This window comes from Varanus komodoensis, unplaced genomic scaffold (genome assembly GCF_004798865.1).
Source record: "Varanus komodoensis strain SLA01 unplaced genomic scaffold, ASM479886v1 scaffold41, whole genome shotgun sequence".
Lineage (NCBI taxonomy): Eukaryota > Metazoa > Chordata > Lepidosauria > Squamata > Varanidae > Varanus > Varanus komodoensis.
Genome location: NW_025335954.1, coordinates 2,572,503 through 2,697,262, shown reverse-complemented (window position 1 = coordinate 2,697,262; position 124,760 = coordinate 2,572,503). Strand labels below are relative to the sequence as shown.

At 44.5% G+C, this 124,760-nt stretch overlaps 4 protein-coding genes across 14 annotated transcripts; all 4 read right to left on the bottom strand.

Moving 5' to 3' along the window:
- Positions 1–11,717: 11,717 nt before the first annotated feature.
- Positions 11,718–36,689, bottom strand: PCBP2 (poly(rC) binding protein 2). Of its 6 annotated transcripts, XM_044443089.1 has the most exons (15): positions 36,506–36,689; positions 33,975–34,112; positions 33,471–33,494; positions 33,342–33,374; positions 32,739–32,855; positions 29,406–29,537; positions 27,506–27,634; positions 26,349–26,423; positions 24,526–24,612; positions 23,651–23,692; positions 22,435–22,507; positions 22,021–22,059; positions 21,204–21,256; positions 19,234–19,403; positions 11,718–12,123 (listed from the first exon to the last, which is right to left on the bottom strand). In XM_044443089.1, exons 2-15 carry the CDS (start codon positions 34,041–34,043, stop codon positions 12,087–12,089), a joined length of 1,080 nt encoding a protein of 359 aa, XP_044299024.1. In that variant the 5' UTR covers positions 34,044–34,112; positions 36,506–36,689; the 3' UTR covers positions 11,718–12,086. The 6 variants fall into 6 exon arrangements, with proteins under 6 accessions (XP_044299024.1, XP_044299026.1, XP_044299025.1 ...); XM_044443091.1 differs by lacking the exon at positions 24,526–24,612; XM_044443090.1 differs by lacking the exon at positions 22,021–22,059 and having other exon boundaries at positions 36,506–36,688.
- Positions 36,690–44,559: 7,870 nt separating this feature from the next.
- Positions 44,560–51,466, bottom strand: PRR13 (proline rich 13). Of its 2 annotated transcripts, none has more exons than XM_044443228.1 (4): positions 51,408–51,466; positions 49,014–49,060; positions 47,558–47,976; positions 44,560–45,968 (listed from the first exon to the last, which is right to left on the bottom strand). In XM_044443228.1, the coding sequence occupies exons 2-4, from the start codon at positions 49,030–49,032 to the stop codon at positions 45,927–45,929; spliced, it is 480 nt and encodes a 159-aa protein (XP_044299163.1). In that variant the 5' UTR covers positions 49,033–49,060; positions 51,408–51,466; the 3' UTR covers positions 44,560–45,926. The 2 variants fall into 2 exon arrangements, with proteins under 2 accessions (XP_044299163.1, XP_044299162.1); XM_044443227.1 differs by lacking the exon at positions 51,408–51,466 and adding an exon at positions 51,148–51,333.
- Positions 51,467–58,798: 7,332 nt separating this feature from the next.
- AMHR2 (anti-Mullerian hormone receptor type 2) lies at positions 58,799–82,843 on the bottom strand. The gene is made up of 10 exons (XM_044443119.1): positions 82,651–82,843; positions 79,427–79,564; positions 75,403–75,489; positions 73,826–73,965; positions 71,364–71,591; positions 70,450–70,564; positions 66,450–66,610; positions 64,717–64,864; positions 61,287–61,423; positions 58,799–59,182 (listed from the first exon to the last, which is right to left on the bottom strand). The coding sequence occupies exons 1-10, from the start codon at positions 82,841–82,843 to the stop codon at positions 59,057–59,059; spliced, it is 1,473 nt and encodes a 490-aa protein (XP_044299054.1). The 3' UTR covers positions 58,799–59,056.
- Positions 82,844–87,253: 4,410 nt separating this feature from the next.
- On the bottom strand, positions 87,254–119,183 carry SP1 (Sp1 transcription factor). 5 transcript variants are annotated; one of them, XM_044443080.1, is made up of 6 exons: positions 119,053–119,183; positions 116,581–116,669; positions 114,471–115,902; positions 100,134–100,302; positions 97,125–97,324; positions 87,254–94,623 (listed from the first exon to the last, which is right to left on the bottom strand). In XM_044443080.1, the coding sequence occupies exons 1-6, from the start codon at positions 119,057–119,059 to the stop codon at positions 94,304–94,306; spliced, it is 2,217 nt and encodes a 738-aa protein (XP_044299015.1). In that variant the 5' UTR covers positions 119,060–119,183; the 3' UTR covers positions 87,254–94,303. The 5 variants fall into 5 exon arrangements, with proteins under 5 accessions (XP_044299015.1, XP_044299019.1, XP_044299016.1 ...); XM_044443084.1 differs by lacking the exon at positions 119,053–119,183 and adding an exon at positions 118,759–118,852; XM_044443081.1 differs by lacking the exon at positions 119,053–119,183 and adding an exon at positions 118,672–118,804.
- Positions 119,184–124,760: the final 5,577 nt, after the last annotated feature.

Genomic DNA, 124,760 nt, shown 5'->3' with positions numbered 1-124,760 from the left:
GCGTTTGTCTCCCGAAGGAGGGTGACATGGTGCTCCGCCAGAACTCTAAGGCCTTCCCAACCATCTTCTTGGCTGGATGAGGCACCTCCCAGGCACCAGCCGAGACTGCCTCCGAGATGGACTCGATGCATGTTTGGGCCACAGTCAGCACGGAAACTCCCTCCCCTCCACCCCACCACTTGAAAATGAGTTGCTTCCCTCCCCCAGTATCTTCCGTACCACAAGTAACAACCAAAGTCTAAGTACAGCAATGCCCTCCTCCCTCTTCCCAACTCCTGGACACGTCGCGCTGGTTGCAGGATCCAAGTTCGGAGCCCAACAGCCCTGCGCCGCCCTCTCCCTTCCCTCGCCCCTCCGTGATGCTCACTCTGTGATCCCCAAGCCCATTTCTTTTTCTTTTTCTTTTGCAGCTGGGGGGGGAGAGGGAAACAGTTTCGTCCTGCTCTCTGCTGGCACCAACATGCACTGCACTATTTATTTATTTATTTATTTATATTACTATTATTATTATTATTATTAATTTTATTGCTATGATGAGGAATGTTTACATTTGCACTCCATGTGTGTCCCTGTCGAGATGCCACTGTATAGCAGGGTGCAGGGGATGAAGGGTGGGAGGGGAGGACACATGGGGCAGGAGGGGGGATTCACAATGCTGACCCCAATTCTGCTGGACTTCTGTAATGCTTAAAAGGGGAGGGGAGGGGGCTGTGCAGGTTACACCTGCAAGAGCAACTCCTCCTTTCTCTTGGTTTCTCAGGTGAAGGTCTTGGTTTGGAGAAAGATGTCCCTGTCTCCCCATCCCCTTTTCGTTTGTTGCTTCTTTGTTTTATGAGCCCCAGGGATCTGAGTTAAAGTCAGGTGAAGTGCAGAGGTGGACCTCAAAGGGCTGCCCCCCCCCCACCCCTTTAAGGCAAACCAGGGTGGGCCTAAGGGGAGCTCAGCCTCTAGTTTTGAGGACAGTTTATTTCTTCCCATCTTGACAAGCTGGCCTGTCTGGCACATGCCCCCAGAAAAAGGATCACCCAGAAATTCCTGAATGGGAGGTTATCCCTTGCCCCAGGATTTCTGACCGGCTCCTGATGTTGTGGTCAGATGAGTTGCGGCTAGCCCCAGCTGCGTGCTTCTTTCAGCCAGGGTGTGGGGGTGCCTCCCAGAACCTCTGGAGTGCTGTTTGTTTGTAGGCCCTGACAAGGCAGCGCTGGGGTGGGGGGCAGTGCTCCCGAGTGTGCTCAGAGGCCAGGCTTGCTTTGGGAAAAGCAGTGGGGCAGACTGGTGGCCAGGCTCCCCAGGCCTGCTGATGCAGAGAAGCTGGCCGTGGCTTGCTTGCCCTGTGCATCAAGACCTTGCCATCTTTTGTATTTACTCACCTTCTCACAGAGCTGAGCCCCAAGCCAGAAAAACAGCCCACATTGAAACCCTGGTGCGCTCAGGCTCAAATATTAAGAACTTTCGCAGCTCAACCAATGTATTGCCCTGGTGCTAATTCCCTTCGGACCACAAGGGGGCAGGATTGCCTTAGGTGCTTGGGCAGCATGATGCATGACTCTAACCCTTCCCAACCTGGCAGGGCTGTGCCCATCCTATTGGGCAACAGTGCCCAGCATTCCCAGCTGGCATGCTGGCTGGGGAGGATGGGACCTGTACCCAAACACATTTGGAAAGTCCCCAGACTGGGGAAGTGTGCAGCAGTGTTGGAGGAGCAGCTGTAATCAGGAGTAGGCTCAAGTGTGGTGCTGCAGCTTATGTTCCACATGCACTGAGAGTCAGTCCATTGACGTTCCAGTAACTAACGGGTGGGGGGGATTTTCTAAGTACCCTGGACAGCTGGATCAGAGATATCCCGCCAGCCAGGATTGATGGTGCTAGAACAGATGGCCTATCGGTGTATGTTAAAAAGCAGCTCAGCCTCGTGCAGTCCTCATGCCCACTGCCGAGCCAGGCTGCTGCTGCTGAAATGCCGTGACAGAGGCAGTTGCATGCTAGGCAAATCCATCCTCGGTTCCCAAGGTCCTGTTTCTACACCCCTGTGCTTCAAGGATCTGCAATAAAACATTGTTTTGCTACACTGAGTCCTTAGAGATAAGCTAGTCCTTAGCTAGGCTCATGGGGCCACCCTCCCCTTTCCATATCCCTAATCGCAAGGCAGATGTGGGCATTTCATTTTGCTCTTTGCAACTTGGGGTATGTTCTATGTGGCTGTGACTTCCCCACGCAAACACTGAAACTGATGTAGAATTTGGCATCTTACAAAATCTCCACTTTTGTTGAAGACAGGATAGCAATGGTTTAGGCCATAAATTTGCCAAGAAAAATTGTGGCAAAAGAAGCCTGAGACTAGGGGGGTAGAATTGTAGCTATGAAAAACTCAGAAGCACAGCTTCTTCCCCCTTCTCAATGTTTGCAGCCTTTTGCAAAGTCCTAACAACATAATCACAGCAATATAGTCCCAGCTGAAAGGACTAGCAACATGCTTTCAAAAACAACCCCCCCCCCCCAAAACTAACAGAAACACAAAGCTAGGAAAGAACACATTCTCCAACATCTGAATCAGGCACTTAAATGTATGTTAACCTATTTAAATTTGCTAGGTTTAAGAAAAGCAAGTAGCCAAAGGAAAGGGAGGGAAAAACGCACATCACAAAGAACTGGTGGCTGCCTTTAAAAACGCTCACCCAAATGATAATGCGGAGAGCAGAGCTCCAGCTGGGTCACTTAGCCCATTGTGCCAGGCCTCCCGCCCCCAGCAGCTGGTGTCAGTGGAAAAAGAACACTGCGTAACCCAGCAGGGCTTTTGTGATTTCTCGGGGCTTCAGAAGCCATTGCCTGCAATCCATCTGAGAGCCCAGTCAAAGTACTCAGTCTTCCAGGCTTGGGCTGACCTGCAGGCCATTTAAACAGATGGGTGCAAAGCCATGCTGCCAAAAAGCCCATTAATACCAACAGCAGGTAGGAAGCGCACAAGATCTGCCAGCTTTGCAGGCAGCACACTGGAGGTAGAAGTGTGGTCTGGCTGCTTGCCTTTCCACTGGGTTAGCATTCAATAATGCAGAAATGCTCTAGCCACAGACCAAAGGAGACCAAGTGCTCCCATCACCACAGTGACACGCAAGCGACGCCAGAGCTCCTGCTCGTGCCCACGGGAGATCTGTCTGCTCTCTGCCAATCTCTGAAGCAGGGAGAGCAATGAAGCGCTCACTAGAGCTGGAAAAAAATGCAAAAAGAAAAGGGGATTTGAAATTGCATCTGCCAGTGGAACAAGGGGAGCTTTGCAAAGACTTGAAAATCAAACTCTGCTCATGTGGCTGGGAACTTCATTTTTGTTTTTGTGAAAGGTATGGGCTGTCTCTTGAATGCTTGGGGCAGGCAATAACTGTCTTACAAGGGCCTGATGAAATGCAAGTTCTAAAATCTGCTCAACAACATCGTCGTTCTTTGCCCTTCCCTCACATTTAGTTCAAGCAGAATAAATTGTGCCGGTTAAAGTATATGCATGTGTGCATAATTTAGACTGAACTCGATGCACAATTCTCTTTGTGCAGAATCATTTTGACCCACTTTATCACAGAGACTGGCACAACTGAATCCAAGCTCCTTAAAGCCATGCTGACAAAATTTTAGTTATTCCCAAATATGCTGAAATATTGGCAAAACTCCAAAGGGAAAGTAAAAAGACTTTGTTTTCCAGCCTGTCTGTCCAAATATGGTACATTGGTTATTGAAAGAGCATTCTTGGCAAAGCTACAAGACAGAGGTACCGTTGTGAACGGAGAGGCAGGCAAGATTCTCAGATTAAGCATTCTAGATCAAATGGTTCTTTGAGCTGATCCAGCCAAAGTGGTTCATAAGTTCTTGCAGCACAGCAGAATTCTGACATTTTTAGACAAACAACTTTTAAAGCCAGAGTTTTGCAGAGAAGCCTTGCCATGTAATGCCACATTTTGCAGGACCTGAGGCCACGATTCCTTTTTAATTCTGACCATTTTTAATGCTGGCAAATCTGTTTTTGAACTTGCATTTGCTTCAGTACCTAGACTTCATATCCAGCTACTGGATACCACCAGAAAGACCACATTGTAACCGTGCTTTGCTCTATAGGTTGCATGCATCTGCTAGCCATGCTGGAACCCAGTAAGCTAAAAGATCTTCAAATGCCTGCAGTGGACAAGTCTCTTCAAATGTAGATGAAATAGCTAGTTGCAGCCTTACAGGAATAGCAGGAGCAAGACCACACAACAACACAACAGATCAGCATGGAGTCGTTGTTTACTGATGAAAGATATGCTTTCCAATACATTCAGCAGGCCTCAATTCCAAGCACTTCCAGCTCAAGAACCCTAGGGTAGCACAGCTGGGGGAGAACTTGAGAAAGTGACTGCCTGGCTTAGGAGATAGTGCTGGGCTGGATCAGCTCATGGTCTGAGGGCTAAAATTTCCTTCTAAAAAAGCTCAACCGAATGGCAGCCCGAACTATCAGCTAAACCACACTGTGCTGCAACCATAAATGAAGAGCACTCCTCCCTTACTGAAGACCAACCTCTTTGTAGATGATACATGCTCTTTTGAACCAGGATGGCTAAGCCCCCTGTTCATCCTAAACCTCTGTTTGGGTTGACTTGGGACTCTGGGTCGTATCTCTGTTCAGGCTTTCCATGGCTATATCTTCATTCCCTAATCCTCACAGCCAAGCTCTCACAGGACTGGCCACCTAGCAAAGGTTGCACTGCTCAGTGAGCAAGACATATGCCACTCGTCCCGAGACCACTCCCAGCCCAGTTTGTCATTCTTCCTGTGGAAGGCAAGTTCTCAGTTCCTTAGGTGAAGCCATACTTCCTACCACTTTCAATCTGTGCGCCCTCTACACTTGTTTTAACATCCACCCTTGTAAAATAGATCATGTCTGTATGGTAATAACATTGCTAGATGAGTAATGGCACTGCAGATTTCAATTAAAGACCATTTTGTATTCAATGTGTACATGCTCTTAATGTAACCCTGTACTTTGTTCAGATTTCCAAACACAACAGGGAGTGAGTGAGTGAGTGAGAAAGAGGGAGAGAGAGGAGGACATGAGTAGACATGAAAGGAAACATTCCCTCTCTTGACTGCTTAAAACAGCCATGACTCCCAAATCCTCTTCCTGAGAATTTCAGTTTTCATATAGCTAAAAATAAACGTTTCAAAGCTTATTTTTAGCCATTATGGTTATAATGATATGCTTGGAAGTGTGAGGGTAATGTCTACTAACATTTCAGAAGCCATGGGTGTGGCTACATGAGTGTGGCATCTGGCTTTTTTGTCCTTCCTAACAGGCAAAACAAGAACTAATTATGCGAGCACGCACGCTTATTTTCACGCAGTGCGCACGGCCCCAAGTAGCAAGTCAGTTTCCTTTACCAGCTAAGTGCAGGTACTTAAACACACAATCTAGGCTACACTATTTCCATACTCCAATCCAGATGTTTGCCTGGATTTGCCAGAGGAGGGAATACAGCAACAGCATGGGGACTGGAGCTGGCTGGCTGACATATGGAAAAGCAACTGGGAGGGAAGGCAAACATTTGTAGGAGACACAACAAGTCCAGGCCAACTCCTAAATCCCAGCCAAGCTGGACTGACTCAATACAGAAAGGCATAGCTTGGAGGGCTTTCATTTGTAGGGTCACCGTAAGTCAGAGGTGACTTGACATCACTGAACACAAAGTTGCCGGAAAGCCTTCCAGTAAAGTACTGAGCAGCTAATTTTGTGCTGTTAGTAGGTGGCAGCCCTGACTGTGCCTTTGGTGCTCTTGCAGCCAGATACGCATGCAAGGACTCTATTTGGCACCAAGCTAAGATCTGCATGCAAGGGCACAACATGTTTGCCAGAACATCACAGGGCAGCTTGGAGGTAAGGACAGACTGACTGTTGTGTCAGAACAGACGGCTATCCTCAAGTGTATGTCCTGGTCTTGGCTCCTCTGGAAAGGTTGTTAGCTACATTTCTTCCAGAGTGGAGCCCTACCATTGAAAGTGCACCTAGATTTTCAAGCCGTGGGTACAGGGAGGCAGGGGGTGGGGAACATGGATGCAGTCTTCTTTGTCTGCAAAAGCAATAACCTGGAAACTACTTTCTCTACCCACCTTGTGGAATTGCAACTTGTTGGAGGAAAAAGGTGCATAGACAATCGCATCAGTGAAAACCTTGAAGACCTCTGCAAGCAGCTTAGCCTCCTTTTCTTCTGCTAGCCTCTCCTCGGCCCCACCAAACAGATCTCTTTTATATTTCTAGGAGGAGTAAGCAGGGGAAACCTCTACCTCACCATCAGTGCCTGGAGATCAAACTTAGTGAGAAGGTTCCTTCTGGACTGGTGTGCAGAAGCATCACAATGGTTTAACGCTTACATTACTCAGGAAATGCAGGAAAGTACAGGACTAACTTTTAAACATTCTTATGGTCTAAAAATCCTCCTGTCCAGTTCTAGCCATGGCTAAGACACAGAAATTGAGGAAGAAAATAGATTCTCTTTGTACCATAGACAAGGAACATGCTAGTAAATATACAGAAAACAAGCTGAGACAAGCAATCTTTAAAAGGTTCCTTAGAGGAAGTTTGACCAGCCAAGTACAGCGACAAAAGGCTTGATTACCTATAGAATTAGTACTACTGCAGGGTGTGGTTGGGATGCCTTCTGCACACCAACTGAAAAGTGAGGGTAAGCATCAACATTCTGTTCTTCAGGCTGGTGTGAGGAAAGCATCCCTCAGTGGGAAAAAGCTAAAACCCTACTTTGGGCAGGAAAAGTATATGGTCAGGTATACTGTCCTGTTATCACCTGCTGGAAGGAAGTGTCCACTGAGGGACATGTCAATTTGGTAGAGGAGGAACTAGGATTTCTCCAGCCTTGTAGATTTCTGCTGTGGGAGCATTAGAATGTAAGCAGTTAAGTCCAGTGGAGTAGGCTGTGACTACTAACAGTCTGGGGGAAAGACATGAAGCCTCATAGGCTGAAAAATATGTGCATTTAAGCACTTCACTGATCTGGTAACTAGCATTAAGTTTTTTTCAAAAGCCCTCAGCCTTCTTAGGTAAGGTTAAAAGTTCTAGACATCCTGACTGTGCCAGTCTTTCATCAATGAAATGGGTTAGGGCAGAAAGAGGGCAGAAGCTCCTGTAACCTTTGGTACCACTTGTTGACCTTAGGGATAAATGGCAGTTCTGGTCAGAGGACAACTGAATCTCTTAAAACTGATGAGGCTTTTTCTGAGCGGCAGAGATCACTCAGATTCTGCAAACAGACATGATGGCAAGATGGAAAATTTTGTGGCAAAATCCATTTACTTGGCTTGAGGGAGTTTTGTCAAGGAGAACTTGCCACATGTAGACTCCAGGAAGGAAGCCTATGGGCCATGGCAGGGCTCAGTGGCTGTGCTGTGGAGGAATTTTTGAATGTGAGGGTGTGAACTTAGTGGCTGCCTCCTTGGCTTGAAAAGGGACAAGGATGGGGGCTATTTGCCTGTGCACCCATTTAGAGACTTGCCTGGAGGAAGGATAGGAGTGCTTCAACACCTGCCATTCATAGAGCAAGCTTTCCCTTTTAGAAACATAGAAACAGAGCGAGTCAGAAGGGGCCTCCCAGGACATCTAGTCTGACCTCCGGCACCAGCCAGCTCCGCTCACGACATGCCCACCATGTGGACGTCCAGCCTATCCTTGAACACCCACACCAATGGGGCCTCAACAACCTCTCATGGAAGCCCGTTCCACACCCTTGGGGTCCTGACTGTCAAGAAGTGCTTCCTGGCATCCAGATGGAACCTTGGCTCCCTGAGCTTTTGCTCTGTCTAAAGAAAGCCTTATGATATATTGCATATATCCTGGTGGTGGTGGCCTTCCAGGATACCAGCAGGGCATGCATGCCATCTCAGAACAACCTGGGGCTGAGTAGATATTCCTTTCAGCAGTCTGGCAACTAGCCTAGTTGAAGCCCCGTCAGTGAGAGTGTTCAAGGATAGGCTGGACATGGTAGGCATGTCATGAGCGGAGCTGGCTGGAGCCAGGGGTCAGACTAGATGGCCCGAGAGACCCCTTCTGACTCGCTGTTTCCATGTTTCTGTCTGACTTCTGTGAAAGAAAACACAGGCTTTGCATGGCTAGAATCTTGGAAACCCATGGTTGTCACAGCCAGAAAAAGACTATTAGGATTATCCCCTGGTTCCTTTCTGATTTTCTGCAAAATTTGTGATTAATGGGGATTGGAAGGCCAATGCTGTTCGGCACTTCTATTCCTTTAGCTCTCTAAGACTGGATAGAAATTTTGGCAGCTTATGCTTGTGTCTAGATGCATACAGATCCAACCTAACTGGACTGAAATGATGTAAGGTTACCTAGAAACCTCCTGTGCTATTTGTTGCTGACTTAAATAGCCACTGTATGTCCAGGATCCCACTGAAGTGTTGGGCTAATATGGAAGTTCCTTTTTGGCCCCTTAACAGCATGCTTTGAATCTCCAGGTGGCGGAAGCAGGGTATGATACCCTCCTGACCAATATCTGAGAATGTAGCAGCTGATAGGAGAAGCATTTCAGCCCAGCTAACCACTCTATACCGTGGTGCTTTCCCCTCTGGATTCCATTTCCTTTAAGCCAGGAGGAAATTGCAGTGGTATCCCCATCTCCTCAGGTTGGCATGTCACCAACATGATCATCTTGTCTGATTCTGGGAAGGGACGCACACCTATAGATTTTGGAACTGTTGCCACCACCTGACATGAGGGAAATAGGTGATCTTTGTAATTGGTGTCTGGAAGGATTGTAGTAACTGATGCACGGGGCAAGCAGTCTGACCCACACAAGGATGAGGCACCAAATACAAAGATCACCTATATTCAAACCCAAAAGCCAGTTTCCATTAAATGCTTTGCTTGGACAATGAATTGTCCCTGAACGATTCTAAAGCTTGCCTATTCTCTCCAGAAAGTAGATTCGCCGGACTTATTAGAGCAGGCTGTAACTGGGGTTTGAACCAGGCATTTTGGAAACCTGCATATTTGCTAGTGTTCCAGAATGGATGAAAAGATGGATAAGAATGGACCAGGATGTGGATCTTCAAAAGCATGACTGCTTACATTATTTCTTTAGTTTACATTAGCATTATCTGTTAAGGTCTTTTTCCTGAGAAGGCTTGCCCCAAGGAAAGGTAGGGTTCCCCTTGAGAGATCAGCAGTCTAACGTTGAGCCAAAAGGAATGTCTGGCTACTTGGTAGCAGCTCTGGATCAAGAAGTAAACTGAACCACACCTTGCATGACATCAGCCAGTAAGGCAAAAGATTTAGAGCTTATGCAGAGGACCCATCAAAGCATTCTGATAAATAAGAAATTGTATCTTCTATCCATAAGATAGAGGCTCTTGTGATAAGCTATACTGCTGAGCCCCTCTAAGTCAAAGCTTCATCTGTCTTTCAAAACGCTGCATCAGATCTTCTTTTCCAACTGTCTTTTAGAGGAAAGTCACTATCTGTAAGAATTATGGGGCCTGAGAGCAGGGCTGCCACAGGGGCATCTATTAAGTGGAATTTTCATCCTTCTGTCACATTGTGTGGCAAAGAACAGTATCTTTGCAGTGCAATGGCTCCCTTTCACCCCTACTCACTCCTCTTTTGTTAGCTTATTAATTAGGGAAAGCGGTTCTGGAAGCATCACTGCCTCTAACTATTGCTATTTCTTCAGTTGCATTGGATCCCTTGGCTAGTAAGGGGATTGCTTTAGATAGCAGAGATAAAAACTCTACTAAAGAACTGATCAGATGAGCAACCCTCTGTAACCTCTGCGTCTGACCCTCCCCTTTCATCCTCTGCTGAGATGGACTTCTGAATTTATGAAGGAGTCATTGCCAGAGTGGGGTTCAAAGTGGTATTGGCTCTGCCAAGTACACCCAACAGCTGTGGCACATGCTCCTGGAACCATCTCCAGTCAGTGCACTAACTATGGGGTAGGCTAGGTCATTCTGATGTTTTCTTTTTCTTTCCTTAAGTGCAGTGGTGGTGGTGAGGAAGAGACCGAAGTACACAAGTTTCCAGTACACTTTGCAACACAGCTTGATCTCAATGTTGGTCTAATAAATGGTTAGATTGGCCAGCACTGCCATTGTAATCTGGGATAAGCCGCGTTTAGCTAAATGAACCATGACTGTGATAGGGTAAGGCTGTTACTCCGCAATGGAGGAGTGGTTTTACCATTTGGAATCAAAAGTACAACTTAAAACAGCAACTCACTTTTGCAGGAACTTCCATGGGTGGAATGAGAAAATATGGATTTGATTTCACTCTTGATGTTATCGGAATATGCTACTCTTTTGTTTCCTCCTGTGTTGAGCCTGACAAGGGATGAAGGTAAGCCTCCGCATCAGCATGTGGTGTGGTCCTGGAACCCAAGTGCCCTGACTTCCTCAATAGTGGCTACTTTGTCAGGGGCCAAGACTGCACTCTTTCTGGCACCCATGAGCCTCAGAAGACAGCCAGAACAGGCTTGTGATGTCTTATCTAATCCCTCCCAAGTGTGGTCAACTCTTGGCAGAAGTGAGTTGGCAGAGTGGCATTACATCACCCTTTTGTAATGACTCCCACGTGAGTCCTTATTTTTTCTTCTTAAGCAGCAAAAGATAAACTCTTTTTCAGTAAATGAGGGTTAAAGAGGCAGGCAAGTTGGGGGGGGAGGGGAAGAGTTAAGAAAATAAGGAGAAAAGAATTAGCTTTGTCCTTGGCAAAAAGCAAGAACAAACTGGTTAGCAAGAACTGCAAACCAGCAGTGTTTAAAATTTACTCATTTGGGTTCCTAGCTTTTCCTGGGCAATACTGGATGTTAACCTATCGTAAAATGCCTTCCTCATACCAACCTGAAAATGCTGTAGTTTTCTTTCAGTTTTCTAGCCGCTGAATTCTGTGTCAAAGTCACAAAGCTGTACTGATTATGTCAAACAATTATGTTACGTGCAGTCTACAGACAACTTCCCATGGAACCATAGTGCAACACATCAGATTTGGGAAGACTGTTCTACTCCATTTACATTCTGAAATTGTGAAATGCCTTAGAAAGATCTATAAAGATCAGTACAATGTGAATTCCCATGGGATTAGTTTTTATATTTAGAACAGACTCACACTCATTGGCCAAGTTAGCCAATGACTAAAAATGAAAATTAAATTAGAATTCAGTCACACAGAATTCAGAAACACATTCAGTTAAGAGAAACTCTTCTCACAAAAATAGTCTGAACCCCAGGAAGATGTGGAGGCTTCAGAATTTTTTTAGGCTCATATAAATAGCTATTTGGAACTGAGGCATTATGCCAACCTGTCACCAAGTTACCACAGGTTTTATAGAACCTCTTTTTGTTCATGTATTTTGGGAGTGACCAAGCATCTGTTATGTCTCACTGCCTCCTTGCCCTTCCTCATGCCCAAGCCCTACTTCTATGTGGGAGAACACGGCTTTTAACAAGAAAGGATGCAAGCTGCAAAGTCATCTAGCAGTCAGCTACAGGTTGTATGCAGCTGAATACCTTCCTTTAGTCTTTTAATTAGGTGAATTTACTCTTAAGGTTAAAACACTTTCCTCCTTTGTCTAGGACACAACTGTCAAATACATTTAGGCATTTCTGAACAGATAAGCTTCTTGAAAGTTCAAGGAGTCGCAGATGGGTAATAAAGGCCAAAGATAAAGACTCAAGAGCACCACACATTTCTATTCACAAGGAAAAAGCTCCAGTCCATCTTTTTATTTTTTTGAAAAATTTCTGACATTACAGAACTAAACTGAAATGTATTAATTCCACTCTTACATTTCATGACATAACAGAAAAACTTCATGAGCCAAGAAGGGGGGAGAAGCTTATAAACTAAAATATGAATCAGCATTTTAACAGCTGAACAGAGAAAAGGAATTAAAATGCTGCAATTAAAAAAAATCATGAGTGGATGGGTAAAGCATGTAGAACTGAAAATTTACAAACTAGTTAAAACCTGGAATCGCTGACTGCTCAGAAACTACACAGATGGATCATGGGGATGAACAGCAGAAACGGGTAATGAGTGAGGCGGTTGCATTGTCCTAGCTGCTTCCCATTCCACCAGTCTCCGAAGAAAGCCTACAATGAGAACAGAGGTTAAAGACCTTTAAACAAATGTAGACTGGTTGAGATCCACAGTTCTTATGTGAAACTAAATTCTCCCCAGCTGTACAACACAAACCTTCAATACATCAAAAGCTTATTGTTTCAGCAGAAGCTGGAAAAGGACTGTAGTCTTCTTTACTTGAACTTGACCACCCGAAGTGGGAGCCAGTCCTCCAGTTCAGCCCACTTCATGCCCAGGAGCACAAAAGCAGCTGCACTTTTACATCAGCAATGGCTCTGAATGCCTTATCACTTAGTCGCCTAGAAGGGAAGTCTGTTTTAGGCTACAGCAACAGCTCCATATGCCCAAGTAGACTGTTCTCTCTCTCTCTGAGGTGCAACACTTTAGAGTGCCCTGAATATTATGTCTCCTGCATATTTTCATGCTTGATCATGTGCTTACCAGAACTCCTCTTGTTCATTGAGATCTGTTAGTAGTAGGCCCAAAATAGTAGGCTGTGTCCACTAACACCAGGCAGACATACAGCCACTAAGCTGTAGCTACCTGCCTTACAAACTGGGCACCCTGCCTTTGAAAGAAGTCACTAATATGTCACTAATAATTCAGCAACTCTGTTCTGGGATTAAGCAGGTAAGGTTAAAGTTTACTGGGCTTGAATTAAAAGCTGGAATAGGAGTGCTCTCTTTCTTCCATCATCACCAGCTACACACTGAAGGCCCAAGAGCCCTGTATGATCAAATAAAATTATTACACCTTTTATAGTCATCTGATACTTTAAAAGCCCAAAGTCAAGTACATTTAGCCTCCCTGTGATGTTTTTGCACAGGCTAAGCCAAGCCTCATTTCAACTCAACAATTTCAATTCTTCAGATTGGGATCTTTCTAGTCAAGATGCGCTGGCCAAACTATTTTTAAAAACCCTTACCTGTTATGTTGCAGGCTCCCACACTGTTGGGAAAATGTTTAGATGACCCAACCACATGGGTGGGGCTCAAGTCTGTGGGTCTTTCCCAGAGTCATGCTGGGAAGGATGTAGAAGATGCACATGTCAAGAACCTGCCCATGTGCCTGGATCATTTGACTGCCATCCCAGGCCTATCAGGGTAAGATTGTCAAGGGAGTCTCAAACATTTGAAACTGACAGCCCACTGGTAGAAGATAGATTTTTATACTAGAATCATTCCAAGTGTGCACAGTAATAACCTACAAATTAAGAAGGTGAACAAGTATGCACACTGTAACATGCTGTATTTTATTTTGTGCACAATTCCTCCAGAAACTGAAAAGGGAGATGGAATTTTATGGAGCTGTCTCATGACCCTACTCCAGTACACAAAATGTGGTTTAGCAAACACTGCAGATGTCCACAATGTCTTCAAACTTTCCCTTTTTTCTTTCTAGAGAAAAGCTAATGGAGATTCTTCCTTAGTGCTGTCTTGCTTTCAAGCAGCAAAAACAAAACCCATGTTGTTTTTTTGAACCCTTGTCCATGAAGGTGGGCTGGGGAATTCTGCAACACTGCTGAGCAATAGCTTCCCTCTTCATTTAAAAATCTTACTTATCCATAATATCAGTACTGTCCTTCAGTGCACAGAATAACTGTGTTTGTGTGAGCTGCAGGATGTATTTTTATGATTGAACATTTCTCAAAATGACCCTTGCAATGAAGGGATTAATCCCTTCAGGCATGAGCATGTTCCCTAAACAGTCACAGCTGAGGTAGACATGTCATTCCAAAGCAAGCTCATTGGTTTTAAAGAAGCCAAAAAAGCCCTGTGTTTTTATCTGCAGAACACAGAGCTAGTCTACTTGGGATCTTAAAGCAAGCTGATAGGAAATCAGATTAGAGCAGTATATGCCCACTGCATGAGTGAAAAGGTCATGAACTCAAGGAGGAAGCTGCCAAACATAATTAGATGTGCGAGTGAATAGCATGCTGGAGAGCCTCACTGAATGAAGCACTACTGGAGCTGAACTATTTTGCATTAGTCTAAAAGGTCCAATTCTCATAAACAGACCACAGATCTGCTCAGCATTATCTTCCACCTTCCACTGAAACAATTACTTCAAAGGTTCACATGAACTGAGTGAGGTGCAAACTGGTTGAAAAAGGGCATGATTCTAAGGGATATAATGATTGCAGACTTTTGAGAAGGCAACCTGATATCACCTACACATTTTGGAGTACAACTCCTAATTCTGGACCACTGGCTATGCTGATTTAAATTGTAGCCCAAAATTTCTGAAGGGCATCAGGTTGGCTAACCTGGTCATAAAATTCTTGGGTAAATTGTTCAGTTGTAATGCATGCTTAGTGCTTCCCCCTTTTAGTATAATGTGACAGTGAAATAGCTCTCCCATACTTTAAGGCCCATATAGATACCAGTTGAAGAGAAAACAGAAAGAATAATGAAGTTCAGACCACAAGTTCCAATCATTCTGAGCTCCATATGGTTGCTATTATTGACCAGGATGGCTACATAAGCTAACAGCTTTTGGACCATACATAACCCCACTTGCTAGTCCAGAACAAGTTACAGATCATGGTATCAGCCTCTACAAAATATGAAACAGACGGCCAGCCCAAAAACTTGGTTAAGAGTGGACAAATTTTACTTAATGTGGTTACACTACAGAGCAGAACAGTGTTTTTTTTAAAAAAGTTACAATTGTGAAAGTCAAACTGCAGAAACAAGTACTAAAAAAGACTGCTAGTCAAAGAAAAAGGGTTTGACAGAACTGCATAAATTAGTCAGTTCACAGCCACCCCTCCCATCCCACATACACAATAGGATCAGATTCAACCCTCCATCTCCCTGAATGCAAAGAGTCAAATTGTGTAGCCCCCAGAATCTAGCCATAAGCCACCATTTCAAACTTGTTAACTTAAAAAATACAGAGCAATCACAAGATTCTTTGTAGTTCCAACTGTCACATTTCTTAACTCAATGTTGTCTCAATTTCTAAAGGTTTGTAAGCACCAGAGATTGCTCAAAAGAAAAAAAAAGGAAGCATCTGCAGTGTTCATGTGGCAACCCCAGACTAAAGATTATGTGTACCTGGGTACAGAACAAATGAACAAGCACCATGCTAAACATAAGAGCATGCCATCCCATTGCATTTCCATATTGTCTGCCCAGGGTCCTACTCAGCTTTCAATGAGCCCTTAGTGGAAGAAGCACAGCTACCGGCCTTCAAGACCAAGCAGAAAGAAAGGGACAAGTGAAGCCAACCAGCCACCTTCTGCAAAAAGACTGTCATTTCATATCACTTACATGTCCCAAGAAACACCTGTTAAGAGGTTTGAGACTAAACTATTGCTGTTGTTAGACAGCAGCTTTTAAACTCTAACTTTAGGCTATTCAACTACCCACACTAAGAACTAAGTATCAGACAGCTGACCCCAGAAGTGTCATTTTCCAACATACTGTAACATTTTTACTGCAGTATTGTTGCATTTGCAGAGTGTGCACTGCTCCAGGTGCACTCACCTCATTAGTGGCTAACCTAGGCTTGGATGTGGAGAAAGCCAAGTGACTGAAGCACCACAGCTTTTCATAGGTGGGGAGTGTGTGTGAGAATCTTACTACGAGTCAGCTGGGAGAAGAACAGTATGCAAACTCCCACCCCACCCCACCCCACGCACTATTATGGGTCATTTGTGTATTAGGTATCAGAACCACAAAGGATAGCATTTATGTATATAATCATCTTCTAAGGCAAGCTAGCTCAGCCTGGTGCCCTTCAGATGTTTTCCCATCAAAAGCCAGGGTGATCAAGATCTGAAAGGGAACAGGTTTAAGGAAGGCTCTTCTAGAGCAATGGTTGGCATCTCTCTGAAGCTTTAGCCTGGGGGTGCAAGGTAAAATTCAACCAGCTTGTGGTCACATAATTCAGTCCCAATTCAGGCACACCTGTGCATGTTCTCACCGTGATAGCTTTATTACAAAGACAGACATTGAGACAGGTTTGGCCAAAGTGGCCTCTTTGCACAGCTTAAACCAAGAAATTGCAAGTTGAGTACTTTGTTAGCAGACCCTAGCATACCCTGCCCACCCACTCCCTCCCCAACCACATTATTCCATGTAACAATGCAAACAAAACTACTAAAGCAACAGCTACAAGCTACATAATCAAGATCACTATTGGACTCCAGAACTGATTAATACACTTGCTCAATTGTCTTTGACCTAGTGGAGGTTGCCAGCAAAAAAAACTCCATCCTAAAGGAATCACAAGCTCACTTCTGTTTTGAAGTGTAAAAAAAATCTCTTCCAAGTCTCCTCTACAGGATCCCCATTGCTGAAAAAACAATCTGCTGTTCCTCTAAGGCCACAAGCAGACACTCAGTAGGGAGAGAATCTCTGTTTTTCCGTTTTCAGTTTGTTAGTAACACATGGCACAGCTGAGGTGGTGGAGGCACCCTTAGCAGCAGACACAACATTTAGAGCCAGGAGAGGGACGGGTTTCATGCCAAGCAGACTGGAGACACAGGGGGCGGTCGGAAGAGGGTTGGGGAGGCTGGAGGGTGCGTCGGAGACCCCTGCTGTCGCAAGCGAGGGGGTGGTGGTGGAGGAGGAAGAAGAAGAAGGGGTGGAGGGTTGAGAGAGGTTGATGCTGAGGTGGTCGGGGATCGTGACGGAGGCTGCCTGGGAGGAGGGTTTAGCGCTTTCTAAACTGTAACAGAGGAAAAAAGGAACAAAAATACGGGTGGGTGGATGGGAACACCACACAAAAAGCACAGGACACAAACAGCTTAAATAGCATGAGCCTAGTCTGGAGAAGTTTGGAAACAGCATAGCCAGAAGAAAGGTGGGGTGGAGAGAGAATGCTGGCTGCAAGGGAATCTCAACATTCTCTGGTGTACCAAGGTCCTCTAATCACCCCCAAAACAGAACCCACCATTATCTCAGTCCCAAACCCATAATACTTCCAGCTTTTGCTTATTCTGATTTCAGAAGCAGCAACTTGGTTGGCTTCAGTACTGAACGGAAGTTACAGCAAACTACTGAACATGAAATATAAGTCAGGCAAGTGGTCCTCTGTTTTACAAAAGTTCTTGCAAGGCACCCCACTCTCTGGTTCCCTTTTGCTGGTTCCCCACATTCCCTCAGCTTTAACACAGGCATCATATAGCTCCTGGCAATTTTCAAAACATGTACTTAAGTAGCAAACCAGTTCTAACAGTGTGTTGCATTCTACTCTGAGGGGCCATAAAAAGTTGTTGAATTTTGACGGAGCAAACTCTTTTGTGCAACTACTGAAAGTTTTAACACAAGCCAGTTTGATCCATCCTGAGAAGCAAAGTGACCGAACAGAGAAAGCTGTTCTTATTTTGCCCAGGGGTAATTTTTTTAAAGCAATTTGCCTCAGAAGGTACAAGCCAAATACTGGAGGGAAGGCTGAATTTATGTAAGAACAAGGAAGAGTTCACTGAACTCATTCCTGCTTTTCCTAGTTGAGTGTTTTCCAGGATACTGAACTACAACGCTCTTCCAAAATGTTGCCTGCTTCTAAAGAAAATGCTTGATTTGAACAGAAATTTTAGATCGGGCATCCTTCCACTTTTCATGGAATTTATTTGCAATTAAGCATTTGAAGCATCACTCCATCAGTGGCAAAGCTTTCAAGATGTGCTTAACACCAAGGCAGTAAGCAATAATTGTTTAAAGTTCACTGATCTTACACCATGTAGCCTAATGTAAGCTCTTCACAAGGAAAAGCACCACCTATGAAAGTAAAAAGCAACACACAGCACTCCCAGTTAATTTCTTCTAATGCCATCCAGGGCAGAAATTATAACTGGGAAGACTGTCGCCTTTTAAAGGTTCACTGCTTGGTGACTGACCCCCATTGCTTAATATTAGGCCACTCTCACTGAATCTTGAATACTTTACACCACTAATAATTTTTGATCCCACAAAAGCCATTTGCAAGTGTCATCAAGCCACTCATGAAACAGCCTTCCTTTTTGCAGGAACATTTTTCTCCAAACCAGTTGAGGTGTGGTTGGATGGTGCTTGCCATTCAGAGTGAGAACTATGATACCTCAGCCTCCAAGAAAAAAAATCCTCTAATAAAGAACTAGTTATTTTAAGAAATGCTGCAAAATATTCCAATTTGGATTATTACTATTCCAGTAGCACAGCTGAGACAACGAAATAAACTGAAGCAAGAGTGTCCTGCAAGCTTTCAGCTCTAACTTCATTACAAAGGTAATGCATAAAGAAAGCACATATGTGGGGCCCAGACGCCAATCCACTGATTCTAAACATTAGCCTATCATTTTGCACTGAATGCTTCAGCTGTAGCAGGAACGGCATGGAAGAAATCTAGGACATGCAATGCCAGCTGCTCAGGCTGGGGTTTTTAATTATTGAAGTCAACACTCTCCATTAAGCTGATGCTTTTACTTTTGCCTTATGAGATCATCTGATCTGCTCAAAAGCTGCAGATGGCCATTAGCCAAGTAGGCTTTTTAAGGACAGGGCCCAAGGAGCAGCCACTGCTTGCTGCAGAGCAGTGCTGATGCCCATGACCGAAGCTTTGGTGCCAGCAAGAGCACTCAAGGAGAAATTAAGTTGTTAGAGCCTTTGCAATGTAGAGAGTCACATCCCCTGGAGCAGTGCTAGTTCTTTAGCTTTCATAGCTTATAAAGCCCTCAAAAAGGCATCGGTTGTCTTTTTAGGAATCTAAAAAGTTAAGCATCTTAGCTTAGCAATAACACTTGTACAGTTTGCTCCACCTCCATTTAGAAACAGGACTTTTAATCAGCAATGTTGACTCAATCTCTGCCCCTGGCCAAGAACAGTCTAGTAAAAAAAGGTCTCCCAGAGCGGCCAGCGACAGAAAAGCATGTGTTGTGTATTTCATTTCTCTTCTTCCATCATGTTGATTTCTAATGCCTTCCTAGCCTCAAATGCCACACTTACAAGGACAAGAGCAGGGTCTAGCGCACAACACAGTAGCTTTTACTCACTTGTCCAGTCATGGGAGTTTTACTTCGGCTCTACAATACAGCCTTTTAGAGTGCTAGTCTGGTTTTAGAAACACTTCATACCACCCACTTCATCAAATTAATATATGCATCAACAAGTAGCATGACATATGAAGAGACTTACCTGACATTAATTAGATATTGAGCCAGGCTAATGCTGGCTGCAGATCCAGTTATGGTAACCTGCCTGTCAGTAGATCCTTCCACTGGATTGGCAATTTTGATCTGCGCCCCAGACATCTGGCGAATCTCATTGATCTTGGCGCCCTGACGCCCAATGATACAGCCAATCAGCTGGAGAACAAAAATGCTTCTGGTTAAAATGCAGTTCCAAATGTTTCTATAATTTTATACTGCTAATTTTTCTCTAATCAAGGACAGACCTAATCTTTGAGAAGCTAAGTAAATGCCAATTCATGCTTTCCTGCATTTTCACTATTGGGGAACCAGACTACTGGCAAACTAGTTTCTCCAGCACATGCATGCTTATTTGTCTGCACAGGAGTCATCTGTAGGTTCAGATTAATCAGACAATTCTTTATGTCTTCTCATACTGTGAACAGTATTCTATCTGTGACATCATTAGTTTCTTCGTGCTAGACAGCTTGAAAAGTTTTTCTCTTTTTGCACTCTTGACACAGTTATATTGAGAACATGTAGCAAGTAAAAAGAATTATATGGCCTGTGAATGCTTTGTGCTATTGGAACATAATTTGGATACTTTGGCATTCACCATAGTTTGCACAGAAGTCAATGTAGCTGTGCTGTAATGTGCCTGAAATCATGACTATAAAGTGGTTGATGAATTAATCTAGTCACATTCTCTATAAACTTAAGAAATCCCTCCTCATTATATAACATGTGGCATCTACTGTACAAATGCCGACAGTGCCTGTCCATTCACATTATTTCACATGATCTCAAAGTTCCATGGGCAGCGAGAAGCCCCTTTTCTGGTACTGAAAGTCACATCTTGCCCAGTATATTTCTTTTCTCTTGCAAGGGTATGAGTTCTTCAGTCTTGCATGTGGTTCACTAGAATTCCTGTTATCCACCAATACCTCAATTTTAAGAAGCAAGGGTACACTTAGTACCTCTTCACAGTCACATTCTAAGTAACCTGGAGTGCACATTAGTCGAAGATCATTTTCAGGACTCCCAAAAGTGGCTAGGAACCTACCAGTCTCTATCTTCTGCTGTATTGGATTGCCTTAACAAATTACCATGGGGAACATAACACAGAATGTTATTTGTAAATAAATTTTATAACAATCATTATTGTACTGAACTGAGCAAGCAAATCACAGATGTACTTTGTACAAATAAGCTATTTGGAGTCCTAAGTTCACCAAATAGCCTGTCCAGGTTCAGCATCTGCTGCTAAACGCATTGCTGTGACCTGAAGTCACCCTAGAGAGTTGGCTGCAAAATATTGACAGTGAGACAACTGCATTGTCTCAATTGTTCTCTTGTTCTCAATACTCTGTGTTGTCCTTGGTTACATGCAGAATGTATTTGTATGCTCAAAGCTTCATCATTCAAGAAAACCATTTAGCACCTTGCAAAGTACTGAGTATCCCACAAGACTACACACTCTCATATTTCAATGTTTATAATTAAAGAGAAATATCTAGAGTATCTGAAAAACACGCAACTTAGTACTCTGAAAAGCAACTACCACCTGCCTCTCCCCACTATGTCCCTTTCTGACCATTGCCTTAATAGACTGAAACAGAATTATACATAGAAGTCTATTTCCATAACCCAAAGTTAAAAAGTTTGCATTAAAGTTTCAGAGGGATTGCAATGAGAAAGCACAACTGTCCCCTCTAACTGCAGCAAGGAATCTTAACGCGACAACTTGAAAAGTTGAAAGTATAGAGGCTTTTGTGCTATAATTCAATTGTCTTCCCCACTCCATTCACAGCAGTGTCCTGAAGTCAAGTTTGACTGCTCTAGAGAACAGCTGTCTAGACAGTGGCACATGAACATGGCTGCAAATCCTTGTGATGAAACTCTTGGAAGAAGCATAGAAGCTCTGTCCCATCTGCAACCAAGATGTCTTAGAATTTTGCCACTTTGTAAAATACTTACATCATTTGGAATGGTGAGTTCATGAGAAGTAGTTTGAGCTGATGCATCCAAACCTGCCAAGACACAGAAAGATACCGATACAAGATTAATGGGAGACAATGAGAATAGGCAAAGAACAGAGGCCAGACCAGTCAGGCTAGCACTTGCTGCTGGAAAGACTGCTATCCTGAAAAGGTTTACACAGGAGAAGAACAAGATGTAAGATGTTAAATCCAAGCCTTTCCTTCCTTCTCCTATAAACCTCAAACCTCTGGTTATAAAGCAGATTCTGTTATTTGAGCAGGATAGAGGGGAAAATAGCAACTTCCTTTCTTCAAATCCCCAGAATATGAATGAAGCTGCATCACCCTTTGCACAAACTCTTCTACAAAGCAGAGCCAAAAGCACTTCCTTCTTTCCATTGCAGCCTTAGATCACAAGATCCCCATTTTTCCTGCCTTAAAACATACTGCAAGAATTGAAGGCATCATCTACAATGACCACATGGGGAGGGGATACTGCCACCAAAAGCATATGGTCCAACCTTTATGTTTCTCTAGTGTAACCATTCCATAAGTGGTTGTGGCTGACCTAGTACCTTCACAAGCAGCCAGCTTCGCTAACCAAATGAGTCACTTATTCCTTCTGCTATGCTATGCTCTCCAGTAAAAGGTTCCAGTGGATTTCATTTGCAAAAGAGAGATTCACAGAGCCTTTGCACCTATACACTTCCATTTTCAGTTCTTTGCACCTTATATGATTAGCAGAATTTGTTGAACTTGGAAAGCCTCTCCCACCAATACGAACACACAATAGGGTTTTTTTTTTCAATCATTACCCCAATATCCTTTCACATCTGGAGAGCTGGATTCAACGCCTGTCAAGATACAAGGGACAGTAAGTGTGGGGGTCCTAGCTGAAGCCCTATCAGGCTTTCAGCCATAAGGAAAAATTTATACAATTTGGCACAACTGTCAGGAAGGCAAGTGGTAACTGTCAAAACTGGAAAAGCTGAGGGAGAAAAGCAGCACAGAAACCCTGCCTAACAGTAATCTGATGCTTTGTTTTCAAGGCTACTGAAATCCACCCATCCCAAGATTTTAACCTGTGGATGCTGTTTGTTCTTTTAACACTCCCAAGGTTTTTACCTGTGGATTTGTTTTTAAGTGAGATAATGGATTAAGCCAAACATCTGTATTAATTGCCAAGTAGTGATTCTTGGACTAACATATAAAAGAAAGGATGTTCATACCACTGAATCCAGTGTTGCCATGAGACATTGGAAAGTGTGACTGTTGCATTGCCAACTGGTGCAGCTTGGTCAGCTAGAAAGAGAGAGAAAGAATGATGTTAGGAATTGTGTGCAGGCGTACTCATTCAGCACATAGTTTAAAGAAAAACAGACACTGCAAGCTGAGCATGAAGTGCTGCCCCTTGGGGCAGGAGTTTGAGAGAAGGAAAACTGGGTTAAGGAGCAAGCGCTTCCCTGAGCAGAGATGGGTGCAAACAGAAGGAAAGCACCATGGGGCGTGAGGCCAACACCCATCTCAGAGTACCCTAGCTCAACAGAAGGCATCTGCAGTGAATTGTGACAAACACTAGGAGACAAAGCACAAACAGGCAAAGTAACACAGAGACTGGTTTGCAGTGGTGCTTGAAACTACACCATGCAGGACTCTGTCAAGCATTTGGAGGGGAGAGGTATATTATGAGGAGTGATCAGAATGGAATCAGATGCTCTCCCCAGTGCAGTTTTCTAACTCTCTCTCCTCTATACCTAATCATCACAGTCCCACCTTTTCCTGCTCTAAGCATGCTATGAGCAGAGATCAAGCTCCTATGTGTCCTTCCATGAGAAGTGCTGCATCTAGCTTAAACACCAGAAGTTATTAGTCATGAAAGTCAAGGAGGAAAAACATCCTTTCACATCAAGTGAAGATAGCTAATGGTTTTTATTATTAGCAGGGTGTGCAAAGGAAAGGCAACCCAAGCAAAAGCCCCACCACCTTCGAGCCACACCTGCACAGTAACTACATGATGCACTGAGCATCATGTTTAGAGATGAAAGCAGAAGTCTGAAGACAGCCTCCCCTCCACCGCCACCACAGTGAAGTGCACTACACCAAATGCCCTAAGCCCTTTACCAAGAACCACAATGACAGTATACCATGGAGTTTTGTTTTGTTTGTTTGGGGATCTTTACATCAAATAGGGGGCACAAGGGAAACTGGAACTTGGAAAAGTGTACCAAGCTTTGCTATGCACATGTGTGTCACAGGCCGGCAGAAAAAGGACAGATTAAGATTGGCTACACAAAGAAGTGCTGAACAAAATTTGAGGATTATTTTAGGTCAGATTGTGGTTTCAAATCAAAACAGACTTCTAAAACTGCTTGTCGAGAAAGCATGGAGAAATTTTGAAGGGAGAAGTGGGGTGATTTCAAGACAAGAAGTGTAAACAAAACTTACATCTGGCTGTGGAATGGCATACTGTCCTTGAATGGTATAGGCCTACAAAAAGGAGGAAAACAGTCCTATTAAAAACCATTGGACAGCCACCCAGTGACAGATAGATTTCAACTAGCCAGGAAGCCAGAGAGCTGAGGGGGAGAATTGTTGGTGGGGAGCCTGAAGGCAAGTATCTTAAGGGGGCTGCTTGAATTACCTAGGTGTATATGATGTGAGAAGGGAAACTGGTCCCCACCACAAAAAGGATTAGTATTAACAGCTGGCTGTTGGTGAAGATTTGTTGTGTAGCAGAGGACTAGACAGTGCAGCAAGCCCTCCTGTCCTATGCATACGCCAAACCAGGCTCCAAAGGGAAATTTAATTACCTCCTATGCCTCCAACTGCTTTTAAAGCTAAGAGGAACCAGCTGGGTGTGTTCATCTCCACCCCACTAAATTGCCCCATCACTTCATACACCTAAGAACCTACAGTGGACAAACTACAGCCGGGTGCTGGATGGCAAGAGTGCCATCTGGAACAATAGGGAGAGAGCAGCAGCCAAACAGGATGGTTCTGGGAATTAACACCCTACTGAAGCAACCCAGTGAGGCAGTCACTGTGTGGAGTCTTGCTTAACACTAAGTGAAACTTTGGGGGTACAAGTCTCTCTCTTATAGGGCATGGGGAGAAATGCAGCCCAGGCTGGAATTGACCAAGCAGTTACCACCTGCAGGGCTGCTTACTGGCCTGCCAGGTACTGTTTGGTGGCCTTCATCCAGTTCCCAATGAACAGGAGTTCACAGCACAAGCCGCCACCACCAGTCTTGCCACCCTTGTTGGCAGTCTCAAAGAGGCCAAGGATTGAATGGGCCATGGAGACTGAACTCCCCTCTCACCTCTTGAGGTGGTCCCTCCAGGTCAGAGTTGAGGCACATTGATGGGGCGGTGTGGGGGTAGCTTGCACTGCCGCTGCTGTACCTGTCCTGTGGATAAATAGAGGACTTCAGTCTCCAGGGCTGTCAATCCGAAACCTTTCGCTAACACCAAAGTCATAAAAATCTTACTCTGATCAAGGGCTAGCCTGTACTAGACAGATGCTGCCTAACTTCAAACCCCTGTCACATCAGAAGCACAGACAATGAGATTTCCCAGAGGGCAAACCCCAACCATCTGCACCATCAGGGGCAGGCAGCCTGCATGGACACAGTGAGTCTTGCTTTCTAGTGGCATAACAGGGCTACCTTGCCACAAGGCCAACCTCTAGGAGATGAACAAGCTCTTGCAAATAACTTCAGCAACCTCCCATGTGCCTTTCCACTGCTGATTAACTGCTTAGCAAGCTGTCCACAGCCTCTGGAGGGTAGGTAACATGAATAGGGCAAGGAAGGAAAGGGAAGGGATTGAGGCAAGAACAAGACCACGACAGCACCTTTTCCCAGCAAGAGGTTAACAGCCAGATATGACAATAGAAGTGGCAGATGAATGTATAAGAACTGGGTGCACTGCAGCCAGACCTCTCCAGCTGCTGCTTCTTCCTCTCTGCTGTTGACTGAAACTATCCATTAGCACCCAGCGCCATCATGTCTAAACTTCATACTCACCGATCTGCTTAGTGCACCCCACCCACTATGCCAAATCTACCTCTGAAGCACCTGAAATGCTAATGTAGCCCTCTTTAAAAAAAAGTTTACAGGCGGGCATCATCAAGGCACTATGTTTAAGAACAGTCAAATGACTAACTCCTCAGAGCATTCCAATTCCACTCCATATACTCATGCAGGAGTCTTCCCTGATCACTTTCTGCTTCTCAAATCTGCATACCTGAACTTCACACAAAAATCTGCCTAAAATGGTTGCAAGGATCTGAAAGTTCAACTGCAACTCTAAAACACCTTCAAGATCTACTTGAGCTCACACAGCCCACTCAAGCAAGCAGATTTCTTTGAAAATACACAATGGTAACAGGATTCCAGCCAGCTGAGAGACTGAAGTCCCATCCTGCAATGGCCATAACAATGCCTTTGTTTTACCAAAAATGTTATGCATCTGTGCTTCACTTTCCTGTGTGCTTGAAGTAGCTTAAGTAATTGTATTGGAAAACAAGTCAGATTCATTATCATTCCACATGTTTTAAGTTAGCCACATGTATTCCTTGAGACATGGTTAACAGGACAGTGGCATTCAATTTGTCTTTCAGGTACTATCATCTTGTTAAAGGAAGTAATTCCAATACGCCCTAGATTTAGGCCTCAGTATCATGGTGGCATCAACCAAGATCTCATTTCCCCAGTCCTCTGGATTCCAGTTCTCCCAACACCTGTCCCTCTCAATGTTCGTCCCCTGCTGCTTTATAACTACTGTTCTGCATAATTCAAAGCCCACTGCAGTGGCTCATTTGAATGTTGCCTTAAAGTGGAAGGCTAGAATGCAAATTTGAGCTTGCTAGTGCTATGCCTGGACTTGATTCCAAATTCCAGCTAATTCCCCCAACCCACACTACTGACTACATCAGTTCCCAAAGGACACCAGAGCTTGTTGAACATTCGAGAGCAGCCTCCAAAGAACAAAACCAAAGCAGCAGAGGTAGCACTGTGCTGGCCAGGTGGGCAGCACAGGTGATAAGCATGCAGAGTGGTTTGATGTGTGCTGGCAGTGTTGAAGCTTGGTAGGCTACTATTTTCTTGCCCCTACCCATGCCCAGCAAGAGGAATAGCCTTACCTGACCGCCTGCAAAGATGACAGGAGAACTGGATGGCTTGGGTCGGTAGGGGATGGTGACACCCTTTGGGGGAGACTATATTACAGAAGAGTCAAAGGAAAAATATGGTTATTATTAGGGACTCCAGTCAGAAAAAAGTGTACTCTTTGCCACAAGGTAGTACAGTTCTATTTGTTAAATGTTTAAAGTAATGAACTGTCTTATTTGTGACTCCTACTATTCCTTCTTTGATCAGTGTCTAAACAGTAGCCCACATTAGTTTGTTGCAGCTGAAAGACAAAGACGTCTGGCAGAATGAAACTATCGTCAGTGGCAAGAGAAATCTTTCTCAATGGATACAGATGAGACGAAGAAAAAGCTATTGTTTAAAGGGCATCAGGTATCCAGACCAACTATGAGTATCTGGCAGTACCAAGTTACTGTACTGAGATTAAGTGCATGTAGCATCCCTGTGACAAGGGGCAGCAGTGACATAGCACTGATTTATCAATCCCACATGTTGATGGTTCTAGGCATGTGAGACAGGCTTCCCTACAGTCACAACTGCCATGAAAAAGGATGCAGGAAGCCCATCTACCCTTACCAAATCAATATAACAGAGAAGGACTATGCACCAAATCATCTTGTACGGCCCTGTGTTGAGTATCAGTTATTAACTTTGCAGCATTTATTCCCTCGGGTACATTGTCTCAATTTCACAATGAACCACTTCCTTTCATCTTGTGAGCTGCTCTCTTCAAACCTAGTGCTATCAGCCTTCTGATCCCCCTACATTATAGCGTAGGTATGTTACTGGCAGTCTCAACTGCTTTTACATTATTTGATTCCCATGGTTCAGAAACAGAGAATGTGAAGATCTTATGGAAGTCCCCACTGACTTTTCCAAACATCCCACCACTAGGAAAAGGACACTGTTTCCTAAGCTTCCTGCCACTATTTTATAAAGCAAAAACATACAAAGGCAGCTGTCAGCATGAGAGTTCTGTATCAGCTGTTTCAAATCTAGAAACAGCTGGCCACAGTCCAGTGACAATGCCCTTTTTGCCCTTTGGCTGCTGTCTCAAATGTTTTCAGCAGCTACCCTTCCATATATAAATGTTGCCTTTTTTTAACCTGGTACATTACAGAAAAGGGGCAATTCCATTCTCATTACTTACCTCCAGCATGACCACACAGATCTGTTTGACGCACTCTATGATGGACTGTGGAATCCCAGCAATGGTGATTGCTCTTTCAGTAGAGTTGGGTAACATGTCTCCTGCCACCTGGACCTGTGCCCCTGTGCTCTTAAGATTAAAAATACCATGTCAGGTATTCTGCTTCAAGATTTCCAGGCCTTACAGGATGACTGCTGATTTGTTATACACCATTTACCCCCTCTTTAAAGAGATTCAGAATTAGCCAAGAGCAAGGATATATGCATAGCTATACAGCATCTCACACAATCTGTTTCAGCAAGGTATCTAGTGCCCCACTACCCTTGAAAGTCCAATTTATAGTGTGAAGGCTCTTACTATGTTTTTAGTTCTTCAACTTGCATAAATAGTCTTAGAGGATGAAGGCCAAGTCTTGCAGGCAGGATAAAGTTACAGTGATTCTAAAATGGAATCAAACAGGTTCTTTCCACGCTGTACCACAGAACCAATATCCTACAAGTACTATCACTGCTTACTTTTTATGATTCCAATACTACTCTTTTCTGCAACTGGGCCTTATTGTTCTATTTCAGATGTTTGGTGTTTTGTTTTGTTTTTTTAGACAAAGTTTTGCAAAGTTTTTGACCAATATAATCAGTGTATTTAGTTCAAAATAAGTTTGGATGCAAAGTATTCTAGGCTGAAGGCCAAGAAACAAACATGGGCCAAGTACCAGCAGATAAAGTTAATTTATGTTAGACACAGTATTCATAGTTAAGAATGCTGAACTGAGTATAAGCAAGCAGGAGTGCTTCCCGGTGCTTGCTACAATGCCCTGTGCAGTATGCAAGACAATCTGACATTTAAGTTCAGATAGATGCCTGGGGCAACTGCTATTCCTACATCTAGCCAAAACTCAAAGTGGGGCATAAGACCAAGATGGATAAACATTTAGAAGTTACTCTGAGCACTAGTGGTAAGATTGAAGGACCCAAAGCAAAAAAACGATCTTCCCTGCTTTTGGAAACATAACCTTTATCCCCAAGATGGGTTCAAAGTTTTACTCTGATTTGTGCCATCATTCTCCTATAACAAAGGGTTCAATTGTTCTGTGATGTTTCAGTCTACACAACCCAGCTTGTATTTGCTTTTTCTTAAGTTAGGGTCTTTCTTAAAACGGCATTGAGTCACTCAAGGTTCCAATTGAAAGAGAAATACTGCAAGAGACTTGCAGTGGAGACACAAAGCTAGCAAGGTGAGCATTCAACTATTTTATGAGCTGTCAACCATTTAGCCTCTCTCCTTCCTCACTATTCATACCTCTGGAAGACTCAGCTAAAGAAAAACATGAGTAAATAAGCTAACAAAGGCAAATACAAATCACAGATTATTGTACACCTGTGCTTTAAGTAATGCCTGCCATTTTGTACATTACATTGAAGTTAGTCAAATTCACTTTTAAAATTAATTAGGCTCTAACTTGCTTTCAATATTTTTAACAAAAAGGTTTAAAAGTGCCTTATGACAAAATATTAAAACAGGTTAAAGCCAAGTTCAAGCACCACTCTGTTCAGAGACAGCTAACCCTGAGAAAGCCTCTGAATCCTCTGAAAGAGAGTCTACTTGTCACTTATCTGGCAACAATTTGATGCTAGCAATAAAGGACAAGGGATTGAGAAGGGAGAGCAAACTTACAAAATGCACCTGACTACACTGGGCCTGGCTCCAGCCACCCTCAGTCTCAGTTTCATGAGCACTAAATATAAGTAGCTGTATTAAGCAGATGACACAGAGTCTATGTGTGGCATTCAACCTCAATACATTCACTACAATGTAGGGTCATGATGAAGGGAATAAGTGAGGCCATTTTTAAGAGACAAATAGTAAGCAACAAGCAATACCCGCAGAGTTCAGTACACACCTCTCTTATCTCCTTGATCTTGCAGCCTCCTTTCCCAATGAGAGAGCCACATTGGCTGGCAGGTACCACAAGTCTCAGAGTGACGGGGGGCCTGCTAGAAGCCGTGCTGTTGGTCATTGAGCTGCTGATATCCTGAAAACAGAAGTCAACAAACTTCAAGCTACTGGAAGTTTCAAATGGAGGCCAAGATTAGAAATTCATTTTTGGTTCTTTAGAAATACAGTTGTTGGAAAAATACAAATGCTTGGGAAACAAAAAAAGCAACCATTCACATATACATTCAATCAACCCAATCTCAATAACTTTCACAGTATCTTCTGGGCAGGAAACTGTTCCCCAACACATTTGATAAAGCAATTACAACATGAAGTTGTGTTGAGGAGATATTTAAAACAGATCAACTAGGCCTCCTTAGCTTGACAACACCATTCTCCTGCACCACAAACCCTTCACTTGAGAGTGAGCAGAGGACACAAACATGCTCATCAGTTGTTAATAAATCACACCCTTAAGCCAACTCCCACCCGTCAGGCATCCTTTCCAGAAACTTTTCTTCTACCATGAAACAAAAACACAGCTCCTCTCCTAACACGTTTGAAAGAAAATACCCATTCAACATAGAATTATAATATGAACAGGCTAACTTTTTATCTCAGAGGCTGTTCAGAAATAATCAAATCTGAGATTGGAAAGAAGGGACAGACTTCAGCCAGATGTCAACTCCAAACTGTACCAATAAAACCAAGCCACCTTCCTTTTTTCCCCTAAGGGCCTAGTACTCAAATATAAGTTGTGTTCATTTGTACCACTGCTCAGTATCTTTGAAATTTTGGGCATAATGTAAGCCTTAGAACTGAAGTCTGAAAACCTGAATTTGATAACTGCAGTAGTGATTATGTTGTTGTTAGTTGCGAAGTCACATCCAACCCATTGCGACCCCATGGACAACATTCTTCCAGGCTCTGATTATTATGTTGAGCAAGCTGCAATTCTCCACAGTGGGACCAATGAAATACCATCTTTCACTAGTCAAGGGCAGCAACTCAAGCTCTTGAAGAGACAGGACAGAAAAAGAGGGCTCTCAGGTTACAAACATTCTAATTGCTTGGGCAGTGCATTTCAAAAGTTAAGAGGCACAGCTTAGCGCACCAAACTTCAGGGTTCCATCAAAATAGCTGTTTGGCTTTAACAGTACAAACCTTTGTCTTCCATTAAGACACCACTGGAGAAGTACCCTTCCATTAAAAAAATTATAATAATGAAAAGCTAGTCTTACACTTCATAAACAAAAGTCTGAAGGCATGCTATTGAAACAGTAGGGCCAATAAAGAAAATACGATCCTAAAGAGATTAAAATTTCAGTAGACTAGTAACTTACTGCTAGTTCCCTAAGATTCAAGGTTTCAACCCCAGCTCCCTTTATATTGAAAGTTCATTGTAATTTGAGAGCTGCTGCCCTTCAGATTTGCCTGTGAACATGTAACCAAGTCACAGATAGAACAATGAACTGGCTAGCAGAAATTATTCCAGAGAATTCAATGAAAGGGCATAGCGGGACCACAGGGTGTACCTCAGTTCCAGGATTTGAGAGGCAGGAAAAAGCAGCAAAGAACTGTTACATCAGCCCTAGCATCAGTAAAGGCAGAGGTGCCCAATTTGGATCTATGTTGCACATGTAGAAGTTACAGGGTGGACAGGGCAGATCTCATGTTCTGCACTGGGGAAGCACAGTGAGCAGAAGCATCAACTTAAGACTACTAAAGCTTCTGAGGCATCTACTTCTTGTCTCTGCAGTTCTCTTCTGGGACATACTTAGAGAATTGGGTCTACAGAGCTACAAAGATCTTTATAAGATAAGAGGATTAATGTGGAACCTCTATAGAGTGATGATGTAGTGAAGGTTCAGTCAAGCCCAATTCCTAGCCCAAGTCTCAATTTCAAATTTAAGACCACTTTAGAAAAACCAGAAATTAAAGAAAGGGTAAGAGGAGCAACTTAAGCTATTGATCAGTCCATACACTTTCAAACTGCAATTTCTTTACACTGAAAGTTCTTAATGGCTTGGATCCTCATTAAAATCCCCCAGACACAACACCTTTTTCCATTTACAGATAGAACTGTGATACAGTGGAGAATCCCACCAGTAGATAACAGGCAGTTTTCATTGATTCTCTCATGCAACTCACATGCTCCCTCAAACTTTGGCAGATTTTAGGGAGCTCTGAGTGGAATTCAGTGAAATTCAGCTCCCTGCTTCCAACAGAAGGATCTTTCTGTGAACAGAAGTCTGTTCAGGGGTTATTTCCATCCTAAGCAGCAAACACAGGATTCTGGTCCATATTCTTGAGTAACAGTCAAGCTCTGGGGTGGCCAAACCAATGCTCAGGTGCTGTGTGCGGCTCTTTGAGTTTATTCTGCAGCTCACAGAAGGCTCAGAGCCCCCTCCCCATTTCGCTCCAGTCCGGTTCCCAGTGACAGCATGGGCATGATAGAGAAGCACTCTCCTGAGGCTGTTGGCCTGTCCCCCTCTCCCGAGCCTCAGAAGAGAGCAGGTCAGACCAGCAGTCCTGCAAGAGCTCAACCTGGCATGCCCCACCTGCTCCTGCTGACAAGTACAAAGGTGCTTTGGCAGTTCTACCTCTGCCACTGCTCCAGGTGGCAAATACAGTGATGTTATTAGAGGTGGCAGCAGTTGTCAAAGGTCCCTTATAAAACACAGTCTTCAACTTAGAATTCTAACAAAAAATTCTCAGCACTTCTCACTCAACTATAATTGCCAGGATTCTGTCTGTGCCACTTTAAAAACTCCTATTTTTTATTAATGACAGTTGCTTTGAGTAGTTCTTATTTCTAAAGGCTTATTTCTTTGAGAAGGGAATCCCACAGTGTGCTACATGTCTGTTATATCATGCACATTAAAAAAACACACACAGATAAGAACACACTTTCATTCAGTCATAACACACAATATATATTTGTTCATGTCTTGTGCTTTCAAAGTGTTTGACATTTACCATATGTGGATCTTCCACTGAGCAAGCCTGGCCACCCCAACATAGCTGAACATACTCAGCAGTCTAAGAATGGATATTTTGTAGCCAAGATAAAACATTTACTCCCATGCTTTGAAATCTCCTGCTGAGGAATCCCACTAGTAGTCATTGTATCACATAGTTTGAAATTCCAGGTTTCCACCAGCAAAGTAAAGCTCATTTAATCATGTATCTGATGGAACACATATCATTCCAAGATGATTACAGGAGGGGGATACCGAAGTAATTCTTCTAATCAGGTCCTGAACCCACCAGGGCTACCTATCTGGTGCTTACACACCTCTTCCAGTTTGTCAATGATCATAGCAAATGCTTTGAAGATGGCATTAGTGGGTCCAGCAAGAGTGATAATCCGTTCTGGGCAGTTCCCTTCTGAGATGTTAATGCGAGCACCACTCTAAAAAAGAAATACATGGAATTGCAAGTCAACCTGGACCGTCCTTTACAATTCTGTCCCTTTCTCTTATTTGAGTATATAAAGACTGCAAATCTACTCAGAATTACTTGAGATCAAGTCCTACTAAATTCAGTGTTATGTTTCTAATCAAACATGCAAATGATCAAGCTATAAGTTTTACTGCATTAGGCAGACTAAAAGTACTAGTACACAAGCAGCCAAATCTATAATTACAGCTTTAAGAATTTAAAATGCAAATGGCTGCCACTCCTTCCCATGAGGATTTCCCTCCTCCATAGTTGGTTCTTTGGAAAAGCCATTCATTACTAGATCCAACCTAGTATTGGGAAAGAATAATCTCACACCTTTCATAACTATTAGTACCTAATCAATAATCTATTCGTACCAGTTGAGAAGTTTCTTAGTCTATTTTTGTCTATTTGTCTATTTTTGTCTATTTTTGTGCACTTATCCCCAAGAACCTACCTCTTCACGCATCTTCTTTACAGATTCTCCTTTCTATAATCACAAAGGAAGACAGAGAAAATGAAATTAGTTACTAGGAAATTAAACTGAACTGAGCTAAGAAAATAAAAATTAAGTTGGATTACATACCTTCCCAATGATGCTTCCAACCTCCTGAAACAGCAAGCATAAGAAAGCTGAAGTTTCTCAATGTTTCTGACACACCCACATAACCACATACCCTAGCTACATAGAGATTGCTGTGTGTAATAGATTCAGTGTTTTCACTCTGAGAACAGAGAAGCTATCAGCTGAAGGTGGACATTTCCAGGTTTAATATAGCATCTCCACAAGATGATGCTTGGGGCAGGTTTATAAATGTTTTAAGAAAAAATTCACGGTCTCTTTAACTAGTATTTTATATCATGAAAAGGAAGTGCTTATCAGTTTCCTGAGACACAACCATCAACTTAATAAGAATTGCTAAGTTACAGATACCTTTTGTTGGGATTGACACAGCACTTTACTGCCAAGAACATGGCATGCCAAAAGCAAACTAATGTTTTAATTTGATCAGACAACTGGGTTTTCCAAGACATTTACTGTGACCTAGTTTCACAGTCTAAGGCAAGCAAGATGAGGTAGAGCAAATACCTTCCCATGCATAAGTAGGCGAATGGTAAGCGTGACATTTAAACCTCCTTCGATAACACCGGTGTCCATCTTGAGCTGTGTTCAGTTAAGTCAGGCTTAGTCAGTGGTCAAATCTTTGGTCGCTGGGAGGAAATCAAACTATAACAAAAGAAGACTATCTCATACCATTTTCTCACTATGCAGGACTGAACTCATTAGCAGTGTTTATCTACACACCCCCTTTCAGATACCACTGGAATTGCAGTGTCCTATTCTCACACTCTTCTGTGTACTGAACAGCCCCTAACATTATGTATACTTGCCATAGGCTTCATTCAGTCTGACTGGAGAGGAACAGCCCCAGCCAACTGTCATTTCCAAGGGCTTGTCACTAATCAGTTGATACCTAGAGGTTTTTACTTTCTGGGAGTTCATTCACAAAATGATCAGGTGGCACTTGGTAAGCAAATGTGTTAAAGCCTATTAGAAACTACTGCTTAAATCACTTCCTGCAAGATGCATAGCATAAGGATACATCCCCTTTGAACAACTTGACCTCCCCTTGACCCTCCCCTTTGCTAAAAGGAGAGTCAAAAAGAGATCCAGCTGCACCACTCAGCAAATTACAAATACTTTCAACAGAGACAAATCTCAGTTACTAATACAGCCTCATGCATATTCAGTTTGACACTTCAGGGATAGATTATACTCCTCTAACAGTGCATTTTGCTTAAGTTTATGAGCTGATGTCCAGGTGTACAACAGAGCTGCATTTTCAATGCAAGGGTCTCAACCCTGAGACCATACAGCAAAATAACTGTTACCCTGCAAATAGTGTCTTTCCCATACTGCTGAAAAGCCAAAGAAAGCCACTGCACAAATAGTGACAGTGATAATGGACTCATAATAAGAATGACCTGACATCAATAGCTTGATTTTTAAAATAAATATTGGTATTAAATATATGAAAAAAAGCAAAGAATTTCATATAAAAAACCTTTTGACTTGAACTATAAATCAAGCTAATATGAAAAAGCTAAAAATCCAAAGCATAGCAGAGTATGTATCGAAGTAATCTTTATATGTAAGTTTGCTATGCATACAATATACAAGTTAATCTGTATGTTTTAAGAACAAATACAACGCCTCACTGAACTCTTATTTACTTCATTTAATTTCTAATAATGGAGGAATGCACTTATCATAATTTCTACTTTTAAAAGTTTAAAGACATCATGGAGAGAAAACTAGATGCTTGGAAAATAAGGCTATTGTCCCCAATTAGATAGCAGTTTTATACAGTATACCAGTAATTTTCCAAATGCCATAGGTTAAACCTTCCAGTTATCTTCTAATTACCATAATCCAGTGAAATTTCTATTTAGAGAATTTCATCTTCCCCAAAAATCTACCTCCCACTGCAAAGCTGTCTAAGAAAAATGATTAAACTGTGCCTCAGCCACAGGATCCCTCGGAGAAGTATCTCCCAGGTAATTTTGGACAACAACTTCCATCAGCCTGAGCCAGCAAGGCCATTAGTTAGAGATAAAATCTGCAGTCCAAAACATCCAGAGAGCACTACCCAGGCACTAATCGTGGAAGGTCACTCTTTTTAGACTGTTACGTATAAACTCATATGTACAATATTGAGTTTATTTCATATTAGAAATTCCCCGCCTGAATTTGGGAGATGAGAAAGGAGTATTACTAAACCGTTGTTGATGCAACCGTTCGGGGGAGGCGGGCGAAAATCTTACAGCCCCGCGATTTAAGTCTAAGTCTTCTCGCTTTTACGGAACTTTTCACAGAGGCATTTCATAGAGGCGGTCGCGCTCGCCTTCTCCCTTTCTCTGCACCCCCCACACCCACAGAGATATTAATAGAAACCCTCGCTATGAAGTTCTCAGGATGACTTTCCTCCCCTAGCGAGCTGAGCAGGGAATCGGAGGAAAAAAGAAGAAGGCGCTCTATCGCTAGCGGGCCGCGGTTTGAAATGACACGACTCAACTATGCTCCTCTCTTCCCCACTCCCTCCGCCTGCTCCAGGAGATACGCCCGCCCGCCGTCGGCCTTTCTATATGCCCGCGAGCGGGCCTCCTCCATTCTCCTGCTCACAGCCGACCGCGTTAGCGTCAACCACTCCTTCCCCCTCCCAGAGCAGAATCTCCGCCCTTCCCCTCCCCCTCCCCCGCGCGCGCGAGGCCCAGGCCTAGAGCCCGCCCAATGTGACGCAGCAACAGCGCCCCCCCTCCAGTTCACTGCGGCCTCCCCAATCTCCCCCCCTCGAAGCCCGTTCCACACGGGCCCACTCTTCCCGATACGCAGGTGGAATCAACAGCGCCACCCCTCCCCCGCTTCGACTCCAGCGTCCGAGTGCCTCACACGCACTCGGGCAAGACTAGGCCGCAGTAGGCCGCGAGCGCGTCCTCGGTCTTGCTTAGCGACTCGGTCGGGCTTGAGGGGCAGACTCGACGGAGAGTGAACCTACTCGAGGCCGGGGATCCGGAAGGAGGGGAAGGGATACTAATTCAGGGGCGATGGGAGGCCCTTACCTGACGGGGTAGCTGCGCCCGGCCGCGCGCGTTCGCTCGCTCACTCACTCGGACGAGGGGGAAGGGGATGGGACGGGGGGGGAGCGGGAGGAGGGAGGGCGGGTGGTGCGCGGGTCTCCGGGGCGGGCGGAGGGAGCGGGACGGGGGGAGGGGAGAAGGAGAGAGCCGGGGCGGGCGGGCGGGATGGCGGCGGCGGGAGGAGGGCAAGGGCAGCGGGAAGGGGCTGCGGCAGCTGCTCTTGCGGCGGCGGCCTCGGCGGGTCTGGGAGGGGGAGCTGGAGAGCGGGGCGATTTCAACCCCGCCTTGACCCGGAAACGATCAGATCCCTCCCCCTCTCCTCCCCCGTGCAGACCTCTTGCGCGCTAGAACAAGAGAGAGGTTGAGACCAGTGTGGCTCTGCCCAACGCCGTTGGGTAATACGAACCATAGAGAGGAGGCAATGGGAAGTGAGCCAAGAGCGCTGGGTAGAGCGTCTCCAACGGCAGAGCGGCAAGGTTCCCCCCCCTTCAGGCCGCGTGCGGCGTAGTCTTCCAAAAGCAGCGTGGCTCTATGTATGGAACTATGGAGAGGAGGCGCGGGAGGCGAGGGACGGGGAGAGAAGAAAGGAGGCAGCCATCTACCGATGTAGATGCCTGCGTGCGTATTTGAAAAGCAGTTCCTAGCTTTCTCGCCGCATGATCGGGGGGGGAAAAAAAAAGTAGGAGCGGCTTTGGTCAAGTTTCAGAAGACAAAGTAAACAGGCAGTTTTCTGAGACAAATCTCAAGAGGAAGCTTAAAAAATGCTCCTTTTCCAGATCCTGGAGTGACCGAAACAGAGCTGAGGCCCCACCCTATAAACACCTCTGCTTTCTCCCATGTAAATAAGGCTCCCCACCTACTCCCATCGAGGAACGGAGACGCGTAGTGCTTCAGAGCACTGATGGCCCGAAGGCTAAAACTTGGGCTCTTGCTGACTTTCCAACACATATCCCACCGGTCATAAGGGCGAGCTTTTCGCATGTCTGCTGCCGCGATTCTCTGCACGACCTCTCTTGGAGTAAGGCCCATTAAGTCTGATGGGTCACTTGCAAGAGGCAGAAAAGAGAGGAAGAAAGAACGTGAACTAAAATTGCAAATTCTCTATCCGACGTGTCCAGGTTTCTTGCTGACTTCTACACACGTGTGTTACTTTATATATGGCCTGCCTTACCCAAAGACTTGGAATGGAGAGCATGATTATAAAACAACCATAAAATAGTGAATTAAAATACGATGTGGTAAAATCACGATTTTTTTTTTTTTTTGCATCGGCTAGCCTTCAAAAACTGTTCCCCATTCCATGATGCTGAAAGATGCTCAGGCATCTCCAGGGGAAGAAAGGTTCACATGGGCAAAGGTTAACCCTAAAAGAAGCATCAGAACTTCCAAGGAAGTGCAATCTCAGAAACTGATCTTGGAATCCCTCCCATATACCCGAGGCTCGCTCACACTGTGGTTGCATCGGGGACAAAGGAAAGAGGATCAGCAGATCATTTGAAGCTGAATCCTGACTTCTAAAACAATGCCATGGCTGTCTTGAGTCCTGGAAATCACTTAGAAGACCTTGCTCTGATGCTCTGCAGGCTTGAAAAATTGTTGGTAACATTTTATTATTATTATTATTATTATTATTATTATTATAACATTTCTATGCCGCCCCTTGCCAAAACCTCGGGGCGGCATAGAAAGTTTATGCTAAGAAAAAAATACAGTTAAAGTTAACCATGTGTTGACATTTATTTATTTAATTTCTATACAGCCCAGCAGCTGAAGTTCTCTGGATGGTTCACAACATCAGCCCCATTTAATCAGTAACTGAGATCACAAGGTTTACTTATTATATTTATATCCTGCCTTTTTTCCTGCAAGGAACTCAAGGCAGCATGCATAATCTTGCTCTCCATTTTGTCCTCACAGCAATCATGTGAACTAAGTGATTGACCCCGAATCACCCAAGTGAGCTTCATGGCTGAGCAGGAACTAAAATCTACATCTCTGGAGTCCCAGTCCAGCACTCTAACCATTATGTTGGAGCCTCTTAAGCAAGGTGCCACAGTTGTAGAAGGCCTCAGTCTGAGGAAGGCAGCCAAGGCACAGAAAATGTGAGCTTTCAGAGAGCTATTGAAACTGAGTCTGAAACTGGTTTGAGGAGATATTTATGTATTTATTACATTTTTATACCACCCAATAACCTGAAGGCTGTCTGGGTAGTTAACACGATCAAAAATATAAAATAGACACATCAAAACAGGAAAAGCAATAAAATCACTAGAACGAGCAATAACAACAAAACCACCATTGCCATATCAAGTTAAAAAACATTGGCACAGCAGTACGATCCAACAGGGCCACTGTCACCATAATCAAGTTAAAAATAGAGGGACAGTAATGAGGTGACTAGATGGAGTTGCTGAAGCAGTCGGCATGAGCTTGGGTGGACTCCGGGGGATGGTGGAGGACGGGAAGGCCTGGAGGAATGTTGTCCATGGGGTCCCGATGGGTCAGACATGACTTCACAACTAGCAACAACAACAACAACAAACAAATGATATAAAACATAATAGTAAAACTAAAGTTTAACTACTAAGTATGTGAAGAATTAAAAGGTTTTCAGCTGGCGCTGGAAAGAAAAGGATTTTCTTTCGTCAGGAGCATTTCTCTGGGAAGCTGATTCTATAAATGGGGTGCTACAACCTAAAAGACTCTTCTCTGGTCATCATCCTCCTTACTTCCCTCTGAGAGGGTCCTTAAGAAGGACCTCAAAAGATGATCTTAAGGCCTTGGGAAAGGCCTTATTTAGGGAAAGTGTCGTGCTTATTTTATTGCATGTTTACCCAGTGTGTACATTATCTTGGTTGAGCATTCTAAATACTCTTGATGTGGGAGCTCTGTCCCCAAATCCCGGATGTATGAAGGGCAGTGATTTAATCACTCAGTGACTAAAATTTAGGGAGGAGAGATTGCAAGGGACCAATTACCAAAATCGTATACTACCAAAACAAAATCCATGATCAGAAAGGCAAAGAAGGTCTTCTCACTCAATTGAGACAATGACCAGGTTTGTAGCTTGTTATGACAAGCCAAAACACAGAGAGTTGTCATATGAAATATGCATTTAAACAACACTCAGCTCTAAAACAGACCATGGGTTGTTTAACTCTCCTTTAACCCATACTTGTCAGCTTCACATGGCGCTACAACCACTGAATGAGAAATGTGCAAACAGCCTGCTTGTAACAAATGCCCATTTGGTTCAAAATATGGACCGTGCATGTCTGAGCAGGAAAAAAGAGCCTACAACTTCCAACATGTCCAAGACAACTTTGTACTGGGCATTGTGGGCCTTTAAAAAAAAGACTTGCATAGAATTGCATACTTAATCAAGTGTTCACATGTGAAGAACTGAGCTTCATAAAAGCTTATGACACAATCTGTTAGTCTTTAGAAGTGCTCATTTTGTGGGGCAAGTGCTTAAGATATATTATGGAGGTGTAAATAAAAAGGACCCCTCTCTCCTTCAGTGTGCCATACACCTGCCTAGAGGGCAATTGCAAGAAAATAGATACCTGGGCATAATCTTTACTCATGCTGGGGTATGCATTTGTATGTAACATGCAAGTTATATCTGTGCAGGAGGGAGCCATGTGTGAAGCAAGACCTGCTTGGGATGCTTCACTGCAGAAATCCTGGGGTGCACATGCAGAAATCAATGTGAGGAGGTGACAGTGGCATAAAGCAGATCGGGGAGGATGGGTGTGAACAGCTTTCCTTATTTTAACAGGTGTTAACTCATGCAGTTGCTGCAGTGTCGAGCAGTTTCAACTTGCTAATTTATTCTCACAGGAACATTCAGCTATTCAAGGACATGGGATACATCCTGCTCTTTTCAGCATCCCTGTTGCAAACAAGGGGCCACACCTGACTGCACAGGGAGGATATGAAAGTGTTCCCTAAAACCAGGTTGAAGGAAGCCATTGTTTTAAGATATAGCACAAACAACTCTTTACTAAGACTTTTGCACACGCTCATTTTAAAGTAACGCTCAAAAGACTAAAGAAATCTAAGTGATAAAATTGCAACAAAATCATTTTAAAAAGGCAACCAAAGCAAAGTACAATATGGATTAACTAAAAACAACCATTGGCAAGATTAACTAAAATTATTTTGAAGCTCTGGAAGACCTTTTGATACAAATAACATTTAGGACAGCCCTTGCAAATACATGCATGAAAGCTGCTAGCCTGCACCTAAAGGAATGGCATTAGCTCTCTTACCCTCACATATCTATGTTAAACCAATGGAACACATGGAACATGAAGTTAATAGAGGGAGAATAATTATTTCCCCATGAGCTAAGGTGGGCAAAGTGCTTGATCACTTGGAGGCCATTCTTATTTACCAGGTGGCTAGGCAGGTCGCTTTTTGTAAGACCGATTCAGAGGAGGGGTGATGGCATGAGCAGAGATGCCTTAAAATATGCCTTTTTTCCTCTCTCTGTTGCTTTTGAGGTTCTGAACCACCAGGCCTTTAGATTATTTAGATTCCTAATCCATTATATACTACATATTGCTCATTCCATAGATGAGCCCAGTAAGCAACCTGTATGTTTTCTGGGCCTATTTTGCAAGAATGACTTGGGAAAAGGTACAGCGGGAAAATGCCTTTCTTTGTTGACAAACTCGATCATGGAAATAGTGTAAATCTATGACATGACCTATTTTGCATCAGAACAGGATCAGTTCCAGGATTAGCCCGGTCGCTTCTGTAATTGCTGTTATCCAAGAATTGAATTATAACAGCAAAATGTCAAGCTGAAATAAACAAGCAGAAGATGACTCATCCTGAGACACAGTCATGAGCGTGTTGACAGTCATGATCCGCTAATGAGCGGTGGTATAAAAAAGGCAGTGTTTTCCCATGCTTTGCAATGGAGTCGGTGAATCTCATGTATGCTTTCACTCACTCTGTATGTTCCACAAAGCTTTTCCACAACTTATAGCAAGAAAGAGCTATAGAATTAAAGAGCAAGGAATAGCTTTTTAAAAAGCAGCTCAGTAAACCCAATTATTGCAGTGCGTTAATACACTTTGTGTGCAAAAGAGCGTTAAATCTGGTTTAACGTGACAAGAAGCCTGTCAGAAAAGTGATTTTAGATGTTTCACATGAGAAACTGAGGGAATGAGCATTTTGCTTAAGATTGCGCAGTGAGTTCCTAGCAGAAGTGGGCTTCAAATGCTGAGGATGAAGCACAACACTCCATCGCATGGTGGGCAGATAGTCAATTGCCGCATTTTTCAGACTTCAGCTTCAAGCATTCTTGACTATTATCCAGGCAGGCAGGGTGTTCTGTGAGCTGAAGTTGAAAACATCTGGAGAATGTTTGACCTGCCCCTACTCTAGCAAATAGATCTCCTTGAGGACTATTCACCTGCACAGTGCAGAATGACTTTAACTGCCTGGGAATCACTCTGCACTGAAACCAGTGGGGCAGTGAAAGGAGGTATTGTGGTCCAATCCTATGGAACCAAGTCTGCAGAAAGATGTGGTGCTGAACCCAGGTAGCGATCTGGCAGGGATGCAGCATAAGTAGCAAAGGGGCAAATTCACAGCAGTGTTCAAAGCCTTGCTTTTGGATACAGTAAACGAAGCAAAAAGGGGGAAAAAGTGTTGTGAGTACTGTATTTGTGTACCTGACAGTTGTTATCACAGGGTAAGCAATTCCAGTCGTTGGGTGGTGGCAGTGGTGATACAGAGGGATCTGTGACTTGGACAGACATACCACAGGGTCCATCTAACTCAAGTGAAGCACCGATTTCAGTAGGGAAGCTCAGCCGTTTCCATCTACTACTAGGAGTAATATGTATATCCTGCAAGTACAGGGCTGAAATACTGTAAAAATCAGCATCTCTCATGGAAATCAACAGGACTTAGATAGGCTTCACTTTGTCCGCGCACTTTTCACACAGGCCCTTTTAATGCTACAAGTTCCAGCCTTGGAGAAATGGGATGAAAGTATTATTTATTAAAACACCGCCCTTCATCAAAGCAGATTTTAGGGTGCTGGGCATTTTAAACCCACTTCCTTTTCATGAACATGCTTTCTTCCTCTCCCTCATTTGTTCTTTCTTTTGTACTCTTTTAGAACAGTGAGGCTGTGGGCAGGGCCTGCCTTATCTTTAAAGATCCATACAGCATTTAAAATATACTCTATATACTTTCAAAGTTATCAATCATTTCACAGCAGTGGTGAGCACAAGAATCTCAAGCAGATATCCACAACCTGGTATCTTCCAAATGTATTGGAGTCTAAGCCCCACAATTCTTATTCAGCATCCCTGTTGGGCTGGGGAGGGTGGAAGCTGGAGTCCAAAAATACTGGAAGGTACCTGGTTGGAGAAAACTGATCCAAACACTGAGCAGCATCAGAGGGGGACAGCTGTATGCAGCATTTTGGTCACTCCACCAGGAATACAGCATCCATCCATTGTGCTTGCTAGGCAGACCTGGGTAGAGGAGGCCCAATCTCCATCTTGTAGCAAATATCGCTGGGAAGGACTAAGAATATTAAATTGTTAAATTTACCATTTTCAGATGATGTATACATTTTTCCCCCAACGTTATACCTCTGGATTTTAGAAGTAGGGAAATAAACATGTCATCTGAAAATGTCTTAAGAAATAATCCAGTCCTAATAAGCAGCAAGTGGCCAGAGTCATTTCAGGGACAGGGTGAGAAATGACACCCTATACTTATGAAAAATCATGAGAAATTATACCCACTTTCAGCATGCTGGCAATGTTTTCATCCATGGTGTCTGAACTTGGACCAGCTGTTGTATCACACCTTGGAAGCTCCAAGTCCTTGTTCCTCCGCTGGCAGTGGAAGAGCCCTATTTATATTAGCATCCTATCTATACTGGCTTTTCAGACTTAGCTAGATCCTCCCCTATATGCAGAGAACTCTAGATCTGCATCTATGGTTGACATGACAAAACCTCAAGTCCAGGGCACACGGGACCCTTGCAACCTTTACTGCTTTTGGAATTAATTTCAGCAATTGCTTACTAGCAATGTAATGAGCCATATGGGAATCTGGCCCGCCTTTTGTGGTGGTGGTGGAGGGGACAATTTCTAGTGGAGGTTGAATCTTGCAAGGAGGATTTCTGTATTGGTCTTTCAGGTTGCCCTCAGATCCTCCTATAAACATACCTTCTGTTTGGTTCTTCCTTGGCTCCCTTACATCCCATGGAAACAATTTTTGGAGGAAAAATCAATGGCTAAAATAGACATTTTCCAGGACTGTTTTTTTCACCAGTGTATTATTGATTCCAAGACCTCCGAGGCCCTGTACATGAACAGTAAAGCAACCTTTTTCCCCAGATAAGAACCCAGGAAGGTGGACTGTGTATCAACATTAATTGGCCATGCAGGCACCCCTGTGCAGCTTCTCTGCCCCTTGGTCTTCTGGTTCCCTTCCATTTGTAGTGACTTCAGGAAAAGACGTTTGTATCCATTTTGCAGTGGCTTTTACATGCCTTTAAAAAAAAGCTGAATGGGCCAAGCACATGTATGCTTCTTTTTCTGGCTGGCAAATGCCCAAGAGCTGCCTTTTAGAAATGGCAAAAGCCATTTGATGAGAAAAATAGCCATGGTTCTGGACATCACAATCTGTTATCTCATTTCTAGCTGACCAATACAGGAGTTTTCTATGAAGTGAGAGGCAGCTGCCTGGCAAGTAGGACTAAATTAATAATCCATTTCTATCCAAAGGAAGACATGACTGTCATTCTTTTTTCACTTTAAAAATGCACTGTTTTCCTTCCACTGAATTCCAAGCTGACACACTCTAAATCTGGCAAAGGCCAACACTGTGGCTTCTTCACAAAAGTTTGAATGTCCTGGTTTGTATAAATCCTTGAAGCTAGTGCTAATAACAGAACCAACCACGGCTTGAAGCTAAACAGAGAGAAAGCTCTATCAAACCCTACAAGTTAGAGACCTAAGTCTCAGGGAAAAATATTACTTTCTACAAACACATTTGACTTTAGTTCTCTTCTTACGGTTTAATTGTGAATTTTCATATAAAGAGCAACACAGCAATTCCATTTAACCAAAATCTGTTTTCTGAGACACAAGCAACAAGGAACAGATATAGGATAGACAGAATGGGACACAATACTTCGTATGGAGGGAGGGGAAAATTTACAAAGTAGGATACTATCAGTCATAGCAAGACATGGTCCTCTTAACAGGCAACACACTTTCCTATGGACCACGAAAGGGCAGAGGGTCCCTGAATAGGACATTTCTGCAGGCTGCACTCAGCTTAGCCTGGACAGCCTGCAGAGTCTGCTGAGACACGTACTTGCCATGCTTTTTAGCAGGCTAGTGAACAGCTCCTTGTATTCTATGTTAGCAAGGCAGCCCATCTGGATATTATCTAAGCAGCCCATTCCCCACAGGGCACCAGCAACCTGGTGAGAATATGGCCTTTCCAAATGAAATGGTTTGGAGCATTGCACTGATACATAAAATGTACAAGATTGTATTGCATGCTCTCGTAGTAAATCTTTCCAGTGCTCCTACGTGCCTCAGATCACATTCTATTTTGCACCAAAATTGCACTTGTGAATGTAGTATGACCATCGAACAAACGGGAGCTACCAGCTCCATGGTGTAGTTTTCCCATGATGATACTTCCTGGAATATGATCAAACAATTTCACCCCCCCCCCACTGCAAATAGTTATAAAGAAATCATTCCCCTAAATCACATAAGAAATCAGTGGAGGCGCCCAAAGGTAGACAGTTACTCCCAATCAAACCCATTACTCCATCTTGGGTTTCCCAGGTGCAGTTTACAGATAGAACAGCCTCTCCTTTCATTTGCCCAGCCAGTGTATAAAGGACAATAATCATTTGGGGGGAAGGGGGTAAATTTTTAAAGCACTTGGGCCAACTGAGATCCATCACCTGGCAGTCAGCCCTGAGCCTAAAATGATCATTTGATTGGACCCACTAACTGCCTGCAGAAAACCTCACAGCTTCATTGAACTGGCTGCAGGAACATGCCAGTAGCTTTCAGAAGGCCTGCAGCTGCGATGTTTGCAGCTGCACTGCCCGTACGCAGAAAGCTTGTCCCACTCTGAATTGTGAAGGTGCACAAGCTGATCTCACCAACCCTGTTTAATCAGAAACACCAGACCCCCATTGTGCTCTGCAGGAGATTCCCCGTGCCATTGGGACAAGCTTGACATTTGGGCCAACTCCTGAGGTAGGAGGAAAGGCAGGCAGGTTTCATTTACATCCAGTGACATGTTCGGTAGATTATAGTTAGGATGGAAGCAGGAGGTGTGGCGCAAGGAGCAGTATTTGTGGGATGCAGCCGGGAGTCAGGCAGGGGCCTCAGTCAGAGTCGCTGCTGCTGGAAGATGAGGAGGAGGAATGCTGTGAAGAGGAGAAAGGAAGAAAAACACATGAGACTCCCATTTTACTCATGGCCACTGAACTCCGATCAGGGTTCAGTGAGACACCTGCAGGTGCCCAAACAGCTCTCCCTTCCCTGCCCCTTCATAAAGGATGGCTTGAAGATAACCTGGGGAAATGTTAGGGCAGTGTTCTTTCTCTCATTTTTAACCTCCAGCCTTGCTCTTTCTCTCCCTTTAATCCCTTTGACCTGCTCTTTCCCCTTCCTCCCAGCTTTCAGCATTGCTGTTTCTCTCCCCTTTTACCTTGCTGTTCCTGCCCCTCCTAGCCTCTAGCCAGTTCCTTCTCTCCCCTCTCCTCCTTTGCCTCACTGCTTCTCCCTCTAGTTTTGCTGTTTCTCATCCCACCCCTTTAGTCCACTGTTCCTCCCACGCCCAGCCTCTAGTTTTGTCCTTTTTCTCTACCCCTTTGCCTCCAAGACTTGCCCCTCCTCTTTGCCATTGCAGCCTGCTTGCTCTTCTACCTCTTGCTCTGCTCCAGAAAAAGGCAGAGGTGCTGGGCTCTCTGCCAGCCAAGCCAGCCGGTGGGAGCAAGGACAAGAAAGCGGATGAGGTGAATGAGCAGCTGCTGGCAATGGTGGCGGGAAGGCAGACTCTCTGAAGGAGGGGGCCTGTTGTGGGTGCCTAGCACAAGGCCCACCTAAGCCTGGAGCCAGCACTAACCTCGGCTTTCATACATTCAAGATGCCAAGCTGCAGTCCAAGCAGTGGGTGTGAGGAGGAGAGGAAGCAGCCCTGTGGCTACTGCTGTGCTTCATGACTCCCTGCCCATTCTCCAAACTGGCTTTTCACTGAACTGGCTGGTTAAGTAAACCCGAGTCTCGACAGCATCAATGCAACGCCATTTAACTTTATCTGAACGGCTGCCTGACAACATATGCTCTCTAGATTACTGACCACCTTTTAAAATGAAATGTAAGAAATACTTAACTGGGCAGCTTTCTTCTCCCCAGCAGCTCGGGGAGTGCTTCTCAAGCCCCTGAATCAGGGGCTGGTTTTGCACAGCCCTTCCCTTCACCAAATGGGAGCAAAGTCCTCTGCCGGCACTCAAAGAGCAACTCCTCAAGGTGTGCACTCGCCCTGGAGCCAGCCCTGCCCAACCCTCACACGGCTCAGTCGGGGAAGGCAGAGGCAGGCAAAACCCTGATCCCACAGCTCAAAGAGCTGCCCATCAAGGCCCAGGTTTGGTCCCGGGCCAGCTTTGCACCACTGAGAGGGCAGCAAAGCTGGCTAAAGCTGCTCCCTGAGGCGATGGCTATTTTTCCCATAAGGGGGCAGGTGCTTTGGAGAGGGCTTCACCTGAGACCCTTGCAGGGCAGATGGGGAAACCTGGTGAGCCAAATTCAGCCTGCAGGCTGAAAGTCCCCCATCCAGCCAACCTCAATTGCACATGGCTTAAAGCGGCTTGCTGAGCCTGGCAGGCACAATGTCCCTTGACCACAGGCAAGCAGGCCTCCTTTCATCTCTCCCCATGGCAACAAGAAGTCCAGCATGCCCTATGTGCACCTAGACCTGCCCCCTCCTCCCCACCCTTCCATGCCATTCCACAGACCTTCCCATGTGGCTTGTGGAGTTTGTGTGGCTTGTGCATCTTGTGGGCCTTCTTCATCTTCTTCTTCATCTTCTTGGCAGCCTTCTTATCCATCATATGGGTCCCCATGGCAACACCCCCGGGCAGCAAAGGGTTAATGCCCATTCCTCCAGGCATACAAGGAGCATGTGGGGGGCAAGGGCCACCAGGTGGGACCGGATAGCCAGGTTGGTGCCCAGGGTATGCTGGTGGCGGAAAAGGATGTCCTGGTGGGTAGGCAGGTTGCCCTGGCATCCCTGCTGGGGGGACAGGATATGAACCACCAGGCACAGGGGCTGGAGGGAAGGCAGGATTCACTGAAGGAGGGTGTGCAGGATTGTAGCCAGCTGGGTAACCAGGGTTGGGAGGACAAGGTGCTCCAGGGTAGGCACCTGGCTGGCCTGGAAAAAGCAGAGGAGAAGAGGCAAAGGAGGAGTACTCAGCTGCGAGAGGACTCAAATCTTGCTGCAGCCAACCCTTCCCCCACAGGCATGCAGATTGCCTAGACTGACTGCCACAGAATCCATCCTCACGGGACACCTTCAGACAACCCATCACGTGACCATGGCAAAGCCCACTGCAACAAACCACCTAAAAGGAGTACATTTCAGATTGAATCCCTTGAGAGACCTGAAGCAGCTGTCTGAGCAGCTGTCGGTGCAGGGAACCTCACCCGACTGCATCATTCCCAGGTCTGCGCAAGCGGAGAATCCAGCCAAGGTTGGGTTCTTGGTTGGGCTGCAGTCGCAGATCTTACGTTCATAGAAGGGCCCACTAGCTCTTGCACAAGCAAAGGAAGAGTTGCTCTGCTCGCACAGCCATTTCTTCCACTAGCAGTATGTTAAATTTAGGCCAGAGAGGGCAGATAGGGGTTTTTTTTTTTTTTAAGCACATCACTAGTAGTGAATGTCAGGGTCAAAGTGGCCGCCTGTGATCAGAGAGTGCAGATGATGCCTTCTGCTGAGTCACTGAAGACAGCATCTCACGTCCTGCAAGCACAGAGTTGCATCTGCAGAGAGAAACTTGAACTAAGCTGCTTCTGCAACAGAAAGAGATCAAACCTAATTGTGACTAGACATACTTATTAAGTTTGGATTCCACTTTTAGATGCCTGTTGCTCACCTCTGGCCAGGACTTCCTTCACCAAACAATCAGAGGAGGTACATATCAACTGAACTGCAATGTTGGGCGAGGCGTGCCAATACGACGGAGCTTGGCAATAACTTAGTCACCTTTTTAGAAAACAATACTTGGTAGTTATGAAAATCTATGACTACAAGCAAGTGACTCAGGAGCAAGCACACCCAAAACCCTTCTCAGAAATGGCCAATGCGCATAAAATGCCTCCAGTCAGCACACCAACTAAGCCGAATGCTATGTATTCTCTGTGGAAATGGACTCTACAGAAACCCATAAAATCTGCTTCCTTTTTTTTTACCTGTATTGGGATTCCACATTGTCTTCAAAGAAAGCAAAAAGTGTCACCTGAGCAGAGAAAGACACTATTAGTGCAAAAGTTTAAATTTAGAAGACCAGTAAGATTGCATAAATCAATCCTGGTGGACAGCTGGGTGGAACAGGATATTCTTTTTTTAAACAGAGCAAAGTCTATTCCATAAGGTTAATTTGCTGGCAACATGTATGGAGACTTAATGGCACCTGAAAGATACAAGACTAACAAGCCCAGCCATATACCTTGGACTGCAACACTAAGCCCCCTCACTCCCAAAGTCTATCAAGTTGGCACTTACTTCTGAATGGCATGCACAGGATTGGGCCTTAACTCGCCTGGAAGTAATTATTTCTACTACTAAAGCATTTACATTGTGTGTAGGGAGGGGGGAGTATGAACACACAGGCATTGTTACTGGACAAAGAGCTTTACAACACTTTGTTCATCATGAGAAAATACTATGGAAATGGTCATATATTTCCAGGGATGCTGAGGGCAGGGGTGGAATCTTGTCCAACTATCCCCAGCTGAGAAAAAAGTTTCTCAGAAAGCTGAGCTGAGAGACTCCCTCTGTAGCAGGAAAAGCAGCTTTGCAAGGACACCTCCATGTAACTGCAGTCATTCTAGATAGTGAACCAGGATTCAAGATCTTCCTCTACCAAGCCCTTTGGAAGACCATGACTAAGACACTCTGTCTCAGCTTTCTATTTTTCATAAAACTGGAACATGGACTACTTACAGGGCTGCTGAGGGAAGGAGGCATTAAAGAAATATTGTTTACCAGTGGAAAGGCTTGGGAATAGAGCAGGCCTCTGCATTAACCTCAGAAGTGGAATCATATGATCTGTCTATGCATCTATATCCCAAGCAAGCATTTATTAAAGTACCACTTTAAAGATGGAAATCAAGACCACATATGAAATTAACTTTAAATCAAAACTAACTGTTAAGGAATATTACTTTTTTCATTAGGATTTAATATAATCCATTAGACATTGCTGGAACAACAGGCTGGATACAAATCCTCGCTCAGTTATCAAGATAATTTCATCTGTAAAACTGGAACAAAATTGGGGGCAGTTTTTAGAAAAATGAGTAGGATTATGAGATGAACACAGTTATCACTGTTCATCCTTCAGACCCAGGATTGCTTAGCACAGCCTAAGTCTCATTTTGCCTAGTCCTAGGGTATATTCCAATGCAGTTTTCAGTGAGAAATGGCTGGGGAACAGTGGGAGCTGCATGGATTATTTCCACCTTGACATGCCCAGGATAGCTCCCTTACCACCTCAGATCTCTCTTGCCCTTGCTTCTATTGCTATTGTCTGTCTAACACTCAATTCAAACTCTCTGAGCAAGGCCTACAACTTCTGCATATCTCATATAGCCATGTCAGAATTAAGCTCAAGTGAGGCCTGTAACAAAACACTGCAATACTGAGAGTTCCAGTTGATGATGCCACCCAGCCATCCCCTCTTCCCAACAAGTTTTCAATTCCTGCAATAGTCAGGCCTCATTCTGGGCCCATTGAGCAGGCTCGCTCCTCCTTGAATAGTTTTGCATTCTCTCTCCCTTGAGATTTTTTTTCTTTCTTTCTGATCTTTTGCAAACCTGGGCATTTCAAGCAGCTTGTCCGCTCCCTCCTTGTGCAAAGAACATGCCATGCTGGCTACACAAAGGATCCACAGTAGGCAAACTAGAATTTGAATATAGGATTTTTGTACTACTTCAACTAAGAGCTTTTGTAGAGCAGGAGTAGGTAGGAAGTAGATCTCCAGAAGTTTTGTACTTGAACTTCTACAATCCTAAACACTGGTCTTGCTGACAGCCTTTTCTGCCAGCTGAAATCCAAAACACCCAGGCTAGAATAACGGGATAAGAGGCTACAAAGTGGACCAGGGTGTCTCTGGTTCAAATCTGCCATGAGACTGGGCTGTAAGAGTATAACAAAGTGCAGAAACGCTCTCTAAAGCGCTATACAAACGCTAACATAACTGTATCTTGTACTAAGAGGATTAGGGGGCAAGACTAGGCATATTTGGACAGAAAAAAAGTTCGGACGACTCCCAGCTATACAGGACTGTTTCTTGTCCACACATGCCTAGGGCTGCACCCTTACCGTCACTCAGCGGTTCAGAGGAGTGCACGGATGCTTTAAGTCCAGCCAGGATTTCCTGGAATTTGTACTCTCCTTTAAGCTTCCAGCGCCTCCTCCCAGGGGAATCCCTTGGCGGGGTGTCCCACGAAGTTCCAGGGGAACTCACGCCCTGGCCGCGCGGACTGTAGGACCCCAAGGCAAGGCAGAAAGCAGCTCCGACGCAGAGGAAGGCCCCGCCCCGCCCAGCATAAATCCCCCGAAGAGCAAGCCTCCGGCCCCACCTTCTCCTCCGGAAGCCCCAGCGCCTTCTCCGCACTCTCCGCAGTTCTGCCGCGGCTGCTTCCTGGACGCCTTCTTTGCACGGGGCCCCATCACAAAATCCCTCGGCTCATTGGCGCATGGGTTGCCTTGCCCACTTCCCATAGGCCACACCAAGTGGCCATCAGCGATTATGTCCCGCAGGCAGGGTAGGCGGTCCTTCCCCTTACATTCAGGCCGAGAATGCAGAAACTAAAGGGAAAAAAATATTAAAGGGGCTGAGCAGGCTGGATAGGCGGGTTAGAGACTTTAAATAGCTAGGGCTGCAATCGTACACAACTACCGGGGAGTAAGTCCTACTGAACTCAAGGCACTTACTTCTCAGTAGACATGGATACGATTGTCCTGTAAAGGTAAAATGTTAAAAGGTAGCTTTGCATTCAAAATAAGGCTTTGAATATTAGGTTTCTTTTCCAAGGATCATATTTAAAAATATATGGCTGGTTCAGAAAATGTGTAGCATGCAAGGAAATGCACAGCGATTGTTAAAACATATATAGAAATATTACAATCTCTTAAAATTAGCACAACTCTGTACTTACCAACAAATTGGGCAGCACACTCAGGGAACACTGGGATAGTGAAATGGGTCTATAACAGGTGTCTAAAGCATGGCACAGTTGGCACCTCTGGAATACCAGGTGGAGAGCAGTCCGTGAGATGGGCAGCACCGTGGAAAAAGCCTGCCCTGGTGGCTGCAGGAGTTTGATCCGACTTCTCTGTACTCTGCTTATTCCCAGTACAGGATGGCACACAGTACATAGCAGATCCTGGTACAACCAACAAGGTACAATCAACAAGATACTGATGCTTGCACAGGTTTTCCAGGTATCCTGGTCCCAAGCTGTACACAGTTTTATATGCTAACAGCAAGATCTTGACCTTGGATCAGCAGGGATAGCTAGCCAATCCAGTTGCTTTTGTGGTGGTGTAATACATGCATGGCCAAACACTCCATACAGCATCCTTTTCTTTTCTTTTATAACTTTTCTTTTATAACTTCTTTTATATCGTTTATATTTTTTATTTATTTTATATTATTAATTTTAATTTATATTGTTATTTTTGTATTGTATTGTATTGTGTTGTAAGCCTCCCCGAGGCTTCGGCAAGGGGCGGCATAGAAATGTTCTAATAATAATAATAATCCTAGTTGCTATATTCTGCACTAGCTTCTGTTCAAAACAAGCATGAGGGTAGTCCCACATCAAGTGCAACAGAATAATCTAAGCATGAGATTACCCATGCATGGACTCCAGTGGCATCTTAATACTCTGCACAAAACTGATATGTCAACATCTGTAGCTGTTTCTTGCTACATAAGCCACTTGGGCCTCTAAAGATAATGGGGAATCCAGGAACACCTCCCCCCCCCCCCGCGATGTGCCATGCAACCCCCTTTAGAAGAGGCAAACTCTGTCGTTCCCAGACTTGGCAACCTCCCAGTCTCCATCTTTTCAAGATTGAGCCAGTTTATAAGCGGCATACATCCCATTCCTGCATCCGGGCACCAGTGCAGAACACCCCTCGCCTCTCCTGATTCCGGTGTTTGAGAGCTGGGTGTAGCAAGCCAAAAAGCAGCAGCCATGGCCAGGCAGAAGGAAGGCACAGGCCTCCAGGCCAGCACCATTCACAGTTGTGTAGGAGCAGAAATTCCAGTAGGAACAACCAACATATGCACTCAGCCACTTTTTTTTTTTTACTTTCTTCAGAGCTAGAATAATTTGCTGTGGAAACAAAACAATATCCATATACTAAGTTAATGAGACTGAAATAAGGCTGATAATACTGGCTACGTTCCAACAGAACTTTGGCTGAACAAATGTACTTAAACGATACAGATCTTTATGCCCCAATCAAGTCGCTTTATTTATTGTAGCTGGTAAAGATTAAAGGCACTCACAATTGCTGTAAACTCTGCACATGATGAATTGATTTCATTGGCATGTCCAACGTTGCGTATCTCTTCTGATAAATTGTAAAACTCTATGGTCCTGTGCAATAAAATTGACCTAAGAGCTATGAGTCATCCAAAAGAGCCATGCTGGGCCAGACCAATAGTCCATTCAGTCCAGCATGGCCCGCAGCCCCCCCCCCCCCCCCCCCGCAGGATGGGTGCAAGACCTCCGCCTGCCCAAGCTCCCCAGCAACTAGTGTTCGCAGGCAGGCTGCCTTTGAGAATGGAGACAGGACGTAGCCAGTGAGGGAAGCGGTCTTGGATAGCCTCCCCCTCCAAGAATTTGTCCAATCCCCTTTTCAAACCATCCTGATTGGTGGCCATCACGACTGCTGGCGGCAGGGGATTCTACATAGTTAATTAGTGGAGGAGCCCTTCCTTTCATCCCACCAATCAGCTTCTAGGGATGACCTTGGGCTCCAGCATTATGGGGCAGGAAGAAACACGTCTCCCCCTCCACTGATATTTACTTATTTAGCACTTTTGTATATGGTCTCATAGCCACATGGCTCTCTAGACGGTTTACATAATAAAAACCCAACAATAAAATATCGTAAGTAACACACTTAAATGCAATTAAAACCACACTATCAATAATAAATAACATAACATCATAGCAGAAACACTAAATAATAGTTTAACAGCGGATTGGAATTATCTTAAATGTCATAATTAAGAACACTAAAAATTGCATTAAAATCAAATTCCAACTAAAATAATCAACAATTAAAATACTCATTGAATAAAAATGGCACAAGGACACAAATGGATTGATCAGCTCGGGCTGATTCACCAACAATGGCCTTATTGGGACAGGCAGAGCCTGGCCACAGTTGTCCATGCTCTGGTAACTTCTCGTCTGGACTGCTGCAATGCTCTCCATGTGGGGCTGCCTTTCAAAACAATCCAGAAATGTCAACTGATTCAGAATAGGGCAGCACACCTACTAACAAGGCTTGGCGCACAAGCTCATATCATGCCAATCCTGTGTTGGCTGCACTGGCTGCCAGCTGAAGTCCAGGCCCAATTCAAAGTGCTTGTTTTAACCTTTAAAGCCCTAAATGGCTTAGGGTCAGGAGATCTGAAGGATTGCCTCCGCCCATATGTTCCTACCCATCCAGTGACAAGAGTCCTTCTCAGGGAAGCTCCCACTAAAGAAGGGGGGCATGGTAAATGGGAGAAGGGCCTTTGCAGTGGTGGCATCCCTTCTCTGGGATATGCTCCCCACTCCTGGTGCCATTGTGATTATCCTTTCAGTGCTAGGCAAAAACCTTTTTATTCACAAGATACTTAAAAATGAATGGATGGAACATTTTGGATATTTATATTTTAATATAGTTATTGTTGCTGCTGTATTGTGGGGATACCTTTTTATATGGAGTTATTGCTACTTGGTATTGTTCTTAGCGCCCCATGTTTTGTTTGGGTATTTTATTTTTTGTATATAGAGTTTTAATGTTTGTAAACCACCCAGAGAGCCCTGTGGATTATCGGGGCAGTATATAAATGCAATAAATAAATAGATAAATAAATGTCCCCCAAATGAGATTTAGGATGGAAAAGATGACAGGGCTCTGAGGGGGCCAGGTATCTCCTTTACAGAGCACAATCCTCTAACTGGGGGTGTCCCTCTGCCCTAAAGGGTGTCCAGGTCCAGTTTAAAGAAAAATGGCCTCCTAAGAAGGGGAAGCAGGTGGGGGCTTGACATTTCCCATCAACACGTAGCAACTGGGTGGCTGATTGAGAAGACACACAGGTCATCTATTCACAGTCTTCACCACGACGGTGAGATATTGCATTTCAGTTTTAACTATGGGAATTCTAAATACGCATCTATGCATACAAATTAGCACGTGCAAACTGTTGTCCTCTTTTGGTCTGTGACGCATTCCCCCCTTTTCAACCAGGAGCAAGCGGCCACCCTATGGCACGCCTGAGCCTTTAATAACGGTCCAGAAGAGAGAATTTTGGTGGGTGTAGCTTGTCATGAAAGCGACATCTACGAAAGCTCCCTCTTCTACACAAATGTGGAGCAGAAAATAAAGAGAACTCCGGGTTTGGCTGCTCTGCGATGCTCTCCTTTTAACCTTCAGCTGTCAAGCGGAATTGCATTCCTGCAGCCTCGTCAGTGGAGAAAGGGTGACTTGTTTCTGTGTCATGCATCAAGCTGCTTGGCTGGAGGCCAGGATCCGCCAGAAAGTCAGGCCTGTGTCCTTGACGCAGGTGCATATATAGGCAGCGTCTGCTCTCCATTCTGAAACCTACAATCTTATTTATAGCTGGAGTCCGAGACAGAGAAATCACTTCTTAAAACATAATTTAAGTGAGGACATTTCAAAACACTGGATGCTGTTTTTAAACTGTTATTGCTCCAACACAAGGTCAGAGGCAAGCAGGATTTTAAACATATCCATGAAGATTTGCTGCAAACTTTAAGAAGGCGATCAAGTATGATACATGGAGCATATTCTAAGGGCAGAACTAAATAGGATGGTGCAATTTTTAGATGCTGCTAAAAGTGGAAGGCTTGTGTCAAGCCGTCCCTCTTCTCTCTCTCTACAGTGTGTACCTACAGAAACATGCGAGTTGGCATTATTGCGTCATGGTCCCTGACCCCACACGTCAGACTGGAGCCAACCTTGTGGAACAAAACATGGATGACCAGGCGTTACCATGTTATTTGAAGCATGGCAGAGGATTGGTCTTTTCAGCACCTGTGTGTGTTCCTCATTGTAGGAAATTCTAGCCAAAGCAAGTGAGCTCTGAAAGAGCACACTTTTCAGAACTCGCGTGCAGAACCTGCATCAAAGGCCCACACCCAGCAAGAGCCCCTTGGCCCCGTGGTTCCTCTCCCCCATTGCAGCCCGCCTGTTCACCCTGCTTTCTCTTGGAAGCGGACAACAGTGGTGCTGCGGAGGAGCAAGAGAGGCCACTGCCCAACTACCCATTTCCTATTTGCCTAGCAAGCAAGTTGGCGTTACCAGTGAGGAGGAGCAAATGGCGCCGGAGCTGGTGAGACAGCCAGCTCCCCCGAGAAGCCCCTGCACGGAGGGTGCTTGCCCAAGGGCCCTCCGAAGGCCAGAGCCTGCCCTGCTTGGGCCAACATTTGAGCCTACCAATACCGGGGCACAGATAGCATGTTACCACGCCTGGCGTTCTCCCTGGCCAGCCTTTTCCTTCTCCCACAGCACAGTGCTGTGCCTCCAGTCCCGAAGTCCTCAGAACTGCGCCCCAACCGAGGCTATACGTGACTGGACAGGTGCAGCTCAGCAGCTGGCAGCCTACTGCAAATCACCCAGCGGATCACAGACAGCCACCTGCCTATCTTCACATGCAATGCTTTACGCAGAGAAAACATAAAAATAAACACAGCCTTGCCTGCAGGCTTTCAACTGAGACAGTACAGGGAAGAGAGGCAAGGGACAAAAATAGGCTGGCTGCTCATGCAGGGCTCAGAGAGAAATGCAGCACCACAATGGGGGACAAAAGAGGATGCAGATTTGCAGCAAAATTGCATACGCTCATGCATCTGAGTTTAGAAATTCCCTGTATAGTTTTTGTAATTCATCTTACCCTAGTGAGCAAGACTGTGACCAGGTGATGTGCATGCTTGCTTAGTCTACTGTCCAGGTGTTCGCTGTCAACAGGCAGCTTCAAGGTCCCTCCCTAATCTCCCTTCCTAGAATTCTTTATCTTTATGCCAAACTTAGACAGGAGAACCCTGCAAAGAAAGAATGCTTTCAAGGAGCAGTTCCTTGTAAATTGTAAATGAAGACACTATCTGGCAATGGAGTGGGGTGGGAAGAGTGATTTAGTTCCCCTGGGAGGGAAGCAGAGAAATGGGGAGCATGCAAGAAACCTTCCAGATTTGATTGCCTCTGCATTTCGTGGCTGCTCGAGTCTGGCGCTGTGTCCAGCAAAAGCTGGCAGGGGTCTGACTTCCTCTTGCAGTACTCCACATGCCAGCTCCCCCAGACAGCCCACACACACTTCATGCGAAGTTCTCCATCAACCACGACTGATCGTGCGTTTTTACTCATGTCTTCTCACAGTCACACTGAATTCGGTGGGGCTTAGTCCCTGCTAAGTGGTGACAGGATTGTCGCCTGTATGTTGTTATAGGACTGCAGCTGATGACGTGCTTTGCTTTTTTCTTCTTTTTTTTAAATCAGGGTTACTAAACAGGGCATAACATATGAGGAATGTGAAACTGGTGGTAAAGCATGGAGTGGTGGGGAGGAGAAAGGGAAACATTCGTGTGGACTTCACAACCGGAGTAATACATGCACCGTACCTAAGGAGGTGGCAGAAAACCATCCTGTCCAGGGTTTATGATGACCACGCTGTATCACTACTGGTGCAAAAGCGGGCAATTTTTCCTTATTTTGAGGGCTACACTCAGAGGCAATCTCTTGCAGAGCATCAGCTGGCCGTGGGTGGAGACAGAGTCACACCTCTTTCTCTCCACTCCAAGGTCATCATGGCTCCACACTCTTTCCCTCCCTCTCATGAATCTCAGAAGAAGAAGAAGAGTGTGGGGCAGAGGGGGTGGCAAAGGTCTTAGAAGAGAAAGACAGGCAGCATGCACTGCGCTCCCTCCAAGTCACGGTGGGGCTGCTGCAAGGCCACAGGGGCTAGCCCCACCCACCGCTGTCGCCATGGACAGCTGCCACCCCGCTCACCTCTGCACCAGACCACTGGCAGTTTGAAGTTCAGAGGCAGCGGCTCTTTGCACCGACCACAGAAAGCAAGAAAATTCCCCGGCCGGTCAGGGCCCCTCCTCACTTCCAGGAGCATACTGAGGATCCTTTCAGACAACCACAGGCAGGGCTACCCTGCAGTGCCCTTCATGTGTGCATTTGGTTTGGACAGAAGTGTGCAGGGTGGCAATGACTTGAAGTTTAAAAATATCACCACCCACACTCCTTATATGCCCCTTCATGCTCACGCCCACCTCACCGGCACACACATGCACACATTCTCTCTTCCCCTTCCTCTCTCCCTCCCAACTTTTCCTAGCCGTAAAGGCCAAGGGCTTGCCACCTCCCTGGGTGCCTCCATGCCACCCTTCATTAGCCATCATACATGCATTTCCAAGCTTACCAGCATTTTCTTTTAAGAAATCAGATGTTCTCCAGATGTTGTACCCAGTATTCGTGTCTGCACCTCAGAAACTCACAGTGCATGTCTGCTCAGAAGCAAGTCCCTCTGGGTTCAAGGAAATTTATTTCCAGAAAAGTGTACTTAGGACTGCAGGCTGGATCAAAGAATTTATGATGTCCTGGGTAGGCCTCAGTTGTACTGATGTAAGGGATGAGAGGATTGAAGGGATAACAGGGCATGATGGGACCCAGTGACTAACCAATGCAATTCAAGTTAATTAGGTGGAAGAATCCATTGTGTAAAGAGGGCAGAATTTATTAAAAATGCTAGGAAACTCAGCCATTCCATTGTGATGTGGCCCAGAAAGGGCCCTGTTGGGATGCCATGTGTGGCAGAAGTTATTCCAGGACCTCTTAACTGCTCTCAAGAGGCAGAAGAGTTCTTCTTTTTATTTTTTTTTTAAATGTAACAAAACAAAACAAAGAAGAGGTCTTCTAAGCAAGGGCTCATGTCCAAACAAAGTGGAACGGAAAGCAATTCAGTGCTTCAACCTCAGTACTCTTTCACCAGATCCTCAGCACCCAGGCACAGTAGCCTCTGCTGGGCGCATTCAGCTTGCAAGCGAGCCTCGGGTTCAGGATCCCAGCAGTCCTCTAGGATCTCTTGTAAGAAAGCCACCTAGGAGAAAGCACCAACAAAGAGGAGCAGCTGTCAAGAGGAACCAGAGCACAGGGCATCAGGCAGGCAGATGTGGAAGAAAATGGGGCTCCTGCAACATTCGTTGCTGAGCAGAAGAGGGATTTCAGCAAGAATCACTGTCTACGGGAATGCTTTCTTCTGCAGAACTGCTCAAGGTGTAGGAACACTGTCCTCTTTAGCATTTGGCCACCATAGCCAGGACACCAACCCTGGAACAAAGGCCAAGCAGCCATTTATGTTCCAGCCCAAGAGGCGGAATACTAACTTTAGGCAAGCTTGTAAACCACCACTTGACTAGCACATGTCAGCCTCTGGGAGGCACCCAACACCACCCGAAGCCATTTTGCTGACCCAGGTAGAGCATGTTTGTGTACTCCCACTTTCTCCTCCTTTACACCCTTCCGGAAACTCAACTTTTCCATTAAGTCTTTGGCTTTGCTTCCTTATGCCCAGTTGTATGCAATCCTACAGATGTGTAACTACATCTGATCACAGTAATCTCTTGCTAACTCTCACCTTTCTCAGTCTCCCATCCCATCCCATCCCATCCCATCCCATCCCAATCTTGGATTCCCCATTGTCAACATTTTGACTGCTTTTCTTCCAAGAGTTTCATAAGTAAGTAACTGTCTTTTTTCTACTAGAACTCTGTAAAGTACCAAATACATGGATGGGGATGTATGAATTAATATTCCTAGCCGCTAGGCAACCAGGGAAGGCTTTTGTAAATCACAAGAAAGGTTTGATGTTGTCTTCAGGCCACCAGTTTGCCACAAATAGCTGACATAGATCTGTGTGAACAGCCAAGCTAATTTTTTTTTTTTCTTTTCACATATGAGCTAGTAACATATGTGGGCAAATTTGCAAAACTGTTATCAGCTGTGAGAAATGACAAATACATTTATTTATAACATTTCTGTCCACCCCTCCCTCCCACTGCTCAATCATTCCTCAACTAGAACACTACACTGGATCATCAAGATGCTTTTCTCTTTCACTTTCTCATCCACCAGTGTAGCTCTGGCAGTTCACCTTGCACAACAGAGCATGAAGATGCATCTGGGATATATAGATACATAATATACATGCTGTTGCTACTGTCAAAGCTGAAATGAACTTTTGAAGAATTTTCAAAAGTCGGGAGCATTTCAGTTTCTACATTCCAATTCACCACCTGATTTTTAGGCCCATAAACTGAAATTTGCTTGATTGATTTTGCCACTAAACTAGAGAAGCTGAGAAAAGCATGAAAGAGCACCATAAGCTGATTTTATCTTTTGTATACTCTTATTAATCAGTAGGTCCCAACTTTTGTTGTAGTGAGAATGGGACTACCCTGTTGCACATGACAGATGAAACTTTGCCATTGGAATATAAAAAGCAAAATAATTGAAAGTCATCTAATGTTTAAGAGAAACCTTTCTTTTTTAGGATACCCAAAAACATCATTAGGTCTTTGAAATATTTAACACTGCAATCCCATGTATGTCCACTCAGAAGGAAGTCCCATTAACTTTAGTGGAGTTTACTCTCAGGTAAGTGAATATAAGACTGTGGACTAAACAGACTTTAGAGCCAAATTAGCCTTTACAGGCAAACAAGCTTAACTTGTTTTACATGAAAACACTTGCCCTCATTGTTCCCTTGCTCAAACTCCCAGCCTCCTCTGACCGCTTTTGTTAGTTTTTTGTCCTTAATGTAAAAAGACTGCTATATATATGTCTAAAGTGTAATGTCAGCTTAGCCATAGATTCAATCACATCTGTATGTCTTACGCTACTCCTCCGACATTCCATCAGTTTTATGTGAATTATGTGGGTTTTTCTTTTAGAGTGTATTGCTGTTTCATTTTAATCATTTAAAAGAGAAACTCAGTTGATTAATTACTTGATTGGATACAAGTCAAGTAGATAAAAGTATTTCTAAGTGTTTAATTGATCAAGACTGTAAATTGGACCCTTCTCAGTGGCAAAGGACCTTCATTGTGCCATCTTGCATATATCTACTCAGAGAAAGCAACTCCCATGGAATTCAATTGGGCTGACATCCAGGTAAGTGGCTTCAGGATGACTCTCTGACTTACATGCCCAAATCTTCTCCAGGATGCTGGAATAGCTGGTCTCCCCCTTTCCTCCACAGCCAGCTTCCGCAGCTCACTGTACGAAGGGTTGCTGCCCAGCTCTGCTTCATAAGCCAGCTGGAACTCAGGGATACTATTCTCTGGAAAGGCAGAAAGGGACAAGTTTGGAGGAGGGGCAGGGCTTGTGCATGGCAGGTCTGTCGCACCATAGTGCTGCCCCCGCAGCCTGCTCCTCCACTTCATAGCTAAGCCTAACCTATGTGTTATGCAAGGGATCTCCTCATACATCCACCCCAAACTCCCACCTGCTTAGCGCCGTGCATCTGTCTCTCTCCTGCTTTGCATGCATGCGTGGAGGAAAGGCAGTGTGTGTGCTCTGGTGTGTTTGTAGATGGGGAAGAGGGCAAGAGGGGTCCAGACCATGCTCTTGCTGGGTCTGCCGCCAGCCACCACCATCCTGTGCTCTCTGATTCACAGCCACATGTGGCCTTCAGGAGCAAAACCGTTCCCCATTGCTGGTGCAGACAGTATGGATGTAGGTGGACCACATGTCCAATGTGGTATAAAGCAGCTTTTAACGTCCCTAGGAGAACCAGGCAGCTTTCCACAAGGCCCTTTACTAAACTTCATGCCAGATCCTTGGGGGAAATGTAAATGGCAGGCTGCATGCCACTCCCTGGAGCACCATAACAGTGGGGCTCTGGGCAAGTGTCCCCAGCGGGCTCTGCCAGGCATCGGGGCACTAGCAGCTGCCACAACATACTGGATGCTAGCCATGTTGCTACTCAAACACTGGCTGGCAGATTGTCTTGGTTTACAAAGGACAGTCTTCTGTTTGAAGTAGACAGTCCTCTATTTTGAAGGTGTCCTCTGTCTGAAGGACTGTCCAAGCTTGGTTTAAAAGTTAAATCATTAAAAAGGATAGCAGGAGTGCTGATCTTTCCCAGCAAATTATTGCCTGGACTGCAGACAAAAAAATTGTATCCAATATTAGTCTAACTCAGGGGTCTCAAACTCGCGGCCCGCGGGCCCATTGTCGGGCCGGGCACGGGGGAGGGGCCCTGTGGCCTTCAAAGCGCCAGCGGCGCCCGGGCCGGCCTCCGGATGAGCGGCCCACCACCCCCGCAGTGGTGGGATACTCGATGCGGCCCAGCCTCACCCAGCCTCTACTTCCAGCAGCCCCCAGGTCAGTTGAGTTTGAGACCCCTGGTCTAACCGATGTATCATTCATTTTAATGGGTCTACTCTAAGTATAGCTAAGACTGGAGAAAACTCAGAGCAGACACAGGTGACTTATTCACAGCCTTTCCATTATAGCAAGATACATTTATTTCTATTTATAGTTTCTATTTCCAAATTTTAATACATCAACGTAACTTAAATGCAAAATGTTACTCAGATCTGAGTCTGCCTTTGCAGTCCTTTTGGCGACACACTGGCCTTCTTTTCCCTTTTTTAAGGTAATGCCTAAGCAGCAGCTGTCTTAGTTCTCCTGCAAAGCAGGTGACTCACACAAGCCTGCTGACTAGGGTAATTCTCAAGGCAAAGTTTGGAGAGGCCTCTTGCCAGAAGCAATTCAGAAGAGAAAGCGAGATGGAGGTAGGAGTAGGGAAGCCGTATAAAAGCGGGAGAGCGTGCTGCTATGAAGCGCAGAGATACTTATCGAGATAATATGCCAGAATCCCAGAAGCAACTCGGCTCCACCCCAGCAAGCTGAGTATATGAGCAAAAGTACTCCCACAGCAGGCCATGCCCCAGGATTGCCACCAGGTGGTAGCATAACCCACTCCATCGCCCACCGGTGCAGAAATAACGATCCTGATCGACTGCATTTGGCAGGGAACTAGAGTAGAACCGCAGAGACAGACACAGGAGCATCTGCGAATAGCTGCCACACAGCCCAGGCCAATCCACACCACAATGTGCCGCGAACAGATGCTCAGGATAGTGCCAGCAAATTAGATAGCCAGGATGAGGCAAGGAAGCTTTCGGGGCTTAATAGGGTACATTCCATGGGGCCTTTTTGCACTTCCCCTGCATGGCAGATGGAAGGGCAGTAGGAGAGGAGATGCCATCACTGTCAGAGTTCCTGCATCTCGCTACTTGCTGATTTGTGGCAGCTGTGCAAAGAGAAGATGCCAGCCTCTAGAACAGTCTTGCTTTATTATTGCTTATTGAACAACAAAGCAAAAATATGCGTTGACAAACAGGAATTGTATGTTGTGAAAAAGGTGGCTTCCTTTGCTTTTGAAATGATGTGTATGCATCCAACATAATTTCTGGAGGATGCGCTGCATCATTTTTCCTGAGGATCATGAAATTAGAACTGTGTTTGTTTTTGTACAGGGTACAAAATTATCCTGTACAAGCCCATTGGATTCACAAGCCAGTGCTAGATGCAACAGGCAGAGAAACAAAATCAAAGCTGTATTTGCTGCCAGCCAACAACACCTCACCAGCACCTTCCTGCAGAATCCAGCAAACTGCCCACCCAGCAGTTTGGAACCCACGGGCGGGGGGGAGTGGTGGCTGGTACTGAGAGCAGCAGGTCTTGAGTGAATAAAGTCCTTATTGTCAAGCAGATGCCCTTCCTTCTCCCTGGACAGGTTTCCACCAAAGAGACAAATGAGACTATATTTGCTTACCAAGGACAGAGGTGAGGACTAGGTGAAGCATTGTGTGGATGTTTGTGTAAACATGGAAAGGGGAAGCTAGTTCTGCAGCCTTCAGATACCTTTCAAAAGCTATTGCAAAAGCCGGATGAGTAGGTGGCCTTTAACTGGTGATCAAAGCTAGCTGAGCAGGTTTGAATGAATTCTTAAGGTGTCCTAGTCCTGCAGACAAGCTGCCTGGGACCAATTCAGACAAGCACACAGATGTTGCTTTGGGGCAATCACTTATCCCAACCATTAACAAAAGCTTGTTACCTCAGCCATTTTTCATCCACAGAGAGCAAACTGTTTACAGAATGTGCTTGACTGGTAAGAGGTATGGTGCACTGGGGTGCCAGTGACAATCAGGTGGGGAACTTTGGGTCCATAGGCCCTCCCCGTCTCCCCCACAGGCCTCTTCTGTCAAACCCTGCCCCCTCTGTAGTCTTGCCCCCCTCCACTTTTTCTACACTACTCTGGGTTGCAAGGGGGAAATGTGGGGGAGCTATTTTCCTTCTGCTTAGCTTGAAGAAGAACATGCAGAGATGTCCTGGGAATAATATAATTCCCAGTACTGGAGGGTGAGGCAGCAGTTAAACTGGCATAAACCCAGTATGTTTCTCCTGAGGACCCATCTTTAGTAACAGTGACAAAATGGATTATAATCTGTGTCTTGCCCCTCACCAAGGCAGGCCAGGAACTAGGATAAGGAAGCTGTCGATCTTGGAGTTTGCAAGGAAACTGTGGTGGCCTCTCCCCGCCCCCTGCCCCGCCTTGCTCACCTGGGAAGAGTGCAGAGCATCGCATCAGGATTTCCCATAGCACCAGGGCAAGGGAGTAGACATCCGCCTGCCTCAGTGCGGAGCTTAAGTCCTGCAGGTTCAGCGTTTCATCCAAAATTTCAGGAGCGATGTAGCGTGGGGCCCCCACCTAGGGGAAATGTGGGTGAGTGACACACGCTGCCTGGAATGGGATGGTTAAGCTCCAGGGCTGGTACAGTCTACCCTGCTCTAGCCTCAGCTGAAGCTGGACTCCTGGAGCCAGCGTGAGGCGGAGAAGCCGGTGCAGGCCCACGCGCAGGGGGCTGGCCCAGAAGCAGAGCCATGTGACTTGAAGTCCCTGCTGGAACAAAGTTCACTGAGAGCCCCTGGACCAGGTGTATACGCGGGTTCTTTTACCTCATGGGGCATTGTGAGGACTGCCCAGGGCTGCTTGCAGGAAATAGGCTATATCAATACACCCCCCCCCCCAGTGACCTGGACACATTGAGCAAAGTTGTATGCTTGGCAGTACTTTTTTTCTGTTTGCCCTATCTATGCTGAGAGAGGAGACATTTTGCACTGCAACCAGACCCTTTTGCCCTCGTGCACAGCCTTATGGAGCCATTTTGCTTCTCTCAGGAGAACCACCTTGGCTTAGATCCAGGCTGACTGTGAAATCCTATAATGCCTATTCAGAAGTAAGACCTAGAGATTAAATGCACTTTCTCCCAGGTAAGCATCTACAGCATGTTACCACCTGGGCCATGATCCCCCTTGCCAGGCCCATCCCCACAGTCTCCCCACTTTGCCCCACCACTTCCCTGTCTCAACAAAAAGAGCAGAGCCGCCAGGGGAAATGGGCATGACAGGCTGGAAGAACTAGGCTGGGCAGCAGGAGGCGAGGAAGGAAATGGAGAATCAAGCCTAATCTTCCTGGTAATCTATCCTCACATCCCACATGTTGCTCAACCATGAAGTGAGAGGTGGGGTGAGACAGAGACAGAACACCTGTACAAATGCCCTGCCTGCTTTTGCCTCTGACTCCACTCAGCACAGCAACACACCCCATCTCACTGGAGTTTGGACCAGGGTAAATGCAGCTCCCAGGTTCAAAACTGGATTGAACCCAATGCTTTAAAGTTATAAACCACAGAGATCTTCCACACTCAAATACTGCAGTGTTGCTGTCCACTCCTCTCTTTTTTGGATTGAGTATGAAACATCTCTGTACCATGTTAATGTACATATTTCTGTGTAACACACAAGGTGGGAGTTGTAAGTTCTCCGTAACTGTGTTAGCTGACACCAACCCCATCATGTGAGGAGGGCAGTTCATGGGGGGGAAAGCACCTCTGCCTGGAGAATGAAGTGGCATCTCAGAATGCAGTATGAGCGCCTCTGTTTCAAGTATTTCTCACTATCAGGCTGTAGCCATCCTGTCTAGAAAGTTGCTATTAGTTGTTCATTGCAAATGAGGAAATGCAGAGTATTCATGGCAGTGACTAGGGCACATCGAAGGAAGAGAAATTGTCCCACAGCCTGCTCTGCAGAACTTCCAAGCCAGCATTCCCAGGAAGGGGATGCGATACACCTCTCTCTCCCCTCAGCCAGATTCCAGGTATCAGGGCACGGAGCAGCAGAGGGCGACTGCCGCCATCCACTGCCACCTTCCCCAGGCTCAGTTATCCCCAGACCGTGGTGGTGCCCCTCTCCAGCCTGCTTCTCATTCCACTCCACCCGCTTCAGTGACGCACCTTGTGAATGATGCCTTCTGCAGGGCCCTCCCTCCATCGCTCATGGTGCACGGGCAGAGTCATGGCGAGGCCAAAGTCAGTGATGGCACAAGTCCTGTCTTCCCGCACCAGCACGTTCTGGCTGCTCAGGTCTCGGTGTGCCACCCCCGGTTTATGCAGACCTAGCACCAAAGGGGAGAGTGTCAGTGACATGGCAGGCTCTGCCTAGCCCAGCATAGGCTTCCCATCTGCGGGGTGGACAGAGCAGAGGACTCGGCAGAACACCTGCCCCACATGTCTGAGATTCCAGCGCAAGTGGGGAGACCTCAGGTAGTGACGATGGGAAAGGGTTAGGGTTGGCCAGCCAGAGGAAAGTGCTGCCCTCCAGATGCCGCCAAGCTACGACCCCCATCATCCCTGCCTGTTAGCCACACTGAAGCAAAATGTTCAGTCAGTGCAAGGGATAGCAGTGGTTGTTTCACGGGAACACTCAGAAACAGACATGCAGGCACCAAGGATACCAAGTAATCAACATCACCAATGCGAAGACAAAATATTACATCAGTCCCTATATTGTACTAAGGTTCTATATGACTAACATCAGCTTGAAAAGGAACGTGTTTTGAAATGGACTTTACCAGTATTGTGTTGCTGATGATATCTATATGTAAGTGGCACATCTACAATTTGGCTTTTTTTTGGCTGGGGTAGGTTCCTTTCTGCCAAGGTTGTATCTGAAAAGGCTGCAACTTCCAATCAAAGAAGATGGGTTTTGGTTTTCCGGTTCCTGCCTTTTCTCATTGAGCTTATCTGTTGACTTGGACAGAATTTTGGTCTTTTCTGTCTGCATCAGATCTCCTGCTCTTTTCAGTTCTGGATTTCAGTTCCTCTCTCGAAATGGATGGTGTTAGGAACTAGGCATACGAGAACAGAGAGGGTTCCTCCCACCATTTCTACAGTGAGAGCTGGTGCCATATAGTGTCACATCAATGACACTTCCATTTATTGACTTTGAGAACAATCCTATGGCCTCCCAACATTGCCTGGGAAGGGGGCATAGGATTATTCAGAATCCCAGAATCATATGGCAACCTCAGAGCTGGGGCTTCAAACAAGCCAGCCTCCCCTGCCACACACACAGACATGCAGCTGGTGTGGGAAGAATCCTGCCCGCTCCCTCTCCGCAGTCAGCAATTAGCCCCAGAGAGAAGGGAAAAGGGTGGGGCAAACAGGTATCCAGTGGCACCCCAGCCTCATTTCCTCTGCCTCTCTGACACTTCATCCACACAGCGGAAAATGGCTCTTTTGAGGAGGTGCAGGATGGAGCAAAGCACTACCTTGTGCTGTGTAGAGGTCACTGGATTGTGCCCTTGATGGGATAATTCTGGTCTAGAAATGGGCAAGAAAATGTTTCTGTGGTGGACTTTGGCAGATAAGGGGAATTAAAAAAAAAATGGACCAAGTGGTGACTGCTGCTGCGGAGCTGTCATTTTCTCTCCTGTGCACAAATACAACTTACCAGCTGTGGCTGAACAGTAACACGTGCAATGCAGTATTTGTTACTTTCTAGGTTAGGCCTGGCCACTTTCAGAGCACCAGGGTCCTGCTGCTTATTTGAAGCATGTATCAAGGCTGGCAAGGCAACCTTCAGTCCGTGTGGACAAATAGTTGTTAGCGGTAGATGAATATGACATCCAGGATTCTAAGCAGAAATGGAATAGACACTAGGATTGTCCAGTGTTGCCTGACAATTGGATAGCTGCTTTGACATCTGCACCTCTTGCCTGCGTGCAGCTTAGGCTGCCTTTTACCCAGCAAAATGCTTGTTTGTGTCTAATGGACACAAAACATAAGAACATAAGAACAGCCACGCTGGATCAGAACAACGGTCCAGCACTCCATACACATGGTGGGTGGCAACCAGCTGCCCACGGGATTGCTCAAGCAGGAGGGGCGCTGGACCTCTGCCTGTCCAATTCCTCAGCAAGTGGTGCCTGCAGGCATGCTGCCTCTGGTCAAGGAGGTGGCACGGAGCCAGCAAGACCAGTAGCCACTGAGAGCTGCCACCTCCTCCATGGAGCTCTCCAGTCTCTTTTGAAAGCCATCCAGACTGGGGGGCCATCACCGCTCCCCAGGGCAGCAAATTCCATAGTTCCACAACTATATGCGGTGTGAAGTCCTTCCTTTTCTCTGTCCTAAGCCTCCCACCAACCAGCCTCATGGGATGACCCCAGCGTCAAGTGTTATGGGAGTGCAAGAAAAACATCTCCCTCTCCATTTTCTCCACAGCATGCATTATTTTGAACACCTCTATCTTGCCTCCCTTTACTCACCCTTTTTCTAAGCTAAACAGTCCCAGTTTGTAGCCACTCCTCATAGGGGAGTTACTCCAACCCCCTGATAATTTTTGTTACCCATCTGTGCCCTTTTTGCAGCTCAATAATGTCCTTTTCCAGGCAAGGGGACAATAATGGAACACATTTTCTAAGTGTGGCTGGACCAAAAATTTGTACAAGGGCAGTAAGATCTTAGTAGCTCTATTTTCTATTCTTTTCTTAATTATGCCCAGTGTGGGGTTTGCCTTTTTCACAGCAACTGCACTCTGGGCTGACATTTTCATCAAGCTGTCCACCACTACCCCAAGATCTTTTCTTGCTCAGTCACTACTAGCTCAGATCCCATCAGTGTATACTTAAAGTTGGGATTTTTTGCCCCAACATCGTTTTTGGGAATGTACACTAATTAATTTTTGCAGGAAGGAAGTTATCATATGGATAAACTTAGTATTGAAACAATTTTTCACCCTAATATTTGCTGACGAACATGCTCTTTTAAATTATTCACCTGCTGTGAATGGAAATTAACAGTCAGTGCAAATGGATTCTCTGTGCCCTTGACAGCTAAAAGACTGATAGTGTAACACTGAAAGGATAAATTTTCATCTCCTGTCATGCAATGAATTGAGGATCTTAAAACATTTTCAACATTTGAACAGGTATCATATAGATGCTAATTTATTTGGTGTATTTTTGTTGAAGCCTGTATATAGTTGCTAGTAGGTGGCATTTTCATCTTTATATATTTCTGATGTAGTGATTGCTCTGGATATCTTTACAAATGCATGCATGTGCATTAACCCCCCACCTCAAAATCCAAAGAAATGTGTATCTAAATGTTTATGGTTGCATATCTTGGTACAATGTAGATACAGTTCATGTAATTTTGCTTTTTGCATTGGTGGTATCGATTAAGGTGCTGCTCAGATACCAACAACTAAATCACCAAATCAAATGAATGCAAAAATCAATAGTGCAAGTACAAACCTACAAGAAGAAAACTAGCACATTAAGGGAATGGTCAGAATGAAGCTCATTTTTCAGTGTTATGCTATGAGGAGGCAGGAAGCTTTTTACACAAGAGACCATTCAGACAACCCCCAATTAGCATTCCACATGGATGTGCTGTGTGCTTTTTCTGGGTCCAAAGTCACTCTCCCTCTCATCCTACATTTTCTATTTTGTAGCAAGAAGAAATAAGGAGATGCCCAGGGGGCAGGTAGATTCTTGTCCTTCTTTTGGAATACTGTAGCATAGGGATGACCAGGCTTCAAGCTTTGCAATCTAGTGTGTGTGTGTGTGTGTCCGGTCCGGTCCGGTCCGGTCCTTCCTACAACCCTGCAATCCACCAACCAGAGCCAGGAGCAAAACCTGCCCCCACAACAGCTGTATCTTTTTCTCACAATGTCCCCACACTTACAGCAGAGCAAGGTCTCACAATGGTTTCCCAAGGCAACAGGGCAAAAAGATACAATCTGGAATGCAGGATGAAATCCACAGAATAGCATTTTCTGGTCCTGCAGCATGAATGAACAGCCCAGAGCTGTTCCATGTTGCTGTATTGCTTTGAAATACAAACAGCTCACCATGCCACAGTTAGCTCTGTCCCTTGACAGCAACCACCCGAGAAGCTGGAGATCTGCAAGTCTCTAAACTGTGGCGCCCTCAGACCTACAGCCTCTTACCTTCCTTCCACTGCTCCCCATGTAAGAAAGCAAGGCCCCTGGCAAAGGATGATCCCAGCCGGATGGAAATGTCCCAGGAGCAAACATGCTGTCTGAGAAAATTTCTCAGGGATCCCTGCAAAGGTAACACAACTTGTCTTAGGCCACATGAGTCCTGCTGATCAACACATGGCTTCACCCCTTCCTTGAGGACTGCAGTGGGTAGCAGTGACTCACACCTGCGAATGAATGGTCTCGGCACTGAAGAGGACTGTTGTTGGTGAGAAGCGGGCCTTGGTTGGGATTGCAGTCTTTGACTGGGATTGCATTACTCAACACAAGCTTTCTTTCTCCATCATCTAACATTTCCCTGGAGCAAATTTCAGATAAACTACCCAAGGCCCTGGCATAAGTAAATTAATATCATTGTAGTTTATGATGATAAAGGCAGATTTGGGTTGCAAGATCTGGAATCTTTGACACAGAATAATCATATATTCTAAGCCCATTGACAGGATAATAATGTATTTTTCTTCTAAGATTCAACTCAGAAACGTGGGTCTGAAGTTTGTTTTTTGTAGGGCCTTGGGAAACTGATGAAGGGAGGAATGTGAGCTGGGGAATAAAGATCAGAGGTGAATGACAAAAAGCTGGGCCAGATCCTGATATTCCTACACTTCCCCACTCTAGCACCTGAACTTTCATTAGGCTGTTCATATGTTTAAAATAATTCTATATAGTTTTAAGGTCAAAAAAGGGAAATTGAGAATCTAGTGGTACTAAATTTGTGGGGATTCAAAATCCCTAACTTGGGCATGTGAAATGCACTAAGCCCTGACAATGCTGTGCTTTTAATCCATCAGATAATCATATGCATCACGATATGCAAGAAGGTATTTGCAAAATTATTTGGGTTTGTAGCGCATGGCACTCACCAGTGGGTACAGCGTCAGCACCAAAAGGCCACCCTGTTGCTCAGTTGGTCCTCCACACCCAGCAGCCATGAGCTGGACCACGTTGTCATGTCCCATCAGTGGGAGGCTGTGCACAGCCCACTCTGATGCAAATTGCCGGTAGCAGAAAGGGGGAAAGACCTTGATGGCTACAGGCTGCTGGTGGAAGGTCCCTTGCCACACTTTGGAGAACTGCCCATTATGGAGAACCTTTGGGCAAAATAGATAGGGTGATGGTTAGATCCATCTTCCTAAATATGGGTACCCAACCCCTCTCTTGAGTCTGTAGCCTTGCTCAGACTCTTAAGCTAGTTTAACAGCAAAACAATTCTGGGAAATGTAGTTTTGTGCTTGCTCTCACAATGTTCTTGAGTTCACTCATTTATAGAAGCCGGATTTTGTACACATCTGCATAGGTGAAGCTGAAACTGGCCTCTGTTGAAATTGGTCTAAAGTTGTGTGGGCCAGAATATATATGAGGTTTAAAAATGGCTGTCTGCTCTCTATAGCAGATCAACCTTCACATGCAGCAGAGTAAAGTGCAGATACCCAGAAGTGCTTTCTTCCCTGTTGGGGCTGATCAGGTACACCTGACAAGTCTTCTCCCCTGTAAACATGAAGAGTGTTTCATGGCACTACTTTCATTTTGCAGCCACTCTACTTTTTCTATTGCTTCTTCCATATTTTCTTCTTTCCACAAAAAAGCGGGGCGGGGGAGCAAAACTTAAAACCAAATCAGTCTAGGAGGGGAAAAACAGAACAGCTGCACAAAACTGCTTGATGAGTAGAACTAGGAGCCCTTGCAACTGAAAGCACCTGAAGGAAAAAGGAAATTACAAAGCAAGAGTGCTGAGCCTGATGTTAGCCATCATACAGAAAACCAAGGGGAGCAATTAGGAGTAATGGAAATGAGAATTCTGCCCAATGTCAGTACCATGTTTATATTAAAAGCAATTAAGAAAGAACCTTTTAACATCAGCTGAAGCAGCTCTTGCTTTAGTTAGATTGGTAATGGGTATGTAAAACCTACAGAAGGTGAGAGAGGAGGGATCATTACAAAGGCGTCTTGGCTGCCTTATCTTCCTCATTAAGAATATTAGCACTAGGCAGGAGGCCTGGAATTATTTATGCAAAATCCCTCCCAGTCATACCCCCTTTTATCATGAGATCTGCCATCTCTGAATAAATTTTCTCTTGTCATGCTGGCTGCAGCTCTATTACAGCCTTCCCTAACACTGGACTTTGCAGATGCATTGGACTATGACTCCCAACACCCCCAGCTACTGGATGGGGATTATGGAGGTTGTCATCTGAGTCATCTGGAGGGTGCCAAGTTGGGGAAGGATGCACTGATAGTTCAAAAGTGACAACAAGGAGGTATTTCAGTTGCAATTAGTGGCCCCCAGTTTGCATCAAATATTAGCTGCTTCGGTGAATTTCAGAGAAACACTGCGGGCGAGGTAGGGGAGCAGAAGTGAAGAAGATGGATAAGACCAAGGGCCTGTCGAGTGGCCGGCCAGCTGCCCGCGGGAAACCTCCTCCTCCTGCCCAGCTTCTCCAGCAGGTGGTGTATGTGGACAAACGGCCTCCAGGACCCAAAAAGCTTGCAGCCATCAGGACTGGTAGCCACTGATCTCCTCCATGGCTGTGCATTAATATCACATGCAGAAAGCTGCCGATGCCCTTGGCTTCTCTTGTTCCATTAGTGCTGCTGCTATTTGCCCATGTCCTCTCATCAGAGGGTTTTGTTCTGACAGGTATTCATATCCTGGCAGGAAGATTGCCAAGTGTGGTCTTTGCACACCTTAACATTTGAGATTATGTTGAACATAATGCATCCTCCACACTGACATTTCAAAGAAGAAATTGGTGTATGTGCATACACAGAGTTCTTTGGAAGCAGAAGCATGATGCCCAAAATGCCATTTCCTGGTTGGGTGGCTACTAAGGAAGCCTCTCCCAGGGTTTGGACTATAGTTCCCATCATCCCATCAATGGAGTTGTAGTCCAGACACCTGGAGGATTCCAGACTGGGGGAAGCTGAACTATGGGATGCCCTGATGGATAGGCCTGGGTGAAAGGCCAAGCCAGAATAGGGCTGGGTTGGGGTTGGGAGAGAAGGCTGAGTCACCCGCTGAGGGCTCTGGCTCAAGGTACTGCAAGTGCCTAGAGCAGACAGCAGCTCCAGCAGGAGGTTTGCAGCAGCCAGTGGCTTCTAGTTGGCTCTCTGAAATCACCTGATCCTCAGGATGAAGATTCTGGGCTATAGTGCAACTGTCCCAGGTCAACCTGCTTGCAGTTCCTTCTTTGGAGGTCACCTCTGCTGGCACTAGAAGCCGGAAAACCGTGTCTGCCCCGCAAAGCTCCTGCCCTGGAGAAGGAGGTCAAAGCAAGGCATAGTGCCTCTCAACTGGACATGGGCCTCCCCGGAAGCAGACCGATACCTGCAGAAACTGAAGGTCTGGAAGCTTCTGTCTGGGCACTTTTCTCTTATCCTTTTGCTCTGAGGTTGTGATGACCTTGGTGAGCTCTCCAGCTTCTTCTGGGTTTAGCAGTACTGCAGGAGCTTTCCAGTGCCTTAGAACTAGAAGAGAGAGATTTGCTCCTGCAGCAACGCACACATTTCGGAGTTACTAAAGTCCTGGGTCTAACATAAACTATGCAAGTACTCATATATGCACCTAAACTAGCCTGCTGGTTATGGGGCAATCAAGCTCTACTCCTGTCCAGCAGAAATCCTGCTCAGCCTCCCACACCTATTCACTATGCATTGATCATATATTTTCAAGCCTAGGGTATATTTGAAACGTTAGGGGCTAGAAACTTGCACTTTGAAATAGTAACAATAAAATATAATATCAGTTTCTGTGCTTATACCACAGTACAGCCTGCAGCAACCTGACACACTCAAGATGTCTTGAACTGAAATCCTCAGAATCCCCCTAGCCAGAATCACCATTAGCTATGCTGGCTGGGATGTGAGGGCTTGTAGTTGAACTCATCCTCAGGACACCAAGTTAAGGAAAGCTAGAATACACCACACTTCAGCTTGTGCAGCCAGTGCAGTGTACACTTGCCCACTCTGATCCCTTTCAGCCATGCAAGTGGGGGGCCAGGTTTTGTCTCCTGCAAACAAAAGTGCACATGGACAGCATAACGCAATGCCCATAACACTAGCACAGGGTCAGAGTGTAACTCTGAAAGTATCCAGGTCCGTGGTGCAGAACTTTAGGCCCGGGAATCAAATCCAGCCCTTTGGGGGTTTCCAGTGGGCCATATTCTCTTGCCTTGACCACTAATCATCTTATAGTTTCCCACCCCTTTCCTTCCCCCTTTTGAAAAGTTGAAAACATATCTCATAAGTTTATGGCAGGAACAATTTTAAGCAAATATATGTTAGCACTGTGTCTACTTTTGCCTTCCATCTTTTTTTTTTTTTTTTTTGCTTTTGCCCCTGCCAAATATGGAAATGCGGTCCCCCAAAAAACATTTTTGAATGGAATTTGGCCCTCGGGGTGAGAAAAGGGTCTGCACACCTGCTCTAGGCACTAGCGTGTGACAAATCAAGAACAGGCATTTGCGCATTTGGATGCATCTGTGCAGATTTGGCTTCAGGTTTTGGAAGACCCTTGGGCAAGATTCCCTCAGTTGGCCTTTCTCCCTGAATGGGCTCCCATCCTTGTTGCAGTAACTGGCGCCCCTTCACTTGCCCTCTCCCTCTGGGTGGAATCCACAGGACAGTGCGCACTGCAGCGGAGGTCACTGCTTGCATGTGTGGAGACGGTAAGTGACTGGACAACTGTGGTACGGGAAGGACAGAGTCAGCGAGTCCTGGAGATCAGCAGGGCCCAGGCCGCTGTGTGGGTCTTGGCAGGTGGCCAGTAATGCCTCCCCCTGGCACCAGGTCTGTGCGTTGGCAAAATACAGAATCCCCCACGACCACTCTCGTATCAGGTGCATCCTTGGCAGAGCCAGCCCTTGTTTTAAGGAACTTGCAAAACTTCCCCTTAACTCACAATACCTAGAAAAATCAGAAAACCCAGGAAGAACAGAACAGGGCAGGCTGCGATGATCCAGAAGATCTCACTGGGGCTAGGCAAGGACTCCGCTGCAGAGATAAGACGAGGAGGTCACAAATCCACACAGTGAAATGGGAAATTGCTACAGCTTGTTCCAAGTTTCAGAGGGGAAGAATAATCTCTTGTTACCTACTTCCCACAAAGCAACTGTGTTGGTTTCCAAGGTCTTGGCTCAAAGTCTTGGGCACCCATCCCGCCTGCCCCTCCTCCGCACCTCTAGGTTCTTACGGGCCTCTGGATGTCTGTCTCCGAGACCTCTCTGCCCATCCTTGGCATCAGTTTCCTTCCATCCTCATAGGATGTTCCTCTGATGTTTTAATTAAAATTAAAGGAGGGGAAAGAACATCTGCCTCCCTGCAAGCACCCAGCCACCCCTTCCCCTCTGCACAGCCAACATTCCTGTGTCCTCCCGTTGCTGTCTGATCTTTGAAGGCCACAGTGTGGCACTGCGATGCTGTAGTGCAGCAGGAGGGGGCAAGGCCAGCCCCTGCAGCGAGTCAGCAGGGAGGTCTGGCAGAGCAGAACCCCAGAGTCCCTAATCTGTCCAGACCTGTGCAGCCAGAAAATGGAGCAAATGTGGGAAATGAGGCTGGGGCCTCCGTTCTTACTTCCTCCAGATTTCATGTAGGGCTGAAACAATGGTGAAGATGTGATATGTGACATCTGTGCTTCCCAGCAATGGCTCCTCCCACCAATCCAGCCACCCACACTTAGCCGTTTTGGTCTTAGAGGGCTGATTGAAGACGGTAGTGAGGAAGAAAAAGGGGCAGCAGCAGTGGCTCCATTGCATAGGGCTGAAGCAAGGCTGAAGCAAGAAAAGAGCCATGGGGAAGGGAGACCTTTGTGGTGAGGTCAATACACTCTGCTCCCCAAGTTTTCTTTCATCTGCTGCTTCCCTCCTATCACAACTGGATCAGGTTTTGTACCAAATAGAATCTGCAGGAAGCTTTAGAGCCAGCAAGGGAAGATACTTGCTATGAAGGAAGCTTTGGCTTTGGGGCAGTATCGAAATATATAGGATGATGAGGAGGAGGAGGAGGAGGAGGAGGAGGAGGAGAAAAGCAGACAGGCAGGAAGAAGGAGGCAGAGGTGGATAGCTCTTCTGAGTCCCTGATAACTTTGTTCATAGAACTGAATTCTTAGATCAGTAATAACAACATTATTACAAATCTCATCCTAAGACCAATCTTTTCCGCAAAGCACTTAGCTTAACCCCTTTGATCACATTCATCCCTTGCTGCCTCTCCCTTCCTCTGCTGTTTCTTGTCTCATACTATTTACATTTAGATCGTTAAGTTTTGTGGGAAAGGCCTCCCTGTCTGCAAAGAGCCACGCATGCTATAAATAAATGGGCTCAGATTGCATTTTTTGCAAGGCTGGCTTCAGATTTGCTAATAAAATGCCTAGTCTACTTGTCATCTCTGTCTCATGAGTGTCTCCTGTATCCCTCAGGAGGGGAGAAGAATACCTTACTGTTTAGTTTCTCTAAGAAAGAGCTGCCAATTTCTTATTCATTTGTTTTGGGGGATGTATGTAAATCGACTGTCGCAGGAAAGCCAGACTGGGGATGCTCAGGTTCAAACTCTGCCTTCAGCCCCGAGGCTTGCTGGACACCCTTGAGCATGGCCTAACTTCTTAGCTTAACTTCTCTCCGGGTCTGGTTGTGAAGATAACATGGGGAGTACCATAATCCTGAGCTTCTTGGAGAAGGGTAGTATATAAATATATAAGAAGCATATCAAATACTAACATTAACACACTCCCTGTTCTAAGGCTTTGTGTTAGGGCCATGGCACTCTGCTCAGTCACTGTAACAAGGCCCAGGCAGAAATTTTGGACCTGAATATTTATCAGAGCCAGGTAGGCAAGGTCAGCCCCCTGCCAAGTGCCCACACCACAGCGGGGGGGGGGCACTGATGAGAGCCCTGGAGTTGCTCCCCCTCTTTCCCAGTGCAGCCTGCTAGCTCACCTGCCTTTTGCTTTGGCCCAGATTTCAATTCAATTTTCAATTTCAATTTATATCCTGCCTTTTTCCTACAAAGAGCTCAAGGCAGCTTACATTATTCTCCTCCTCCATCTTATCCCCACAACAACAACCCTGTGAGGTAGGTTGGGCTGAGAGTCTGTGACTGGCCCAAAGTCACCCAGTTGGCTCCATGGCTGAGCGGGGACTAGAACCCAGATCGTCTGAGTCCCAGTCCCATGCTCTTAACCACTACACCACACTGGCTCTCCTGTTGCAGAAGGTGAGGAGGAGGAGGAGGGTCAGGGCCTACATGCCAAGCAAGGAGCAAAAGTAGTTTTCTTGTGCCTTTCGAGCAGCAGCTTGACCTGTAGTGTGTGAGGGCACAGGCAGATCTAGGTCTTCTTCCAGCAGAAGCATCAGTCCTTGCCTCTGGTTTGGACGGGAACTTTAACAAGACCCCCTCAATGGCTCCTCCCTCGGGGAGTCTGCCTTCTCACCACCATATTCAGCAGCTAGTGCTCTTCATCCCAGGCCTGAAGAAGACCATGTTCCTCTGGTGCCCTTTTCCCTGCTTAGTCAAGACCTTAAATCACAACATGTGCCCCTAGTTTCTTCTCCACATCCCCCCACCTCTCTGCATTGTTGCTCCTGAGTTTACTGCATGTTAGGCTGAAAAGCAATATAAAAATACTTTAAGAAATAAAACATGTAAAATAAAGAACAATCCTGGCTTCCTTTTTCCTGCTGAACTAAGAAGAGTACCCTTGAATCCCTATTGCTTGGCCCATGCACTTTACTCTTCCAGGTTGCATGTGCTCTGAGAGTTGCAGCTGCTGAACGTTTCCCATACAAGTTGTAGGGCCATTTGACACCCTATACAGAGCCTAACCACCGCTATACAGAGGAGAACTCAACAGCAAGCAAAGTCCACCCAGGGCTCCCTGGTGGTTGTACCTGCGTGATACCAACAGCTTTGCTGTTTCCGCACTTTACATTTTTAGGTGTATGCCTAAGACGTCGTATCTGTGCATCTGCAAATTGAGGTGGCCATGCAGTTTAAGGGGATGCAACGCTCATTATTTTTACATTGCAGTTCCATCCTGCCTGTTTAGTTCTTGTGAGGAATGCACAGCTCCATTTTATCCTCATAACAACCACCCTGGGAAGTATCTTAGACTGATGGGCCAGGATCGCCCAGCAAGCTCCACGGTTCCTAGTCTAGCACTCCAGCCACCGCACCACCAGTTTGCACCACTGCACTTCCACATCCAGGAAAGCAGAGAGATGAAACCAGGGCTGACTTCCCTTGCATCTAAAATGCCGCTTGGGTCCAAATGGGCTTGGGGCACGTCTTGGGGGAGATACTTGGGGAGCTGTGGAGGGAGGTGGGGGAAGGCAGCTTTGCCCAAGCGTTCCTGTGAGAGAACTCCTTCTCTGAACTGCAATTATCAGGCTGACTCAGAGGTCTGGTGTGTTCTCTCCCTGCTCTCTCAAGGCCTCCTGCTGAGCCATGCACATGAAGAGGCGCTTTTCCTGCTCCCCTCTGCTGATAAGCAGGAGTGCACCTGTTTGTCGGTGTGGGAAACAGGACTTTCTCTGAGCTGTGGAAGGCCTGGATAAGATTGACTAAAGGAGAAGAGGATTGCAAGGGGGGGGGGGGGGAGAGAGAACAGCTTAAGACGGCCTCAGAATTTCTCTGTTTCCTCAGGTTCTTTTTCTACAATTCCCAGAAATCCCAGGCAGCATAGTTAACAGTCAGGTACTGTGGGAATTGCAATCCCAGTTATCTAAGAGCATCATTCTGCAGCTGGAGTAGAGAACATGCAAGCCTCCCATGGCTGCTTGAGTTCAAGTCCCATCAACCCCAGGCAGCATGTTGGAAGTTACAACAGCTAGAGGGCCACAGGTGTCTCACTCCTGTTCCAGAATGACTCTCAGTTGAAAGTCTAGAAAGCTTGCCTCTTTCCTATTCTGGCCTGCAGCTCCCGTTGACCTCTTACCATGGTTCTCTCCTGGCCCACCATAGCTGACATGGGCATTACACAGATCGGCTTGACACCTACAGGATAACATGGGGGCAGCTGTTTGAGACACACAGGCTGAAGAATCACAGGGTTCATTTTCGCTAAACCAACAACCTGGATGTGGGGTGAGAAGAGGGAGAAACAAAGAGTAAGGAGGCCAATCTTCCCATAGTAATCTCCCCTCCATCACCTGAAGAGATAGAAAATAGTTTCCTGAGAAAAAGAGTCCCACTTTATGCATCACTTCTATCCTTTCTTTCATTTATCCAGCCCCTTTATATTGGAACTATGGCAACTAAGAGCATATAATGATAATTCCCCCTCCTTCCGGCAACATAAATCATTAATAGCTGGACTCATTCTGATTCACCATGCTCCTTCCCTTCCCTTCCCTTCCCTTCCTCCTTATAACTGCAACAGAGCTGTGTTTTTAGCACTATAATGGTAGCATTCATAATTGCACTATCAATCTAAATACATCTGAAGTTGTTGTCTTTTGCACTTTCCTTTGCTCCTCTTGCAGTTTGAACTTCTTCAGGTTGGGACAAGGATTCACCTGTCATCCTTGATGCTGTTGCCCACTTTGAATTTTTGAATCAGAGAGAACTACATTAAAACAATCAACAGATATACTCCTCTCTAGATATGGTGAAAAGGTTTACAGTCTTTGGGTGCTTCCAGACATGTTTACAGTGCAATCATGTTGCCTCGTTCATGGCATTTTACAGGGAGTCCAGACACTGTCATTTTGCACTTATATGGTTCCCATATTTATCCCACTGCTTCTTTGATCTTTTTTCAAACATCCATAAAGAAGGAAAAGACAGAATGGCAACACAATGGTTTTAAAATGATGGCATTGGCAGCTGTGTGTCCAGAAGCCCATGCTGCTTCCTTCAGGAAGCTAGAAGGGGGTTATATCAGTGTGAGATTTCAAATGAGAAAAAATGAAATGGATACAGGGTACAGGGAGAAATATGCGTGTGGGGAGAGAGGGGGCAGGACTCTAATTAAAATGCAGTTGCCAAATCCCTCAGAGTCTTAAAAAGAAGCTGCCACTAGGAAGTATACAGCACATCTGAGTACACAGGGATTCTAGGGTTGGGCAGGCATCCTCACAACCACTACTGTGTTCCTGCATGAGAAGGGGATTTGAGACAGAGATACTGTAGATTGCCCAGTGTATTGCGCCTCCTGCTTGCTTGCTAGCCAGGCAGAGAGCCAGTGAGCAAGCAGGAGGCGGCATCTGCTTCTCACCCCCACTATTTTCTTAGCCAGATAGAGAAGGATGAACAAGCAGGCTGCACTGGTGAGGAGCTGGCCCAAGGGGCGTTTGCCACTGCGCTGCCTGCAGGGCTGCCGGTGCCCAGTCAGGCCTGTCTTTGATACCAGGCCTGCATGGCTCCTGTAAAACAAGGCTCTTTTGCAGGACTAGCCCTACCATTAGGCAGAGAGTGATGCCTCAGGCAACTTAGATTTGGGGAGTTATAAAAGGGCAGTAAATTGTATTTATCTTTCGTGTGTTTTTACTGTCAGGAAAGGGGGAGGTGCTAGGGGGGCGGGTTCTGCCTTGCACTGCCCAAGTAAGTTGACCAGTGTTTGTTTGTTTATTTAAAGCTTTCTATCCCATCCTTCATTAAAGTCTCAGGGCATTATACATCTCTATCCCCTCAAAATGGGGGTGCCATTTTGTGTCTTGAGCTGCAAAATGTCTTGGTCCTGCTTTGTGGCCTTGAGCCAGGGGATCTTCAGGGCATCACAGCCTAACTGGTGTAGGAGCAAAAGGGAGCCATGTGGTGGTGAAGGAATTGCTACTCTTAGCACAGGGAGCTCAGGGATTGGCACATTCACCCTGAACTGCTGGTGGTCGTGTTTGTACGACTGTTCCTCCTGGCAAACTAAGCAAGAAACAGTGGGAGTTGCTGCTATTGGGATACACTTCCACAATGTGCACTCCAACCTTATCTTCCTCCACTCTCTCCATGGTAACCAGCTCCCCAGCCCTCTGCAGGAGGGCGGGCAGAAGGGATAGTGTGTTTCTGTGCCAGTTGGGAGGTTTTCCCCCCTAAAGAAACACTCTTTTCCCACTGCATGAGCCTAAAGGAGCAAGTATGCAACCCACACTGTATAACTGGATCCTTGCCTTATACTTAGCAAAACCCCTCCTTCTTTTGATGGATGTTCCTGCATTTTGCTTCTCTCTCTCTCTCAGGAGAGGCAAAGGGCAACATCAGAAGAAGGAAGGGTAAGGCAATGTGATCTAGTGACCTGAATCTGGACTCAAATTGGAGCATGCCAGGTTCAGATCCCCATTCAGCCAGGAAGCTCACAAATGACAAAGCAGCCCAAACGCTTCATGTCACCTCACTTCATGTCAAGCACAACGCTTCTGTGAGGGTGTGGAGAAGACACTCAGACGCTCAACTGCAAATCATCAAGTGGCAAGATATTGAGAAATAAACAAGTGCACATTCAGCTTTAGAATCCCCACACATGCGTGTGCACACACACGTACATGGACGCAATCTATGATCAAGCTACTCCTTGAACAGCTCAACCAATCTGTTCAATCAATCAATCAATGCAATGCAATGCAATCAATCAATGCAATCCAGATTGCATTATTCCATAAGGCTTGTGGCACAAGCAAAAGGCAGCTGCTCAGGACCCAGTCATTTCTGCTGTGCTGCTTTCTGTGGCAAGCAGTCATTTCTGAGGTGTTTGTCTGTGCCTTTTTATTACTTGGCAGTTATCTTAAAATGGGTGATAGAAATGGAGGCCTAGTTTTCTGCAGGTTGGCTCGCTCTCTGGGTGCCAATTGCCTAGTTTTCATTTCCCTCCGAGGCCTGTAAATTTGGCCTAGAACAGAGCATCTAGCCAGCACAATGGTGATCAATATCTTGGAGTCAGATGGGGTGGAGAGAATGGTATTTTTGGGGGCCCCAGGATGAACCTGATCACCTTTTGGTCTCCCTTACAACCTTAGGAATAAAATGCAAGGCCCTGGCGCTAGAGACCCAAACGTCCCTCCCTGCACAACATAATCCCAGTCTCTTACTGGACAGAAACACACCACCCTCTGAGGGTCTGAAATCATGTGAAGGTGTGGACCTTACTCCTTGCTCATCCTATCCAGTCCCGTTCCCGTTTTACTCCCAGGGAAAAATCCTAGCTCCTCTGTCAAGCAAGTAGATCCTCACCTTGCAGCTTGGCTCGCGGTTGTCCTTGGGTCAGGTTCCAGATGCCAAAACAGCACTGGTTGTGAGGGCACTGTATGGTACCATTACGGCCATCTTCCAAGATCAAGCCCTGGAGATGCTCCAAACCCTCGATCAAAGCATCAGATCTATAGGAAACGCAGCTACGGTTTCTATTCCAGGTGCTTTTGCTCATGCTTTGCTGTTCCAACACTAGTAGCAAAACAGCCAGTCTCCACAGCAAGCAGTAAGACCCCATCTACTTCGCAGCGGCACCTGAACTGGATCTGCACACCCAACTTGCCTGCCCTGGAGTCCTCCCCCAGGCCCAGGTGGGAAGGACTTGGCTAACTCCTGCGTGTGGGATGGGTCTGGTTGCTGTCAGCTAGTGACCGCAAGCAGGAAAGCAGGGGAGGGAGCCAAGGAAGGACAAGATGAACTTCCAATGGTCCTGTCTTTATTCCTAGCAGGTTGTGCTGTTTCTAAGCCATCAGATGGCAGACTCCTCCCCTGAGGCAGCTTCATTCATCCCCAAAAAACATCTCCCCTGAGGATCTCACATACCCTAGCCTGCTGGGATGTCTACCGGGCGGGGCCAAGGAGCCTGGATCAGGTTTAAGAGTATGCCTGAGAAGAGACTGTGGGAGGCAAAGAGATGTCTGGAGGTTATCAGCAAGGTTGGAAGACCCACTCAGATGGGTATGCCGGAGATTAAACTGCGTGTGCATGTGCATACACACAGAGCCCTGCCTGGTGAGAAACTCGACTTTGCTTCTTTGCACAGAACTTAGCTCTAGCACTTCCATGCGATGAATATACTTGTGTACTTGTATTCTGCTGAATTTGCAAATAATGGCTTTATTGATAACAGAAATAAATGTCCACTGGCAGATATGAAATCACACAACATGAAACAACCAGCCGTGTTTGTTAAATGTACAAATCACTTCCCCATCAAAATGCTTGAGGCATTTAGAAATTTCGCTGCCCAAAAAACTTCCTAGAAAATATTATTTGCTGGGGGGGGGGGGGGGGGCTCCAACAGGGCGTAGATACTGGAAGTAGAAAGGATTTTTTTATTTTTTATTTTGCACATCTCTTCCTTTCCTGCATGTCTGTGTCAGCAGCTTCAGACTGCAGTTTTTGTTCAGATGATCTTAATGCATACTTGCCTTGGCAAACTCGGAATACTAGCAGATACCTTGACAAGATAGAATAAAATCGTTTAACCCACCTGAGGCTAAACAAGTATGGTAAATGTTGCTGGAAAGCTCCCCACAGTTCCTGCTGCATGTGCCCAAACGGCGCTGATGTAGATGAGCAGCACTGGTGTTGTTTGGCTGCATAAACACTTCTGCAGAAGGCACCACCTCCCCTGCTGCGGCCAACAAGACTGGCAGTGTTGTGACATCTAAGATGATAAAGCAGTCCCACCGTAGACATAGCAGAGCCTTCCACTTCCACTTCTCAGCACCAACCCTTCCCATGATCACTGTCTATCTGCATATGATCAGGATCAGTGTCTATCCTGTGTTACAGGCATTGGTGGAGAGATGGCAAGTGTGCACTTTAAAAACCCCCGAGCATCTCCACAGTTCCCTGTTGTGTAATGCCTAACACAGAGGCATATTCTCAAGATCTCTTACCAAGTAGTCATGCTTAGCTGTTACATTATCTTAACTTTGCATGTTTGCCCACACATCCAACCAAAGGTCCATCTAGTCAGGGTTCCTTGTAAGAATCACAGCAAGCCGTAGCGATGATGTGGCCCCCAAGAGCTTGGGGGTCCAATGTTTACTTTTTCCAGCCCATGCTATGGACAGTGTACTATATACCCTGTGCATGTAACACACAGTGGATGATTTCTCTTCACTTACCATATTCTGTACACAAATGCTTCGAGCAACTAGCCCCAGATTGCATGCAGTCTACTCTGGGTTGAAGCACAAACATGCATCACAGGCAAAATGTATGATATACATTTAAAATATATATTTCTGTATAATAGACTCATTGCCTACAGCTCATTTTGCCTTTCCTAGGATCTCCTAGTTTTTATTTTAAAGCTTTACTGTCTCAAATTAGTAGAAAATGAGCTTTGCTCAGAACTGAAAGTTTCTCCCATTTCAGCCCAGGGCAGGGGGAAAAGGTGACCTGGAGCTTGTCTGGAAAGGTCCTTGACGGCGTAAGTCTCTACACTATCTAGCATTCCAAGACTGCCCTCTACAGTGGAGAGCTGCAAGTTCTACAATAAAAGGCCATCCAATTTCAGTCAAGAAACTCCAAGAACTAAATGCAAAATCCATCAAGTGAGCTGCATTCCAGGAACCTCCCAACACTGAAAATAGTCAGGTATTCTCCTTAGTTAGCTCATGAACTTGAGGTGCATCTTATATACTCATTAACAGAACTCCACAGTGGGTGACCATAACCCACATTGTTGTACAAATCTATAGATCTTCTGAAAACGCCATATGCATGTATGAGACGCTGTAATGGGCGGGAGATGAATGAATGAATGGATGTGGTTGTGGGAATACAGAACATCTGCCTATCAACAGTGCAGTCAAGTGTTGGGGGAATTACTGCATTGCTTCTGCGTGCCCAGGAAGCAGAGACAGAGGTACACAGTCAACCTCAGCCTGCTTTCAAGTCTGTCCTAACACAAAAGACCATGTGTGCCAGGCCCCCCAGCCCTGTCAAGTGCTGGGAAAAATAAAGTTCATGTGTTGATGTGGCCAGGAGTGACAAGGAATGAGGAAGAAACGGGGTGGGGTGGGGTGGGGTGGGGGGAGAGACACTGAGGCAAGGGACAAAAACGAGACGGAGGCACAGGCATTCCACATGATAAAAGGGAGGGCTTGCAAACTGGGGCAATGAAAAGAGAAGATCGGGGTAACAAAGATGGGCTGCAGAGACCCTGTAGATGGTGGAACAAAGAAATGGCAAAAGAGGAGGGGTTTGGTGGCACAGCAAAAAGAAAGCATGTGGTGATTGAAAACAGGGTTGACAGAATAAAGAGCAGTTACAAGCGCAGCAAAATTGCTTTTCTGTAATCAGCTTTTGAGTTAATAAAAGCTTGATCTAGATTGTAAGATGGCTTTTCATCAGTTTTATCCTGTGAAAAAACCAGCATCTGCATATGCATCCCGCCCTGATTGGGTTCATAACTCAGTGGAAGACCACCTGCTTTGGATATGCAGACTGTCCCAGGTTGGAATCCTAGGACTTCCATTTAACAGTTAACATCTGCCCAAAATATTGGAAAGTTGCAGATAGGCAACATAAATGGTCAGATGCTATAGAACGCAGCTTCACATAATTGTTAATACCCATTAGGTTTACTTTCCCCAACTTACTTAGTGTCTTCCAGGCATTTTTAACTACAACTCCCACCAACCCTGCTGAGCATTGATAAGAATTGTAGTTCAAAACAATTGGAAGGCACCAGACATGGGAAGGCTGCTTCAGATGCTGCTTCCCTTGAATACTTAAGAGCTTGCTCTCTGTGGGGGTGCAAGAGCAGCTTGCTCATTCTATTTGCGTAGTTTTGCCATGCAGTGGACAAACTATGCAAAATAAGCACTGGACTGCATACGCTGCAGCTGGACACTGTTGGTGCAGATCTGGAATGTTTTAAGCACAGAGTATGTTCAAGTCCTGAACGTTTTGAAAAGCAGGTAACTGGTTGTAAACAAGCGTGTTTGAAAAAGGTATAGGTTGAGCTGTCAAGGAAATAAGCAATGAGTGCTGCTAGTTATTGTAGTGTCAAAATTCTGACAATTACAGTGGTGCCTTGGCTCACCAACGCCTCAGTTCACAACCAAATCAGGTTGTGAACAGAAATTTCAGAAAAATTTTGCCTCAGGTCGCGAACTCCCCATCAGGCGACGATCGCGATCGGGCCCATCTTCTCTGTGCGACTGCAGTTGTGCTCGGTGGGGGGAGATGGCTGCAATTGTGCCAGGGGGGGGGGCGTGTGCACTAGCTGTGATTGCGCCCACCTTCCCTACCCGAGCATGGTTGTGCTTGTGGTTGTGCTTGCACTTGTGCAGGAAAGATGGGCGCGAGCGTGGTTGTGCTTGGGTGGGGGAAGATGGCCTCGATCTTTGTTGTTCTTTGTAACTTTGTTTCAAATTTTTGTAATTACAGAAAGATTAACCTTATTTATATTGAACCTTATGGAGAAATTTGACTTGGGTCACGACCAATTTGGGTCGTGACCAGAGTCATGGAATGGATGAAGTTTGTGAGCCAAGGTACCACTATACTAGCAGACTCAGAGCCAAACGAGGCCTCCAAATCCAAGTGTCTTGCTAATTATGATAATCTATGGGTAAATGGCTATTTCCCTAAGAGCTGTACATCTCACATACAAGCCACATGATACAAATATTGTGGACTATCTCTGCTAGGCCTCCTAACATTTTGCAAGACTTGCCAGTAAATGTCAACATTCACCAAATATAAGACCAGCATCTGAGCAGAGCTCAAAGGCTACAGGTAATCAGTCACGGTACTTTTAGGTTCAAAATGCATGTAATGAAATATTTGGGTGGGGAAAAGACATAGCCCATGAGGTAATTTAGATTAAATACAAATGCTGTAGATACTTCTTCCTTTATTCCTTTCATTTTAAAAAATTGTAATCAGTATACAAAGGAGCCAAACTATTTTAATCTTTGTACAAAAATAGCACTTTTAAAAAGTGTTTCAGACATCATTACATCGGTAATTGTATTTTTTTTTAAAAAAGCACATACATTATTACAAGATAAAACAAACTGTCTTTTACAGAGATAGACAAGAATTATTTTATTGCCAGTGTTACAGGTTGGCTTAAGTGTCTGCAGAGTTGTGCTGTAAGCACCAAAATAGAAGACATAGATCGCTACCCCACCTTCCGTGTTCCCAGGAGAGGATATAGAGGCAGCCATGTTACTACAGGATTACAAGCTATCAAAGATAATGAAAAATGCTTATTAAACATTAGCACAGTCTGTGAATGACTGAATGGCAACCGGGCATAAAATGTCTCCCCCAACCGTCCTTTCCACTGCAAAGCATGCAAAAAGCAAACACTCATCCTGTCTCCAGAGGACTGGGGTGAGGGGGAAGTTAATTACTGAACTCTTATTGCCCATTTAAATTGACTGTGACAAAATTAAAGCTAGAAGAGGCTGTTTCAAGGCACAGAATGCTAAAGAAGAGTCTCTTAAGGCTGATGGCATTGGCTTGGCTATAGATAGAATCCCTGTATATAAAAGGAAAGGCACATTTGATTCCACCCCCTCAAAAATAAAACAATAAAATAAAAACACCCTGAAAGGTTTTAAGATAAGCTTATACTGCGTGTATTTTTTTTGTTTGTTTGCAGATTTCAAACTGAAAGGCCAACTGATGCAATCAACAACATGCCTCAAGTGGTAAACCTTTTTCCTAACTCTTACAGCTGCACATCTGAATGATTCCCTCTGAACACTGCTTCCTAATACAAAGCATGACAAGGAAAAGGCTATTCTGCATCCCTCTGTTGCATCTTCTAAATGCTATTTTCCTAAATGTACATAGAGTGCTGCCCCACTTCGAAATATGGAAAGCACTCAGTAAGGTAATCATTCCCATCCTGAAGAAGCATGGGGGGAGGTGTATACATGACCACCTGAGCCTGCTAACAAAATGAACAGCTGAACCTTTTTTGGGGCCTCGTGTATACAGCAAAGGATGCTTTCTCAGGTTTCATGTGTAAAACTAGGCAGTGTGTGTATGTAAGCAGAGACCATCTTGTGGAAGGCAGCCCCAAGACCATTTCAATCAGAAGAGAACCAAACATCACAACATTATCCTGGCATACAGCACAAGGCTGTCCCACCACAGATAAAACAGACAGGCAAAGAGGGAGAGAGAGCGACAGGCAGATACACACACACACAAAAGTGGGGATGCAACTGTTTAGTAGTACAGACAACTCCCTTTTTGAAACCCACAGGGATTATTAGGATCCTTCAGATATTTCCACACCAGAGGCTTTTGGCAGTGCTTTCTTTCTTTCCCACCCAAACGGGGACATGGGATTTCTGCTATGTTGAAACAACACTGGAGAGGGCAGAGCTCCCCAGTAACTCATGCATTTTGCATTAGCCCATTGTGCTGTGTAAGCAGACAGAACAAGAAGTCATTTGGCTAGGAATTTAAGACTTCAAGGGTCAAAGTCCTTGCTTGTGGATGGGGCCAAAGAAACCGATGAGGTAGTGCCAAATCCTTCTTTGCAACGGGGAAAATAACACAAGTGATGCTGAAGACACCATTCTACACACACCAGTTCCTAGCGGGAGCTTAAATTCTATGCAGGATTGCAGTCACAGCACAGTCCACAAGCTGGACTGCCTAAGTCAGAAGAAGCTCTCTCAGCTTAATTTCCAGAGGAAAATTAAGATCTTCAACTGAAGATTAGTTTTAGAGCTACCCAAAAAGGCATTTGCTGGACATTTTCTGTAGCAAAGTTTCCATTGCTGCTGTTTGTCTCAATGATGGTAGAAAAGAACAAATTTCAGGTAACTTATTTATAACAAGGGGGAAAATACTGGCAGGATTGACCATGTAGGCTTTCCTATCTATGGCTCAGGAGCTAATCATCCTTGTTTTGGGGAGATGGGAGTTATTTGAAGAAAACAAGACAAATATGGTAATGTACAATCTTTGTATAGTGCATGCTCTTTAATGATCTACTATGTATTTGGCAAAATACTGCATATAAAAGTGACTTTGGACAATGCAGAAAACACATTGGCCTGGTTTTGACTTCATTTCTAGCAGAAAAGTACACAGAAAGAACCAGCAGCGCACAGGAAGCAAGGACAACAGTCGCCACCATTGGGCTCTCTCATTAAGGCCATTATGGAAAAAAACGCTTGTGGGAATAAATACTGCATTAAACCAAGGGATCTAGGATCATTAATATTTCCAAAACACATCATTTCCAATGCAGCCAAAGCTACTAAATTTCCGTGGACTGCTATAAAAAATACAGAATGCTTCCACACTCTTGATATAAAAATATATCCCCACTGCCACCAAAAAGGAAATAGGAGAGGTTTGTAGCAACTGGTTTCTCTTCTTCCTTAGTGTTCATGCATCACAGTTTGGTTGTATTTCTGTCACTGGCTGGAAATGCCACTTTCTGTTTTGAGGCCTTTGTGTAGTAGCTTTAAGCAGGACAATGTTGCTCTTTAGAAAAACAAACAAGAAGATTCAGCAAGAGAGGCCAACCCATAGTTTGGGTCAGGCAAGCTGCCGTACAACGGACTTGGTTTCACACACAAAAAACAAGAGTTCTAATCATAGGCTATTGATGAATTTTTTACTCATGCCACATTAATCTTGCAAGTTAAGAAACCTCACTCTGAATGAAGATGCTCTACAGATGTAAAGGATATCAGGAAAACCAACAGAGAATCTTGGGACACTTTAAAGATGAACAAGTTTATTCTGCAATGGTATAGATACCATCTGCGTCATCAGATGGAGAAATTCATGCTAGAATAAATGTGCTGGTCTTTATGGCGCAACAAGAAGTGTTGTTGCTTTTACTGTAGATGACTAACATGGCTGTCCCTCTGGAAAAAATATGAGGCATCCTTAGCTACACAAAATGTATACAAGAAATAGTTTATGCAGGTATTTTTGTGCAGTTGCAAACACTGGGCAAACATTCATGGTCTAAACCCCACAAAAAGAATGACTTGGGATGCCTTTCCCCCAACATTTCAGGGGTCCATTCTTTTCTCAGAAAGTTAATACTGAGGACATCTGATTACCAATCAATAGCTTGTGGTATTCCAGGAGACAAGAGGAACATTTAGAGTGACTATTCTGACAAGATAAAAAGACAAAATTGGAGTAGGAAGTTACCAAAGTGAGTTTTGCACTGCTAGTTGCTAAGTTTACCTAAAACATCTACTCCTACCTTCACTGCATTGACTTCACTAACAGTATTGTTGTCTTGTCTTGGATGAAGTTTGAGAACTGTCATTGTAAAAGCAGACTTAAATGTTCATACTAAATGAACTCATGCTTTGAAAATCCTTGCTTTTTTGGAATGTCTAGCCCTGGTCAGAGTGTCCCCAAAGTCCTGTTCTGCAGAAAACCTCTTCACTTTGAAGCAACTCTGCTTCAGGGAAGACATGTTTTTAGCCATTCTCATCCATTTTGTGCCAACCAGTTGGTCTTCATTAAGAAGGGCATACTGTTTGTCAGTTCTAGTTGAGCAAAGAAACCAGAACGTTTTCAAGGAAGAGAGTCATTCTCTCTCACAACCAGTCAAGCAGGACCGAGTAAGATGAACAACCCTTCTGAGTTTGTCACAATAAATTTCACTAGTCTTTCTATAGGTGATTGAAATGCATTTGGTGTGCATAAAATAAGCCTATTTACTTCTGCTTTGAGGAGGACCACTTTCACAGGTGCAATTCTAGATTTAGTAAAATAGCTAGGAGCCCAAGCTCACTGATTTGTTTGACTCTAGTGTATCTTGCAGGTTTAGCTTTCACATTGCTAAATGGAATGAAAACCTACTCAATTTTTTAATCAATAACAGAGAACACAAGACATCTGAACAGTGTCTCCCTTTCTTTGCTGATACTGGAAGTTTACTTTTAATAAGGCTCATGAAACACATACACTCATATGGGCACACTTGTTTCTATCTGCTTCTTTGGCTATTGACTATGCAGAGTTTGTACAGAGTTTGTACTTTGCAGAGTTAGTTCTGCTCTTTCCAACTTAACATCTGCACAACAGGATACATCAACTGAACCAAGGGGAGTGGGAACTAAACTTCACAGAACCACACGCTTCACTCCCCCTTCATGCCCTTTTCTGAGCAAGAGGGGCTCATTCTAATATTTCTGCCTCAATGAAAAGAAACCAAGCAAGCCAGAACATTCGTCTGCACTGCAAAACAAACCACACCACAACTTATACCAGTTTGTCTTTTACATGATGGTTCCCTATTACTGAAGGTTTTGTTCTGAGAACAGAAGAAAATTCAAACATACATACCTTTGATCTAAACAAGGTTTCCATTTTCCCTCATTTCAACAAATACTGTAGACCAAAAAGACTCTCAGGCAATCAGAAATCATAGATCATAAAACTGTAGCTGCATGCAAAGCCAGGTGAGCACCAGGAGTCAACAAAAACAGCCTCTTGGTCAGTAGTGGTGACTGTTATGTTTAATTCCAACAGTCTCCTAAGGAAGGAAGATGAAGAGTCACTTCCTTCACTTCTGGTTTAGCAGAACTGCTCAAGTTCAGTCCTGCCAAGCCACTGCAGAAGGCATCAAATTCCTATGACAGGAGTAGGGCCATGTTTCCTATTATCAGTGTGTGTGTGTGTGGGGTGGGGGGGCTGGCCCGATAAAAGAAAGCTTGCAAGTGGATATAGGAGGATATAGGAAGTGGGGATGCTGAGTTGCCAGACAAGAGCTGTAGAGAAATGCAGAGGAAAGCTGTGTCCTGGTTCTTCTGCTGTTTAGGAGTGCAATTATGGCAGGACTTGGTGCAAAGCAGTGGCATCAAAAAAAAAAAAAAAAAAAGAGGGCTTCTAAGCTGCCCACAATTTGTAGGCTCACTGTGCGCACTCTAAGACATGGAAGGGAGTCCAGCATAAAGAAATGAACATCTATATCTGCTAATGAAATCAGTTTAGCAAAAGCTGCCACCATGCACGAATTCAGTATTTACTATTTTCCACAACACTTCGTGAAGGCAATTTATCTGTCTTGTTTTAATAGCTGAAAGGAGAGGTAGAGAAAGAAGAAAACGTGGCACCAGCAGCATGGCCAACTATGGTGCCGGATAACGCACCCAAGCTCTTTTACACTGCACACCCACACTTTGGGAAAAACACCAAAACCAGGCTTCCCCAAGCTGGAGCACTCCAGATGTGTTGAACTGCCACTTCCATACTTCCCAGACTGAGAATTATGCGAGCTGCAATTCAACAAACAGGTTGGAGAAAGCTTGACCTAAACTGCTGAGAGAATTCTTTACGTACTTGTGCCAAGGCCCTTTTCTTAAATTGGTGGGGGGGGGGTGCTACAAAGGCATTCCAGGCCCCCCAAGAGTCTCTTTGTTCCTTGTCCATTAGCACTGGCCCTCAAACATTTCTGCACCGCTTGCATTGACTGCCAGCCACTACCACCCCCACCATTCAGCTGCACTTCCTTGTAATGCAGTGCCCGGATGGACATGCATGGTATCACAGAGGGAACAAGATGACTGGAAAGAACTTAGGTACAAGTATAAACGGTAAGTCTTTCTCGAGGAAGGGTAGCAAGGCCAAAGGTTGGATCAATTGGCCCCCACAACCTAACTGAAAGCTACAAAAGACAATTTAAACAGAACTGGAGAAGTGCCAAGTGTTTCACAGCAAAGCAATTGACTGAGCTAAAACACACACACACACACACACACACACACACACACACACACACACACACACCCATTCTTCCTTTTCCACATGGCCTGAGTATTTTGGACAGACAAAAATCAGAACAGGATCCACCTTCTCACACATCACAGATTTCCTTACTCAAGCCAACAAGAAACCTGTACATCCCATTGCCACACAAATAAGGTTTTGGCACTTCATCATCTCCATGTATACCAGCTTATTTGAGCCTCAGTTCTATTGCGGGTTTTAATGTAAGAGATTCTGACTGTTTTACATTAGGAACTGAGATGGGTTTTCCCGACTGCTGGTGCCAAATTTATAGTATTTGGAGGCCTAGAAGTGACTACAGGTATGATCTTCCTCAAACATAATCACAATCTTCCTCTGTGCCCCCTTCTACCTGCAAAATCAGAACATATTATGGGTCATGGACCCTACTACTCTGGAAAAAAATAGTGGCTGGGAGCTTACACATGCGTATCTCCAATGGAGAAATTGAAAATTAACCAGTTAAAAAGAGGTGGAATTTTTTTTTTGTTTTTGTTTTACCCAAATGGAGCAGGTAGGGGTGGGAAGACAGACAAACCTAAAAGCCAAGCATACAAAAAGCTAAATTTATGTTTTTATAGATACAATGTAAAATGTAATATAGGATCTGAACATAAGCCTGAGCATCGCCTAACAGCTCAAGGAGTTCCAAGTTAAGGCATTCGAACAATGACCAAAAACTTTAGTCACAGCAATTTTAACTTCTCTCATCAAAATGAACATATTTTATAGTTTTATATAATTACAATAATAATTATAATAATAATAATATAGATTTTTCTGTTTAAAAAGTATTTCAGTGATCATATACATTTAGAACCAAGGCATGATGGCATCTGGGGTACCTAATAAGGGAGCAGAGAGATTTTTATAGGGCAGGAGAAAGCAAAATAAAGTGAGTCAAACAGCTCTGAGCTGTCCCATTTCCCCAGGCTTTCACATCAGGCTTTAAGAGGGCTGACCTGAAAAGCAAGCAGGCCTTATTCTGCATATACAACTCCTGGGAGACTGAAATGGGGTTCGAAGGCTGGGTGGTGCAGCTGAGTCCCCATCTTTCACCACTGGTGTAATGAAAGACTTCATAGCTTGGACCCATGGCTACCTTGAGAATCCCATGTTTGCACAACACCACTACCAAACAGTCCGTGCCACCTCAGAATCCATTGCCACTGATGTTGATTGACTGGAGATCTGCCACCTGCATGACATTGATGCCACTGCTGGCAAGGCGTGCAATGCTTTCTGGACAGATGGCTTCCATGGCCACCATGTTGGTCGCAATGAGGGCCGACGGCGTTGCTCCACCAGTGCCCTCTGCAGAAGCACTTGCGTCCATGGAGACAGCAGACACATCCATGGCCACACTGTTGGGTGCACCTCCCTTCTTGTTTTGGTGGGTCTTGATGTGTTTGGAGAGGTGATCACTCCGCATGAAGCGCTTGGGACACTCTGGGCAGGCAAACTTCTTCTCTCCTAAGAAAGGAAATGTACATGAGACTACACAGACTCACGCCACCCTGAGTGGCAAGAGAGCAGGAAGTACTGGCTTACAGAAAGTCAGCAAGAGGAGCGCCAAGCCAGACCTTGGCCAATACTATCTATACACTAGGAACTTCCAGTATGGCTTACTGGAAATGCTGTATATAGGGCTGCCATTGAATATGCTTCAAAAGCTTCAGCTACTGCAGAACAGGAGTGCTATAAAGGTTTATTACAGCTACTGCAGCTCAGATACAAAAGCTATCTCCTTGCTTCTGGGTCAATTCAACTGCCAGTTATTACCATTAAAGCAGTAAGTGCCTAACGCTAAGTGTCCTTCAGGAGAAGCCTTCACCCTCCTTGCTTTTAAAGATCTGCAGAGGTCATCTACATGCAAAGGGTGACAGGTTATGCCCTATGGCAAGGGTGAGCAACAGGGTGCCCCTGCTAATTCCCAACCGCTACCCAGGCCAGCTGAGGCTGTTGGTGAGTCCAAGACCTCAGAAAGACCCAAGTTGCCCTGTGTGGTAGCCTCTGCTGTGGCACCTATTTCGTAGAGCTGTCTTCAACAGAGATGTCTACCTTACACTACCTGTCTATGCCTTTGTTTTCCAGGAGTACTTTAATCACTTTTGCACTGTTGCTAAAGTTTACTTGCTGGCTCACAGCAAACTGCTTTTTACCATTCTATGAAACAGGGTTTCATTGCCATCTATTTGAGCGTTTATTACCATTTATTTTACCTTAAGCAAATACTGGAAAGGTAACTATAAACTTGTTTTCTACTCTATATAGAATAGCATCTTTAAAAAGACTTCTGAGAAAAAGTAGCAAAAGAATGCAATATTTCAAATGTTGTGCCCCTGCCCCAGCCCACAGCTGTAGCCTCCACTGTGTGGACAGAATGTGAGACTAGATGGACCATTTGTCTGATCCAGGTGGCCCTTATGTTCTTACCCTACTTCAGTTACTTCTTAATCTAGTTAACTCATTTCTATTAAGCATGGGAGTATATATGCCATGAAAATGACATCTCGTTTCTTAACCCTGTATTTCTGAAAATATTACCTGGAGTAAAACCTTCAGCTTTGTCACTACCTTTTTTCACCACCAAGGGAGTAGCTACTTGCCCTAAAGCAGGACTATATAGCAGTTGCTTTCAGTGCATGGGTAAACAGGAGAAAGCCAAGAGCTTGGAAGAAACAGGCCTCTCATTTCCCTAACTAAGTTCAGCCTTGTAAAGAACCAGTGGTGCCAGAGAGTCCAATACATACCTGTAGTTTGCATACTAAAACTACTTAATTTTGAATGACCCTCCTATACAGTATTCAAGAAGTTTTTACCTTGTGTAAAACTTCTCAACCTGAAAAGGCACAGTCACAAAGACTTGCTTGCTAGGCTAAATGTTGGTGAAGTTTCAAGCTGCAGAATATCAGCTGTTCCACCCTCTCCCATACATGTGACTATTCTATTGTCCCCAGTCTGTCTCAAAGTTCCACTCAAGGCTTGCTTATATGCATTTTAAGCAGAGTATACCACCATGACATGGCAACAGTGCAAACGTACCATTATGGGACCTAGAGCTCATTCCTGGCATCACAGCAAGCTTTTTACAGGGCTCGAGTGTTTCAATGCAATCAAATATACTGATTTTGGGTTTCATCATACAGACAAGCATGCCAGTTGTGTTATTTTTCTGGTGCTGTCATTTGCTTTTGATATTCTGTATTTGCTTGTTTTAATCAGCTCAATTGTATTGTGATTTTCTGTATTTTAATGTAAGCTGCCTTGAGTATGGGCATCTCTTTTGAAAAGTAGAACATATTTCACCAACACATTCTTTCCAAAGTGCTTTCTATCTCTACGTCCTATCACATTTTACAGCAATGTACTCCACCACTGGAATGCCTCTGAGCCAGGGAAGCATTAGTTTCGTTTCCCATGGCTATACATGTAGCTGTTCCAACAGCAGCAATACTTGTGCCAGTTGTGGCTTGTTCTGTAAAAGCAAGCGTGGCTTTGTGCGTGGCTTTGTACCCAGCTTGCAGGAGTTTCCTGGAAAAGCACTGTGATTTAACTAGTCAGCAATGGAATAGAGGAGCCCAAGTGGAAATTCAAATGTACAAAAGGATACTTAAAACATCAGTCCTGTGTCTATGTCATTTCAGACAGCAGAAGAGAGGAAGTTGCTAATTTGATACTTTCTCATGTTTAAAATACCATTCTGTATTTAGAAAGTTAACATGTAGGAAGCAGGCTGGGCTAAAATCCTTCTCCCTGACATGTTAGTATCTCTTAACCAGGCAGCTAATTCACATAAGAGACCATTAAGACATTCATTTTACAACACTCCTCCCAGTGGCAGTCTGAACTCATACTGAGCCAAGAAGAAATGCACCATCCATAGCTGCACTACTGAATATGCGCTAACAAACACCTTACTCCAAGCTACTTCTGTTTTTGTTTGTCCAAGTCGTGCAAGGGTTTGTACTTACCTGTGTGGGTCCGCTTGTGTCGCTGCAATTCATCGCTACGTGTGAAGCGCTTGCCACAATACATCCAAGAGCACACAAATGGCCGTTCTCCAGTGTGCCACCGAAGATGAGCTCGCAGATGAGATGTCTTCCCGTAAATTTTCCCACAACCTGGCATGTGGCATATATGCTGCTTCTTCTTGCCTGGATCCCCAGAGCTCCTAAGAACATAAACATACGTAAGGTCAAGCAGGATGTTTGCCTTTCCTGTAGCAAAAAGAAGGAGCTACTGTGATATGCATTGTTCCATAGTCTTCATGGGAATAGTTTTTAAAGTGACACAGCAAAGGGAAAGGCAGGCTACACACTGGTGCTTGAAAGTGTTTCATTATATGAAAGTAACCTGCATTTTAATGAATGTTCTTCTTCAGGGCTAAAGGCCCGTGTCTTACATAAAAAGCAACTTACCTGAGAATATACTTTCAGTGAGTGAAAAGTGTATTTCATAGTTTCATTTGGGAGTTTGTTATTGAGCGAAACTTTTTATCTAAGGCGGAGACAGGTAGATTTCATAGTCGTACAATCCACTTTTTCTCCTCTAGACTCCCAAGATCCACTAGCCACTAATAAAAATGTGAATTAAAGAAATCCAAGCCAAAGAATTTGTTCTGAGTGCCAGAAGTAATCAGAGTTCTGAGTTCACAATCCTTCTGCACAATGAAAAGTTCTGATCACACAAACACCAGCTTTCTTCATTTAAATAGTACAGTTCAGGATGGGAGAAACAATTTTATTGCTGTTGTTAAACTACTGATGGCCAGCCATTCTAATAGAAACCATCAAATCACTGAGGTCCACCTTCTATCCATCCTGATCTTGGGCATGAGAATAACACAGATGAAATCCCTTTGCTCCTGAGGAAGACCTCTGGTCAAAATACACTGGATAAGCCTTCATGTTATGAATTACTCAGGCACCTATCTGAGGTCTGCCTTTCCTTTTGCTCCTCTGAGGGTGTTTCCCCCCTCCCCTTTTTTGGGTACAGCAGTCTTTTTACTCCTTGCTTCTTGAAAACACATGTTTTGCTTATACTGGGAACAGCTGCTTTTGTCTATAAGGAGAGCAGCTGCTTCCAGAAAAAGTAAGGCATGGCTGCTTTCCAAGAGCACAGTGCTACTACAGTTGCTAGACAGGACAAAGATGGATGGGTGTGTGTGCATGCATGGCAGCTACTTACTATGGGACAAAGGAAATGGAGAGTCAATTAATGAATCCCAGTAAGCCATCCTGGATGTTCCCTACCCCACAAACTCTACTGGTGGAAGGAGGTCTCCCCCCTCTTCTACAGAATACAAAAGTAGGCCGAGAAAGACCCTCAAACATGTGTTTTCTCCGATGTGTGAATCATCTGTTACATTCTATAGCATCCCTGGAAGATGTCTGTCTGGACTTTCCTTAAAAATTTTCAGTAATACAAACAGAATCTTTTCACTTATCTGCACATTTCATTGTAGAACTGCTTTTGCTTTGCATTTAATCTGGCTACCTTTCAGCAATGTAAGCAGATGTTGTGTCTCCACTGGACTTGTTCTCATGCAACTTCTAAAATAATTTTGAAAGCACTCAATTTCCCTTAAATTTATTTTTACATGAATAACCCCCACTTATATCAAGTTTTCCTCACGAGGCATCTGCTTTCCTAGTTTCTTATTTCCACCTGTCACTCTTTACCTTCAACCCAGTACTGTGCTTTATTCTACAGAGAGAGCGAGCGAGACCAAGCATGTCACTGGCTACGGCATCACAAATAATCAAGTCTCTTGTGATGACTACTTTTCATGTTTATATTGCACTGACTTTCAAATCAGTAGTCAGTATTTTTAAAAATTTCACTAATGCAGATTTAAAGGCCAACCTATTCAAAGGGCTCAGGATTGATAGTGTCTCTAACTAGAAGTGGACAGTTCTCTATCCCAAATCTTTGTACTCTAAATCTAAAATGTTACTCTTATTTTTAGGTGGCAGCTAAGCAGTTTTCAGAAGTTTTATCAGATCATTTTACTTGGAAGCTACTTTGAGAAACTTCTGGTGGGCTAAAAGCTGAAAATCTAAATGAAATAAATTTAAGTTGCTGCTCTCTGGGTTTCCAATGGAAGAGAAGTCTAACTATTTTCATCACCATCTTCAAAGTAAAGCGATATATATTTTCTGCTGCCTGTGATTAGGACATAAAATTTGCATTACAACAAAAAGTGAATTTCCTGTTATAACAAAATCTGTAGCACTCTTAACCATGCTCAGTTACTAGGTCTGCATTAGCAGATGCAACATTACCCAGCTTTGCAACAATTGGGATTTATAGCCGAGAGCCATGACTGGCCTGGGCAAAGAGGCAAAGTAATGGGACAGTGAAACAAATGTGGTGAGTGAAGTATGCAACATGTAAGGCAAAAGGTGGAAGAGAGAATACTCAGCCATCCACAGCTACTCTTGGAGTTGTATCACTGGTCCTAGAAACCAAGAGTGGCAAGAAAGGTTGGTTTAGCATCGCAATCAAAAGGGAAGTTAATACAGCCTGAATGTAGTGCAAAAGTAATAACAGTGACTATGTAGTCTTGGCAAGGCTTTGTCTACAGAAGAGGACTGGTCTCTAGAATGCGCCATCTGAGACCCAGACACTTCAACACACTGGCCTGGATGAATGATGCCTGCCCTAAGACACTCGCTGCACGTCTGCATCAGAGTATGAAGCCATTCCTTCTCCTCAGGGAACCTGGAGTTGTTGTTTCGAGAGAGGGCTGGCTACTTCCACTTCCTCAAAATACACTTCTCAGAATTCTTTGAGGGGGCATTTTGCAGTATTATATACTAAAATGTACAAATCTGTACATCTTATGACTGGTTCATGTGGAAATTCTAGATGCAAAAAAGCTACCCCAGAACCACAGGCCAACTCCATTTCGCATTTAGTGACCTTTGCACAACAATGCACTCTGAATGTTTAGCAATGCTATGGATGCACTATCTTACCTTCCTTCATTGTCTTTGCAGAAGGGGCAAGTGCATGCTTCTCTGCGCATTCTGCGGCTCTGCTGTGGTTGAGCATCTGGACTAGTCTCCCCTTCTTCCAGGGTTGTGCCATCCTCAGCTAGCCCATCACCGCCAGTACCAGGAAGGCTGAGGTGGGTATTATGATCACCTGCATGGAAAAACTTGCCTTTTACCACCAGGAACATTGCACTCAAGAAAAAAAAGCACACAAAATCTACCTAAAAAGCACTATCTGGTTAAAACTGAAATCTGACCAACACATCCTGCTCTGAACTTTAGCAGGAAGCAAAGAAAAAAAGGATGGTAAACAATTTGCGGTAACATGTAAATGGGGAACACTCATTGTAATTTACAATTTCCCATTGTGGGGCAGCATTCGTTCCTCTTGGGTAAGATCCCAAAGTTAATTTTACAATATTACTCTGGAAGACAGTGGGTCTTACTGATGCCTCCTGGAAACCTGAAAAGTTGCCCTTAGTCATGACTCAGTTCCTTCACATCTTTGGACTGAGATTAACAGGTATAACAACATTGCTCAGAAGTCTCTATGGTTTCCTATATAGCTAAGAATTTTTTAGAAACTCGGATTCAGCACCTTTAAATGAAGGTTTCAGAAAAAAACATATTGTCCCATTTATTAAGGTTCGCCCTTCTAGCCTGTCAAACTGGCTTTGACTTGAATTTGATATATAGCCTACATTCAGACGTCACAATAAACTGTGATTTACTATGATGAGAATGAACTTGTGCATACTCTCTCCTTTTTGGCCAGATCCATGAGGGGTTTACAAGCTTTCATTTCCTTTTTTTGCTTAGCTGTAATCTAGCATTAAATCTGAATTTGAAATTCTGGTTAACCTAGACTAATGCTTGTTAATGTAAACTAGCTTTGTAAGTCACTGTTTTATACTGACCTATTTCAAATAACCATACTTAACATTAAACACCATGTTTTATCAGGTTTGAATGGCATGCCACTGTTTATAAAAGATAGGAGTAAAACCTTCAACTCCTCCCTCTCAAGAGAAGCGGAAGTGAGTAAGGCCAAGGTCTACTGTGATCTCTGGACATAGTCACATGCACCAGGTTCACACTTAATGGCAGCCCACTGTGAACCAATCAACCTGTAATTTGCTATGGGACATGCTGTGCCTGTTTCACAGCCATTTTGAATGCTATCTAATATCTAAAGCTGGTCAGTATAGGTTAATCAGGTCGAACAACGCACAGATTCCGCCCCCTCCGCAAAAGGGAAAAAAAAAGAGAAAAAAAAGAAATACATTTCCAGCTCTATATAACTAGGTCCCCACCACTATAGTAGGCTGAACTGGGGCCTGGATACTTAAGGACTATTAAAGTTTTCTGATGTGCATTACACATTGTTTTCTTCAAGTTTCTTTGTTTGGGAACTTGCAAAATGCTGGGCTTAACAGAAAGTGTTTTTGTTTTTTTAAAGTATCTGTTTAGCTGGAAATGATTGCAGTAGCACCCGGAGAGCTAATCTGCAAAACAGATGTGAACCATCCCAACAATAAAGTAAGGCGAAGCAATAAATACAGCAGGCTGGGAGAAACAATAGTTTAAGTAGTGCTTTCTCCTAAGGAAGGTATCAGGGTTTCTTTGGGAGCCTGCTAGCTGGCTAATTACTGTGATCACAGAAAGGATATATAAACTTGAAAAATCATCTGTTAACAGCCGATGCACCATATTCTCTCTTCCTCTTTCTCAAATGCCAATATCCAATTACAAAAACCATAGGAATTATAGTGCAGCACTGATGAGTTTTCAAATGCAGGGAAGGATATAAAACATTTTGCAAAGGGAGGGCAGCACTGAAGGAATGGGAAGCTTTCAAGTCTATCAATTTTTGTTTCCATTTTATAGGGTTGTGCTTATGCTGTCATCTAATTGCTTTTTCCATAACTCCCAGCTATACTTCCCAAATAGTTTATTCCTCTACAAGCTTCACTGCTTATTTCCACACACCAGGGGTGGGGAGGGGGACCCACACAAATTGTAACAGATGCAAAATGCAGCAGGCTGAGCAATCTGTTTTCAGAGGCAATTAGCATATGCCAGGAAGAGGGTCCAGGTTGTGTATTTCTATCAGACTGAGGCATACATAAAGCCCTTAGGAGCCTACAATAGTTATTGCATAGTTAGTGCTGCAAAATGGATCCTATTTATGAGAAGATACACAATCACTCCTTTAAGTCAACACTGCCATTAGCTTGCCATGCATATTCTATCCCAATGTTCTCAGTAGGGGTCAAAGTCACAGTATTATTCTATATGGGAATGATCCTCAGGCGGACCTTATCACACAGCTTAGTCCTAAGTCAGAAAAGTTAGGTAGTGCTTTACAGTGTTCACATGAGTAATTGCAGGACCTTCCTTCCTTCCTTCCTTCCTTATTTAGGGAACTTCTATGCCGCCCCATTCGCCGATCGATCAATCAATCAATCTATCTATTTATTTATTTAGGGAACTTCTATGCCGCCCCATTTGCCGAAGCCTCGGGGCGGCTCACAAACATAAATAAATAACATCATATAAAACAATATAATTTAACAGTATAAATTAAGTCGCCCTGGCCAAAGAATAAAATAAATAAATAATATTAACAATTAAAATAACGTTTAAATAAAAAGGTCTTTGCCTGGTGCCGAAAAACAAATAACGACTGCGTCAGGCGGACCTCTCTGGGGAGCGCATTCCATAGATTGGGCGCCACCGCAGAGAAAGTCCCTCCTCCGAGTACTCACCCTCCTAATTTCCTTCACGGAGTGTTCCTGGAGAAGGGCCTCTTCCGCTGATCTCAAGTGGGGGGCATAATACAGGCAAACCTGTATTATGAGATCGGCAACAGAAGCCCTCCTCCGGGAACCCTCTGTGAAAGATATTAGGAGACAGAGTACCCGGAGGAAGGCCTTCTCTGCGGTGGCGTCCCATCTATGGAATGTGCTCCCCAGAGAGGTCCGCCTGGCACCGTCATTATATGTTTTTTGGCACCAGGTTAAGACCTTTTTATTTAATCAATATTTTAATAAGTTTTAATATTGAATCGTATTTTATTGATACAGAGTGGGTCGTCAATTTATTTATGTTGTTAGCCATCCAGAGACATGAGTAATTGGACGGCATACAAATTTTATAAGTAAAATAAAATAAAAACAAAAACCTTCCCCAACTAGGTGCCTTCCAAATATCTGAGATTTCAACTTCCACCAAGCCCAGCCAAAATGGGTAATGGTCAGGAATAACAGGAACTATAGTTCAAAATGTCTGGACAGCACCGGCTTGGGAAAGGCTGCTTCAGGCCAAGGCTCTTATATCACTTCATCTCCACACTGCAAAAGGGGTAAGGGAGCCAGGCCTGAACTGCGGCAGTACAGCTTGCATACAATCATCTACAGAATTAATTAAGGGCTATGGTGAGATTTAAATTAAGGGCTTCCTTACTTCCAACTCAAACTTTGCCATCACACTAGCTGGCTGGCATGATCCAAATTAAAATCTCTTGAGCTCAATTTATAGAATCAACTAGAGTGGGAGGGCTGCTGCCTCCTCTGCTGCACCTCCTCCATTCACATGGCTACAGGGGACTACATGCCTTGATAGTTTGCAGGTGACATAAGACAACAGCACCAATGTGCTTGTGGTAAATTGGCTAGATTTAATAAAACTGTCATTAAGAGCTAACATATCATATTAGGAATATGAACTGGTATGCTCCTCTCAGCTGCAAAGTGTTTGGACAAACCGCTACTAGGCTATCCTCAACCTTGAGCTATCTGGCAGGAGAAATTCAAACTGAGTCTGGAACAAGAATCGGAAGCATCATGATGACCTGTTTTCAAACTGCCATGCATAGACTGCCCCCTCTCCCTAACTGTATTGTCACATGAAATCCAATACCCGCAACATCTACTAAGTAATTCATTTGGTCTGCACTCTACAAATTGCATATCATGTGATGACATCTGGCCACATTTCTGGACTTCTTTCTTTCCCCATCCTTGCTTTTGGTATTACCTAGCCTGACAAAGAGTTTTGAACCACCTGAAAGTTTACCAATTTGTGGAACGTTGGCTGGACCTAATAGATGTAATCGCTAAGTGTGACATTTAATTCCCCCCCACTTCCAGATCAATGTGACTGTCTTTGTTGTTCTAGTCTCTCTGCTGGTGTACACAGCAGCTGCTTGAGGGTTTGCAGCCAAGGCAAACATCTACCCCTCTGCAGATGGTAATTGTACTTAACAATGTAGATATATAACTTCCAATATCCTTTAATCGTTCTGTTCTTTTCAACAGCAAAATTAACAACATATCCTAGATGAGAGAGGTATTTAGACTAACTATTTAATAGTATTCTATGTAAATGAATAATCTTTGCTTCATTACAGCTGAGTAATATGCTTTAGCCTCCTTATTAAACACACACTGAGCACCCACATCACGTACCAGCAGTCACACATTGTGGTAAATAAAGCTGGATGGTTGCATAAACACCAGACTTGTAAGACCAGTAAGTCCGAATTGTATGTGGTAGAAGTAACAACTTTTTGCTGTATCGGTTTACTGTTCTACAAAAAGTTCCAGCACTGAGTAAAAACTACCAGAACTGCAAGCCATCCTTCCTCAACCTGATGCTCTCCAGATGTGCTAGACTACAACACCCATCATTCCCAGCTAGACAATGAGCATTGTAGTCCAGAATATTTGAAAGGCATCAGATTGGAGAAACTTATTGTCAGCAAAGGGAAGAAATGTACTCAGTTCTTTTAATCAATCACTGATGATTGATAGGGGTTACAAAAAGTCACCAGCTCTTTTTGCTGGTTAAATTCAGTTCTTTTTACACTTCTGTACAAGTGGCAACAATGAACTTTACACCTAGTTTGACTTGCATGCCCAAGCACCAGGTTCTTTTCAACCAGGTGTCAGGAACAAAATCTTGTAGCCTCTTAGGTTAACACATAAAGCCTAGGTCACATCTTGCCTCTGCCCCATACCTCCACCCCAAGTCTTAGCTGAAGGGAAAGAAAGCACGTCCACACACAAAGCTACATGTGTACATGCAGGGCTATATATTTGGAAGGAGGGCAAATACCAATATTAGATATGGATATCCAGCAAAGCCCCGAAGGGCTGCAAACAGGCCACCTTTTAGAGAGGATGAAGACACCCAAGCTGCAACCTGTTTTGCATAGTGATGTAATGCTATTTCAACACTCACAGTGGGATGGTGCTGATACACTCCAAGAAAATTTCATGTCTCATGCAAGTAGCAGAATAGACTGCAATTCAGACTGCAGATGGCAGAGGTGAAAGCAAACTTCTGAATGTTGTTCATTTTGTTTGAAGCCAAACTACTACAGGAGAGAAAACAGTTCCAGCCTAGCTGCCTCCCTGCTGTGCTAGTTTTCTGGTTGCCCTTTTGCCTCATGGCAAAGCATTAAAAATGGGATTACCCAGCCGCAGCCTGAAGTGGCACTGTACACGCTACCGCTTCGAAACTCTTACCACCACATCCTGCTATTTGTGCAAACCAGGACCGAGTGACTTCTTGAGATTTCAGCTTACCCCCACTATCTGCAATCTTGATCATAATTAATACCTTTTTGGAAATGACATATTAAAAAAACCTGCTGATTTGGACAGGGCATTCAGCACAACAAGGCATTTCAAAATGCTAGCATGATTGCCATCCTTGACTTCAATGAAAGTCAAAAATGATCTTCACGCTGAATGAAAATCATTAAGATAAAAGAGTGGGATTCTGTGGCCAAGTGCAATTTCACTTACGCTCAGCTAACTACAGTGGGAAAGGAACAAACACAAGCCCAAATTAATGATATGCAATCTACTTTATGCTTTCTAGTAACCCAAAGTGCAAATCTGCGTTATGCTTGCTACTGTCCACAGTGCAAATTTGCTAGGTATGAGGCATTCTCAAATTACAAACAGATTTTAAGTGGTCTATCATTATTTATACGACCCGATTCATTTTTTTCCACTTTGTTCAGTTGCTTGCTTAAACACATACAAATTGGGGGAAGGGTTGGGGAAAGGTTATAGCAATTCAAATATATTGATTTGCACCAAAACAAGTGTACTTGGTTCCAAGCAAAAATAAAATAATTAAATATAGTTACAGAACATTTTAAACAGCTAGATTCAGATTTGAGTCCTGCTGATGGCAGTCAAACTGGCATGTCAATCTTCAAAATCTGATTTATTTATTAATTAAAACATTTTTATGCCTTATCTTTTAGGATTTAGATAAGACACAACTCTTAAGACACAATACTTAATTCTATATACTTAGTTTGCTTACAGTAAGTCTGCTTCTACCCAAACTATAGAATACGAACTATGGGCTACTCCTCCAAAAGCCACATTCAAACCCACTACAGATGGCAGAAAAGTTGGAAGTTAAGATCCAGAAGAGTCTGTTCACCCACTGACCGCTCAGAGATGGTATGGGGAATTATACAAATGACTGATTTTTTTTTTTAAATCTACGAAGGCTAGCACAAGCAGCAGCCAAAGAGATGACGGTTCCCAATAAAAAACTTGACAGTTGATGCTGCTAGCTCAAAACAGGCAACTTCTGCTTTCTCTCACTGAAGTACTTCTCTTCAGTAGAGAGAAGCAGAGTAAGATGGACTAGGTAGCCCTCAAGTCAGGAAGGTTAGCTCTGCCTCTCTGACAGCATAATTTCCATTTTATCATTGCTTGGGCATAAAGCTCAAAGCAGGGAATTTGGCTGCATGCCAGTCAGATCAGTAATGCTAACAGAGAACTCCTCTTGAATGTGAATCCCCCAGTCAGGGTTCACAAAATAAGCTAAATGCTGACCCATCTATTCTGTATACCTCTTCTGTCTGAAGAGCTTCCACATTGGCCCTGCAAGTTGTAAACACTGATAGGAAAAATTCTTCTAGTTCAATTTCAAAGTTGGTAACTTGAGGCTAAAACACCAAGATCTACCAATGTAGGGCCAAATGACTGGATATTCTGAGAACTTCTCCTTTAAATATATGAAATAGAAAGGGATTTTGCTCAGCTGCTCTATTTTGCATGGGTGCCAACCAGTATTCATATTTACAAAGCAGAGTGGAGCAGTACAAGGAAAAAAGAGGCCAGTATTGCAACCTACAGAAAAGCAAAAGGAAGGATTAGAAAAGCGGAGGACTGTCTGGGTTTTTGGCTATTTACAACAGAACTGGGGAATCTGTCACCCTCCAGATATATAGTTGAAGCAACTTCCATCATTTCCCATTACAGCCTGGGCTGATGGGAATTGGAATTCAACATCACCCTGAAGACTGCAGGTTTCCCGCCCCTTATTTTAAATCCAGTAAGGTTTTCTCAACTTGTAGTGCAGGGCCAAGCAAAATGCAGCCCATCACGGCTATTTGTGCAGCTCCCGCCCAGTCTGTCCCACAGTAACCCCCAAAATCCTAGTTATTCTTGTGGGCAGCAAGGGCATGAGAAGCACATACTTGGCTTCACAACAGAACTGGGCTCTTGTCAGTCCACCCAAGCACCATTGTGCTCGGAAACAAGGCATTCACTCTCTATGCTGTTTTCCAGAAGAACTGCTGGGATGTAGCAGCTGCTTCCAGAAGAGTGGGTAAAAGCACCTCTACAAGGGCTTCCAGGGTGCCAGTGTGAGCCTCCCTTAATGTGTCCACTCAGTAGTTTAATACAGTGGTGAACAGCCCATTTGGCAAGTAGGCAAGCACCACTCCAGTACTCACTACGTTTTATGTATACGTGTATGTATGTACTCAGTTTGCTCACTCTGCTCTGCTCCCCACCCACATGATGAGCTGCAGAATGGTTAAGAGACAGCAGATGAGCATAGGCCTGGCTCTGTCACTACCAGGCACTCAATTGCAAATCTCAATTGCTTGCACCATTTATTTCCAGCAGCTATGCCAAAGGTTAACATCCTAATATTGAACACACCTCCAGGATGTTTTCTGAAACAACTATCTATGCTGAGAGATTTTAAGGTGATTTACACCATCATTTCAGAAGTATACTACTAGCACTTGGACTATCAAGATCATCAACAAAGGGCATCTATGGTTTACAAATTCTCAGTCCAACACTGACCCAGTTCACCTTGAAAAACCAACCATGGATCGTTAGGATCACACAGGAATGAGTGACATGTTGCCTCCCTCCAACTTCATTGCTTTGTGGAAACAATCCAAGACTATCCCACTCCTGGCTTATTCAGTGTGACACATGAACCTGGTTCAGAGGGAAACAAGATTGGGTTTTAACTCCATGACAAACCATTTGTTAAAATTCCGGTTGCTTCCTGCTCAACAAATCAGAGTTCCAAGCCAGACATCAATGCTGAGCAACCCAGGTATGCGCAGAAGCAAATTTCAGGTGGCAAACAGGCAGAAGGAAGTATGTACATTTCCATATGAGTGTACTTACATGCATACCAGGTTTGTAAGTGTGTGGTTTAGATGCTTTACTTAAATAATTATGTGAATCAGTTATATTGTAAGTTATCCCTCCATTCAAAGACATAAATTTATAGCAAATAAAACGGCACATGCAAGGATCTCTAAACAAGCTCACACTTCCATAAACCTATTGATAACATCATAAAAGGAGGCAGTCATGAAGACATGACAGTTACACTGATAGTAATGAAAGGTTCAATTAATGCATGAAAAAGGCAATCCAACTGGTGCACACAGGGGAAAACCAGGATCACTCATCACTTTCCCCTTCAAGAGTGCTTCAAGAGGCAGAAAATCTGATAGCGACATCTTTCTGGGCATTACAGCATCTTCACAAGAAGTACTGAACTGTATACAAGCTACAGAATCAAATGACATTTTAGCTTCTAGAAATCAAATATCCAAATCATGAATAAACATACACACCTGTGCTGCTATGATTTAGCATCTTTCATTGGCTTTATGATACACGTTTTCCTGAGCACTACACTGAATGTCTGTGCAGAGCCACTGAAAGAACCAAGTTGTCTAGGGACACAGACTATTTCCGCACATGCGCAAACACAAGTACACTTTTCCTAAAAATGTCACTTAATGTTGTGCACTAAGATAGGCAGGAAACCTGCATCCCACCACAGACACAAAGTAAAACAAGCAACTTGAAAGCTGTAGTATTATTCCTTGAGCAAACACTTGATTTTACAAGTTTAGCATTCTCCAAAACAGGGCTGGGAAGCCAGTTTTGTAGCAACAATAAGCTAGAAAAATTCACAAACAACAGCCACAACTCATCTACACACTCAGGTACAAATAAAGTGCATAAGTCAACACTTTCACACGCATCTCATGGATACACTCTTTGCAGGTTTTTCCCAGAATGAGCTTCATGAACAATTACCCTGTATTATTCCTTTTGAAAATACTTGATTTATATTCTAGTTGAGTTAAATGGATTAAAGCTCATATTCACCCGATTGCTCAGTTTTGTTTCTTTAGCCAACAACCTTGTTCTCCTTTCATATTTGCCACTCAGAAGATTCACTTTCAGCAACTAGCTAAACCTTGCTAACTAGAGGTTGCCTCTTGCACCTTGCTGGCTACAGCTTCACTGACCTGGTTCACATGACATGGCACCCACCATGGCTTAATTTACATGGGTAAATCATCCTGGGTATCCATGAACACAATTGCATTCAGCTTGTTGGGTCATGCAAACCAACCAGCAGGGTTACTATGAGGGTAGGGCAATCTGCAAATAAGTAATAGCTCATTTAGCCACACTCAAGAGTGGGGCTTCCTGCCAGAAATGGAAAGCAGTACAATTAAAAAGTAAATTGATCACATAATAAACCACAGTACAGAATAGTCAGGAATGTAATATGTGGATGAAATTATATCCCATATCTAAATTGCTTTCTGGCCATTTTCTCTTGCTATTTATTTTACATTAATGTCTCCTTAACATCTGCTTGGGGCAGCTGTGGATCACCTGCCAAGTAAAACTATAATTAGGGTTTCTAGCCTCAGTTCTGTTCCTGGACAGATACTCATTGTGCTTTCCTTCATGCCTCAATATCTACCTATCACACTCAGGGGTCCTCCTCTTTTCTGTCAAGAAATTCTTCCCACTTTTGGTCCTGGAAGGCACCTGGTTGGTGCTGCCTGCTTTTATAGCACCACTGATATAGCCCCAGTCATAACACATAAATATTACAAAGTACATAGGAAGTACTAGATATGGTTAGTATTGAATTTGTGATATGCTTTTAACTTGCATTGTTTAATTATAGTGCAATGCAATCTAGACCCTTACAGGAACAGGTGTTGGCTTTATGTCAACTTCCCAGCCCTTGAAAACAACGGAAGACAAAACTGAAGTGTGCAAAAACCAGTTCCCAGATATAAGCTGCTATCTGCTTTCAATGCACTGCACAGTCCTATCAATGAATTGCCTGTTTTAGCTGAGCCCTTATTTTGAATCGATAACCAGAACTTTTTGATAGGCTACAGCTTAGATGCAAAGCTTTGTTAACACCAGAAGTTAAGGTATCATATCTGACTCTGATCTGATGATACAGAAACAACTGAAACATGGTGGGTCAGGAAAAAAAGGAAGTGTACTAACCACTGCTAGCAGTGCTACGTACCACACCACATCCCAAGCAGGTTTGTCTAGCCATTAAACTCCTCAACAGAAACACTTCAAAATGTGCACTACATTACTCTGGCACTTTTAGTTATGGCGGAGGCTATATCTACACTACTAACAGAAGTATCATGGCTTCTGCCAAAGAACCCAGGAAAACAAGAATTCTCAGATTCCCCATAAAATGTTAGTTCCCAGATGAACACTGGGGAAGAGAAGAGAAGCTGTGATGATTACACCAGTTCATAACACAGACATGCCTGAACTTTTATCAAAATATTGAGATTTCCCTAATTTGAAACATACAGGAAATCTACATCTTCAATGTAAATTAAAGAAGAGATAAAAGGAAATGAACTGTTGAAATCAGCTCTAATTTGAACACTGAAACAGTCACAAAGCCTGTTGTACAACGTGTACCAGAGGTATGACACAACCATGCCATTCCGCCATCTGCCCTACACTCAATCATCATCTTAAGCAGAGTCAAGATACAGAGTACAACATACATTTAAAAAGTCACAGTCAGGGCCATATAACAGAGAGAATGTGGCATGGAGCATGCAATCCAGCTCTGCAGGAATCTCAGGTGCCATTTTTTAAAGAATATGTTTCTAAACCTCATAACTGAGAAAATGTTAGAAGTGTGTGAGCAAGGCCTGCTGAAATCTCAGCAACCAGAGGAATGGCTAACTATGATTTCTTGTGGTCAGAAGGCAAGACTTTAATATCCTGAAGAGATCACTTGCCCCTGTCCATGATTTGCAAAATTGCACAAAACAGGAACTGTTAAGCATAGATAAGTTAAGCAACTTTTATTTTATGTAGCTCACAGAATTTTGTTTGGTGTGGAATTTGGACCATGTCAACATGGTGGATTTTTTTTAGCATCAAGAACACAATATTCCTGCTGTAATTTCAACATAATCTAGCCCCCTCAGCATGAAAATATAATACAAACAAGATGATAGAAGCAGGATGTACACTAGCAAGCGACTATTCAAAAGGCACACACTTGCACACAAGCAGTGTCCTAGACAGATGCCAGGAACAGAAGCCTCACCTATCATTAAGCCGTTCAGCACACTACCAAGGCATTATCTCCAAAGCAGTTTAATTACTCTTTGGGGAGGAAATGAATTAAAATGAAGCAACACCTAAGTAACTCTAAAGATCTCCAGATCACCAGAGAAACTGGATTTCAGCTAGAGTACAAAATGTTTAAATATGAACCATCTCCAGGAACAAATGCACAGTAGAAACAAGAACAAACATGACTGACTTTCCGAACATTACTTTCACAATCAGTATTAGAGCTCTTCTTTCAAAACAAGGCTCAATTATAGGCCAGTGCTATAAACTAGCTCAAAACTCAATGCAGCCCTAGACAAGCTGTTTCAGTAGCCTTGGTCCAAATGGTTAAGAAACTGCTGGGAGAAAGATAAGGCAATTGCAAGGATAAGGAGCACATCCTAGACTACTGAAAAATCTTAAGATCAGTCCCTTGTTTACTTCTGACTGCTTGCAAGTACATTTCTTTTCTAACCACAACAGCTAGAACACTTTTTAAAAAAGATTAAATTTGCCAGATGCAAATTTAAGCACTGGCTTCCATAAATACCTTTGTAGACTGTTTTTACAAGAAGAAAGGGCACAGTCTTATGGACTGCCTTCCTTGCTCAGAAGCCCCCAACCTAAGAAGCCTCTAAGATTCCTAAGATTCTGCTGGCCAGACTAAAGCCAGCAGACACAGGGATCAGTGGAGTGGATCCTAGCCTCCCATCCTCTGATCTGCTTTATTTTCACTAAGTCCAAGGGCACTTTAGAGGATGAGGGAAGGTGACCCAGGATAAATCATATAGTGACCTCTTCAGTCTCTTCCCCTCACTTCAGCAAACCTCCTTTCCATGTTGATAATCCAACCTGACAGAAGCAGCCAGCAGTTCCCTGTGTGCTGGCTGCCAACTGTAGAAGGGATTTTCTGAGCCATCCTATGGCCCTTGCCCAGAGACCATAAGATTACTTTCAAAATTATGCTGTGAATTCCCAACACTGTGCTCTTACATAATGTGCTGTTTGGCCTTGTGTCAAAAGTATACAAGTTAATATTTCAGAAAACAAATTCTACATGATCTATAGGTCCCAGTGAAAAGCCACTATCAAGCCTAACTTTTTTAATCCTTATGAATTTAAGTTATAATTCAGCTTCATGTAGGTGGAAAGTATGCAACACATTCAGGCACAACTGTGGGCACATGGCAGTGTGCAGTTAATCGTACTTGAGACAACTTCGCTTGTTCTTCCTCTTACCCTATCCCTTCTCTTTTGTTTGTGTGTTTTTACTACTTCCATGTGTGCAACCCTCAAGTCACAACTCATTCTTTCAACAACAAACATCATTAAGCAATCGAGGAGTTAACAGCACATAAATCAACTTCATTGAACATTTGAAAATAGTGACCTCAGAAGAAGGCAGCCCAGTGCCTTGATCCCTACATCAGTAGCTGTATTTATCTTGTGCTATATTGTGTGGCCATGAAGACTGCAGGAACATTTCTTATTCAGATGACAGCTATGCCCAGGAAAGCTCGTAAAATAACACTCTATGGTCACTTGTAGTGTATTTTTCCCTCTATGATCTCACGCTCACCAAACATGGTATAGACCAGGGTGGAGAACTTGTGGCCCTTCAGTTGTTTTGGCCTGTAAATTCCATTATCCCTCACTGATGGTTATGCTGGCTAGTGCTGAGTTGTAGGCCAAAACACTTGGAAGGCCAGTAGTTACCCATCCCTTCCTTAACACTTTCTTCCATCTCTATTAGCTTTGGCAGGTTCCTTTAGGCCCTCCTGCATATCCAGGCACACGGGGATACACACATGACTACACAGAAGTTATTCCCCTATGGCTTCACTCCATACAATTGTGATTGCTACAGTGTTGTCAGTCCTTTGCTACCTTGCACTACCACACCAGGAAGGAGAGTCACAATTTAGACATTAGTCCTACTCAAGGTTGTTGTATTTACACGTATAGCAGAGGGGCAGTACTGCAGAGAAGGTGCTCTCATGCTGACACGTCTGTGTGTAGGGAGCCAGTATGCAAGTTCTGACACACTTTCACAACCCTGTTTCAAAATGGCTGTGGGGGCAGATCAGCTTTGTTTTGCAACATGGCTAGTCACTCCAGATGACTAACTCTTCCAAGCTGCAATCAGTACAAAGTACATCCATAGGCAACTAGCCACCAAAAAGTCTTTTAAGTCAACCTAGAACATTATTACTGAATAATTATTCCTGAAATAATACTGCAGAGATAATAGCACAAAAATTTATAATACTGCAATTGACAGTGCATTAATGAACATGAGAGATACCAATCTACAGGGGATGGGCACTCTTTACATTTTGAAAATAGATCCCTTCATATCTGTTATGATCTTAAATTCAGTATGTGCTAAGGCCTTGCAAATGTTGATCTGACTTTAAAATTAAAACAATTAGAAGGGCAAATTTGAATTCTGATGGCTAGTGTCCTCATTTCCAATTTTCAGCAGGATTTTTACACTTCCCAAATTACTCTCCCAGTAATGAGGGTCTGAAACATGTCTTTCAAAAGGAAAACCAATCCCAAGGAAGCAATATGCATCACCAAAAAAAATTCCACTTACCAGTGGCATTTGCTATAGTGAGGGGAAGACCTTGCAGCTGATGCACCTGGATTCCAGATCCCAGAGCCCCAAGATTAATGGTCTGAAGGCCTGGTACAGAGGATAGCTGAGCGGCATTTACAGTAACAGTACCGCTGGGCAAGGAAGCAGAAGCTATTGGTGTGAGTGTTGTGTTGGTGCTCCCTGTCTGTCCCAGGGAGACTCCCTGCACTGGAGCCAAGGCGATTGTCTGAGCTTGCGGGTTCTGGACCTGAAAATTTTGCAGCTGAATTGTTTGCCAGCTGACCTGCCCATTTGGCCCCACAGTGGGTGTTCGAATAAAGATGGGACCAGCATTGGGAAGAGCCTGGATCTGCAAGTTCTGCAAGGCATCTTGGGTAAAGGTCTGGCCAGCTTGGCCTCCTTGAACAACTTGAGGCTGCACCAGGATTTGCTGCTGCTGCTGCTGGTTTTGATCTGCATCCTTCTGTTGCCCTTGCTGAACTGCGATTCCAGCAACCTGCAGGGTGTCAGTGTTTTGAGCACTGCTTGTCCTCTGAGGCGCCTGGACCTGAACATTTGTTCCCACAGTGCCGCTAGTTGAAAAATTCATGATGCTCAAGTTACTTGTTGTGGTTGTGGTATTGTAGCTGTTGGCATTAGTAAAGAAACAGGCAGAGTTGGCTTGGGATGCAGCCAGAGTGGAGGAAGTGATGGAGGTGCCAGATGTCACAGGTTGAGAGTTACTGTCTTGAGAGCCAGAGCTGCTGAGAGTAACTGACTGTGAAGTGGGTGCCAAACTGGCAGCAATGCTATTAACAGGCAACAAGGTGATATTGCCATTTAAAGCCAGTGGGACGTTTGTGACATACTGAGCCTGTCCTGAAAGGGTGTTCACCCCCTGAATAGGGACAGCCTGCTGCAAAAGATTTGGCATAGCAGCTAAGATATTTCCTGTCCCAGACCTGTTTGCAATGAGTTGCTGATTTGTTCCAGGAATGATCTGCAGTTGACCAGAGGCATCCTGCTGGACACTGACTTGAGTGGGGGTCGTGGCAAACTGCAGTTGTTGTCCATCCATGGTTTGAAACTGGGGGATCACCTGGTACTGAATGTTGGGTATCATTCCCGACAAGCCCGTCAGGACCTGCTGGTTTTGCATATTAGGGGTGGTAGTAACCACATATTGCCCAGCAGTAACAGGCCGGCTTTTGGATGATGAATCATTCTCCTCATTGCTGTTGTTTCCTTGGTCTTTTGGGGAGTCAGAAGTCCCAGAAGGGGTGGAAATAATTTGCCAGCCATTTGCATTCTGGGAGATTTGAGTTGCAGCAGTGAGATCCAGTTCATTTGAGCTTCCCTGTTGTCCCTGTGAGCTGTCAGCATTCTCGTTGGGAGATTCAATTCTGCTGCATGTGGCTGCCAGCAGAGCCAAAGGGGAAGGCTGAGAATCCTATCAGAAAACACAGTCAAGGAAAGGTGGAGTCAGGTACCTATTTGGCTGTTCTGTTGGTTGCACAAAATTAAAAAAGGAAAAAAAAAATCCAGGGTGACGTATACTCACAAAAAGCCTACCAGAAACAGGTAACCCACCCACTACCAGGAGGGCAAACTACAAGCACTTGATTCATAAGCATAGTACAGATCAACAGAATATGAAAGCCACATATAAGATTCTTAATAAAGTAGACATCCTTTGACTTTTAAAAATCCCTTTAAATTTGCTCCAATGTGTTCAAAGCTATGAACCCACAAAACCAAAGGAAACTTAGACTAGGCATCTTTACAACGCAGTGACTCTTAAACAAGGAAGTTCAAATCTCAATGCTCACAGAGTTACTGCTACAATTTTCAGCAAAACCTTTAATTAACGCACCCTCTTCCAAGTTTGCCCTTTCTCTAATACAAGAGACACCACTTTTTCAATCCAACACTCCAAGCTTACACAGCTAAAAAAACACTGATGTTTCAGGGCATACCCATGAAGAATGCAAACAGACTAATTTATTTGTCCCCAAAGAAACAGATCACAAGAATGTACCATCCCAATATTCATTGGGACAAGATTACCTTCCCTAACCAAAAATCTTGTCTGTTCTCACCCATTTTCTGTTTTAGAACTTAAACTCACCTGGCCTTCACACTTTCCTCCATCATTACTGCTGCTTTCATCTATCTTCTCAGTCTTGACAATAACCATTTCTTCTGAAATATCATGGTCTGTATGGGATTTGGGGGACATGAGGAACAAGAGTAAAAATGGAATGGTAAGTAGTTCAAAAGCAAGTAGTTCATCCAAAAGAAGGAAGAAAAGCACAGAGGCAGTCTGAAAATACTATTCTAAAAATGAGCTTTTCAGAAAACTAAATAGTTACTATGTAAGTAACTCACTTTACTACAGACAACATGAAGTATTGTACCCATGGTTGTAAACTAGGTATTGATTACCTTGGCTTTGAAACTTATATCCCAAAACATCTAGCTGTATGAATAGCTGACCTCAATATTATGATCCCTATAGGGGAGAAAGTCAGGGAGGCGACAGGTTAAGAAAAATAAAGCAAAGCAAATAAAATAAAGATTGGGAACACAGAAAGATCCAGTACAATATAGTGAACAGCACTAGACTTAGAAGACCTGTGTTTTAATTTCTACTTAGCAGTCAAGTTCACTAAGTGGTTCTAAGAAAGTCACTCTGTCTCATCCTAACATACGTCACAGGATGAAGGATAATATCACGTACAAAACTCTTGGGAAACCTGAAAGGGTAGGATACAATCACAATAAATATGAGTCTGGTTAGCATTTAAAGGGTATTGGCCAGTATACCAGAAGAGGGCAGTGTCATGCATAATCAATGGAAAATGAGAGGGGGGATGGTGGTAGGAGAAAGTTGCTGTAATATTAGGAATAAGACTTATAAAAGTAAAATGGCTTTTCACCAGTCTGAGCTGCCATTCATTGTTAATAATACCTACACTATACAAATTAATAAGAAATATACAAATTGTACTAGGTTCTGATTAAGACTGGCCGGTGTGCTGGCAGGATATTTGAGTATGGCTGTCTCTGCCCCACCCTAGCCACTTCCTCATAGTACTGCTGTAGAATCAGACAAGCTTTCATGCTTCAGGGACATTATTAAATAAGAAAGCAGATCTGGCAAGTAATTCAGACAAAACCCCATGTGCAAAGTGATCCCCTTCCAAACATATCCTTCACCACCATGTAACAAATGGTTTCTAAATTCTACTTTTAAATAAGAAATGCCACCCATTACTCTTATCTATTCACAAAGCCAAATTTCTCAGATTGTCTGGAACCTGTGCTTTTCCTTGGCAGAGTGGACCAAAAAATATTAATTTTCCACCAGCATGCTGCTAAAAAGACCTTCAGCTTCAGCACCCCTGTTGACAGGCAATTCTGTTTTTAAGGTAATAGAGCACTGTGCTGATTTCAAAAAAAGTGTTCTTACATATAAAGCAAAGCCCATCTGATGGGAAGGGGAGTCAGTTGCATGAGTCAGACCCAAATGGCGTAGGAGTATGCAAACTCCTGACATGCATATGACCCAACAAGGAATTCTGCACTAATGTACGTCAATCACCCCAGCCCAACAGTGACTTCTGAACAGGCTCTTCCTCCTGGGAAGTTCCACATAAGTTGGTAGCCTTCACTGTCTTTGTTTAGTCCAACATAAACCATACCCTTGTTTCATGCCTAAAAAGCACGAATACATAAAAGACAAGCGATGCAAAAGCAGGCCTCCTGCATGTGTTGCATTTTATCTTTATAACCAACAAGTTACTAAAGGGTGCCCGTCTACGTTTCAGGAAAAAAAATGCAGTACCACACTGGTTCCCTTCCGAGTTTCTCTCAAGAAACCATTTCTCATAAGTGAGGCGCTGAGCCTCCAGCCTGCTTGGAAGCCACATCCTCCTTCCTGCAGTCCGACCCTTCCCCCCACTCCCCCTAATTTCAGGCAAATGGGAGGTCTAGAGAAATGACTCTCCTCTGCTCAGTCATGAGGAAAAACAACTCTGTACATGTTCTAAAGCACTCCTCTTTGGTTGCCAACGCGGGAAGTTCCGATCCTGGCGCGCGGATCCCGGCTCAAATTAACCACTGGGTCGGCACGCACACGCGCTTTTCTCTCAACTTCCTCTTCCAACCACCCCCACCGGACAATCTCCTGCGTTTCCCTCCCAACCTTGGGCCGCACCGAGGGAGTGTCGAAGGCTCCATCCCGCTCCGTGCCGCCTCCGTTCCCGCCGCGAAATTCCCACTGCAACGCTCTTGCTGCCCCCACCTGGTCCCGCCTTTGACCGCCCCCCCACGGCGATCCTTCTCCTCCTCCCCGGCGAAGGTGACTTGCCCTCGCCGGCTTCCTCCACCCCCAAGTCGCAAACCCCACTCCCCTTCTCGGGCCCCTCCCTCAGAGGCTTCCCTCGGATCCCGGCGCGCCTTCCCTTCCCGTCCCCTCCCCAGGCTCGTTACCCCTCCCCCGCTCGGGTCCCTCCGCCCGGGGGGCTGGGCTGGGCGGGGCGCGGAAGAGAGAAGGAAGGCGGCGCCCCCCACCCAGCCACGATGGTCCCGTCCTTACCGCTCATGTTGGCTGAAGGGGGGAGGCGAACCCAAGTGGCGCCGGAGGGGTGGGCGGGGCGGGGGCAGCGAAGTCGGTGACGAGGCAGCGTAACCCCACCGGTGACCGCCAAAGGGTTGGAGAGGGGAGGGAGCTGCTCCGACACAGCCCAAGCCCAGGTACACGCCTCTCGTCCCTCCGCCCAATCACAGAGCCAGAAGGAATCCGCGGAAGGCTGGGCTAACTGTGAATGACGTGACTTTCGACCATTAGGACAAAGTGAGGCGGGGTCTCGCGCGGGAAGGGGGAGAAGAAGAGGAGAGTGGGAGCAGTTTACTAAAAGAACCTCAGCGACGTCCCCCTTCGGAAACGCCTCTAAGCGAAGTTCCACCCAATGACGGAAGGCAAGGCTTGATCGAGGATTCGTCTAATTAGCGTGCTAAGTGGGACGGGTGAGGAAAGGACGAGGCTAAACTAATAACTGACTTAGCAGTTGGCCAATCGACGATCGCGCGGGTTGAACCCGTATGATGAAATTGCGCAAGTTGACTCATGATTGAATTTTCTCTAATCCAATCAGAACTCCGGCCGTCCCTAAGGGCGCTTCATTAGGAAGAAGAAGGCGGGAATTGAAGTGAGAAATGACATAAAAAGTAGCCAATAAGTCTCTACGGATAATTAATAATGGGCGGATGCTACTTAGCGTGGTCAAGCACTTGCCACACAGAGGCGAGAAGAGAGAAGAAGAAGAAGACTGCCTACTCCAATGAGGGCTGTCGACGTTATAAAATTGACCAATGGGGATAACGGTTCCTGTTGATTTTAGGAAAAGGTGACGGATGTTGGCGCCATTTTAGCTCGGCGCAGAAGGCGATGTTCCGCCTTTTTCCTCCATTTAACGAAGGAGTTATGTAACGAGAAGTGACGCTATTGCTTTTTCTTCCCGGGAATCGATGACAGGGTGTTGACATCCGGTCTTAATTTTAGCGGCTGGAGTAGTGTTTTATCTTCCTTAATAAATTATCGTCCTATAAAAAAGATTCCTGTATTTAAAATTTTCAATACGTTTTATAATACACTTTATAACATGCATTAAAACATACCGTTGAAAAGGGGAGCACGTGCACGGGCTTAAGGATTTCTAAAAGAGAAATGGCATGTTTTTCCTTGTTATTTTTGTCAAAACTAGTCAAAAGGTTTTTCTAAAACTCACTTAAAGCACAACTCTAGGCATTTTGATTGGAAAGTCCTGGGATAGCAAGCCATGCTGGATCAGGCCCCAAGGTCTGTCTAGGCCAGCACTCTGTAGGCACAGTGGCAAACCAGCTGCCTCAAGCAGGATGGGTGCAAGACCTTCTCCTGCCCAAGCTCCTCAGCAACTGGCTTGCCACCTTTGGTAAAGGAGGCAGCTCATAGCTAGCAAGGCTAGTAGCCACAGTTAGCCACCTCCTCCATGAGTCTGTCCAGTCCCCTTTTAAAGCTGTCCAGACTGGCAACCAACACCTGTGGCATCGAATTCCCTAGTTCCATAGTTATACCTTCCTCTTATCTGTCCTAGATCTCCCACCAATCAGTTTCATGGGATGCTTGAGGAAGAAAAATGTTTCTCCACTTCATGTGTTATTTTAAATACCTCTATCATGTCTAGCTTTACTAGTTATATCCCATTTGGATCACTGTGACATGTTCTATGTTGGGCTGTTTCTGCAGAGCGTTTGGAAGTTGCAGCTGGTTCAGAGAGTTGCTGCATGCTGCTGACCAATTGGCTACGGGAACATGTAGCCCCTCTGTTGAAAGAGCTTCCCTGGCTCCCAGTCTGTTTCCAGGCACAGTTCAACGTGCTGGTGATGCTCTGTAAAGCCCCATTTGGCTGGTGTCCAGGCTATCCGAAAGATCCTCTTCTCCCATATGAGAGATCTTCTGGGGATGCCCTTGTCTTGCTCCCACCAACCTCACAGGCAGACTTGGTAGGAACATGGGAGAAGTGACTGCCCCATGGCTCTTGGGATTCCCTTTCTGGGGAGGCAAAAGCCTTTTTGTTCCAGCAGCCATTTGGGGAGAGATTATGAATTTGTGCTGAATCTTTATACTGTCTGTAGTATGTTTAATCTGAGTATTTGTTCAATTTTAATATTTAACTTTTTTAAAAATTATGATACATTTTTGAATATTTTATTTTTATGAATGTTAATGTGAGCTATCTTGAGTCCCAGTCGCTGAGAACAAGTGAGATATAAATAAATATAACAACAACTTACTATCTTCTTTTCTCCAAGTTAAAAGCAATAGCTGGTCAAATGACACTGTGATTTAATCTGTACATGGCTTCTCTCTGGACCTCTAACTACTGTTTATCCAGTAGTTACTGTTTGGGCATGGACAATGCTAAGGGATCCAGAAAAAAAAGGGATTGAATATTATTTCTGCAAACTAAAAAAGATGTGATGTGCTGAGAAGTAAATATCCAACAAAGCTTACAATTGTACCCATATGCACAAATGCAAAAAGACGGTGCATGGAAATCATGTGAATGGGTATGAGGGAGGAATCGTGCTCTCATGAACTGTAGTGTAAGAAAATATAAGCAAGACAGTTCTCCAACTGCTCCATAATATTCTGTTAATGCCAATGAAATGAATTGATTCTATCCTCCCCTTTGTTGATTTTGCAGGCTTTGCAAATAACAAGGGGCAAAATTCTGTTCTCATCCTCTCAATGGAAGTCCTCTTGGAGGAAGCTATGATTGTAGCATGAGAGCAGCTGCAGCCCATGTTAAATCAGCAGCTGGAAAATTCTGTTTTTACCAGGCATGACCTCACACCCCCATTCTCATGCAAGGAAATTATTTTCATTTCATTCCTGTAGATCAGAGGGCAATCAAAAATGCAGGGTTAATTAGTCTAAGCTTTGAAAAAGACCAGTGAACAAAACTGCAGTGGATTATGTGAAATAATATGATTGTTAATACAAATGGTACTGTTACTGCTGCTTCTGCCTAGTTTCATATTCAGGCTGGTATATAGTGCTCTGAGGAGTAAAGGCAGGGCTCTGTGGAAGCTGTTACAGCCACCCCAGAAACACCACCAAAGGGCACTGCAACAGGTACTGAGGCCTTTGGTGAGGTGGGCATATTACATTTTGGGAAAATCAGATGGCCCAGATTCACAGATCAGCAGAGACAGGAGCATGATCCCATTGTATACTGCGTAAAGGGTGAGCTCTGTCAGGATTTCAGACCTGCTTGGAATGAGTATTTGGATTTGATGGAAGTGTACAGTCAAACACTCAACGGTTTATTTACAGCAACAGAAGGCCTGAAATTTCAACAGCACTGAAAGGTAGCAGTCTAAGACTAGCTACCAGGAACAGAACATGTACAGAGTGTTTTATGGAGTTGCAGTCATATAGGCATGGCAGAGAGGGGAATGAGAATTTTAATGGGTGATATGCAAGAACAGTATAGAAGCACAGAAGGACAATTCAGAAACAGTGAGAAATCCTCAGGGAAACATTGGAAAAATATGACTCATCGAGATCTTGAGTGGCAGATAACAAGATAACACAGTCAGAAGTTACAGACTTGAACAGGCTTCCATGTTTGCTTTTTACAGTCTGAGGTAGGAAATTGCAGAAAGACCATGAGGAGCTGGCCCAATATTGGAATACGCAAACTAGCTGCATTGTATCATCCCCCTGCAGGCTGTGCTCTGCACTGGAGAGCGATTCGCCAGCAGGTGAATACTGCATATCCTGGGAGCTGTTCTCCCTTTTTCCTTAAAAGGAGCCAGAATGGAAAAACCCTGCAGCTTGGGCGGAGGGGCAGGCAACCCTTTCCTTATTCTAAAGTATAAAACATATAACTTGTATTGGGGCAACTGCAACGGTACCGAGTGCTGGAAGAGTTGGCCCATAGCGAGCTTGTCTTTCAACTCTATGGGCCAGTCTTCATTATGGGCTGTCTGAGGGTTGTTGAATGCTCAAATAACCACAGCTGGGAGGATTTGTAAAACATGGCAAACCCCAATAGATGGTTCTATATTCAGAATGAGGGCCTATGTGTACTGCAGCTCCTTGATGGGCTATTGTGTTGCATGGAGCAGTGCTTTCAAAGGAGAAAAGGTCATTTGCCAATGGCCCTCCTGCCCAAGCCTGGTGTGCTTGGCCTATCAACTTGCCAATCTGGACCTGGCACAAGGCACTGGAACATTTACTGAGGTGCAGCTAGATTTCTGCTTGTTAAGTAAAAGGTTGCTTTTTAAAGGTTTTTGTTTGACTGTTCTGGAGCTGACGAATCATAATTAAAAGTAATTGCCTGTTTACTAAAACTGCAGATTTTACCCAGCATCTTTTACAACAACCATCCCTGGGGATGTGTTGCAGAGCTAAGCTGCTTTCCTCTGTTATTATTACATTAAATAATTATCATGGAAGAGAAGAGGGATGTAGTGGGAAAGAAACGGGAATCAGAAAACCATATCTTGTTCATTTTCAGGAAGCAGGGGGAGAGAGGCTAACAATGTAAGAGCCCTTGAATCCAATAATAAAAGTTGCTTGCAGTCATGCAAAGTAACCATGCCATTATTTACAAACAGCTGTGTAAAATGCAAAATGATGCACTGAATTACAGACTCAACTGGAATTTTCTTCTGACACGCAAACCTATTCATGCCTACTCAGAAGTAAGCCCCACTGAGTTCAATTCGATTAACTTTTAGGTAAGTGTGCCTCACCTGCAGTAAGACTGCAACTTCATGTGACTAAAATGATAACATTTGTGTACAGGTATAACGAGACCGCACATTTTCCTTATGAATATCAGCTGAATGTGGTGAGATTCAGAAAGCAAATTTGCAATCCAGACATGCTCACATCCTATGTTACCATTTTCTTGCCAGTATATAGCATTCCCTTGAACCTATGCCATATTTTCTTCCTCCGCTATGTGGTTATTTCACGTAATTAAACCAAAATAAACAATGTGCTCTTGTGTATGGACCTTGTGCTATAAAATAGTAACTGAACTGAGAGAATGGCACCAGGGGTTCGTTATTTCATTTATTTTATCTTAGGACTTATATACTACTTTTCATTTTTAAAAAAAGAAGAAATCCTGTGAAAGTACTGTGCACATAAAAACCTTCTTTATTGTGTTTTTCTTTCATGGCAACCACCCTGTAAGGTACTAATATTTACATTTCATAGATATGTTTGTATGGTTTGACATGCTGACCTGGTGTGCATAACAAAACAGCCATGGTTTAATTTACCCATATGGCACCTATCTCCAAAATGTAGGGCAGTTTTGGAAGAAGCCTGTGGGGACCTAACTTGCCCGTAGGAAATAGCATCCTTCATTTCAGCATTCAGTGGGCTGATAATTCCTTGCATGCGTCTGCTAAGGAAGAAAATAAAACCACGTGAAATAGCCAAAGCCTCTCCTTCCTTCTGTTTCCCTCCTGAAAGAGAGCCAGAGGGCAGAGAGCTGGACGGGCGGCTTAGTACGTCCAACAAACCACCAGTGCACCCTGTACAATTTGAGTGCACCATGGAGGAGCGGCTTGTTCAACCTGAGCTGCTCCAGGGAGCCCCGAGAGACTTGAAGACGCATCTTGGCAGCTACTGGGTGGCCTCAGCTATTTCAGGCAGCTGTTTGATAATGTTACCTTTCACAGGAGGGAAGGGCGTAAACAGCAACATGCCATCAGCAGCAAAATGCAGACATAGAATGT

What these genes read in the sequence shown, in the direction of transcription:
- PCBP2 (XM_044443089.1), bottom strand. Translation starts at nt 34,043, where the DNA reads ATGGACACCGGTGTTATCGAAGGAGGTTTAAATGTCACGCTTACCATT. An exon ending in ATGCCATTCCACAGCCAGAT is followed by an intron (nt 22,508 to 23,650) that starts GTAAGTTTTGTT and finishes CTCTCTTTCTAG; the next exon opens with CTGACCAAGCTGCACCAGTT. An exon ending in CAATATCTAATTAATGTCAG is followed by an intron (nt 12,124 to 19,233) that starts GTAAGTCTCTTC and finishes TTCTCATTGTAG; the next exon opens with GCTTTCTTCGGAGACTGGTG.
- AMHR2 (XM_044443119.1), bottom strand. Translation starts at nt 82,843, where the DNA reads ATGAGCAAAAGCACCTGGAATAGAAACCGTAGCTGCGTTTCCTATAGA. An exon ending in GGGTTTTCTGATTTTTCTAG is followed by an intron (nt 73,966 to 75,402) that starts GTATTGTGAGTT and finishes TCTCTCTTCTAG; the next exon opens with TTCTAAGGCACTGGAAAGCT. An exon ending in TGGGGAGCAGTGGAAGGAAG is followed by an intron (nt 66,611 to 70,449) that starts GTAAGAGGCTGT and finishes CTTTGGTGCTAG; the next exon opens with GTCTGCATAAACCGGGGGTG.
- PRR13 (XM_044443228.1), bottom strand. An exon ending in TCCACAAGCCACATGGGAAG is followed by an intron (nt 45,969 to 47,557) that starts GTCTGTGGAATG and finishes TCCTCTTCACAG; the next exon opens with CATTCCTCCTCCTCATCTTC.
- SP1 (XM_044443080.1), bottom strand. An exon ending in TGCAAAGACAATGAAGGAAG is followed by an intron (nt 97,325 to 100,133) that starts GTAAGATAGTGC and finishes TTATGTTCTTAG; the next exon opens with GAGCTCTGGGGATCCAGGCA. An exon ending in ACACAAGCGGACCCACACAG is followed by an intron (nt 94,624 to 97,124) that starts GTAAGTACAAAC and finishes TTCCTTTCTTAG; the next exon opens with GAGAGAAGAAGTTTGCCTGC.